Here is a 144,179-nt window from a genome sequence, read left to right on the forward strand (position 1 = left end):
CAATAATGGCTTACATCAAATAAAAAACAGGTCCTTGCCTACTGGGTAGCTAAAGGAATTGCTCCTTTTATATTTAAAAAAAAAAAAAAAATCACAAGACCCTACACTCCAACCATTCTGCAACCTCTGGATTCTTGTGTATACACTATAGGTGTAATGCAATGACGGTTTTATGTATGTATGTATTTATTTATTTATTTGGGGGGGGGGGTGGAAGCACCACTGAAGAAAGCATTGCTGTAGTATCAAAGGCATGCCATGCATTTCCTCTGCATCCACCTGTGAAGACTTTACTTTTATGTTCCTGAAATGATGAAAGCCACCTTTATAACATTCTTCATATGGTATTAAAACTCAAATAAAACTATAATTACACCTATATTTCATACTTTTGTTTTTGTGTGTATGACCAGCAGCTCTAATTTGAGACAACTTTGCTTATGGCTGCTTTGAAATATAATGAAGGATAAAACAACTAGGTGAAACAAATAGAAGAAAGAAGAAAAGCATTTCACATGCATTGGTTTTATGCAATAGCCTATATTAGACAGCTGATTAAAAGCAGCAATAATAGGCGCTGCTGTGTTGCTACACTGTTATCCACGTTGTGAGCAGAATGCAACAACCAATTATTTGCGTGTATAACTTATTACATCAGAAAATATACCTAAAAAGGGTAGGTGGGAAGTCCATGAGTCAGTAAATAAACGTCCTGCCATGTGTTTCTTCCACCCATGAACTCTGTCAGCTGATTTCTCTCATTATTTTGCACAAATCACATTTGATACTTTGCAACGCCACTTCTTTTTCACTCAAAGGTGGCGCGCTTTTTTACCGACGATTTCACTGATTGGCTGACCCTTGTGGGTGACGCAAGAAAATTAAACCAATCAGTGAGTAGTAAAAGAGCCTCGTCGTTCCACAGTGCTTGTAATAAACATACGGATGTGGGAGGGGAGCTACCCTAGGGTCCGTAGAAAATCGAGCTGTCTGATAATACCATGCGGCAAGTAATGCACAGTCATTATAGGTAAATGTGACGTTTCTTCGACAGTAGACAGGGGTATTAAGTCCATAATAACACGTGCTGTTTTATTTTGTTGTAACCCCAAACGCGTTATTAGCTGCAGTTTTTAAAGTACTGTATATCCGAAGACGGAAGGAAGACTGCATTAAGAAAATGAGAACAGAGGGTATAGACGGTATTGAAAGGTTTACAAGTCCTGGCAAAGGAAGAGGGCTGAGGGCGACGAAGCATTTCAAAGTTGGGGACCTTCTGTTATCCTGCCCAGCATACGCATACGTCTTGACTATCAGTGAAAGGGGAGGCCACTGTGAATTCTGCTTCACAAGGTATGTCAGTGCGTTAAGTTTCAGCGTGATTCTATTGTCCACTCATTAACAAATGCTGTGTGCGACAAGGTGGCAGAGATATGCACCCTGTCCTCGACGATGCATTTCCACAGCACTTTTCTTTGTGGTCTAGCGGTTACCTTCATCATTGAGGAGTGCAGCCATCATCGCAGTTTGCATGCTGGTTAAAATGAACGTTTGATGTCGATATATTTAATGTTCACCGCCGGCATCCAAATCGGCTCGACGTTTTATAATTTATCAGGTTTCTTTGTTGCAAAACGACGGTAAACCGACTGCAAGTTCTTTTATGGCGGATTAATCCAGGTCAAAACCATTAGAATGTCTGCTGCACGCCAGCACCGGCCTTAAGCCGGGCACCCACCGCACGCGTCGCGTAAGCGTCGCGTAAGCAGCAGGGCGAAGCAGCACGGCGCGACGCGTAGGGTGTCTCCACTGGTTCCGTTTGTGTCGCGCAAAGGCTTGCTTAAAGCTCTATATTCCTAGTAGCTCTCGCAGTCTGCAGTGGGCTTACATCGTGTATTTCACGTTTGTTCAATACTTTTGATTATGGGTTAAGTGAATACTTGGTGAGAGACCTTTTTCATTCTGTTAATTTGGTAATATTTTTTAACACATGTAAATACTTGAGAAAGTAAACGCTTTCAACAATTACCATAAACTTAAATCGCAACGTAGCCTGCATAATAATCAATCTCAAACTGTATTAATTTAATTAATTATTTGCTTGGTTAACAAGCGTGCCAATTTCATGAAGAATATGTAATGATCATAATAATAATAAATAATCCGTAATTAACCATTGGGAATTCCAGTGTTGTCTTGCCATTCACGTCAAAACATTTATAGGATCAGATTTAGTCAAATCAGCTAATCATGAAAAAGACAGTAACAGTTTAATCTTGAAGGGATATGAACACCACAACGCCATGCACACCGGAAGCTTTGAAGTACAAGTGCAATAAAGGCTTGCATACAACTTCATTTATAAAATAGGTGCATTTTCATCGGCAAGACCACTAAATAATCTGATTTTTTTAAAGCTCTGTGGATTATCTGATTTTTATTAACAAGCCCTTTTTGAAAGCACGGCGAACGAAGACATCGGAGAAGTCAAATAGGCTGAGCAATGGTTGGTTAAAACTACCTTCCAACACTCGAGCTAACAAACGGCTGCTCGGTGCATTCACTTCTACGTCATTCAATAGGCTCCGTCTTTCTGTGGTGTATTTTCAAATTTACCCCACCCCCTCCGCAAAATAAGACAGCGAAACTAAGTTTGCCTTTTCCCCAGGTTCCATTTATTTATTTATTTATTTATTTATTTTTACAAAACGAAAAGGCTTGTATTTTTTTAGCTGCTTATAAAATATCTGGGCGGTAACTAGGGACACACCCCCAGTAATATAAGGATGAAATATAAATCAGAGCACGTATACCTAGCATTTTAGAGCATATTTCTGTGTATAAACAGGCCATCGTGACGCGCGACAAGCCGAAAAAATAGAACTGAAGCGAAAAACTACGCTTCAGTTCGCTTGTGTCGCGCGAGCTTCGCAGCCGGTACGCGACGCGTTCGCATCTGGTGGAGACGACGTCGCCCGCTGCCGTTGTAATAACAGTACTTCAACTACGCTTCAGTTACGCGCGTAATACGCGCGTAGTGCGCTCGCGGCCGATACGCGTGCGGTGGGTGCCCGGCTTAAACGCGTCGCGTACCGGCTGCGAAGCTCGCGCGACACAAGCGAACTGAAGCGTAGTTTTTCGCTTCTGTTCTATTTTTTCGGCTTGTCGCGCGTCACGTTGGCCTGTTTATACACAGAAATATGCTCTAAAATGCTAGGTATACATGCTCTGATTTATATTTCATTCTTATATTACTGGGGGTGTGTCCCTAGTTACCTCCCAGATATTTTTTAAGCAGTTAAAAAAAATACAAGCCTTTTCGTTTTGTAAAAATAAATAAATAACTGGAACCTGGGGGAAAGGCAAACTTAGTTTCGCTGTCTTATTTTGCGAAGGGGGTGGGGTAAATTTGAAAATACACCACAGAAAGACGTAGGCTATTGAGTGACGTAAAAGGGAATGCACCGAGCAGCGGTTTGTTAGCTCGAGTATTGGAAGATAGTTTTTAACCAACCATTGCTCAGCCTATTTGACTTCTCCGATGTCTTCGTTCGCCGTGCTTTCAAAAAGGGCTTGTTATAAAAATCAGATAATCCACAGAGCTTTAAAAAATCAGATTATTTAGTGGTCTTGCCGATGAAAATGCACCTATTTTATAAATGAAGTTGTAAGCAAGCCTTTATTGCACTTGTACTTCAAAGCTTCCGGTGTTCATGGCGTTGTGGTGTTCATATCCCTTCAAGATTAAAACTGTTACTGACTTTTTCATGATTAGCTGATTTTACTAAATCTGATCCTATAAATGTTTTGACGTGAATGGCAAGACAACACGGGAATTCCCAATGGTTGATTACGGATTATTTATTATTATTATGATCATTACATATTCTTCATGAAATTGGCACGCTTGTTAACCAAGCAAATAAATTAATACAGTTTGAGATTGATTGTCATGCAGGCTACGTTGCGATTTAAGTTTATGGTACTTCTTGAAAGCGTTTACTTTCTCACGTAGGCTATTTACGAGTTAACGAAATATTACCAAATTAACAAACTGAAAAAGGTCTCTCACCAAAGTATTCACTTAACCCATAATCAACAGTCGTGAACAAACGTGAAATACACGATGTAAAAGCCCACTGCAGACTGCGAGAGCTACTAGGAATATATAGCTTTTACGCAAGCCTTTGCGCGACACAAACGGAACCAGTGGAGACACCCTACGCGTCGCGCCGTGCTGCTTCGCCCTGCTGTTTACGCGACGCATACGCGACGCGTGCGGTGGGTGCCCGGCTTTAGCGTCAGTTTGGCACAATGGGGGTGGATACCTTTTAAAAGTATTTTTAACATGCAGCAGTGACAGCTCTGCTACATGTATAAATGTGTGGCTCTGGGAACCGTGGTCTGTTTAGCTCATAATTACAGGGAAAGGAAGGACTATAGGCCTGCAGGTATTCTCAAATTGCAAACTGTTGAAGAGGAGATACATCGTATAGGCTATTTCGTTGACTAATACCTGGCTAATTCACCCAGGTCATGTGTTGTCTGAGACAAACTTCTCAAATTTTTTGCTTAGAAAATCTAATAAGTAGGCCTACTTACTTTGGGTACATGCTACGCTAGCGCTTGTCTACTTAAAAATATATTTAAAAATATAATAATATATAATAAAAATCTGTGTGTGTTAAGTGTTTGTTATTTGCATGGAACATTTTGTTGGGTTTGTGGAATTATCAGCCCATAATATGCACTGGCTCAGCTTTGCTCTTTAGGGAAATGTACAGGCTTTGATAACTGTAAGTGAAAAACATGACATTAAACCTTGCCATTCCTCCATGTACTGTTTCAGGTGCAAGCCTATTCTTATAGCTTTGCGTGACCTGGAAGATCATCAATGCCTGTCGTAACATACTAAGTAGTACTTGTCCAGATGCATTCCTGAAAATTGAGATTGTGTATTGATAATACAGAAATGATCTAGGCCTATGGTATTTTTATGCAATGGCAGTGCAGTGTTCTTAATTTGTAAATCCGCAATACTCAAATCTGGTCCTCGATGGCGGTAGTACTGCTTGCTGGTTTTCTTTTGTACCTGATAGTTAATTTATTGACTAATGCCTCTGATTGGCCGGACATTTTATTCACCTGGTGTTCCAGGTTAAATCAGTCCTTATTAGAGGAGAAAAATGAAATCTAGCAGTACTACTGGCCTTGACAGCCAGATTCGAGTGTTCCTGTTGTAAATTAATTAATTAATCTCATCTCCTTTTGTCATTGGAAAACACTGAATCAAGAACCGTGGGATTGTTTTGAAATTCGACCTATGAAGTATAAAGTATAAAGATAATTCCACAACAAAACACGTTCTCTCCCTCTGGATAGTTACAAACCACTGTACTTAAGCAAGACTTAGTAATTGATATCTTATGGGCATGTGAGCAAAGGCTCCAGGCAGTTTTTACTCTTGATGGGTAGGAACAGAAGCTGAAGGAGACTTAGGCTAATTGCCACAGATAAAATTCTGGAAAAATGACAGTTAAAATGGAATGCCACAAAAGGATACAAGGTTCCTAATAGGCTAGATTTTGGTAGGTTTGAGTGTTGGGCTTCACTGAATAATGCTGTGAATGATTCGGGTGAACTCTTGGCAACGGATACAAGACTGAATTCCTCAAAAATATGATGGGCACAAAGTGGCTTTTCTTTTCTTTTTTTTTTTTTTTTTTTTTTTTTTAAGATTCAGTTTCTTGATTTTTTTTCAGTAAAAGTGCTCACAAAATGGCACTGGGTATCAAAATACTTTTGTCACAATTAACTGGAGCATTATGTTATTTTTAAAATTAAATGACACGGTTTTATTTATTCCTTTGACAGACATTCCATGTTGCAAATGCATGCTTTTAATAAAACCTATCAGTGGATGCAACAAATGTGGTTTATCTCCTAAGGACTGGTGGCTGTGTGTTCATAATATTATTTTTGTGTTAGAATGTTAAAAATGTGCTAGGCCTTCATCAGTAAGTCATAGTGTACTTTTACTTAATTGTGTGCATGAATTAGACCTGCATTTCTTTTTAAAATAGTACATTGATGAGGAATAGTACATTGGAGGGTTATAGAGTTAGCCTAACTCCTTTGTAGTGCTTCAGTTGGGCCTGTCATTATGCTTGAGCCACACTTGATAGTCATCAGTCACTAGTTATCCCACATTTCAAGAAAAAAAACTTTATTACTGTTAAAAAAAAAGTAAAAAAAGAATACACATCATTGAATGAATGATTTTTAAAAATGTGGTCATTGCATTTGTATGGTAAATGGTACATATGAAATGCAGGGTTTTTCCTGCGTTGAAATGTATTAGGCAGGCTGCCTATAGGAGAAATCGCACAAAGAAAAACCTGTAAAATGATTAGAAATTATCTGTGAATTTGTTGGTACAATTTGGTCATGAATGACACAGCATTTTGAGTTTTTAAAGTTTTGACTGCTTTCAAGTTTACATCTTAGACACGCTAAATTAACAAACGGGTGTCCACTATTGACATGATTTTCAACAGAAACTGCCGACCTTTGTAAATTTTTGTGGTTTTGTGTCTTTATAGGGCAATTCACGGTTTATTTATGCCACATCTGCGGACTAAATAAACGTATAGATTAGCTATTATGTGATGTAATTGACCCTTACCCTTCATGGCTACCAAATTACTGTTTGTATGGACTCACCAATTCATAGCCAGCCTATATCCTGAAGTAGGCATAAATGCTGAGTTTGTTTGACTATGATTGCATCAGTTTTTGGTCTTATGGTGAACTCTTGATGTGTGGAGTTGTAGCCTGGTGTATGCAGTTAAACTGACAATATTGGACTTTTTGTAGAGCTGAAAAAATTTCTGCCATTATTAAATGTGATCACAAAGCAGGCATCATGCATTTAAAGCTACAATATCAAGCGGAATTGTATTGATGCAGTGATCAAACAACAATTGCAATAAAAGAAATAAAAAATACAATGTTATCAACTTTGTTTTCAGCAACTATGTTATTCTAAGTGAAGTGGTGATTATGCTACAGATCTAATAGATTCTGTTAGAGTTGGAAGTAGTGCATGGCAGTGATGTCATTTTATTTATTTATTTTTTGTTGCTCATAAGAACAGCTTGTTCTACAGAGAAAGAGCATTCAGCAGTCGCAAAGAAATTAGATTTTGCCACTGATGTTTACTCTGAGGTGATGCTGCTTGTTGATATGAATATTCATCAGGACATTTAAAAGGTCCCTTAAAGCGACACATGGAAAAAAGCGTGCCTTGTTTACAATTCAATACTGTGATGGTTAATAATAATGCATTTGGTGAACTAAAACTCATCAGCCAAACCACCCATTGTCAGACATTGCATCCCCTTGTCTTTATAAAGGCAGTGTCAGGACAGATACTAAAACAGGAGCACTGTATCTCAGTGAGCTCAGGGACAAATAGCTGCACTGTACAATGAAAACGTGCAAACACACATACATTCTAGCTCACAGGAACAGAGGTGTGGATTCAGTCATTTTTACTTCATAAAGTACTGAAAAAGATTGTCTAGTTAGTTACTGAATAGCGGTTGTTGGAGTAACAGTGCTACAGAAAGGTTTGCTAAAAAAAAAAAAATAGTCCAAGAAGTGTTTACGTTCATTAGCAATGCATCTAGAGCTAGACTGTAACGTTGGTCTTCTAACTTTCACTATCTGTAGATCTATGGGCCCATTTATGCTACACCATTGTTGGAGATTGATCCTACATCCTAAATGTTTTCCCTTCACATACACAAGGACGCTTGCAGGCTTACCCCAGTGAACAAAAGCCTGAACCCAGACATCTCGTGGTGGAAACTTTGGTTGAGATGTTTTGACATAAACAAACCAGGTTAACTCCAGTATAGCATAGTATACATCCTTGTCTAGAAAATTTCAACCAAATGTTGCCTGGTTTCCACCTGAACACCTAGACGGCGTTTTGCTGACTTCATCAAATTTTCACCACAAAAATGTTGACTTTGACATTTAGCATTTGCCAGCTAATAACCACCTTTTTGCAGAGACTCTGTGGTCATTGTGTTTATTTCTATAGAAAACCGTCAAAAGTGCCGAAATCTCGGTGCTGTATGGGTATGGGGCATGCCATCACAATTATTATTAGATTTGTGCTGTGTGTTCATCTTATCCCAAAACACTTTAAAGACAGGGTTGAATCTTAATTATTATTAAAATTAGAATTTGCTAATTCTAATCAATTCCCCACCCTTCACTGCCCCTGTCCTCCCTCCACTCTGGTAACCTTTGATCTCTCTTGGACCCATACAGCCATAGAAGGGCTGATGACTACACCTATCTCTGCAACATGCGAGCTACAGCTGAACCTTTTTATAGAGAAAACTGATTGGAATGTGGGCAAGTGATAGGAGTTGCACAGTGAGGATGTTAAGAGAGCGGAAGTATTTGGCAGCCTTACAGCTGTAGTGTAGTGTACTTGAATGTAGTAATACTAAGATATGTTTTCCATTGTACACACAACAAAAAAGAGCAGCTTAAACCAGAAAATTATGGAGTCTCAACTTGCGACGTTGCTTTTAGATAAATATTGGGTGTCTAAAGATCGGCAAGATATTTTGCACATTATTTTTTAGTCTGTGTATAAGACGCTGATAAAAATATCTAGGTAGTTTGTAAGTATGTGTCTTCGACACAAGCGGGCAAGTGCTTCATTTGAAAACTGCCAAATTTCAGTCACAGATGAAGGATGTGTTTCGTTGGGTCAAGTGTAATATAAATATGTGATTAACCTCCAGATTGTTAGTTTTGGAAGGGAATGTAGACTGTAGGTTAAATGCGTCTGGGTCAAACTAGTGAAATTTCAATAGTAAATTAATTAGACTTTCAGGTAAAAATTCTTTACTTTCTAGGCGTGTTCGGGACATTTTACTTATGTAAGTTGATAGGAAGCCTCAAAAGAATGGCTTCTTGCTCTGATATAGGTTAATATAATTGTACAGTAACTTGATACAGACATACAGATGTGTGTCTTGAATTCAGATTGTGTGTATCATGATCTGAAATGACCTTTTTGTCAGCCAGCCAATATGGCTAAAGGAACAAACCAGCACCTAAACCAGATTTGGTACAACAGCAGTATATGGCCTATGAACTGTGTCACAGTTAACAAGAGCATATGCAATCATTTCACATGGCAATTAACACAAAAGCCTGCTGTTCTTTAGTCAACTTCATACTTATTGTTGAATCTGTACAGTCTGTGAATGTGTCCTTTTGGGTACTCCTCTAGTGTGTCTCCACATCTTGTTTGACTTGCAGTTAGGACTGTGGTCTGAAAACACTCACTGATGAAGTAACTTTCCTGCATTTTCATTATATACTGAAAATTTTGTTTGCCACGAGATGTTCTTTGGAATATCACCAAAATGTATGATACTTAGGCTAGACTGCAAGCCTAAAAAACTACTTCTCTTTGTAAATACAGGGGTCAGCTCCTGGGACACTCAGATTGTCTTTGTAATGGTGTGTGTTTTAAGAGTGTTTCACCTGTGCATGTCTGCCCACCATGTTCTGCCTCAGGGTGAATTTTACTATCTGTGTTCCATTAAAAATGTTTGAGTAGTTAAGAAAAGGTGGACTTATCAACACCCTTCAAAATCCTAACATAGGCTAACAAACCATGTTTGAAGTCAGGAGAAAAAAATAAATCCTAATCTGTTGTAAATACACAAGATTCTAGGTAACATTGAGCATCTTTTAGCGTGCCTGAAACTTTGCCAATTCTGTAAAGATTTTGATTAGAAATAGAAAAAAAATCAGGAGTCTTTGAGCTTGACTTTTTACTTCGGGACTTGAAGTGTCAGGGTTCTGGTGAACAGCGAGGTCAAAGTCTGTCCAGTTATAAAATAAATAAATAAATAAATCATTCATGTTTGACCAAGTTATGAACTGAAAAGCTCTCAGTAGCTTATTTTGACCTTGTACATTAAGGACCATTAGCCTCTGTGTCCTGGCTAAATTCCAAATCTGGGTTTCCCAATCAGATCATCCAATAATCCCCACACGTTCATCTAATCGCATGTGTCCCCTGTGCATAAGGACCTGGTGTCTCTGACATCCCTGTATCCCTATGAGCATGCTGATAATGTATATTGAAATGAGGACCTACTCAGGCAAATAACTGACCACACCAGTATTATTACATGAGTTCATAATAAGCCTCATAAATATAAGCCTATATTAGGGATGTGATCTTTACGTGGAAAATGAAAAATGATTGTGGTATACCTTGTGCGTACCAATACTTGAATAATGGCTAATAATAATAATAGAAATATGAGTATATGGTGAAACAATGCTAGCATAATTTGAAATTGGATTGAACGCCTTTACAACACACACAAATCAGGATTCATGAGTGTATTCAAAAGAAATCAGGATAAATAGCTACATTAAATGTACACGTGTGGATGTTTTTTTTTTTTACAGAGCAGGACTTCAGCTGTGCTCAGTTGCATCAAAAATATGAAGAAACAAGTAATAAGCTTGAAACTGAAGATGATACTGCATTGATAGATTTCTTATTCTGCTAGACTTTTTTGATTTGGCAAAAACTGTTTTTTTTTTGTTTTTTTTAGGTGTTCAGTGTTTTCATGGTGGTTGATTTGGGTTAATGTATTCATATTCCTACATAATGCCTTTGGCTCAGATCAAATCGGTGACTATTAAAAGCACACTCCTGGATACTGAGAACAATGACCACCCATCAAATAAGGGAGCATGGAGCCAGACAGCCAACAGTCCCATAGTACATTACTCCTTTGTGTTTGTAAACAAAGGCCATGGCCAAATTTTTTTTTAAACGGTGAATAATAAAAAAATAATGAAATGAGAGAAACCTTTCTTTCTTGAAAATTTCAAGCTCACAGGTTCTGTTACTTTATTTTAAATTAATGACACTTTTTAAGATGTTTTTCCACATGGAGCCATGGATAACAGATGGTCCAGACAGAGGTAATGGCTATTAACATTTATGGTATGCTCTGAAAGACAGAATCACTTTTTTGGGGTAATAAAACCATAATATTAATGGCACAAATACCACCAAACAGTTGGTGTATCAGATACCACCAAACAGTTTAAGACAGCAAGTGCTCAATCTATGGCATTTTGAAAGAAATGCCTATGGAGGAGAATGGGAGAAGTTACCATGAAATTAGGTTAGTAATCACTAACTGGACAGAGGCAGTTATAAACAGAAAGGTCATACACTGGGAATGAAATGCGAACATATAGCCTACTTTGAAATTCTGTCCTATTCAACTCTGTGAATTTATTCTTTACATGTTAGTGTTATTACATTCACTGAGTTTATTTCCTGGAAATTATATATGGATACTTGGCAGCAAATATAGTTTTGGAGGTAGAGAGCAAGACCTTGGTGACACGAAACACCAGGGCTTTTGTTACTGATTTAACTGTCATGAAGTGGCTCTGCTGGCTAGGGCAATCAGGAATTACACTGGGTGCAACTAGCTAAGTGAGTAGTTCATAAGGGTTGAATAATGCTAATTATCAGACAGTTCAAAATTTCACAAAAAAATTATTTTTTTGGGAGAGAGCTTCTGGGTGGAATATTCATCTGAAGTACTCGTTCTCAGTCGATGTGTGCGCCCCACCCACTTAAATCCTTACCATTTTTGTGCCAGCTGCAACCGGAAGACTTGTAGGACAGAGGGAGGTGGGTTCCAGTCCCATTCTGATATTCCTGTCACAGTGCACAGTAGTGACTCCTCTGGATGATCAAATGCCTGAAATTGTTGGTTACAGGCATTCAGGTTTTTGAGCAGGCAGCCAGGTCAGAAATGGAACCAGCTAGGAGTGGCGGCGGGGAGCCAATTTGTTCCAGTCCCATAATTTTTACTACTTTAACAAATCTTCAATGTGTGCTGTATGAGAGCATTACAGTATGACCTTACTATATCTAAAAGGAGCTGGGCAAACAGAGACCTGTAGTCAGCCATTTAGCCATCACTGGAAAACTTCATGCTCCAGCTGCAGTGGAAAAGAATGACTGATTGAGTTGCCTTATCAGGGCCATTGCAGCCAGATTGACATGCACAATTGACAAAGGTCCTGTGTACTCGTCGATGTGTTCGAAATATGTTTATGCATAAATGTGTTTCATATGTAATACAGATTGCTCGACTTAGGTGGAGCTCTTTTCCTTGACACCCCATTTATCTCAAAATAAAATACAGGCTACTGAATGCACTTGTTTTTAAAATAGGAAAAATTTGCAGCAGCAAATCCACCAGAATAGTTTCAGTCTTTGTTGAAACTTTGTTTCTGCCAAATGATTAGTCCTGCCATGCGGTGGCTGTAGCTGAGGTGGAGTTCAGTGCTCAAATGCTTATATTTACATGGATTGTGGATTTGTGCAATATTGTTTTTCTTTTTCACAGCACTGAATACACTGTGTGCAGCTGATTTCCCTTGCACAGTGATATGGAGGTGTGCTATGTATGACTGTGATTTCCCAGTATGCCTTTCCTATTTTGCACCACAGGAAGGAAGGCCTGTCCAAGTGTGGGAAATGCAAGAAAGCTTTTTACTGCAATGTGGACTGCCAGGTAAGAGGATGCAATTTATTTACTCCTATTCACATTTCTTAGCTAGGTGAACATTTTTGCATGGCCTAATCTTTTCTACAATCCATGAATGTAGAAATGCTATCCCTAAGCACCTAAGCAAGCAGATATTAAAATAAGTGATATGCATAAGTATGAACAGATGTAGCCTATATATAATTTTTCCCCCCATTGGCATCCCTTGGCGCAGTACAGATTGTTTGGCATGAAGTAGTCATAAATTCATAGGAGAAATGTCAGAAGGGAAAGGACACGACTTATCACCAGCATCTGGAGACATTAGCATTCAGTCTAATTATCAGATTTAGTATTTGAGGAGGTCATTATATAATATTTGATCCTAGAAGAATTTCAGTGATTTTGAAGGAACAGGCTGGATATACTTGCTGTAAGGTATACCATGTTTACATTTTGATCTGAAACTTGTGCAATTCAGAAGTGAGCCTTTGATGTGAAGGAACGTTTTATGATGATTGAACATTTTGAAATATAGTCGCAAGCAGCGATGCTGGGGGCTAAGCACCTAGGGTGAGTTGCAATTTGTATCTTTCTGAGATTTTTGAAAATACTTAAATTAAATTGTGCAACAATTTAGTTGCCTTCATGCCACTCTTGTGTTGCTGGGGTGCACTGTATGCTGCAGTGAGGGTGAGATGAGCCTGGCACATGCACACACAAGGTCCTCACGATGCTGGAGCACCAGCCCATTTGCCCCTCTGGAGCAAAAGTGCCCCTTTGCATTGAGGATTTTTGCCCCTGTTGCCTGCTGCCTTGCCTTTCTGGCTGTCCAGTTCTCGCCCCGCAAGTGCTCTTGTAATATGAAATGCATGTGAAGCACTGCCGGGACGATTGAGCAATATGGCCGGCTTGTAGCAATCCTCAGATTGTGAATTTGGGGAAGGGATGGGAGCCTCATGAGTGACGGATGTAAAAGGCACGCTGTCTATTTGAACTGAATTTTATCAGAAAAGTTGTTACTTAAGCGAAATTTACGTTGCAACTTGTACTTTGTCATGGACCTCAAACCTAGTCCAAAGGCCATCTATACCAGCTTTGGTGTGTATTGGATCTATTGGCACATCTGTAAAATTCTGTTGTTATTGTTCCACCTTGGGTGGTCGTGGCACAAAATTTAATACACATGATCTATAGGGGCCCCTTTTCAATTTATATACTTTTATACAAAAAAACTTATATACAAAAATTTGAATAGATGCTGGATTTAAAGGAAGTGTGGTGAAATGCATTTTCCACAATGTATGCATATTCATATTTAATTATCTTGAAGAATCTGGGGCTGTGGGGGATGGGCTTCTCAGTTGGAGAGGAGCTCCAACTCCAATACAATTTGGCTTCATGGAGCCTATGCAAAGTAGTATTCTGTAAAAAGCGCCCCTACATGCCTTTATTGCATTATGACACTGCAAGCCCGTTGGTCCGCTTTATGCCTACTATCATCCCCTGAAGTATCCCTGCAATCAATGTCAATTTATGGCCATATGCATATTTTTGGCAAGGTCAGGCATTTTTGCTAAATTTATATTACAGTCCAGTGCCCTCTGGACATATTAATATTTCCTTCACAATTTAACACAGGGACATACTGAAGACCATATCGAATTTGACAAACATTGTAGGGGAAGTACAAAATGGTGGAAAACATCTTGCATGTCTTGCTGCAAAAACCAATTGCCCTCCGGGGACAAATGAAGTAATGTACAAGTAATGTACAAGTAACAAGTAATGTATGCAAACTGTATGTTTACATTGTTTAGATTTAGATAATACATTCAGCAAATCCAAAGAGTTCATTGTAGCAACTTACCAACCAAATTATGAATAGGGATTTGTTGTAACTGAGCCAAAAGTCTCATATTCTTACAGTTGCTATGACAATCCATGCATAAGGCATGTTTTGTTGTGCCCTCGCCAAGTACATAACTGTTCTCATTTGCTAACGAGGCAATGCACGCTTCAGTCCCAGGTTTTAAGATCCATCTTAGAATGCTGATGGTCTGTTACATCTCATTATCAAATCACTTCAAACAAGCTAACAGACTTGGATTTACTGCTTGACCAATGTGTGCCTGGTTTCCCGAAATAGATTTCCCAGGCCAGGGATAGCACTAAGGTTGTAAATGCACCTTAATAGGGCAAGGGAAGGGTGGGGCTGTTAAAGGGATCTTATGGTCTAGAGGTCACAAAACGTAACACAGGGCAGGTGACCAATGACATGGTGGCAGTAGTCTTGATGTGGTAATAGAAAGTTGCTGTGAATTTTAAGTCTAGCAGAGATCCCTCGTCATTTTTCTGTAGATGTCCTACTATATGCCAACCAAAATTCTTTGCAGTGCGGCAATTCATGGAAATAATAATAATAATAGCAGTATAAACAACAACGGTGACAGCAGTAATGTTCGCTACAAGGCTTTGGGTGACATTCTTATTGTGACTGACAGTAATGATGTATTTGGCTCATCTTGCTTAGAAGTAGGTTCCAGCGCATGGGTGGTCCCTACAGTTTACCACTGAATTCTGAACATTTCAGTGCTGTTGAGAGCATAGGACTGACATCCCTATCGGGAGGTGCACAATTGACCATAGCATTGCCCTGGGAGGAATAGCCACCAGGATTTTCCAACTGTGTCAATAATTTTGTACTGTGGCAAATCACTGCTGACAACTGCACAGTTTCAAATTTAAAAGTCACTCATCAGTGTGCTTTTCTCAGAGTTGATAGTTTGTATGGAACATGCATCTGTATTAGTGGTACATTTCTGGTACGATTGGAATAGTGATACTTTAATTAAAATAATATTGGATTACATTAATATAGTGCTTTCTGTGATCTTGAAGCACTTTAAAGCAAAGGGGAAAAGTCAGCCACCACCAATATCACAGCTGCCATTTTGCATCAGAACACACACCACACATTAGCTCAAGTGGACACAAAGGGACTTGCTGAGCCAGCTGAACTGAAGGATGACCATTGGCAGGTGGAGAGCCAGGTTAGAGATTTTGCCAGGACACCAGGGACCCGCCCAACTCCTTGCGATTAGTACCATGGGGTCTTTAATCGCCTCAGTGAGTCAGGACCTCAGTTTAGCTCTGATTCATACATTCATGTCAGCTCCTTTCAATCAAAGGTTTTGTACAGGCACAATGTACAACAAATGAATGTAAGCGGAGGCCAGATATGTCTGCTGTCTGCATGGCCACTGACCAGTCTTGATATGTGTGTGTATGTGTTTGTACAAGAGGGTTTACGGTGGGTGTGTAAAGCATGCTCATATCTTGTGCTGTGTGCTTCTTTCCTCAGAAAGGAGACTGGTGTATGCACAAGCTGGAATGCTCAGCCATGTGCGCTTATGGAGACAACTGGAGCCCATCTGAAACAGTCAGACTGACAGCCAGAATCATTGCTAAGCAGGTGAGGGCAGTGACATATACCTATGTCATTTCTTGATGTACAGTGAGCTCCATAATGTTTGGGACAAAGACACAATTTTATATTTGCACTCAAAGAATGCACATGTGGTTAAGGTGCGGAGTTTCTGCTTTTATTATAAAGGGTATTTTATACATTTTGATTTCACCATGTAGAAATAACAGCACTTTTTATACATAGTCCCCCCATTTCAGGGCATCATAATGTTTCTGACAAATTGCTTCACGTTTCTGATCAGTCTGGTGGATTCAATTGCTTCTTTAGTGCAAGTATGAGAGCTTTCAGTATCTAGTCTTGATTCTGGGCTTTTGATTGCCTTTAGAGCATGTTATTGGCACTTGTCAGCATAAAGAGTTGTGCTAATTAGCCGTTTCGAACATTATTAAGAAAAAAGAGATCACTGGTGAGCTCAGTAATATCAAAGGGCCTGGTAGGCTAAGTATTAATAATACTGCATACACCCACTAGCCAACCTTTTTTTGTGTATGTGTAGTACAGTTCTATATCTACTGTTAGGCAGAGCTACTAGCTTAACTAGCCTACATTTTCCAGTACCATGTGTATAGTTTCTATGTCTAAAGTACAATTGTAGGCTAGCTGTATTGGCCTAAAAGTAAAATCGTTAGACCAGCATCATATCTGGACAAAGAAAAATCCCAGTTTAGATTTAAAACCCCATTACTCATGGGATATTGAAAGCAAAACCAAAAATGGAGCAAATTGTGTCACCACCACGATTGCCCTATGCTAACTGCATTGGCAAAGTTTGTTACTAACATGTAAAAATGTAAGCCAAATTGTATAGAAAAGCAATAGACCAGTATCATATGTGGACAAAATCCCAACTTTTAGATTCAAGCCATTATCCGTCGGATATTGAAAGAAAAATTCACATTTCACGTCAATCAAGTGCACCTGTTTGTCAGGTAGAAGCCGTAGGGAAGAGGGATGAAAATGGGAAGAATTAGAATTTTAACTAGTGTATTTTTTAAATTCTTAAATGTAAGAAGTTTGGAACCACCAGGATTCTTCCTAGAGCTGGCTGCCTGGCCAACCTGAGCAATTGGGTGAGAAGGGCCTTGGTCAGGGAGGTGACCAAGAACCTGATGGCCACTCTGACAGAGTTCCAGAGTTCCTCTGTGGAGATGGGAGGACCTTCCAGAAGGACAACCATCTCTGCAGCACTCCACCAATCAGGCCTTTATGGTAGAGTAACCAGACGGAAGCCACTCCTCAGTAAAAGGCACATGACAGCCCGGAGTTTGCCAAAAGGCACTTAAAGGATTCTCAGACCACGAGAAACAAGATTTTCAGGTGTGATGAAACCAAGATTGAACTCTTTGGCCACAATGCCAAGCGTCCTGTTAGGAAGATTGTGTAGGCTACTTGATATCCTGCACAAACACAATAATTTACCACGATAATACATGGTGAAATGCAATATAAAACTACTGAAAAAAGACCAACTCACTATATCACGACCGCTCAGACTCAATACCACCTACTACTGCACATTGGGCTGAGGCTAGCTAAGGCAGGCAGACTCCCTTTTGTTACGTAGGCTAATATGACGCGATGTTGAAAAAAAAGGCGTTTTTAGGAGCTTTGCTCAAAGCGGCCACTATTTCCTCTGAACTTGTGCCCTTATGTCTTGTAAAAATTATTCAATTCTGCATTAACTTTTCAAATGGTCATCTTCAGACAAGGTTAAGTAAAAAGAATTTGAATTTGAATTTCGAAAAGAATTTTACCTGCAATATGCACTGTAACCAGCTATTGTTCCCACCCATTATCTCCCTGTGAGAAGTGTGAAAGTTCAAGTTCTTTCATGGAGATTTTCTCTGCTACTTGATCTTAGGAGTACCAACATCCAAATAAGCATATCTTCTTCAACTGTTTGAGTGATTTACACTGATTTCAGTGTATTACACATCATTTGAAAGCTTGCAATCTGCACTTTCATAATCTGTAAAAAACTGAAAAATGACCTTGCTCTACTTGAGGACCAAAACACCAGCACCTGTCACATTTATCTTTATGAACATGTTTTGTACATAGAAGCTCTGGAAAAGGACGCCTTTTTACTGAAATACAGAGGTTAGCCAAAAAGAGAATAGGAAAATATAGATTACTTGTTTTGTGGGGTTACTAATGATGTTAATGGTGGCCAGCTATCCTAGCAGGCTAACTAGCCAAGAAATAGCAACCACTATGCTGTTAAACACACACACAGTAACCTTTGGTACAATACCAGGGTTTCCATGGTGTGACAGTAGAGGGACGAAAAAGTGAAGCGAAGAAAATGAACTCTGAAAGTTGTTTCTAGCCTCTATACCTTCCTCTTTCCTCTGTAGTCTTATGAACGGTGCGATAGGCATTGTGAGTGGGGTAGCTAGCAGCATTGGCTCCGCCCCGCTAGCTAGCTAGCTTACTGCCTAATAAGCAATCTGTTCTTATTGAGAGGTGGCTAACGTTAACTAGCTAGCTTGCCAGCGTGGCTACTGTCATAACCACCTGCTGGTTGAATTTTATTTTGAACAATTGTTATCATGCTGTGACAAAGTAGTGAGTGCCACACAACAACTGTGACAATTTTATTTATGTTAAATGCATATAACTAATCTAAACTTCATTACGGTCAAGGAGTTTTTGATCCAGGACATGTGTAGTTTCACCTGTTTTATATATGGAATCTCTCGGTATTTTAGTTCAAACTAAAAGAGAACAACTTTATTTTTGCCAAGATAATTATATTTGTGGCACTTTATTTCTACATAAATTAAGAATATAATTTATTCTTAGTATTGTTAATGGTACAAGTGTCTTGCTTCATTTAAACCATTTTCCAAGTCTCTGTGATGCTCACATCTGGAGTTATAAGGCCTTAAATAGAACACCCCCTAAATTGGCGAGGATTGGCCAGATTTGGCATGTGCATGAGGGGTTAAAGTACAACATGTGCCTGTCACAGCAGATTAGAGTCTGGTGCTTGCATGCCATAATCCAAAATTGTGACGGATTTTGGAAATAAACATGGATAAGTAAATTTCATATGCACTGAAGACATTCATAACCCAGAAAGCAAAGACGGCAAAGGCCTCTTTCTGGAATCAAGTGCTGGTTGTAACATTATCTGTGTCACAGGCTTAAGGTTTAGAGCCTGCAATTTACAGTATGAGTTGAGTGAAAGTGTATAACTTGAGTGTTCTGGCCCCACACTGTCACCTGCTACTGTGATGACATTTTCTTTATGATGTATATGTATATGACAATCTGGTGAATGCACATGTTTATATTTTTATTATACTGTTAACTTACTGTGGATAAGGACGTCTACTAATTGAATCCAGTTTTTCTTGCTAATGTGAGCTGTGCAAGTTTGTTTTTCAGTTGCAGTTATATTAAATAATTAGATCATAGGTCAAAGATGACAAAATGGCTTGCTGCTACTTTAGTTAGGCATCCAGAGGTGAATATGCATTCAGTACACTATTAACTGTACAAGAGGTGCATAAAATAAAACAAGATGTATGCTCGATGCTGCAAACAGGTAGCTTGTTAGCTTGCCAGAGAAGCAGTTATTCTCCATTTATAATGTGTAATATCATGAGATAGCTCCAACAGCAACACACATGGGGGAAGATTGAACAGACTCTTCCCAAGCTGCTCCTCCCCAAAATAGGAACAGGGTTCTCCCTGTGATGACACTTGACAGTCTGCCCACTTCCAACAGAGCGGATTCAGGACATACTTAACATATGGATACAACAAAGAATGGTTTCTAAAATCAATCAGTATCATCCTATAAACTAAATTTGTAATGTTTGAGAGAGCCTTTAATTATATTTACAGAACATCAAATATATGAAATATACATGACACCTGGTGCCTTTTCACACAAAGGGGTTTGGTAAATGCATGCATAATGCTTTTTCATTATATTGTATTAGGCTAAATATTATATACATTTATTAAGCTTTTTTGATATACATGTATGTCACATGTCTGTTGAATAACATATTAAAGAGATATGCATGTCATTTTCTGAAATTAAATTCATATACAATTTAATTAATAGGATTAATTATCTTTAATTTAGTGACATGCGATGCTAGATATTTTTGGGGAAAGTGTTTCACAGTATTTTTGACAAATAATCCTTTTTCGGTTTACAGAAAATGCAGGCAGAGAGGAGTGCATCGGAGAAGCTGCTGTTGGTGAGGGAGTTTGAGGCTCGTAAGTATGACTAATTCTAAATCTGCTATGTGGTTTTGGGAGAGATGGAGAGCTACTAGCTACCTCCCCTGCCAGGTTTATGCCTCTGCCCGGCACAAGCAGTGCAACACTGAGCATTAAATCCTCCCAGGATGTTAGCAATAGTATTTAACCAATTGTGTCAACTTGTTGAAAGCAGGATTACAGTGGTGGTGGAAATTTAAACTGATGATTCAAACAAAATCAGAGAATCACCCTCAAACTTGCCTTATCAGCGCAATTCTTTACTGGAATGTCCCTGATGTGCCTGTTGTTGCTACAGTGCTGTTCCTAAACTTTAAGGTCAGAGTGTGTTGAGTTCTCAAGACCTAACAAACTGTGTTTTGAGATGAAGAGATCCAATTGTTGTGGCTATTTAATAGGATTGTTAAACCTATGTGCAAAGGCTTTGTTTTCATTGAAGTGCAACCACAGCAATGCAAGAAAACCGACTGGTAAATTGTGTGTATCTCGTAGTAATCTCGTAGATTTCCGTTTTGTTCTCTCTGGCGGTACCAATGGCGAGAAGCGGTAATTGCAGGTGTGTTTTTGGACCTCATTTCCCAACTTCCAAACAGTGTCGCCTGTGTGTGACATCAGTCAGCTGGCACCTGGGCCACGGTAACTATAACACTTACTATTTACTGAATAAAAATGGTTAGAAAAGTAACTTTATGTACATACTCATTCATTGTCTAACATTAGGCTAACTTAAGCTGTCTTTACACTGCCGAGCCGGGTTAAAATGCTGTAGCGGACCTGGGGTAGAATTAGTGATGATCAATTTCCACAAATGTTCTTTATCCACCTTTTGCCCGGTATGAACATCTTTACACTGCAGAGAAAAATCTGCGGGATTCGCTGTGGCTCGTACAATTATGTATCTCGTGCACAATAAACATTGTCTTTCTCGTGAATGATTGTTGTGTGATATTTCTGAAACAACTGCCTTGCAAAATGTTACCCCTGGTGTTTCTGGTTTTGCTAGCTAAACTGTTAGAGAATAAAGCTGAGCTGGGTGTTAAATTAGCAATCAGAACAAGAAGAATAAAACAAAAACAAAGGATATTTAATCAAAAAAGGCATCAAGGCTGAAGGAGCATATGAGGAAGCGTAATAAAATAACAACGCTAATCCATACTGCTGTATTTTTTTTATTTAGTTTTCTCCGGCTTGACATTTTTACACAGAAATCAGACCTGGCTCTGCTCCACCTATACCCCAAGGTTAATGCTCTGTGTATATTATCATATATTGATGAACTTGATGGCAATGTAAATATGTTAATATTGTAAATAATGTAAATAATGTTAGCTACCATTAAAAAAAAAAAAATTGTTAGCAGACATTAGGCTAGATTATGTTAATTACATTAGCTAGCTAGCTAACGCAATGTTACCTGATATGAGAGATGGCTACTGACTGTGCACAACATTGTCTAAACTAATGTTGCCTTTCTTGAAATGGTCCGGTAGCTAGCGTTAGCTGTGCAAATAACTATGTAATTTAGTAATGTTACATTGTCATCAAATGTAATACAAAATCTACATCAACAAATAATGACCGCTCCTGTTACACAAAAACTTTTTAGGATTCCATAACACTAGCAGACACCGGAAAAAAACATTACGCCTCTCGCACTCACAAGTGAGTTGAAGAGAGAGCCTGTTGCATTAGCTCCGCTTACCCTCTCTGGCGGACCAACCACTGATGGGTGGTGGAAAACGCGTCGCTAACTGTGCGCCGCTTGTGATTTTTTTCCCGGGAATGTCGCCACAGACACCCAGTTCTTTAATCATAAATTATAATAATAATAACAATATAAATTAATATAATAATAGTAGGCTCAATCACCATTGTGTTACCTAATTCAGCAATATATAGTGACTTAATAGACATTTATTTTAATGAAAATCTTTGAGATATCCAGCAGCAGTGAGGACATGGAGGAAACATATGGCTCGGACTTAGCCATGTTCAGCTTAAGCTATTGGTCCTCCGTCTAGCATGAGATGTACTTCAGGCAAGCTGAAATACAAAGTGAGACTGACTGAGTGACTGTCAGTATAGAAATTGTTTGAGAAGCCATGGCAGGAATTGACAGACAATCAGGACGTTTTTGGGCATGGCAATCTTTTTTGTGTGGGGATGGGTGGGGGTGGCTACAGAGGCTGTGGTTTTGGATCAGCAAAGTGTTTGTTGCTAGCAAGCTTCCCGCTGAAATGGCCCAGATACTGCGAAGCAAAGCAGACAGGGCTCATTCAAGAGTTAGATTTAGCCTTGGAATTACTTTCCCTTGATAGTGTCAGCTGAAGTTTGCCAAAGGGATGAAAAGCAATGTAGAGTTGGCTTGTTGTCTGTTGTACCTGTCAGTAAAGTTATCTCAAGCTATCCAGTTAGGGTTGCCAGATGTTCAGTTTTGCACCGTGTCCGGTTTTCAAATAATTTGTACATGTCTGGATCGTGTCTGGTCTGAGTAATTAATGGGAGTAATTTACTAGTAGTTTCTAATGAATTTGTATGTCAGTGCCTCGGTCGGGTACTCGACCTGACCTCAGGGTGAGTGGGTGGGATTGAAGACAAAGTAGGAGACTTCTTTGATTGTAAATTCAAGTCTAAAAAATCCTGCATAGTATGCCTTTTAAGCAGGGGTTTTCCAACTCAATTCTGAGGACCTACTGCATATGGTCTTTTGTTTGTTTTTTTGTTCCAGCCTCTTCTGAAGGATGATTTAACCTCAACAAGTCAGAAATGACTATGTATACCATGAAGGATAAATGTACCACATTGACATTCCAGGACTTTCAATTAGTCAGATCAACTTATGCTAATGCTCTGTAGTTCTATAGTATGACAAACGATTCTGTTAGAGGTCACATTTTTAAACTAATATTTTAGACTGATATTTAACTGATTCTGGACTGACATTTTAGTCTGATAGGTGAACGCACCGGTGTCCTAACCAAGTGTGGATGCTTGGTCAATGAAACTAAAGTATTGGTGGAAAAAGAAGAGTTAAGTGACTGAGAAAATGGCAATGAGCAGTACCTGCATTTTCTTGGAAGTGACAGTACAAAATCCAGAACCATCCAGACCAGAAGCTTCCAAGCCAGGCAGTGGTGGTGAGTTAAAAAATAAAAAGGTTGATTTAGTGGCAGATTCCATGTATCATGGGGCTCTGAGCACCTGACTGGCTGTGCTCTCCATTGACTTTGTATTGCGTGAAGGTGCCTCCTTGTCACTTTCGTCTGCTAGCAAACAACAGAAAAATGCCTAAAAGCTGGTATGTGGTGGGATGCACTACCAACTGGGTAAAGAACCCAGAATTAAGTTTTTATAAGCTGCCGAACCGAAAAACCTGCCCTAACATTGGAGTCTAGTGGCGTGTCAGCTAGCAAGCTAGCAACAGGCTACAGTATGTTACTGTTATTCGAAATAAGTTGGAGTTGGCTAGCGACGTTGTTTCAAGAAGCTTGTAGATGGCTAAGAAGGGGAAGCTAAAATGATAGCTACTTAGCTAGCGTTAATAAAATTGCAGGTAATAAGTAGCTAACGTTAGCTAAATTCTAGCTGCCATGTTTACGGTTAATTTCTGCATCAGTTTCACCAGAAGCCCCCCGAGCCCAAGGCAAATACCGTTTTTCAGAGACCGTTATAACATCGCTACACTGAAGTAGCAAGCTTGAGCTAGACTAACACAGGTAGACATAGGGTGCTAAAATAATACTTTGACATGCTTAAATCTAATGTTTTTAGCTAGCTACAGGCATTTTGTTAGCGTTTCAGCCCTTGGTTGCATATTGTGGCACCGATTGTTTTCCCCTTCGGTGGGCGTGGTTTTCAGAGTATGACCGTAATTACTATTGGCTGCTTATTTTAATGCTAATACTTCCTAGAGCAAAAGATAGTCCAGCGTCGGAATTCACATTGAATTTGACCTTTTTCTCCCTCATTCATCCTCACCACTTTGCTCTTTACTGTATGATCAGTGCTGTTGCATTCACAAAAAATACATGGTTACATTTATTTAGAAGTTGTTAGGAAAGTGGTGGACTAATTTTACAAGCCTGTTCACACTTCACACCCCACTGTGGTTTTGACAGCTCAGCTGCCTTCTCGCAGCGAAAAAGATTTACACCGGGAGTTCAATGGCCTGTCCTCCATTGCACCTGTCACATGTCCCTCACATCTCACGTCAGTCTGTGAGAACAGCAGCAACTGAAATAACATTGAGCACTCAGGGTGTGACACAAAGGAATCAAAAGCACCCAGGGCTCCAATAACAGAAGTGACCCAGATTCAGGATAATTCTGGGGAAAAGATCCAATGACCATCCCCCCTTTTGTGAGAGAGATATACTTAGTGTGGTCAGGCTGTTCTAGTTTTTTGTTCCATCACTCACGTTTAAGGGATTACATTTATGTAGTGAAGGGGAGAAACTCATTTCAACCACCATCAGTGTGTAGTACCCATCTGGGTGATGCACAACAGTAATTCTGTGCCGGAACAGCACAGTACCACACATCAGCTGAGGTAGAGAGGAAATTATTGAACCAGTGACACTGAGGGATGGGTGTCCCGGTAACAATAAGTGGCATGGGACCTTTAATGACCACAGTGAGTCAGGGACATTGTTAGGACATGATTTTCAGTTAGAAGCTATGGATTGTGATCAGAATAAGAAAGTTCAGTCAAACCTGCTATACTTGTCCCCTTGTTTTGCAGATCTAAATGAACTGGACAATGAGAAGCGAGAGATGAACCAGACGGACATAGCGGCTCTCCATTACTTCTATTCCAAACACCTGGATTTTCCTGATCATGCCACCCTCACAGTACTCCTGGCTCAAGTAAGCTAACGTTCACACCAATGGGTGACATTCTAATTGAACATTTCCACGAAATTGGCTTTGTCGCTCTGTTGACAACTACAAAATATGAAAATAACATATATGTAAAGGCAAAAATAACCTTTGCTTCTGCCATATCACCTGGCAAGCTGTTCCATGCATTGACAACTCTGTCTACTGGAATGCCTCCTGATGTTTGTGTGTAAATTACCTTTCTGCAGACTGAACTAACATTTAACTGATACTGAATTGCCTTATATTCATATGTATTGTCCGTTTGAGGAAAGTGAAATATAGGAACATTTGTACAATTTTATTAGTGAAATTCCGCTTTCTGGTGCACTCTGAGGGCAGGGGGCCCATGCAATTGCATTTTGAAACAATGATGTGAAACTCGCCTGATTCAGAAACATATTTAGTTTTTGTGTTCTCTTTTTTGTTGTTTTTTATTTTTTATTTCCCACAGTCTACAACCACTATTAATACCTGGGGGGAAACCCTGCTATCAAAGAATGTCGAAGATGCTATTAATAATCAAAGAACCGTCATTTAAGAAATTTAAGAATCAACACATCCGAGAACTATGATGTTCCTTAAGTAATACACTTTCATCGATATGTACTACACTAACACTAAATTTATTTTAGCCTTCAATTTTTTTTTAGATGCAGTGCTGGCTATTAAGACCAAAATTGCATAACCTGTGCAGGATTTTTTTGTTGGCCACAGAATCAGTCTTCTGGGCAGACCCACTTCCTTATACAACATAAGTCATTGCTGTCTTCTACAGTTCAGAATCATTTACTGTAAACCTGTGACTCACTAGTGTGGGAAAGCTGTTCAGGCAAGATATTTCCAAATATAACAGGCAAGGGTCAGGATTCTGTTGATAAGCCTGGGTGTTTTCTGGATTATTGAAACACATGTAAAAATCTGTAGGGTGCCAAATTAAACAGGTATGCATATATTTGAGTAGGATTTAATTAGCATTTTGTCCTCAAGTAGGGGGAACAAAAAAAATCTGGATTGTTTGATGACGCATGATGTCACAGCCTCACCCGGGTAAACTGTTCTCCAGCAAGTCACAGGGAATTAGATTGAGTACAAGCTGGTTTACAAGGTTTTTATGATGTCAGGACATTATGCTTAATATACGTCAGCTTCTGTGAAATGACATATTATGATATAAAGAGTAATGTTTAGAAATGTTTTCCTATGAGTAAGCCAAAATATCTATTTTTGGAGCCTGAGGGAAATGCACTTGGAAAATGCATCCTGCAGTGTTGAAATGCAAGACTCTGAAAATAGATTTTTTCATTTTTGTTTTGTGCTGCTATTTTAAAAAAATCACAATATAATTAAGTGTCTGTAGGTCACTTGTATCCTTGAGCCAGGTACTGTGACCTGAACTGCCTGTGTACATATTTAGCACTGTGAATTTGTAACATGAAAAATAAAAGCCTTAACTTTTATCTTTTAGTTCTTTTTAATTGGGTTGTCAAATGAGAACTCAATTTTCATATGCACAGTCAAACTGACAACATCAAAGTGTGCTGGGAATTTAAGGGTTTATGTAACCATTCAGATACCCAGTCAGATGTGAAAAAACATGCATGTTGAAACAAATATGTGAATACTTCACTGAACAGAAAAGGCACACAATACTGGCTCCACAAATGTGTTGAGCTGATGTATTATTGGGCAACCCAGTGGATACTAATAAACTAATCACAGATGCTTCAAGTACTGTCACTTATGTACAGTACTTACCTATTAAGGCCCACTCAAAAGTTAAGACATTTTTTACATATTGTCACATTTTTTGTCTACAAAATTGAGTAAAAATGAAAGATTGATCTAGTTTGAATTTTTATATACTTGATTCATGAACTTTTTAGTATTTGAGATGACAAAATATGGAATATGTAAAACATCCAGACTTGGTTTAATAGGTTTCTGGCACAATAATTAAGTCAATAGGTGTTCCAAATAAGCTTACCCCCAAATTGATAGAAAAGATTTTACATTTATTTCAGCTTATTATATTTTTTAAAGTTTTATTTAATTTGTAAAATACATTGTAATGATGAAATGTACAGTAGAAAGTGTACACCCCATGGAATAATTTCCACATTTTTGTGTCAGTTTGTATCTGCTTTTTTCCCACTTACCTACACAATGTACTCTACTTTTAATCTCATGGTGAGCATTTTGAAATTTACGCCAAAATCTTTAGATTAATTTTTTTCTGATACTTTCTTTTGCCGGTACTGATTATGCATACTGTGAAATTAAAGGACTGATAGCTGATCATGCAGACTAAAAAAACTAAGCCTGCCTTTTGTCAGATATGAATGTTTCTCAGATTGCAGTCACACTCATGGTACAAGTTAAACACTAGTAACACATACTGTGACTAGCACTTAGTTTAGATCTCATCTTACATGTTTCATGATTATTCATGACTTATTGATTGCCCAGTTAGTGCAGAGATCCTTGTAGTATTGCCTTCTTGATTAATGTTACATGCCTTACAGTAAGCATGCGTGAACACAAACTTTTTTGGTTTTTGTTTTAGACATTTCATATTTGAAAAGGAAACACTGCTGTTTGTTATATGTCAACTGTATGTAGTTAGGGTTTTCAAGACATTCTTATCAACTGGGTTTATTAGGAGTGTGATGGACTTAATGGGAACAATTGTGTATCATGGTTAAAAAGTGAGTCTTAAATTTATGTGAATGGATATTTAGAAAACAATTCCATCCATTCGTTACCTATACCTGCTTATCCTGATCAGGGTCCGGGGGGTGCTGGAGCCTATCCCAGCATGCATTGTGCGGGAGGCAGGAATGCACCTTGGACAGGTCGCCAATCTATTGTAGGGCTAGAAAACAATGAGTTGGTTTGCAATGAGCTTGAGCTCATTGGCACTCACCTGCCGCTTCCGCCTGTGGGACTGCATCAGGTCGCTGAACCCATCTCCATCCATCACTGGGGAAAAAAGAAAAAGTTGTATACACTGTATCATGTGGTGTAATTAGATGTGTAATGTAGGCGCGTCACAGCATCCAATGTAGAACGCTTTAGGGCTGAAGACTGAATTGAAAAAGAAAACATCAGCAATGCCAAACACTTCAGATGAATTGGCGTAATATCCATAAATGTTCAATCAGTCTCAATCAATCAGTCAATCATGCTTTATTTATATAGCACATTCCATACATTCCATGAAGCACCCATAGTGTTGCTGTTTAGTTCCCTTCTTCATTCATGTATGACAGGATTGATTGACAGTTTCAACAACAAATGCCCAATACCTTCAACTTTAAACATGTGAAATCAACAGCAGTTATTTAGTTAATGCTATTGATAAAGGGCTAATAATTGAGTATAAAATTGATAAAGATAGCAATCCGAACAGCGGAGCTACCCCACACAAGAGCTTATGATAAATGGCACGCATAGCTCAAGCTCTCTTGTAGAGCTCAAGCTACAGCAAGGCTGCAGTCTTTAACTTGGGTTATTATGTAGTATCTAGTGTACACTAAGTACGAAAAATATTCACATCTATCAGTTCACTTCCTTTTAGCTGCTGACCAATGTTGAAGTGTGGAAGAATAAACATGAGGGTGTTCAAGGCACCCTTGCATAAACATCATATGATACATCATTGGAGGGCTAACTCCATTGGAGGGAAGAACAGAAGGGAGCATTTTAATTTGGATTGTCATGCCGCCATGGAGCTCCTCATGAAAGTGGATGGGGAACATTAGACTTTTAAAGGCAAACAAAAAAAAAAGATTATTATGTTTCTCTTGAAAAGCAGATTGTGAAAATATGTTACATTTCTTAGGCAAATGTACAGTAAATGCTACACATTTTTCGGCTGGACCGCAACAGCGGGGCCAGCCCTACAAACGCGAATGTCTGTGACTGAGTGACTGAATGAGTGATGAAGTTACACCATTGGTCGGCCGGATCATGTGTGTTAGGTCCAGCCATATACTAGGTTTTAACCCGGTCTTGTTCGGCTGTTAAATCGTCCTTACAGTGGGCGAAAACAATTGGTGGCGCTCCATATAGTTAGTATGAGCAGTCAGTGGATTATCAAGATTATAAAAAATTTGAAAAGTTGTATGGTGGTCTGTACGAATAAAAATAAAAGCAAAGAACACTGATTTTGAGTTTTATGTCCCTCCCGTGCTAAAAGACTGGGCCAATGAGGAGAAAAAAGTGGATCCATACCATTAGACGGGAGGAACACTCTGGGATGCTGAATCAAGGCATGTCTATGTTTGTAGTAGCCGGTATACTTACAACTCAATATCTGTATGCTGTGTCAGAAATGGTAATTTGTATGTTTGTTTAATTTGTTTCTTTTGAATGTGATGATGTGGCATGTTACTAGATGGCAACATATACGTCACATCACATGCTAAAGAAACACGCTAGCTAGTTATTATGATCACTACTTAAATATGTTATGGTGAGCAAGCAAGCTGAAGTGAAGATGCTAACGTTTGTCACATGACATCCTAAAGAAACCAATGAAACAAACATGGGCCTACAAATTATTGCTGTTTCTGACAAAGACTTCTGCTAATGAAAGTTGTAAGTATTTACTGGTGTTATAAGGTATAAGGATTTAAGTATATTCCTTCGGAAATAAAAATGTTAGGAAATAAGTTAGGGACATAAAATAATTATTAGATTACTTTTATTATTAATGACTTTTGTCATTTGGTCATACAGTAGAGGCAATTTTGAGTTACTTCTGAGGCTTTACTGCCTGGCCCCTCCTACCCTTTCAAGTTTCTATAGTTAGCTCCATAAAGTTTTACGACAGACTTTTTTCTTTCTTTTTTTGTTGATTTGGCTCTATACTCTTTGTTGTTACAAAGCTCCTTTGTTAAAAGCGCTATACAAATAAAAATTGATTGATTGATTGATTGATGCTCCACAATTTTAGATTTGTGATCTAACAATGCACATGTGGTTTAAGTGCAGATTCACAGATTTTGTTAAAGGGAATTGTATACATTTTTGTTTCAGGAAAACACTTTTTACACATAGTCGTCGTCCCCCCCCCCCCCCCCCATGGGCACCATAATATTTAGGACAAATGGCTTCACAGGTGTTTGTGATTAGTCAGGTGTGTTTAAATTGCTTCCTTAGTGCAGGTATAAGAGCTTTCAGTATCTAGTTGTGATTCTAGGCTTTTGATTGCCTCTGGAGTCTGTTATTGGCATTTATCTGCATGAGGACCAGAGATGTGCCAGTGAAAGTCAAGGAAGCCATTGAAAAAAAGTCAAGGAAGCCATTGAGAAATGAGACTGAGAAATAAGAAAAAAAAACATATCCTAAGACAAAAATAATGATATCCTATTCAGCTGGGATAGTGTCTCTTTTGTTTCTGGTGGGTTTATGACACATTGCTGCATACAGTTTTTTTCTACATGAAACAATTAGTAGCCTTCACGGCACAAATGATGATTGTCATTGAGACACTTATCATAATAGGCCTTTTATGACAGCTGTCATAAATGGCATATGACATGTTGTATAGTACCATTTTTATGACTTGTTACATGATATCGCAGTATATGTCGTCGTGTCACTCAAAAATATGACATACAACTGTCTTCACAAAGTCAAAATTTCTTATGATGGTTTATGGCACGTAACTTATGTCTTGAAGCATTATGAAGTGCTTATGACATTGTCATGAAAGCATTATAAGTGAAGCGTCAAAGTGTTACCTGTATGTCTTTGGGATTTCATGTCATGATCAACTTCTTGCTTGTGCTCCTTAGGTAAACTGCAATGGGTTCACCATCGAAGATGAGGAACTCTCCCATTTGGGCTCAGCGGTGTTTCCAGAGTAAGAATCATGTTTCATCCAAGTCACTTCCCTCTAATCTATTTATACAAATTTATTCAAGTGCTGACATATGGCACCCTCCCAGCCAACTGAGTATTACCACATTGAAGTCACAAGTACAAATATCCGCAAACAAGAATAAGCAATGGCGATGTGTGAAACACGAGTGGAACATATCAACAATATATTTATTGGATTTTCTTATTTTTCCACAAGAACAATAATAACAATAATACAAACATATAAGCAATAATTAAACAAACAAACAAAAACAAAAAACAGCTCAGGTCAGTAAACATATACAGGAGGTTACAGGAAATAGCCTATATTGTAGGTAAGTCGCAGGTTACAAGAGTTACAGGAGACTCCTTGTAAAATAATGGAAGAAAAATCAGGTCCGAGATAATTCAGATAGGGCTGCCAGACTTTGTAGAACTGATCCGTTTTGGTGTGTAGAATACTTGTAAGATATTCCAAAGGAACCAGCTCAAATACAACTTTACAACGGCCCTTAACAGAAGGGCCCTTATCAGTAGTCCATTGTAATAATATATTTTTTCTAGCAGCAAAAGTAAGAATGTTATATGACCTTTTGCTAGCTACAGTAGTAATATTTCCACTTGGGAGGCCCAAAATCAATGACCTTGGATCCATTTCCAAATCTTTGTCAAATACCTTTTCCATTTCAGACCATATTTCAGATCAATACTTCTGTAATTTATGACATGACCATAGGCAATGGGTTAAGGGACCTAGGAACATACAATTTGACTGGAGTTAACGAGTGACCAGAGCCCTTATCGCCATTATGATAACTACCTTATTGTAAATTTGTAAAATGTTCCGCTGAGTCTGATTCTTGCTTAGGACATAACTGAAGGTTTGTAGATGATGCATTTTTTTCCATTTCCATTTGATTCCCATTTGGAAGTAGCTTTTCCAAACAGCCAAGCAAAAAGAGATACATCCATGCAAGCTCCTGGCCTCTCTGTCAAACAGAAAATCAGTGTAAACTAGATTGAGATTTGCTAACTGTCAGTGTGCTTAGAGCAGTAATCAATACAGGGGTTATTGGCTGACAGGAGCTGTTTAAGAAGTAGCCTGTGACATTTAGCAGTTTTCATGCAGTTTCATTAGCTAGAACAAGGAAATATTTTTTGTTTATGGTTCAATTAAGAAGTGTTGTGAGATGACAGTTTTGTAACTGATAGGCTTGTTTTGTGTGAATTTAAATAAGGGCCCTGTTAGAGTGCAATGGTGGCTATAATGATGTAATAATGATGCAGATGATGTATAATGATGCAGTTTTGCAGTTCACTATAAGGGTGTTTACAGTGCCTCTTTCCCTTTCTTTTGGTCTCTCTCTCTCTCTCTCTCTCTCATGCTTGATCTTGCTCCCTCTCTTGCTCAACTGTCTCCTTTAAAGTGTTGCTCTAATGAACCACAGCTGTTGTCCAAACGTCATTGTCACATACAAAGGGATTGTCGCTGAGGTGCGAGCTGTCCAAGAGATCAGCCCAGGGGAAGAGGTGAGTAGAGAGGCACCAACGACTCGGAGACTAAAGTAGGCAGTATACTTCGTAAGAAGTAGAACTTTGAGCAAAACGAAGCAATGAGAACAACTGAAGAACAAAAAGACACGGTGTTGTGTGTTCGTACGGTGCAGTGTGCGACGGCCACCAGGGAGAACTTTTGGAAAACTTCTTTCTTGTTCTCCGACCTCCCCCTCTCAGCTATTGGTCCAAATATCACATGGTTGGTTACGTCATGGTTGAGAGTTCAGAGGGCAGACTTCACATGCTATTGTACGGAGAGTCAATGCCAATCTCTCCTGTAGAGATGGGAATTCTGAGTTCCCGCATGTTTGATGAATGGTGCTACTCGTTTCAGCAAGTCATCAAAATGCCTAGCACACATTCGGAAATAAGAGGAAGTGGACCCCCTCGTCTAAACTCCACATTTGCCGAATGTACAGACAAAAATCTCCATCTCCTACTCTGATTTAAAGGGCAAACTTACCATCTCCTTCGCCTTTTTTTCTTCTTTTGCATAGCTAGATAGCCTAAACTAAAGCCACTACACACTTCAGCCTTTTTGTTTTGTGATCTTGCGTAGCCCTTCTCTTTATACATCCATGGCGTAGCCGCGAGACGCAGGTCTGGGCGAGATTCCAGCCCTGGTTAATAGCTGCCTCGTAATTATTCACGCCCCAGCGGCGTGGAGTGATGCTTCCGTGGTCTACCAGGTCATTTGGTATTGCTGAGCTCACCAGATTTTTCAACCTCATGATGGCCTGCTTTTCTGTCATTAACGCTTTCTTGGTCCTCATGTTGCGAGACAACCACAGCAAACTCCAAATGCAAATGCCACACCTAGAATCAACTCAAAACATTTTGTTAGTTTTCTTGTGCATAAACTAATGATGCAATGACACAGCTGGCCAAGAAACAGCTGAGCAGCTAGTTGTCCCATTACCTTTGCTCCCCTGGAATTGGGGATGGTAGTAAAATGGCTGGAAAAAAGATCCCATCTAGATACTGTTAATGCACTGCATTTTTGTTTCTTAAATATTAAGTGGACTATTTTTCCCATAAGAAATGCATGAAACAAGACACATTGTGAAATCATAAAGTTTTTGGTGTTTTTAAAACTATTTTTAACAAATTTTATTTTGTAATAGCTTGTATGATTATGCTTCTGTTGTTGTCACCCTGGTTTGTATGTAAAATGTACAACTGTGATTATTTATTCCATGCTCATTGAAGACTGAGCCAGCTAATAGATTTTAGCAGACAGCTTAAAGTGTGACAGTTTTCCGTATCTCTCCCCCATAGAAAATTATCCTGCATTTTCTTGCATCAACCCATGCAAGTAACTTGTGCTGTCGACCACCTCCTTATTAATCTCGCTCATTATTGGCTTTTGTTCTTAACATTGGACACAAATGTGCCTTTGTTCCATCTCTTTGTTCAAATGCGCTGTCAGCTGTCTAGAATTTCATAAGGCTTTGTTTTGAAGTGCCTTATTTAACTGTTAGCTGTGTGTCTAGACCAGTGAATCAGATGGCGGGAAACGTTGTGTCCTCAGCTTAATAGTGAACGCCTTGGGAGGAGAGGAAGGAACCAAGAGTTCCTCTGTGTGCAGTGATGATTGTAACTTTTTTCATGAACTAAGTTTTTTTTTTTTTTTTTAAAGACAGTCCAGAATACGATTTCTTATTTTTGAGTTGATCTGAGTTGTAAATATGTTGTAAGTTTTTCTGCCTATTCATTAAATGTTTGGAGAAATGAGTGGTTCAGTGCTTTGTCCGTGCTGTGCATCTGCTGAGCCAGTGCACGGTATTCGTTTGCCATCTGCAACTGAGTAATTCATGGCTGTAAGGTGCAGAGCGTCAGCATGGAAAACTTTCATGTCCATTGTGATGGATTTTCCTTGAAGGCATACTAAATATGTAAAACATAATTATCTGTCCCATCTGTTGATTTATCTGTGAGCATGGATATGCTCTCAGTTGTCAAAATGCACCAGTCTGCTGCACATACTTGTGTTTAGCTTATTGAATGGCAGATATTTGTTTAGTCTCACAAAACTGCATATAATTTGGGATTTTCCAGTCAAATATTCCAGTCACTTTTTCCAGTCAAATATTTACATTAAAAAACACATCTGTTAAATCTTGAATGGCATCCAGACACAGCTGAAGGCTGTCTTTTCCCCTGCTGACAGATGATTCTCCCTTGGTTAATTTTAGACCTTAATTAATATTTCTTTGTGCAATTTATTTTTAAATTTCAAGTTTAATTGCAACTCATGTCTTTCTCTTCCAGGTTTTCACCAGCTACATTGACCTCCTTTATCCAACAGAGGACAGGAATGACAGATTGAGAGATTCCTACTTTTTTACCTGCGATTGCAAGGAGTGTACAGCCAAAGACAAGGTACTGTAACACTGAGAGCAAATTATTATAAATCATATTAACTGAGGTCTCAGCTGAATCACTGGATTACTGTATTCCATGTGCATCTACATTTAGCATGTTGTACAACAGAACAACTGATATAGTTTGTGTATCTAATATGCCTTTCTGTTTGTGTATATCTCATGTATATCTCATATATGTTGTCTACTTAAGCTTGTTGTCTTCTCTGTTTTGCATTGGGAGGAACAGGAGCTGGGTTTTGTTTCATGTATCAATTCCTTTTCTCCCTACGTCTCTACAGGATAAGGAAAAAATGAAAGTTCGTAAGCTGAGCACACCCCCAGAGCCTGAGGCCGTCCGGGATATGGTGAAGTATGCCAGGAATGTCATCGAGGATTTCCGGAGAGCCAAGCACAGCAAGAATATCCTTGTCAGATCTGGATTATTGAAAAGTGTGCCATGGTTAGGGTCACATGGGGGTCAAAATGTGGAGTGGGAGGAGCTTCAGCACTATAAGCAGGGATGGGGACCATTTAAAGCAAACCTACTTCAGATTTTCACCCATTTAATATGTTTTGTGCCTCTTTGATATGGTCAAGGCAGGGGTTCTTGACCCCTTCTCTGTGGGTCCACGGTTAAGAGCGCTTTCATTTTCTGATGTGCAATGCGTACATGTCACATTAGTGTAATTTTTGTGTACTGATCACAGTGTGAATTTGATGGTTTGTTTCAGTGGACAAAGTAGCACGGAAGTGCATAGATTATTTTATAATTAAATATTGCACTTCATGGCACTTCATGATGTGGACCTGACAAAAATGACTATTGTAGAATGGCAGATACTCTGCTAGCTGAAAAGTTTGAAAGTTCAGTGCCAGTTCTGCAGAGTGAGGACAACCATGGTGGTTCTCCAAATCGCGTGGTGTCACCAGACTTTTCACACCGCAGCCCACAACTGAGCTTGTGTAGAGTTGCCTCATATGGCATGCAGTCCAAGGGGACCCGATCATCCAGTGGGGGTCGCTAGAGAGTGAAGAAATGCAGACAGTTAAAGGACTGAACCCTTCCGTAGCTTGGGCGATGCATTCGCCAATTACGTGTTACTCCGACACTGGAATGGTCCGGACTGGATCCCAGGCTGTGGGGCTTATCCTTGCACCGTAGCATGGTGCCTTAACCGAATGGACTTTGAGGTTTACAAGAAATATGTATTATTGATCTTTTATTTGTCCTGAGATTTGTGTTATTGTATGGTGAACTCTTGACCCTCTTTGTTGTAGTGTGCAGAGTGCAGGATGCTGTTTAGAGAATACATGTGTCTATTTATTTTGGGTAAAAATATATTTTTCCACTTTGGGGATCGTATACTTGATTTCTAAGCATAAAAGTAATGGAGAAAGGGCTACTCCCGCAATGGCTGAACGACCAACCATGCATGTTGGGTTTAGGGACTGCCTGCCCACATGCGTCTGGGACTGTTTTGCTTTGCTTCATATTTCCCTTCACACTTCACATTCCATTTTAAATTTCACAGGGTGCTATGTTAGACTCAACCCTGTCAGAAAAGCGAGAGTTTGAAAAGTAGCACTTGGGTCAGGACATTAGCTAACTCAACCATGTGCTCGTAGCATAAATTCTGCTTCCCAGTGTGAAAATTTCTGTTATCTGCGGAAGTGGCTTTCCGCATGGCAGTAAAGGTCACCCGCATTTTCATAAGTGATAGCGCTTTCTGAGCTTGCCCTTGCAGACAGCTGAACTGCTGTCTGCATGTTTGCAGTCTCTGCGTGAAACCAGAATAACTGGAACGATCTACAGCATTGCCTTCCTCAGGTCACAGTGAACGTCTGACTACATGGGGAACTGCTCCTGCAGTCTCCGCAACCTCCCCGGGGATCCAGGCAACACGAAAATGCCTCTGTCTGAACTCGTTACGCTGACTCTGTTAGACTTCACGGAAAACAGACACGAGAACAGGCCTCTGACTCAGCCTCCAGTCCAGACACCAGCTGTGTCACAGTAGGGTTCCGACCCCAGAGGAGGCAGGTTTATATTAAACGATACTAAACCCTTTCATATTTGGGAGGAAAAAATGTAATTAATCAGATTGAAGCATTGCCGCTTATCCTAATAATAATCTAACATGAAGCAAACACCGGTAGACTGTAGGCAGGCATTTGTCGTAGGGTGGCACGATATATTGAATCATGTTTTTTTTTTTTTTTTAAAGCATTATAAGAATAGCTGCCACCAGGGGGCATTAAGGCAATCTTTCGTCTTTTTTTCTTTAATCGTATGATTAAAATATTTTAATTCGTTAACTGGATGTTAGTTCATCCCCACAGCAGCAGGACACATTCTCAGGTAACAGGTTTTTAAATTGATTTTTATATTTTTGAATCTACTTAAATTAGTGTATTGTGTGTTCCTAAGAAAATGAAGAGGGGTATGGTGACCTTTATGTTTTGTTATCAGCCTTGGCATCGGACAAATGTAATGAGCCAACCTTGGTGACATTGCAGGTCTAGACATTCTTTGAGCTTTTTATTAATCTGATTGTTTATACATTGCAATTGTTGGAATGTCCATTTGACACAACCTGACTTAAATGCCAATTCTGATGTAAAATAGAATGGGAGAATTGAATGTATTACATTGGTAGTGTTCTTCCCCAAGAGAATTTTCAAGAAAATCGTAGAACTCAAGCCTGTCCCCCCTCAAGGTTTGTTATAACTGTCAAAACCCTGTTCTTAGATGCTTAATGTAGGTAAAAGGAGAAATATTTGTTCTTGTGCTGCTCTTTCATGAAGTTAATTAGGGATCTTTTGGTCCCAAAATAAGATGTGCCTTCAGGAGGGGAGACATTTGTGTCTCCTGGGGTGATGTTTTGGCCATTTTCTCAGTAAAAATTCAGTTAGACCTCAAATACTGTGCTTGGAATTAACATTTAGTAGTAACCAAAATGTTCAGTGTGGATTGAGTCGGTGCCCGAGACCTTTCCTTGACTCCACAGTACCCCCTAGTGAGCTGCTGGAGATGTGTGAGCTTAGCCTGGATAGGATGGGAAGCATCTTCGAGGACACCAACGTGTACATGCTGCACATGATGTACCAGGCCATGGGCGTGTGCCTTTACCTGGAGGACTGGGACGGAGCTATGTCTTACGGGGAAAAAATCATCAAACCCTACAGGTAAACCCTGCAAGGCAGGTATCACTGTCAATCATGTTGAAATCACTTTCCAACTGTGGCTGCTCTCTAGGTGCTGTAGAGTAACAGGGGTGGAGATGAAGGACAAAGTGCTTTACCATTAAATTTAAATCTGCTTGCTGTAGACTTCAGCAGAGTTCATCAAGATATAGCACCATGTGTAGCTTAGGGTGCGGTGCAGGTATTAGTGTAAGAGAAAACATTATGCAAATTATTTGCAAACGTTTCATTTAATTGACTTTAAAGGGCCTGTTTGACTTAGTGTTTCACTCCAGGATACATTCTCTTGGACTCATTTTAAAGTACCCCTGCATTAAAGTACCCATGCATTTTAAAACTATAAAGAGTATTATTATAATTATTATTATATTATCTGATAAGGATGTGTTCAGTATGGTTTTCCCACCAAAATATGTTCAATACTGAAAATGGCTTAGTAGTATCTCTACACCTTTACTGTGATTGAGAATGCCACAGTCTATGAATATGCAAGGTGGCAATGCTGCTGTGGTCCTGCGATATATAGTAGTCACAGCATACGGATTCCAAATTCTAATTTCTGCGAAATTTCTTGCGAACCTATCAAGTTCTGTATGACGTTCTGGAAACAAACATTTCCTCTATGCTACCCGGTACACCCACGTGATTTTTAAAAACAAATTCCAAACCATTTTTATTTTAGAATGGGCTCCTTTGGTACATTACATTACATTACAGGCATTTGGCAGACGCTCTTATCCAGAGCGACGTACAACAAAGTGTATAACCATAACCAGGAACAAGTATGACGAAACCCCTAGAGAGAAGTACCGGTCCAAGTACAGGGAACAACCGCATAGTTCAACTTGGACCCTGATGGTTAAACTGATTAACACTAACACAGTGTTATTGAGTGGTAATGAGTGGAACAAAGTTTCTACCTTGGGATTGCATCCTAAATCTGCACTGTCTGCTATGTTCAACACAACTGTCACAACAATGTCACTAACTGGTCAGCTTTCAGTGCTCCAAAGTTTCAGTTTACCACATTTCTCTCCCTGGTAATTTGCATATGTTTGCATAGTGGACCATAATAGTTTCAACATAATTGTGACTTCACAAATTTTGCTCGTAGGTGCACTTTTCTAACTGTGATTATAGGGAAGTACAGAGAAGCTCTCCGTCTACAGTGGAAGAATACGGAAAAAGACACTCTGGTGCCAGGTTTTATACAAAAGCCAGTTTTCACTGTGGTGTGAAAGTCATGCTTCCCGAAGGAGTTAACACATTAGAAAAGCATGCGTTTGAATGGAGGGAGGTCTTTAAATAATAGCTTTTTAAAGAAAGCTCCACAGTAATTAAAAACATGGTTTAAATAATCATCATAAAAACTGTTGTTTGTTCACAAATTGACACTATGCAGGCTTTAAGCTGTTGTTAAGCATTTGTATGTATTTATTGATGTATGTATGCCACATGTGCTGATGCAGGAGGCAGATCATGTGACTTTTTTTCCTTTAGCATGCACTACCCAGCCTACTCTCTTAATGTGGCCTCCATGTACCTGAAGCTGGGGAGGCTGTATTTGGGACTAGAGAAGAAGTCTATGGGAATAAAGGCCTTAAAGAAGGTAACACAACAATCTCCTATCCACACTGATTTAACAATTCTCCTGTGAAACCACCCCAGTTGTCCAAATGTACGTAAGGACTGTACCTCAGGTTTTTTAGTCGAAGACGTGCAGGTGCCAGTTTTTCAGTCAATGTAATTATGTGCACACCGATCACCCATGTCAGATAATATTATATACCTAAATGCTTGGGGCCTCAGGATTTGTTGCTTATCTCTAAGTTGGCTCTGATTTATTCAGTTGGAGTAATTAATCAAGTGCATGTGAAAGTCTCTGAAACATGTAGCATCAAGCCCTCATTGACTTACTCATCTATCACTGCCCAAAGGGACTTTAGGCCTGTGGCCCTCCCTCAGGTTAAGTGTGCCCTGCTGGAAAATCTTTGATCAACTTTACATCTCAAGAATATGGAGAGCATATAACTCATGTTCAGAAGAGAAAATATCAAGATCCTAAAGAGCAGCACAGTTATAAGATAGTAGCACATTCAAGAAATGGTATTCAGCCTTACTTTTATCGCAGGTGAAATACACACCTCTTTCTTCATACCTCATTATAAATTTCCGTATCAGTTTGCTATTGGGCCTAACAATGACAGCATGCTGATATTGCTAAACAATTGGAGGGCTTTTTAGGAAACATGTCATTGGTAACAGGTATCCACTGAGCATGTGTGTATCCATGCAGAGTCAAACCAATGTCGTGTGCCTGGAAAATTAGCCGCTGTGATATTCCAACTTCAGAATGAAAATAGTTGAGGGGTTCACAGGTCTGAAAGGTTAAGGTGCATTTAAGAAGTAGTTCCTCATTGAAATAAGTAAAGGAATGACATGCTTATTGGATAAAATTGAAGCGTGAGATCAAGATTAGTCCCTCTCATTGGGTTTTAATCATTTTGAAGCTTCTGGAATTTTTTAATGATCAAAGGCAATATTCATATAAGGTGTGACACAACTTATTTACATTCTGTTACATTCACGTTCACTTTTAGTGGAGTGGCTATCATGAGTCATTACGATTTAGTATCCATTACAACTTGTTTTCACTCTGCAGCCTTTTCATATTGTGTAGCTAGGAGCTCCTTCATTGCTGCCTGGAAGCCTTTAGGATCCGTGATGCAAAGAACTGCCAGAATTACGCTTTCATTAAAATTGTATTGCAAGAAAATCAACAATACTGCTGCTGTTCATTCTGCCTTTCTCACTGGGTTTTAGCATGCTGTCATGTAATTTGTAGGAAAATAAGGATCAATGAAGGGTCCCAGAGAGTAGTCAAATACACTTGCACTGTCTGATGACTGTTTGGAATTCTTCATTATGAAGCACAAATATATTTACTTTAGGCTAGGTTTCCACAATAACAGCTGCTCCTATTTATATCACTAATCCAATCCATTTATTTTATATTTTTGGCACATATATCATTGGTGGAAAAAGTTTTAAACGGGCGCAAACCGGAAGTTTGTGTTAACAGTTATTGAGAACATTAAGCCTGAATGACTGGTTGGGATAAGAACCGGGCTACACACAGGCCCTCCTGGAATGGCCTAAACACCTTAGTCTCAGTCATCAGGTGTTTACACTTCCCCAAATTAGGATACCACTGGGTTTTACCAGCTAGTCTATACTTTAATCAATTAAACATTTGAATTTCTAAAGGAATGATTTGCCATATAGTACATTCAAAAAATGCAGGTAAAGCGTAAGTAGATCTCATTAAAAGTTCTGTGATGAGGATAAGGGATGTTTCTGCATAGGTCATGCATAGTTATTTCAGACATTATGTGGCCTTTGGAGAGTAAGTCATCCCTCGACAGATATTGTTACAGTGCCGTGAAAAAGTATTTGCCTCCTTCCTGATTTCCTCTATTACTGCATATTTGGCATACTAAATGGTTTCAGATCTTTAGACAAAATGTAATATTAGACAAAGGGAACCTGAGTAAACACAAAACACATTTTTTAAAAATTATTATTTCATTTATTTAATGGAAAAACTTATCAAACAACCATATCACTCGTGAAAAAGTAATTGCCCCCTTAATGGGCTGAATGACCTGTTCTTGTCATTATATTATGGTATGTTATGTTAAATTTACAGTATTAACTGATTGTACCACATTTAGCAGCAATAACTACAACCAAACTCTTCCTGTAATTTGATATCAATCTTTTACTTCACTGTGGAGGAATTTTAGCCCACTCTTCTTTGCTGAACTGCTTTAATTCAGACAAATTGGTAGGTTTTCATGGATGAACTGCTCATTTTAGGTCCTGCCACAGCATCTCTGTTGGGTTCAAGTCAGGACTTTGACTAGGTCACTCCAGGACTTTAATTTGGTTTCTTTTCAGCCATCCACATGTGGACTTTGGATAATTGTGTTTTGGGTAATTGTCTCACTGCATGACCCAATTACACTTCAGCTTCAGCTCATGGACAGATGACTGGACATTCGCCTTAAGAATTTTCTGGTACAGAGCAGAATTTGTGGTAAATAAATAATGGCGAGTCTAGGTCCCAAAGCAGCTAAGCATTCTTACACCGTCATACTACCACCACCTTTTTTGTTTGTTGGTATGATGTTCTTACTGTGAAATGCTGTATTTGCTTTACGTCTAACATAATGGGACCCATGACACCCAGAAAGTTACTCTTTTGACTCGTCTGTCCATAGAACCTTATCCCAAAAGACTTAGGGGTCAAATGTGGTTAGCAGTGGTTTCTGCCTTGCTACTCTCCCATGAATCACATTTTTGGCTAGTGTTTATCTTGTTGTGGAGTCCTGTACGCTGACTTTAGCTGAGGCTAGAGAGGCCTGAAGTTCTTTGGATGTTCTTCTGGGATACTTTGTGACTACTTGGATGAGTTGTCGCTGCACCTTTAGAGAAATTTTGGTAGGCCGCCCACTCCTGGAAAGATTCGCCACAATTCAAAGTGGTTCGGTGGAGTCCCAGAGCATTAAATGGCTTAGTAACCCTTTCCGGACTGAAATATTTCAACAACTTTTTTGTGGTGACACTTTGATGGGCAATTTGGTGTTTGATAACTTTTTTCATGAAATGAAATAATTTTTAATATGTGTTTTGTGTTTACCTATTTTTACTTTGTCTAATGCATTTTGTCTAAAGATCTGGAACCATTAAAAACCAAAAGCAATAGAGGAAATCAGGAAGGGGACAAATACTTTTGATTTTAAATGTATTATTAAGAACAATTGTCACATTTCACAGGTTGCAGCTGTGGTTGGAACAAAAACTTAATATAAAAAGTCTATGTTTTTCCCACTTGATTGAGTTTGAGAATGGGTACAGGCAACATTCTGCCTTTGTGTGTGCGTGTCACAGCTGGCAGAAATGAGGGAGCCATTTCTCTGTCTTCCCCAGGCGTTGGCGATCATGGAGGTGGCTCATGGGAAGGATCACCACTACATTGCTGAGATCAAGAAGGAGATTGAGCTGCAGAAATGAAAACACTGGCGACAGCCATGGCGCCAACCCCCCCCAAACACACACACACACACACACACACACACGGATGACAACTTGGCCCGCTATCACAGAACACATCTTTCACCTCTCCATCTCCTCGTGTTCATTTCTGCCCAAATGATGAAACTGATCATTTCTTTTCAGTGTCGTTTTCAGTGTCGGCACGTTTTGCATCGTGATTACTTTTAGCGTAACAATGTAGCATGGGTAGGCATGTGCTCCCTACTTCCTGTCCCGCATAATGGCTGTGGCAAACTTGGAATGCTTTTACACAATTCAGTAGTTTTCATACAGTACTAAAGCTGTGGACAGTCCCAACAGGTAGTATAATAACACTTGGAGGTGGAATACTGTAGAGGAAACTACAGTTAAATAAATGGTACTTTTAATATACTAGGATTTTCTCATTTTCTGCTGGGAGATCTGTTGCAGTTTACAGTATTTGTGGCTTTGAAGAGGTTTATATATGAAGCACAATATTTTGTTGCGTGATGGATATTTTCTACTGAAAAGAGTTGTTTCTTTGGGGGTGATTTACACAGACCCCCCCCCCCCTTTCCATTGTTCACTGTCTGAAGGGTCCTGCAGCCAACAGGGCTGTTTTCCCAGTGCATTTGTGATACTCAAGGTACAGTTGCCACAACACCAAAAAAACTCCACTGCGTGCGATCGCTAGCAGTGCAGCCCATCTGCCTACACCCGTCCACAGCTCACCTCCCAGACTTCAGGAGGACTATGGGTTAAAAACGCCTAAAACATCGGTGCTCTTCTGTCTTTTTATGTATCGTAAATGCATGTCAAGGAGGGAATGCAATCTCTTAACAACCTTGTTCTTTTTGATTTGAAATTGTCCTGCATCTGCACTGAATAAAAACCCTGAAAGACTACACAACATTTTTGTGGTGCCTGGCTCTCTCGTTCTGAGTGGTGATTTTCGGGCTTCGAGGCCTGTCAGAAGTGTTGGGCCAAGCTGCTTTGTACTGCCTTCCCACGCAAAGGACCTAAGCTGTAGCAGTGCGTTGGGTCAAAGTTAATCCCAAATTCTTTAGTGTGAAGCATCCAGGTTTACAAGACCATCCTGCTACCCCGATTAATCTTGGCAGAGTAATCCCTGTAATCTCCGTGTTAGTCTTTTCATGCGACTAAAATGGAGTATGAACCAACAACCTGTTTGGGGCTGTCCTCTGACAACCAAGCCACTGAACTTGTGAACCTGGTTAGGCTTACCACCTGAAATGTATTGCCTTGTGTGTACACAAAACACACACACAAACACACATTCACACACACACGCACTATGACCATGTACCTTAATGGATACTGCATATTACAGATTCAATACGACCAGTTAAGGTGAAGAGTACTAGATGAAAAACTGTGAAATAATGCTTTATTGCATAATGAGCGAGATTGACAGCATTGTACATTTTATAAAAGAGACAATGCACTTGCACAGCATATACAAAACCTATGTACATCAAAGTGTTTAAAAAATCATGATCATTAGACAAGGGGAACTGCAGCCGTGGAATGCAATGCAACACGAAACAATACTGTCACATTAGGAAGAAGTGCAAAAAACACTTGAAAAGCATAAGCTTATATACCGATTTGAGTATATATACACGCGTTAGAATACAAAAAGGCATGCATAGTTTCATTCTTTTATGGTATTAAACAGTACCAAGTCAAAACCATATAAATTCTGCATGTCCAAAGCGGAATATAATACAGAATTGCACAGAATTTAAAAAAAATCAAAATATTTATATATATTATTAAGGAAAAATACAGAAATATGATAATACAGACTATTTTATAAGGTCTGTAGAAGGTATTAGGCACTTAGTTTCTCTGGTAACAGCCTTGATTTGAAATAAAATGGCTCCTGGTTGAGCTCTTAGGGGATATTCTATGTCTCATTAGCCGGATGGAACTTGGCAGAAAACACTAGATAAGGAGTGTACTGGGGATGGGTTACTAACATCTCACTGCCCGGAGAGATGCAGATGCTTTAAGCATTACTCTTCTTCAGGCGGGAAGTTATTTCCAGATAACTGAGCTCAGACATCATAGTTTTTCTATCCTTTGCCATTTAAATAATTCCCTAAAAAGTCTTCACTTGTGCTTTTTTCATTTTTTTTTTTTTTTTGCTTTTTTCACGAGCTGAAACGTATCAGCCCAATTTTCAAAAATTTCAGCTGCAACCTGGAAGAGTCAAAGCAGGTGCTCCATGTCAAATCTAGAATTGGTCACATGGTATAAATATGATACGTGACCCTGAGGACTGAATGATGCTTTCAGATTACAGTCAGTCAGGACCCACTCTGTCAGTTCTTAATGACTTGACTGGAACATAGACTGAGCTGCTGCTGTATTTTCAGCATATAGAGGTATTTATGAACAACAGAATATTCACAGTGGGCAAACTACACATATTAACTCTCAGGTAAAGTGGATCTACAGCCAGCTTGGTGTCTTAGCCATCTGAAATTTGCTGACAGGAAGCAAATGCACCACTTGCAATTTTCCCTGGCCTTTCGCAGCAGCAGCTCAGCAGTTAGGAGCTGGTATTCTACTAGCTATACTGGCTAAATGCCATTGTCAGTCACAAAGGTCATGTCTCATGCATATTACACAATGTACCAAAGTATTGAGATTGACTAGTGCACCTGTTTAAGCAATGCCCAGACAGACATCCCTCTGACATTTCAGCATCTGCAGAAAAGCCTCAGGGAAAAGGCTGCAACAGAATCTTGACTGCTGAGCAGGAAATTCAGATAGATTTTTACCTCATCTGGGTGTTTGTGCTTGTATATATAACAGGCTCAAAATTCCACAGACACACCTGTGAGTGCACCCTTCCTGGGGGAAAAACAAGCACCTTGCATAATTTCAATGACAAAACAAATGACAAAACCCCATGTTTAATGGCCTGATATTACAGAGCTTCGCCAAGTCAATTGGGAAGGGCTTTTAGTAAGAAAACAAAGAAGACTGGAAATGTATGTGGATTTATCAACAAGCAACACTGTACAGACAACACAGTAATATCGGAAATCAAAAATGGAAAAGTAAGAAATGATTAATGGAATATGCTAAATGTTTAAGGAAAAAAAAGAAGAGTAGACATAAAAACCACAAATCAAACTTAACACACTGATGCCCAAAGTGTACAACTATAATGACTGAACAGTAACCTTAATGATAGGAAATGTGTTTATTTACATGTACTTTTTTTCAATTACGGCAAGAACCTCACACACCAGGCGGCTTCAGCCTTGAAGAGGTAAGTCAAATATTAATGAATTTAAAAAAGGATTCTTCAGTAAGAAAAATTACAGCAATCTTGTATTGCAACCCAGTATCTAATCTTCAAAAAATAGCATTTCACAATACAAAATCTGATAATACATGTAGAATTGAAAGTAGTTCAGGAGAATTTAGGAAATGAAATGAAATACTGATTCCAAAATATATTTTTATAAAACTAAAAGTAAACAATGGTAAAACTGTAAACTGTTTTTCCAACTATATAAGAAATGCTAGCAAAAGGCAATGACTTGATTCAGAGCAATTTCTAGGCACCAAATTCACTTGAGAATGTCAGCATTCACTAGAAAAATGCATGGAAAAAAAACAGATTTAAATGTCAATAAGAAAATAAATTAACATTAAAAATAAAATATTTTTAAAATATTAAATATTGAAATGTCTTGACAAGTTTTCAATGTATTTTACAATGATCTGTTGTAGCACATTTCCAGAACTGAAAACATTGGAAAGCTGCAGTCTATATTTAAAGGTTTCTACAGTTGTCCCCTTAAAGGATGATTTTAGCACAAGTGTGTGCAGCCCTCTGCTGTTACACAATGGTACTACATGACCACACAAATCTGTCTCTCATCTGGGCTTCATTTTTCAAAAACCTTTATAGAGCTTCCTCATATTTCAACCAGTACACTTTTTTTCTTTGCCATCTTGCTGTTCCACATGCCAAAATATATATTCAATGCAAAATGAGAGTATATTTGTTTTCTCCTTTTCTATCAATCAATATTGGGAATTATACTAACCTTAGACTGAAGATCTTAAAAAAAAAACTGAATGGCACATTTTCTTTTGTTGTGCAGAAATGCTATAATCAGTCTAATAAAGGAGAATTTGCAAATCCAATCATATATCAGCATCAAAATCAATATACCTTTGATCCTAATTGGCTAACTTTTAGCATACAGGTTACATACTGCAATCTTCTTTAATTCACCTGTTAGCAAGATGACAGATTCTCTCAAATTCTGAAGTGGCTGTAGCATTATCAAAGAATGTATAAAGCCATTATCAATGCAACTGAGAAAAGGAGACAAACACAAACTCATTAAAAAAATAAAGGTAGTTGGTGAAATGCTTGTCATGGTGGCTTTAAAAACACACTTGTTTCTGAGGCGAGTACTCTGTACCGACACCATGTCTGTTCTCGATAGGAAAGAAGAGAAAGCGTTGTCTCCAGATGAGCTCAGATCAGATCAGACGTGAGTTCTTGAGGAACTGGATCAGCACCTGGTAGACAAACTTGTACTGGGAGATGGTCTGGACCATAAGCATGCGCTGCTGCCGGATTCGGCCCAGCATCACGGGAACATCCACCCTCTGCAGGAGAGAGGACATCATTTAGCAATGTCTGTCATGCACATTGCAACAGAATGTATGAGACACCAAACGCATCCAGAAAAAATCGTCTGAACTGTGAAATACGCATATCTGTAAATAAGAGACCTGAAAATACACTTTTTTTTTTTGGAACAGTTAAGCTAGGCACAGAGTAGAGAAATGTGTCTACAGGCAATGTGATAAGCTCAGCTCTGTGTAGGAATGGGCAGAAATAATAACAAAGATTGCAGGTGTTTCGTAGACCACGTCCCTACCTCGTTGTGCTCCAGACAGCTGATCATGAGCTCGGTCAGGATGACCACACCGGTCCGGCCCACCCCTGCGCTGCAGTGCACCACTATGGGCGGGTTCAGGCTCTTGGAAGTGTCCAGCATGCTGTTGGTGTGCCGGCGCACCGACTGGATCTCCTCAAGGTACGCTGGTCACAACATCAGACAGTGTACAAATACTGTATTGGGTGCAGCATTTATAGTGTGTGGTCCTATTCTGACAGACACAATGATGGCTATCTAACATTCTGGAAACACATTAGCATCTGTGCCAAATACAGATACAATATTGTGCATGGAAAAGGAAAAATCAAATTCGATCTTACCATATACGGCCAAATAAGAATGCAGGCCCAACACACATTTGAGCTCTGTACTAAACAGTTTAATCCAGTTTTATACTATATATATATATATATATATATATGCTGAATCGTACCTTTCTCAAGCATTTACTAAACCTAACAAAAAATTAAAGGGCTGAGAGGAGATTTAAAAAAAGGATGTTACCCTTAAGGCGGTATACACTTTAAAAGAAGAGCCTGGCCCAGTGTCACTTTTTTTCTTGATCTCATTTTGTTTATTGACTGCAAAATTGACACCAAATTGATTGCAACGTTTAACTCCGAGTCAAAATGGAGGACAAATCCTAACTGAACCCAGGCCATGATTTGATCAAGAAATCAAACCCTGAGAAAATCGGTAGTGATTGACGATGACTCGTTGAGCACTTACAGAGAAAGCCCTGGACGTATTCTGGGCAACCATGGTCAGGCCAGTCAGTGTATTGCAGGTGCCACACCGTCCTCTCCTGCCCAGACAGCAGGTGCTTGACCTTTAACCCCGTGGTGGCATAGCAACCCGAATCCGTGCGGAACTTGGTGGTCACTTTGAACTTGCCGTGAGTGGCCGAGTTGTGCTTGGACCCCAGCTTAGGCCAGTACCTGTGGCTCTTCGACCTGCCACCCTCCTGTGATCAGGGACAGGCAATATTTCACATATACGCATTTGAAATATGTATTTGCATGCATGCATTTCATATGTAATATGTTTGCTTCTTTTTTTGGATGGTTTGTGGCTCTTTGCCCTTAAAAGGCAACCTACACCTCTACCAATCTGATGGTAGTTTATTGATATGTTTATATGAGGCATTTAATATTTTGTCATATTCAGTGTATATTCAGTTATATTCATACTTCCCTTCTTTCTAAATGTAGGATTTCAGAAGCCAGCTAAATATCACAACATCTCTGAACAAATGGGCTAATTGCGCTAGGTGAGTGGTTCAATTAAGCAATCACACTGACAATACATTACAAAGAAACAGAGTGAATGGTCTCATTTATAATTCAATAACAGTATATTGTGCAGGACACATCATTTTAACTGTATGTAAAATTTTACTGAAACAAGAAAACTGAGCATGTGACATCCATTTTTCTCTAATCTACGGGAGATTCACAACAGGTAATAGACAATATGCTGAGATTGTATGTCAAATGAGCATTTTCTTTTCCCTCTCCTAATGAAGCTCAGGATCTCTTTACAAATGCTCATCGTACCTCTTCAGCTGTAACCATGGCAATGACATTCACTCCCTGCTCCCAGATCATCTGCCAGAAGTCCTGGCATGTGTTTGGCAGGGGCCCCTGAGTGGCAATATAGTGCCATTCTTCCCCACTGATCGTCACCTGGACAAGGACAAGATAACAGTGCATACCAACAGCAATGGAGCAAAATACACACCAAGGTAAACCAATGTTAGGACCGGCATTATATAACAAACACCACTTACTTGGAGGGCAAAATGAAATGCAACTGATTCTTTTTACTAGGGGTGGAATATTTTATTATTTTCTCTAAATAATTGCAAGCCCATCTGAGGACTCTTTTATTTATTTTTCCTAAAACCCATTCCACAGCAGACCTGCTTAAAGGCATTGCAGAGGATTTTTTCCAGAGGGGTGGTGGGGGCATCCCACCCATATTTTTAACCCTGAAACTGAGTGATTGCAGCATATCACAGTCGTCTGCCAAACCACATCCATTGGCCAAATAACAACTGCCAAAAAACAAGAAAAGATACTTATCAGCTGGCAGACCATTACATGCTGAAGAACAGGTCCTCTTGTTCTTGTTGCAGTGGCTTCATGAAGTCACTCAGCCACATCACCTAGGCCACCACTAAAATGTATGTATTATTTATATCTATGTAATTATGTAAATAACAAATTGCAGTACCAATTTGGCAACTCATTGTGGCTCGTGACCACAAACAATAGGCAGCTGGCGGACCAAGCTGAGGATATTTTTTTGCTCAGATGTGGAAATAAGCGGTTTACTCAGAATCCACATGAATTACACATGATTCAGCCCTTTCTGTGGAAACACATGGAACAGGCAGTCAGGAGAGGCGACAACCTTAAGGAACCTTTGGAATGCATTCCCTGGGAATTCCATTAGCCCAACTTGCTGGGTAAGCTCATAATTTTTATCACACCAGTTGACATGTGCCTTATGTGAAAATAGCCTATTATTATATTGGATTTGAATACTTTGGACACAATTAATGATAATGTTTAGCTAAAGGCGAGACAAAAAAAAGATTAGAATACAAGCTATCTTGGAAATGATGACTTATGGCAATCATAAATTAACATTACACATAGCTGTTCAGATATTCATAAGTATTAACTCAACTTTTACAAATATTTTTGGCTGGACCGCAACAGCAGGGCCAGCCCTACAAACGCAAATGTCTGTGACTGAGTGAGTGACTGAATGAGTGATGAAGTTACACCATTGGTCGGCCAAGTTATGACGTCACACCATTGGTCCAGCCATATACTAGGTTTTGACCTGGTCTTGTTTAAGTGAATTTTTGTTTAGACATGGCAGATCTACTGTTCTGCAACCAGCATTTATCATAGTCATTTAAAAGTCTGTAATTTCACTATAGCCTGGTTCCTCTTGAGATTTCTTCCCATTGGGGAGTTTTTTTCTCTCCACTGGGGAGTTTACCTCATGTGCTTTCTATTGGGGGCGTCAGGCCAGGTTTTCCTCTTTTTAAGCTGCTCTGTAAAGTATCTTGGGAAATTTTCTGTAACAAGTGCTATACAAATGGAATTGATTCGATTTTTTGATTTGAAAAGAGAAAATACCACATCTTCTGAGTGCAATGCATTGTGAAAATTACAACTTTCAAATTATGATTCTTCAAGTACTTCTGCCTGGATCCATTTTATTTTACCAATGTTCCATGTGCACTTAACATTTTCCATGTACTTCTTATAATGTATGAATGGTGCATTGTAAATATGTGCATGTACCCTTTCAAAATATGCCTACTTATTACTTTCCATTCTGTCAGTAGTGGGACAAAATAGTTGCCACTGTACAGATGCAGACTTAATACTACTACTATTCTTTCTTCTCAATGATAGGATCTCTATGGTTTTTTTTTATTTTTATTTTTTTACATTGGTCGCTGTCATTTATTATATGAATGATCATGTTCAGAAACTACTAGTGAATATAAATGTTACCAATAAACTAGTTAGCAAGTAAGCTAAACATTAATTTTATTCAACCAAAAACATCATTATCTTAGTTGGTAGTAATTAGTAATGGGGTGAGTGTCAAAGTGACAATGTGAATTAATCTCAACCGGAAGTAAATGAAATTTAAAAAAAAACATTATTATTAAACAGTGTTTGCTCTTCCTTCATGAGTCTAGGCTTATAAAAGTGATTAGATGCTGTATAAACTAGCTGTAGGTGCCCACCTTGATGTGCGAGGCGTTGATGTAGCCAGTGTTGTTCTCTTTGGTGGGGACCAGCTCCAGCCGGTTCTCCTCGTATGGCACGACGTCCCGGAAGCGATTGCGCTCGGCGTTCTCGGGCAGAGTTGCCGTGGTAGCTGCGCAGTCAGCTCTCTTCTTGGGGATCTGCTCGTACTCCGTGAAGATGCGCTCCTCCTCCAGGGTCCGCTCCAGGTGTTTGCACTGCAGAACATGGAGAAACACCTCAGTGCAGCCCAACCTGACCTGGCCGCAGCACTTCAACAGTAAATTGGAGCCCTGAGCAGACCAAAGTTAAATAGCCTTCATATGTCCCATTCTTAAAAGCCCCCATCAGGAAATCTGCATTTAGCTCAAGCATAAGTGCTCTATGGAAAGGCAAATTCCCATGTTTCAGAGCTCAGGAGATCTGAGTTTGTCTTATTTTTCTATTTGGGGAGGGGCTACAGGCATGGGCATTCTGCAGATGCTAGATTTCACAGTCCAGAGAAGCTAAATGGTTATTAATTACAGGAATTGTATTGGCTTGGTGAATTGTCAATCACATGAGCAGGTTGTTTGCTTTAACTGTCAGCAGTTAGTGCTGGTAAGCTCTGAAACACTGAAATCTGGTGTGGTGAACAGCTCATTAAATTAAACAGTGTATAATTGTAACTTACTGAAATGTGCTAAAGATAGCCAAGATTTTTATGTAACCTGAATTAATGTTTTACTGAGAGATTTAGTGTGTTGCATAATTACTTTGTAACAGCCCTCCAGGGAAACTGCTGTACTTACATAACATTGACAGGACATTAATTCCGTCATAATTGTCTATTATTTAATTCTGCTGCACTGTACATTCAAAATGAACTCATCATTTAAAATTTTATTTAATCCTCATCTCTCCTAAGGGAAGCACATATCTTCCTTCCAGAAATATGTTTATTGTGTCATAAAGTTAGACTTATACTAGCAGTTTGTCTATGTTATTCTATAATAAATACACCATCAGCTTTGCCCTCAGATTGAATAATCTTTTGTTTGTTAATGTGATTTTTCTTCTCCAATTATACTTACATAATTAAGATCTCTTAGAGGTCATACCAGGAATACCTGGCAATCATGTATAAGCAAAGTAGTGCCATACATTATTCAGCCAGCTAAACATCTGACTATTGAAGAAATAATTAAACAATATTTTAAATCTGACTACTTTCATTGGGATGACTTATAGAACAATATTCGATGAAAATCACAAATACACTGAATATTACTAATTCTATTTTCAGTTTCAGGGGTGCTATTTCAGTTACCACCACTGCATGATCTTAGACTAAATTCAACGTTTTAAATGTGTTGAACAAGATAGTCTTTAGGGAGATTTAAAAAATGTACAGCTTTAATTATTGAATTGGCAAAACCATAAATATCTCTACATTATTGTACCACCAGTATACACTACTGGTGGTACAATATACAGTTGGCAATTCTAGTACAGGAGCACCAGAGAGGTTTCTGGGTATTGCATCCAAACCCACCTAACTACATAAGTGGATTAATTAGTAAGCTTAATGGATGTAGGCGGCCATGCTCTGAAGGTAACTCATTTCACCATTCAGAATATTCAGGAATACAGTCAGACCTTTAATAATTGATCAAACTGCAATCATGCCAGACTGAGGAAAACCCCAGAATTATCTGTGAGACTCCAGGACCAGAATTGCCTGCCCCTTCCTTACTCAACATTTGAGAAATTGTAAGAAGGGAAAAAACAGCAAGTACACTTTTCTGCTAACTTAAAAACTGAATCAAGTGTTTAATCTGATGTACACACCTTCTTATTATTCCATTGCACAATGTATGGCTGTACTTGAACAGCCAAAATTCATGTTGAAATGTTATATTGACTTCCTGAAAATAATTTCCTTGGTATCCATTTTAAAACTGTGTTACATCACTTTCACCCAAGCAGAAGTTAAGCAGCAGTTAACATAACATTCTAAATCTGCTAAATAAAACCTTCAAACATCAGACAGATCTGTTTATGTCAGTTAATCAATTCAATGCAGTTTTTTAAAGAACACTTAATGTTCAGCAGCTGATGGATTTACCCGTTCATCGGTGGAGCATTTGGCCACATCCTTCTGCTGGCTCTCAGGAACCGGCATGCGGGCCATGTAGAGGCCGTTCAGGGCCGCCATCATCAGGGGCCTCTTCAGAGAGTCCACTGACATCTTCTGTTTCTCAAGCGTCTTGAGGAAAGAGGACAAGCCTGCCGTCATTACAATGGTAGGGCATAGCCAAATGCTAGGGCACGCTGGTGTTTTTCCTACTCTGGGGGAATACGGTATGGCATTCCTGGTCTGCATGACAGACTATGGAGTTCCCTTCCCAGCTTGTCTGGGCTACTTCTGATCCTGTTAGAACTTGACCCTTTGGTTTACTCACAGCATTGATCAACCCTGACCTACTTACTGAGGGTCACATGGGATTAGCAAAATAAATCTCCAGTAATTTTAAGCCAGGGTCCTTGATGTTCCAAAACAACCATTCAGAACTGGGCCAGGGAGGGGGGTAGGGGTGTTACAGATAAACTCACAAACTATCCATCCATCCATCCATTATCTATACCTGCTTATCCTGAGGCCTATCCCAGCATGCATTCAGCGAGAGGCAGGATTACACCCTGGGGAGGCCTCCAATCTATCGCAGGACACACCACACACCATTCACTCACACACTCATACCTATGGGCAATTTAGAGTCTCCAATTAGTCTACCTGAATGTCTTTGGACCGTGAGAGGAAACCGGAGTACCTGGAGGAAACCCACGTGGACACGGGGAGAACATGTAAACTCCACACAGAAAGGCCCCAAACTGAGATTCGAACCTACTGTACGACCTTCTTGCTGTGAGGTGCCAGTGCTACCCACTGCACCACCATGCCACCCTTCTCACACACTATTGTTGTCAAAACAATAAAAATAAAAGCGTGTGGATCTTGAGGTGTTCTGTGAATCTGGTCTCTATGTGTTGTGTGCAATTTATAAGGATAGGGTCACTTACTCCATACAAACACATTTTGTTTCCATTTTGTTTATTTAATTTGGCATGCACTGCAACATTAATAATGTGCAGCAGGGCAGTCCCTCCTTCAACAGGAAGTTTAAAAGACCATCTGACTGGAAGGGGAGGAGAAATTTGCTAGTATTTTTGAAGATGAGACTGTTGACAGAGTTTTGTGTTTCTATCCATTTTTGTGTTGCGCACATATTGTTAAAATTCTGTCACTGATAAAAAGGAGACCTACAGATGGAGTTGTGTGCCTGATGGCATTTCAAATAGGTAGCTCCCTGCTCCATTTTGTGAAATATATATACTTTCTTTTAGATACTATCTGTTTGTACCAAGCACTCTTTGGGAGCACATTCCAACCTCCTACACCACAGACTGTCAACAATTTGTTGCCTCACCATTGCATGCATTTTGTTTTTGTTTGCTTGTTTTCTTAAAATTGTCCTTTTTCCACCAAAACTAATAATTGAATGAAGAAATAACATTGTTGGCAAAGAGGACAGGAGGGAGGCAGTGTTGGACACTCCTGTACGTGGTAATCTTCTCAGCCAGTAAGGGGAAGGGGGAACTGCCTTAGTAGTTGTGCCACATTTTGTTTCTTTTTTCTTTAGTTTTGTTTATATACACACACCTCTACACCACACAACACTGCACCAAAAAAATTATTGCTTTAATCAGAGGTCTAGCTTTTAGGTCTAGCTAGGTGGTATGCCAGGTGTGCTTGGTGGTTGTAGGTTTGCGGCTCATAATTTTCATGCGTTGTTTGAATCTCAAGGTGTCGTCACCTGCCTTTCTGACGCCCTGCAGAAATATGCATGTATTCGTAAGGTTCCTTGACTAAGCAAATGATCAGAGAAACATATTTGTATGAAAACTATACTTTGTTGAGCGCTGTTATTCACACAGTGTAAGATTAGCATTAATCATGCAAACCATGAGCCTAATGTTACCTCAAGGGAAGAAGTCTCAGATTAATGTAATTAGGGACTGGGAATGTGTGGGTGCGGGGAAGTTTGTTTTTATGGAATCTTCCCATTTCCTTCTTCAAATTTTGCTCAATACCATCCCACACGTGTCTAACTTTTGCATTTTGCAGCTGCTCATTATTATGTGGCTTATGGCAATCGTTCTTCCCCTCTACCTCTTTGAGTGGACATACAATAATTTCTTTAATTGGATTTAAAGCCAAAGGAGGATACTTTGAGGTAAGTTTTTATTTTGGTTTATTATTCAATAAATGTGTGATTTAACTGAATTCTTCTCTACCTGAAGTTTTTTTTATTTTATTTTTTTTTAAAGGTGGACTAATATTTGGCCTGTGCAGTAGTAGCTGTGTTAAGTCACTTGGATATCTGTGTCTGCTAAATGCTTAAATGTAATAACGAAGCAAATCCAAAGCTTACCCTCTGCATGATCTCCCTCTCCACGATGCTGTCCTCATTGGAGAACATCTCAGACACGGGCCTCTCTTTGACTGGCTCCTTTCTCACGCGCTCCTTGACGCTGGTTAGGTCAGGCTCAGAGATGGAGGGACCCAGGCCGGCACTGTTGAGGCTGGCCTGCTGTTCGGAGCGCGCTAGGGCCCCAGCACCACCCTGATTGTGGCCTGCTTTGGTCATCCGGGCCCGCGCTGCCTCCTCGGCCGCCGCATGGTTCCTTTGCCGCAGAGTGTTGTTGCTAACTGCCCTCCGGGGTCCAGGGTACTCAGGGGGGGGCTTGTTGGGGATTTTTGCCAGGGCAGCCTGCAGCTGGGCACCAATGTCCTCATTGAGCCCTGGAATCCGAACATCCAAGTCGGGCGTCTCCTCCTCCTCTTCCTCACTCTCGCTGCTGTGGACAAGCATGGTGGCATTGGAGAGGGTCTTTTTATGCTGGTAAATATCTTCAGGGGCTTTCGACGGGGCCATTTCAGGGGCTGGCTGGGGAGGAGAGGGAGCCACCTGCTCCCTCACTGTGTTCCTGCGAGGCAGGGGGGCGTTGAGAGTCTTGAGGGCCATGGCCTCCATGCCCCGTACCATACTGCTGATCACCTCCAGGCTGTGGCGCTTGCCGAGGGCCGAATGGCGCTTGGCAGCTGTAAGGGGTTCACTGACCTCCTGGACCATGGACTGTCGAACCACCGTCGAGCTATCCGGCTGGAAGGTCTTGACCGACAGCTGCACCTTGCGACTGACGAGCTCCGGGCTACTGCCCCCCATGCACTTGTGGCGGTGGCTGGCCAGGTCAGGGGTGCTAGTGGCTGGCCGGAAGGAGGGGTAAGGGGGCGGTGGGCGGGACAGGTGATTCCGCAGCATGTGGGTGGCATTGCTGTAGCCCTGGGCACACTGCTGCTTGGTGTTGGCCAGCTCTGGGGTGCTGACTGTGTGCGAGATGGCACTACCCGCCGAAGCCTGGCCACCGGCTGTCACCACGCAACTTGGGCTCGCCTGTGCCAAGGTAGCCACGGGCTTGCTGTAGCTCACCTGGGGGCCGTAAGGGCCCGGGTAGTGGCCCCGCTCCCTCATCTCAGGCTGGCTATACACCAGGGCCTCGGGCTGGCGGTAGGCGAAGGTGTTACTGATGTTGAGGCTCCGCAGGGACTGGCTGTGGCAGTCAGCGGCAGGCAGCAGGCGGCACTTCTGCCGCATGACGGCATCGTACTCCGGTGTGGGCCGGTAGGAGGGGGCAATAATGGCGCTGTGCCGGTGGCTGGGGATGTTGTCGGGGCGCATGACGTCGCTGCTGGGGATGCTGAGGTTGGACGACATAGGCGAGGCATGGATGGAGTTCATGCTGGGTGTGCTGTACACGCTTCCATTGGGGACTGTTCCATTCCGGAAGCCAAATTCTACTGGGCATCGATCCAGGCTTGTCTCCGACTTGTAATAGGGGTCATCATGGAAAATACTGTCTGTGAAAGGGAAAGAGGGGAAAACAAAACTAAATAGCATTTCTTTACGAGTGTATTATAACATCATACAAAGTGATAAGACCAGCCTATTCAGCCCATCAAAGTGTATTACCGGACTTGTGATATACATTTCTCATATAAATATTTTCTTATTTATTATTTTTCACAGCAACAGCATAGTACCATGATGAGCAAACTGATCTGAACCTGAGCGGTTGCAGGTTCAATTCCCAGGTGGGGCACTGCCGTCATACCCTCGAGTAAGGCGCTTAACCAGAATTGCTTCAGTAAAATATCCAGCTGTATAAATGTGTTGTACGGAAATAAAAGTAATGTGCATTGTGTCCACTGAATAAGTGCAAGATACGGTCAAGACTGGAAATCTGAGTTATGTATAGTTGCACTAACAAAAAAGAATCAGTCACACATGGGTTCCTTACATCAGTGGTATGTGGTTGGTATCTGAATACTTTTTAACTGACTTTAACTGATTAGTTTCTCTAGAACACAGGGTGAGTAGTGGAAAGTCCAAACTTACAGTGCACATTTAAGTCACACAACTCTTCAGCCTCTAACATAATATGTGCCTTGGTGGGTGGGTACTGTGATTACCACTTAATTAATCAACTTTTGTTATTTAATTAATAGGTCTCACCATATGGCCACATTGTATGAATGGGAATTAATTTTAATGTGTGGATGTGGATAGCTGATTAAATGAATGAATGTACCTTGCGAACTCTGAGTTTCCTGGTAATGTTCTGCATACTGGGAGTGCATAGGCTGGATGATGCAGGACTGTGGCCTTGGCTACCGAGACAAAAAAAGAGAGAATCAATCAAACTTCAGTTCATGTAAAGAAGGTGATGAGGTCACAACTATGAGGGGTTCCATTTGGGTCAACAAAATGGGAGTTTGGCTGCATAGTTGTGACCGCAAAATAATTCAAATTTAAGGTACATGTGCTCATTCTAAAGCCAAAATTATCCACAAGGGACAAAGAACTTATTTGTTCTGAAATTGGTTCTGGTCATATGAAATTAAGCACAGTAGCCCTGAAGCATCCTCTAAAAACCCAATACAGATACAGTATACAAGGGCTTAAGAATAACCATATACTGCCAATGTGTTGTTTTATCCATGTCAAAGCTCTGCTGCAAAGCAGAGGGGAAAACATTCCATTGCATTCCTTCCTGAACCAAAGGGTTAAAATGCAACAATAATTGAAATAAGTCTGATAATCAGAAAACACATGGGGTTTTTATGAAAAGCTATTGTGCCCCATTTAGAATCATTGTTTTACCAGTGAGGGAAAAAATGAAATCACTGCCTCCATTGTAATTGCGGAAATCAATCTCTCAAATGCAAGGTCACCAAGGCTGGAATACAGCAACCAGAAAGGCTATAATTCATGCTTCAGACTCTGTTTTTCAAAGGTTAACCCAAACCAACCGTTACCACCCACATTTCAAAATCCTTTGTCCCATCCAAAAATATAATTGCCTTTTGTGTTCCAAATTCCAAACAGTCCTTCACTGGATGCTACAGAACAGTGACTAGTGCATGACATTTGAACCTGAGGCTTATTTAATAATAAAATAAAAATAAATAAATAAATATATATATATTTTTTTTTATTAAATAGGCCTCAGATGTGTGTATATATATATATATATATATATATATAACAAAAAATATAACAGAAAAAAACCTTTAACTTGTTCAGGCTAACCACATAATATTAAATATTTTAGGAGGGAAGGGCTATTAATTCTAGTAATATTCTATTAATTCCAGAAATTTGCACAAGGCACTTTATTTCACATTTTGTCAGTTAAACATAAAGTTCTTGAAAGGTGGGGCTAAGGATCTGCTCTGAGGAGTGTGGGGCTTGGCCTGGTGTTCGGGCTTGAGGGTTGAAGGTCGCAGCAGTATACCAGTGAGGACCGGTTCCACGTGGGCCGTCTCCGAATTGGTGCTGGGGAGTGGGCTGGCCTATGAAGAAACCAATCACATAAATTCATAATGCATGAAGCAGGGCCAGGTTAAAATGGGTTTAAGCTAATTTTTCCTCAAAACATCTCTCTCCTTTATAAGCCTACATTTCTTTAGTTAAAAAACACATTTTTCTCCTTAGTCACTCTACAGGAAATTCATCCTCCAATTTGCTGGTCACAGAACAGCTCAAAGGTAAACACCAGAATAAAAGAAAATTACTGTCAAACAAAGTAAATTTATCTACTTTTCCAAACACTACGGAGAGAGAGTGAGAGTGCAGTTCATAAGTATTTGGACAGTGACACACTTTTTGTTGTTTAGCTCAACTCCAGCACAATGTACTTGAAATTAAATGAATGAAACTATGACTATGAGGTTAAAGTACAGACTGTCAGCTTTAATTTCATGTCAGTGTATCAAGTGAACCATGTACAGTACAGTAGGCAGTAGGGATTGTGAATCTTTGTGAAATATACTGTATATATAGGTGTGTGTGTGTGTGTGCGTGTGTGTGTATGTATGACAGAAAGAGGTAACGAGAGGGAAGGAAAGGAAAAAGCTGTCCTCCAGCCACTAGCAGTAATGTGGTGTGGAGGTGAAAGCAACCATAACAAAACAAACAAACAAGCAAGGAATAAAGCAAACAAACACAATCCAAACCTCCATTCCTTTGGGGTGTCCCTTTATAAATATTAAAATAAATGGAATCAAACTCTTGACTCACTCTGCACATATTTTGTTCTGTTTGTAGAATTTATGTCTGGCAGTGAAGAGTGTTGAAATATATTTGGCCATTTCCATGTCATCCTGAAAAACAGAACAACAGGACAATTTGGTCATTCTCTTAGTAGAATGTATTAACTGCAATTCTCCTATTTATCACTTCTGTTTTTTGTTAATGTAAGCTTTACTAATGTTCTTCAGGGGTAAAAAAAAAATAAAAATACACCATGCTGACATTAAAATAATGTATAATCCCTTTACATAAAAAAAAAACCAACAAAAAAAATCAAAACAGCAAAAGGACATTTAGGGGAGAGCAGGCCTTGGCATTGACCCTTGCAGACACAACACTCACAGTGTGAAACATGATGGTGTCGTCTTTGCTTGTTATCTCCACGGTGATAGCTGACTTATTGTGGGCGATGTTGCCAATGTCTTTCCATCTGCAATTAAGATGTCACAATCTATTCACATTATACTAAAATGCTGTACTTGAGTGGCATGTACTGTATAATTCTCCTCTCTCCGGTCTGAGTGCAGTCATCACAGGTTGTTTATTGCTTTATCAGTTTCTTAAAAAAAACCGAATCAAGCTGCATTTACCTTGTGAACTTCAAAACAGTATGCCATATTAAAACAGTGTGGTTTTAATATGGCATGTATCTAAAATAAGATACATGCCATATTAAAACCACACAGTTTACACAAAATGTTAATAATTCTACAAATCTACAAAAGGCAGAATCTCATTACAGACACACAGGAAGAAAAAACAACAAAAAATCCAGCCAATTTCTGAGACCAATTTTCACCTGTGTAACATGATTGATCTTCCATTTCGGTGCTTGACAAACACGCCAATGAAGGAGACACCAATGTAGATGTCATTTGTGTAGTTGTCCTGTGGAGAAAGAGCAGGTCAGAGTAAATTGGGGAAGTAGGAACTGTTTTATGAGGCATTATATTCCAACAGCGCAAGCATGTAAACATACCTTAGCAGCAAAGCTTTCCTGCCCAAAGCCATCCAGTTTCTCTACTTCTTTTATGTACAGCAACTCTGCTTCTGCTGGCTGCATTCCACTGGAAAACAACGTACAACAATCTCTCTCACTGACTCATCTGTAATTGTCTGGTAATCTTTCATTTGCAGTTTGGCAGGCCAAAAAACCGATCTCTGCCTCTAACTGGTAATGGAATGTAGAACTAAAACAGAAGCCTTGAGAGGTATGTGTCTCTCATGATTATGCGGAACTGTTGGCACTTGCAACACAAGACAAATTTCTGAGCAATCACACAAAGTATCATAGTATCGTATCATATCATAGAGGAAAATCACAAACCTTATAGTTTGGACTAAGTTTCACAATACTTACAATACAGTTTAAAAAAGTCAACAAGCAAATTGGTGAATTGTCTTGGACTACAGAAACAAGGAGTCACCATGAATAGAAACCACCAAATCAGTGAGTGAAAGGTCGTTATTGAGGACCAACCAGTGACTCTTGTGTTCTTCAGCCACTTTGTGAGTCCACTCTTCCAGCACCTCATCCACATGTGACCAGGTCTGTACCAAGATGAACAGAGAGAGAGACTCAATGGAAAGGAGTAAAATCTTACAACTTAAACTGGCAGCTAGCAACTGTTTAAAATGAGAACTAGACTGCAGTGTCCTTTCTCGTCTGCAAACAGACCAGTGAAAGCAGAGTTACAGTATGAATTTCAAGAAAAGAAGTGGAAGGAGGGATTTCAGGGGAAAAGGCTGCCCTTAAGCACTTCTCTCTCTCTCAGTGCTGAGCCTCCAGGTTCCATTTGTTTGTGTTAGTCAGGTATGCGTGAGTAGTGCAGGAGCACTGTGAAAGGAGGAACGCCTGCCCCTGGGCTGCCAAACACCTGAGAGTCCAGCCCCTGTTCTGCACAGCTGTGCTATCAGAGAGCTGCTCTCATCTTGCCAATCACAAACTTTCATGCATCTGACCCCTCCTCCACTAACCCGAGGGCACATTATCCAAGGGTGGGGGTGTTAAAGAATTTGACCTAACTGCCCTCCCCCTCTTTTACTGGTGGATGAGTCAGTTGTTCCCTTAAAAACAGGCTCAATCAAACATTGGGAGGTCAGCCCCTCTGGTACATAGCAAATGGAAAGTCATGGTTAAATTTCCTGTTGACTGCTAATGTCATGAGTGTCCTTTGGTGTGAACTAGTGGGCCATGCTCATGAAACTTAACAGCTTCCTGTTAATTCTCATTAACCAGAGAATTTGACTGTTTCAAGCACAAGGAAGCTTAAATCTGGTTAATAGCTTTACTCTCTGGATAGAGCCTACCGACACAATTGAACTGGTCAATGTAAACATGTTGCAACAGTCACCAGTGAAAGACAGAAAGAGAGAAAGAGAGAGAGAGAGAGAGAGAGAGAGAGAGAGAGATTGAGAGAGAGAGAGAGAGAGAGAGAGAGAGAGAGAGAGAGAAAGAGAGAGAGAGAGAATGAAATACTAAAGTGGTACTGTGTGAAACAATGTTCTTACCACTGGAAATAGTACATATTCCCTGAGGAAATCCTGGGAGTGAAACTGGTTGAAGTCTCCAAAATCAGCTGTGCGAAAATAAAAAATATGAGTCACAAAATATTTCAGATTTCTGCAGCTATGCTTCTGCTATTTCAAAGCTATGAATATTTATTCTTGATTTAATAAAAATGATCAACCCACTGTATTTTTTGTGAACTCAAAAGTATAAAAAAATCATTATGAAAGACTAAAATTAACTAAAACCTATCATTTATAAACTCACACAAAACACAACTGCACAAAACTAGTCACATGCATCTATGCCATTGGCTCATTACCCTCTCCAAACCTAAAATGCAATGACAATAAAATATCCAAGTTCATTTTAAATGAACAGTGTACTCTGCTCCATCAGGGTTGATTTGATTTAGTCGCCAAGATCACTCTACATCGAAAGATTTGTCCCGATTAATTTTGCCTATAACTGCAATCATTAGTAGGTACAAAAACCTCCATGCAGATAGCAACCATACAAGAGATAATAACTTTGCAATTTTAATAAGATGAGCATTGTTTGTTGAAACAAAAAGCTGAAATGGAAACTATGTGGATTATATTTCAATACCAGAGATTTTCACCTCCTGTCCTAAGAGATATACCTTGTATACACATTTCTAGCTGGACACGATATAAACCCTTTCATTTGACCAATCTGAATTCTGCAGGAGCCTGAGTATTTTCTAGTGGTTGAATTGAAATATCAGGGTTTCCTACAGCTCCACAAGTTCACCTTGCACAGCCAAGCCAGCTAGCCGAATTCCCTGCTCCACAGTGCACTGCAGACGTCCATCAAGAACTTCCTTTTTCACTTGAAGGTAATATTGGTACCTGAAAAGAAAAAGAAAAAAGAAAAAAATAAGACAAGAATCAATAACTCAGCAGTGGGATATGGCCTACAGTGGAGGGCCATCTGGGTCACTCCTATGTTTTGGGGAGAGACAGGCTTGCTGAGAGAATATTTTGACTACATAATGACTTGGCCTTCACATGTGGCGGGTATTTTGACACTTTTTTTTAACAATAGACTATAGACCAAAACAAAGACCAACACACCACTGGGCTATACGACCCTTTAGGGGGTTCATTTCAGTTAATCTCTACACAGGAGAATAATCTAACGAGGACAAGATTCGACCATGAAAGATTGCCTGCAGAACTTTTGAGACTGTGTTTTTTTCTGTTGATGAGACAAAACCATTTAATTCTGCCTAGTTTTCAGTAAGTCTAAAAGACTTATTTCAGCTGCAGTAAACACCATGTTTTCTTTTATAGTTCTTTTGTAGGGCACCTTTGGTTTATTTTCTATTATTTTTAAATGTGGTTATAGCTCTATTTTTGATGATAGTGGGAAGGGCACACACATATCAATTGGCCAGTACATACAAACTAGACTAGACACAACATGTACCTTGTTTACAATCATTTCGTGAAAGATGTGCTAAAGCTCTTTTTCAACACAGCATGTTAATGGGGCTTCAGATGATGCACATGGGAATCTGTCAATGCTGCATTTGAAAAGTGAAGTCATGAATCAAAGTAGTGTTTGAACAGATAAAAACACTTTTGTGTGTTTAGCGCCAGCCACAATTTGTAATCACAGGATCTACAAGAATGATACATAAATACAAAATGTCTCATCCATTGAGATGCTTTAATTGAATTATATGATTTAGTTTGGTGACATTTATGACAAACTTTATAGTGGAAGAAGGGGTACCAATCTCTTATAGTTTGGAACTCACGATGGTAAACCCACATGTCTTGCACCTTAAAGCATTCTTATGGGTCATGTTATTCAATGATAGCAAAGTAATACATAAAATATGCATTGTATACTATACGCCTGAAATTTTCACGTGCCAACAACTATATTTTTATATTGATGGCATAACATCAAATTTAACAATAGATAAATAATGTTACAAAGTCATACATTCACACAACAAAATGAATTAAGTTCCTCACTAGTATTCTAACAAGTTTGGAACATATCATCTGAGGGATAACTGAACTCATAACTGATCAAGCAATGAATAAAAACGCCGAATGTCTTTTGCAATATAAATCTTGTTGTAAAAATCAAATATTCAGCACAAGAAAATAATGGTAAAAATGTCACAGTCAAAATGCCCATTTCTGTAACTGTGCATCTTACTCAAATATTGCCACTTTTGATATGACAATGTTGACCCCATTAAACTGCTTAGCAATCGATAGCATTTTTAAATGTGTGCAACACAACATCAAACCATTTTCTTCTCAAGTGAGCCCTTTTTCTGCTCCTACACAGTTCTGACTGCTCAGACAGAAGCTATAATCTTTCTCTGCCCTCCTCTACAGGCCTATAATTACCAACAGAGGTTTTGAGGAGCAAGCTCTCTTTGCTGGTAACCCTTTAATTACTGAAACTGAACGAATACCATTGGTGGCAAAACAGAAGATGAGTCAAATGTGTCTCAGAGACGTGTCCTTGTCCAGGGAACACTGTGATATGACAACTTCAGAAAAAAAAAAAAACAGCTTGACTTCTCTCTGAATTTACAGAATATTTTCTGTACATGGATGTCTTCAATATAGAACCCATAAAATCAAATTACACATATATTACATAAAATAATGAATTTGGTGGGGACTAAACACATTCACAAAATGATGATGGAACAGTGACCAACACATAGTCACCACCATTAGCTTTTGTCTCCAACAATTTTTCCACTTGTTTAATGATAAAGCATATAATTCAGCATTTGGTTATTATCCTCAGTCCACCAGAGCTCTTGAGGGGCCTTTCCAGTTCCAACATGTGGGAAGATTGGGGGGTGTCAGTGTGGTGTGATTATTCAATCAGCAAAGCATGAACAAATCCCATCTGTACTTCTGTGGGAGCTCTGATAATTCGCACAACAAAGCTGCCAGATGGCCAGTCTCCAGGATTTTTTAATGCCTTTTCATATTCGTGTAGTAGTAGAAATATAAGTAGCAGTAGATGTAGAAATAGCAGTAATAACAGGAAGAAGCAAAGTTATATTGAAATTGATTTGTTCAGACACTGAATACATGTTGTCAGATGTCAAACATGCTACACTTCACAATGTAAATTTACAGTGACATTATTATGAACATTATATGTCCAAAAAGAAACTATTCCTTCACGTCCATGCCAAATCAATTAAATAAATTAAGTACACATTGGAAGTATATGAATCAGATACACATAAGAAAGAATGAATCATAAATCAGAACTAGTTAAATCATTGATCCTTACTCACATAAAAAATAAAGTATATAAAAATCTGACAAATCACCATATATAGTCAAATTAATTCAAAGGCCATTCTTAACACTTTTCAGCATTCAAATGGCCTTCCATTTGCCCTCAGCAATTTCACTTATCCCAATCAGCATTCAAATGGCCTTCCATCTGCACTCAGCATGCAATCACTAGGGAAACGGTGAAAGCAGGATAAACTGCATTTTAATTCTATCCCTCTCCTGAAGAGTAGGGTTTAGAATAGAATTCTCTAGAAATCAAATTCTGTGCAGGAAGAACTGTCCACCCTCCTTAAGTAGGTAGCGATTTACATTTGAGATTCACAATTAAATCTGTTGTTCTGAATAATCCAATAATCTAAAACATGTTTATAAGAACATTTGTAATAGCAAAATCATTAGCCACACTAAGTCACCGACATTAGCATTGGCTATTTGGGGTTTGTATTGACAATACAATGTTGGCCACAGAAAAGCAGTATCACAAAGCATGATTACAATAGAGTTTGTAATGAGATGGCACAATGTTCAAATCAATGTTCAAATCGAGACTAAAATGGCATCCCTTCCATTAGATTCAAAACTCTTTGAGCCAAATAAATTAATATTTTGGAACTCATAGATATATTGGTTTAATAACAAAAAGGTCATGCTATATGATAAAAACCAGTAATATGTTCAAGTCTGCAATTAAACTGATGAGATTTATAACAAAATAAATTTCAAAACAAAAGTATCTTGGCTGGCAAATGGATTACACTAATCCACTAATTTGCCATTTAAATTTAAATGCACTAATTTGCACTGGTATATCCTTTTGCCTCTCAATACATTAGTTTTCTTAGTCTCCTATTCAACTTTCTTTGCAACCAATGAAGTACTAAAAAGGGGTCACATGCAGACAAACTCCTAGATTCAAAAAAACACATTCAGACAATTTGAGGGCAATCAATCAATGCAGACCTAACTTCTTTCTGGATTCAATAATAAAAAGTAAAAAAAGTTGTGGCCAGAAAATTCTGGAGATGGGAGCTTTGAGGTGAACTTCCCCATTGCAAACAATATTAAATAATATAGTCATTTTCCACTTTTGCCTCAAATATTTGGAGTATATGGTACACAAAAAGTTATTTTCATGTAATAATGTATTGGAGGGAAACAACTGGTATGTAAAAAAAAGCTGTTCAGAGTAAAATCTATTTTGACAGCTAAGAGTACAATTTATCATTAAATTGTTATTGGATTAGAGGGTTTGACACATTAAAATGAATAGTTCAGGTCTCTGATGGTAATCTGTATTTTAACTGTGTCAAATGCACAATTGACTGTAGCTTGAGCCTGTTAAAATGATTAGCATTACAGTAATTGCTTTCTAAAGAAAACACAACTATCCAAGTGTGTTTGCAGCACAGGCTACTGTATCACAGTATCATATCACAGTATCATAGTAGGTTTTCCCATCCTGTTAACAGAATACTACACAATAAAAATAATAATAACAATAAACTTCTTTCTAGTGATTACTGGATGCTCATCTTATTCTGATATAGGACTCAAGTAAACCAAATTCAAACACAACAATGGCTTTTACAATGACTCCCGACTGACAATTACAAGAAGTTGATAGTTATTGTATTATTGTTGCTATAATTTGGCATTAGAATCCAAGTAATGACCAGACAGCTTCAAGATTTCTTTCTTCTGCGTTAACTTTGCAGGACCAAAACAAGAACCTCTGTGTTCATCTATACAAACATCAAAAATAGGTTAGCAAATGATGGGAGCTACTGTGATAGGAAATATTTTTGCAACAAATTATCTGTGCGGTATTCTGTTGCCTTTTCATACCTGAATGCCATTGTGCATGGGAACACATATAGGTAGGTCATAAGCAATACAGCTTCCTGCCAGGTGTAACTGAAACCACTTAAATAAACTGTACAAGTATAAACTGTACAAACTGTAGTAAAATCCAAACATAACCTTTCTTGAAGCTATGGTAGAGGCAACATTTGCAATAAACATAAACGCAGTTGACTATGTCCTGATGTCTTAAGTAATCAAATAAAACCAAATGGTTTCACTGACAAGAAATAATTATACTCTTTTCCTTTTTGTAAAACATACATAAAACCTAACAGAACAATGACAAGAACAGATTCACAAAGTGTATTATGTCTTTATGTATTAATTCATGCCTTTATTTTTAATTAAATTACCAAGATAGTAGAAAGCAATTTTGAAGCAGCAAAAGGCTATTTTCCCACAGCTTGCGTGGTTCTCAGTGCTCTGCTACAGAGATGTAAAAAGTGTGCTGAATTTAGCCTGCTAGAAAAGTGCGAACAAAAAATATTACACTATTACATATTCCAAATGGCAGGTATCTTTGCCAGGTACTGACCACAAACCTCTTGCTACTTGCAGAAAATAAAGCAGACCTTACTGAGATACAGCAGCAGACCTTTTCTTTTGGTTTGAACTGCACATGCCCTTAATAAGATTAAGTGTATTTGATGACAAAATTGCAATAGTTAAAAAAGCCTAAGTCACACTGCCACTCGTGAAATTGTTCAGTTTTGCAAGTTTATATAACTTCATAATTAAGGAAAATTTTCCAAATTATATGATTGGGTAGAAATAATTGAATTATGACTTCAAATTGGGGATCCTAGGGGATACATTAAATAACGAAGTGTCAAGCTGAGCCAGCAGGCTTCATTAAGGAGGGTCAGCTTGGGAATACTTACTTAACTCAAATTGTTCCACATATCTCCACATGTGTTTAAATGCATTAACCAAGTTTAATTGGCTATGTGATAAAGTGAAGAGGAAAACTTTGATTAAGTTTCATAAGGTAATTACCCACTCCAGGCTTATTCACCTACAGGGACTGAAGTAATCCATTCTAATACCCATTTCACACACAAAACCTGGGGTTGAAACGGGATATTGAACATGGGTTCAACCTGCCTTTGACCCATTCATATCACACTATGGTCATGGGTACCAGGTCCTTGTTCTTCATACAAGACCCGGGTCTGCCCGCTTGCGTCTGAACACGTTTAATTTATTCTGGCGAATACAGCTTGGTAGCCAAGTGGCTAGCAGATGCAATGTAGTTTGCCATTACGCTGGCTTAACCCAGTATTTTAACTCCTGAATTGACAGTTCACTGATGTGAACGAAAATGAAGAAAATTCCTGAGGAATTTGGTTCTAATATATATTTACAAGAATATGTTTTCCATCATTTATATAGAAGTTTCAGAACATCATTTCTGCATGACGGCAGTAAGACTCGGAGCACTAATTCAGTAAATTTGGGCCAGTGAAATGTGACAAAATCGAGGGTTGGTCAACTAACCATGCTATGAAGAGTAGCCCATGTCCCCGTTACATCGAAGCTGACCGATATCAAACCCGCATAAATCCCGTGTTGTGAGCAGGGTCAAGGCCCCGGGCTGGATAATGCAGGTTGACCCTTTCACACCAATGGCAAACATGGGTTTTACCCAGGTCGTTGCTTCAGTGTGAAAGGGGTATACATGGGAAAAGTTTCTTTATCTAAATATTTTAAAGACCAAAATGAATTGACTTGTTAAATTGAATTAACACACAACATGTGCCACAAACTATCAACAGACAATGGAAAATAAACCAGATGCCACCGTTCATGGGCATATAATCCACATGTTGCATCATTCAACTTTTAGATTATTATCTAAATCAGTTTTCTAAAAGAAAATGTAGTCAGAGCAGATGTTATAATCGGCTGTGAAGTATTTTGATAAAGCAAACAAGGAACACAACTGAGTTCCGTTGTCATAATTCAAATGACATATTCAGAGTTGGAAAGGGGTTCATCTTCTAATAGAAGTCCCCCTTTGCCCAAGTCACATTGCCACCCTTGGAAGAGCTGGCCTATTTTGTTCTCCATATATTATGTTTTAATGAATTTGTTTAAAATTATTGGTGTATTCAAACCCTACATGCCAGCCAAATCCCTCCGTTCTGCTACCTCAGGACGCCTGGCACCTCCCCCTCTTCGCACCTGCGCTTCCAGAACACGTCTCCTGTCTGTTCTGGCCCCACGATGGTGGAATGACCTCCCCGTGGAGGTCAGAACAGCTGAGACACTGACCCATTTCAAGCGACGACTGAAGACTCACCTCTTCAGGCTGCACCTCTCCCCATCCCTCCCTACCTCCCTGTAATCTCTTAAATGACCGTAAGATTAGGGTTGTAACTAGGCAGCTGTTTCGTTGGTGACTTAGTTAATGCAACTGTCTTAACTACTGCTTGTATTTTTCCATAGACTGCTTTGTTGCTGTTCTCGTTTGTGTTAGTGTTAATCAGTTTAACCTTCAGGGTCCAAGTTGAACTATGCAGTTGTTCCCTGCACTTGGACCGGTACTTCTCTCTAGGGTTTTCGTCATACTTGTTCCTGGTTATGGTTATACACTTTGTTGTACGTCGCTCTGGATAAGAGCGTCTGCCAAATGCCTGTAATGTAATGTAATGTATTCCACCATTCCAGGAGTTTGGCTTGATCATTCTGAAATGGACAGGAAATAATCTGACATTTTGTTTCCCAGGCTTTTTCCTGTCCCCAACGCCACCCCCACTCGAAAATACCCAATATGAAATGCTTTCTGACAAATGGTTGCACGACCCCTAATTCTAGATGGGACCCGACTTTCATGCCAGGAAACCCCCTGCAGTCATGCAGCTGGAGTGAAGGCAGACTCTTCCTAAGGTCCCTGGATACAGTTTCACATCAGTCAGGCACACTCTACACCACTTCAAAGGAGAAAACACTGAGCACACTTCCCCTCAGTGCTGAAACTAATCAATCTCACTCCAAAGCACAGGTCCCTCCTCCCTTCCCCAGCTTTCATTAGGACAGGTGTGAAAGTACTGTCTTGATTCTTCACATCCTGTAGAGAAATCATGAGGAAGTTCATAACTGAACAGGACAAACTGAGGTCTATCAACTATAAATAGGTTTTGCCAGTAAGACATTAGTATTATTTATTGCACTGTTGTTTCTGCCATTACCATTATCTATGTCTGTGATTTATTTCAACTTCAAGCGTAGAATTCCCCACCTGGGTAATTTGTAAAAAAAAAAGAAAAAAAAAAAAAAGAAAACAGAACACACAGCCAGCTATACAAAAAAGACACTACAGAGCCCAGCCCTTTAAAAGACAGCTTCCACCTCTCTCCCTCAGTGTTCCAGTCACTAGTTTGCTCTCCCAAAAAGTCACTCATCTCTCCACCACGATCTTTTAGTTGCACTGTGAGAGTGAGAGGTGTGAGTCAGGGAAGAGAGTGTATAATGTAACACATGTAAATGTTTGTATGTGTGTGCATATGTTTGTGAGTGTGTATGCGCAAGCGTATGCACCAGTGTCTTAAAGTGATCTGGGTGAGGGGGGGTCAGACAGTGATCCTGGGCCCTTAGCACTCTGCTGCACAGGAATGTAGCATCCTCCCACGCCAGGGAACCCTGCCAACATTCCTGCCTGACTGCTGACCGCACTGGGGCCACAGCACAACAGCCTCTTGTGCTTGCGCACACAGCGGCCGCCATTGTCCCTCCTGTGCCCCAGAGTCGCCCTCGACCCCACACCCCGACCCAGGAGAGGATTCCTGGAATACCTGGCCAACTCAAACCCACTGCTTACCATTAAATTTCATTTAACGGCGATGTCTTGAGGTGTCTTGAATTGCAGAATATTGTGTCAAGGAAACCAGTCCTTGGTCCCAATTGTAATATTTAGAAATAACAGATATTAATGGCAGTTTTCTAAAGTTTTTTTTACCCACATATAGCAATCCTGTGGCCAAATAGTAAAAAGTGGCTAGCTCCACTCCCCAATTAATTTTATGTTAACACCTATAACCTATTATCCTTGGTGATTTGAGTGACCAACATCCAACAACCGACAAATACAATTATTATCCAGGATAAAATTTTCATATCCATTTTTCACAGTCCAGAAGCACTCTTGACTAACTTGTTTCAAAAATATACTTAAAATTAGTTTTTTGCTGAACAAATAATTGCTAGAAGCCACAACAAAGTAGCACAACATACTAAATGGGATATACTTATAACCAGTAAAGGCTGGAATAAGATAACACCATTGGCTAATAGAATTACTGTACTAGAAATTGTGGATATTAATATATATTATTATTTGATATATTTCTAATTATTACATTTTCATTGATCCTGATTAGGGAAGAGTGGGGGAAATGGTCTCCGTATTTGGAACAATTCTGAAAATATTACAAGAGATAGATTAATCATTTTTATTACAAACAACCTACACCCCTTGACTATGACTACACACCACAATGAAATTTCTGGGACATGCCATTCACTAACAATCTTGACGAAAGTACCGAGAGTGAAATGTTACATTTAACCCCGAGACTGGGGTAAAAACGCAGGGTACACCAGTCTTAATAGCTTTAAAAATGAATACAAAGTAAGACAATTCAATACAATGTTATATGATACAAACAGTCATTGATTTATTTTTTTATTACATTTACATGTTTTTGTGGCCTACCTATATTGGTGAAAATCTATCACAAGACATTACATGACATTATTCTCCAGTTCATGTCTAATGTCTGTTCGATCCAAATAGCTGTATCGGTCGATGTCACACGTCACCTCGTAGCCTAACGTTAAAGGTGAGTTAAATATATTTACGAAGATCCAGTCTGAGTGGAAAAAATCCAATCAATTAGTTAATTAATAGTCCACTGACAACAAGCTAACAACCCCGTTCGGTTAAACCCTGCAGAGGGGGCGTCTGCACTTTTTCCTGGCTAGCAATCCCAGCAAGCTAGCTTGCTGTTTTAAATCTATGCGATCGATCTGTTAGTCACTAAAAGCCTGTTCACGATTGTTCTCTTACTCCAAACTGTGGTGGTTGTTTGGCTGTACCAAATACGGCTGGGAAAGATCTTGGGGTTACCATTGCTCCAGATTTAACTTTTTCCACGCACATAAAAACAATAACCAGAGTTGCCTTCTTTCAGTTACAGAACATAGCTAAAATCAGGCACTTCCTATCAGTAGGTTGCTTGCTATTGCTGTGTTCTCCAGTGCATTCTTGCTTCTTAACAATGTACCAAGCAGTTGATTCTGATGCGCCCAATTTTTCTGCCTCAGGATGGGCTGCTTTACTGGCATTGACACTTCTTTGGTCTTCATGTTGAGAACAACATCAACCAAATGCACTCCAAATGCAAATTCCACACCTAGAATTAATTGCAAAGCTTTTGTAATTTTTCATGTGCATGAACTAATGATACAACAACACACAGCTGGCCAAGAAACAGCTGAGCAGCCAAATGGGCAATTGCATTTCATCCCCTAAAATGGGAGGACTATGTATAAAAAGGGGTGTAATTCCTACACTGTTCACCCAATATGAATGTATACACCCTCACATTAAAGCTGACTGCACTTTAACCTCATATTCTTTATTTCATTTTGCATTAGAGAGCAAAAACAAAAAAAATGTGACATTGTCCAAATACTTAGACTCCGCTGCACAAACCTGTTCATTTTTATGATGAATATGTATTTGACCTAGGTCTAACACATACATGCAAGCACACAAACACATGCATGCTCACACACTCCGTTCGAGCTCTCTGGGTGAGGCAGCAATGTGACTGAACGCAAGAATGTCTATTACGAAATGTACATGTGTCTGGACTGCACAGGACAGTTAAAGCACTGAATTTCACCGGAGCAGAATTCAGGATGGTTTCATTGTGAATTGTGGTATAGTGTGTGGTGAAATATGAAGTTTTTTGCCCATCCCAGGACCCAAATGGTGTTATAAGCCCCTGCAGGGGAGCATGCCAGTGGCTTTCCGTACCTTGTGACCTCCTGCTCCAGGCGGGAGACGTTTGGCACGTAGAACATCACTCCAAAGAAAAGCAGGGGCTCGTTGCCAAACTTATCCAGCTGCTTCTTCAGGGCTTTCTCCAGTTCCACCCATCTGTGCCACTGAGCCTTAGTGTGGAACCACAGGCCGAAGTAGTGCGTCTGGAGAGAGAAGACAGCCAGAACATCAGATACACTGAGCGCATATCCTTTAGCCTTTAGTGTAGAAACAAGGATAGAGCCAAATACTGTGCACATGGTAAATGGCCTGTTAGTGTATGTAACTAGTTCCCTTTATCCTCTTTCAAAGAGAGTACTGTGAAAATTCTGAAAATCTAATTCAGATCAGAAACACAGATCTTTTTTTTCAAAATGGTTACCAATATCTGTCATTTTTCTTCATCACTGAGTTGGAGATGCAGCCAAATATCAACTGAACATCATATCACAGAATAAGGACAAAAAAGACTACACATGGACACCTGAATGACAGATAAAAACATAAAAATTGTATATTTATTTTTTCTGAATATTGAAATTGTTCATTTATGTTATTTAGGTATAGAAGTAAATTAATATCAGGATCAGGATCAGGGGCGCAAATACCATGAAAGGAAATCGTACATTTTTAAAAGATTTTATTCAACGCTACACATGAGCAAATCACTGAAAGATTATCAATTTTTCTGCAGACGTCATCTCATACCTAATATCTTCAGATGACCTATGGGCATATGTACTGTACAGTGCATGTGTGCATGGAACATATTTCTTCCAAGGGGAATGAAAACAATAATTTGTCACCTTTTAAATGCTACACAGGAAATGTGTATACAGTAGTTTTTGGTTGGTTTTTTCCCTACCAATTGGATATCATCAGTAAAGTTTTCTTGATCACAAACTGTGCACTCTCCAAAAAATGTATAAATCACTCTTTACCCTTATCTTAGCAAAAAAGCAGCGGAGAAACTCTAACTGTATCGCACCTTGTTTTATTTTATAGCTCACCTATAAATATATTATACCTTTTACTATTTCTAGTTCACCTAGAAATATGCTATCAATTTTGGTAGGGGCAAGCAGCCTGGTAGTGTTGCACCCTGTGAGTGCTATACAGTCCATACATCGGCATTTTCATGGTTTTTCTAGCAAAGGCTTGCTTTATTCTTTTAGTACTAAAAAATCCAGATTTACAAAATACAAACAGTTGTCTAACATTGTGTGTTCCATAATTCCATTGCATGTTCTAACACTTATGTACTGATAGAAAGAACACTATAAACATAAAGTAAAAAACTATTTAAAGGTGTACTATGTAGGAGTTTGCAGCCCTTGTAGACTCTGTGTTTGTAAATGCCACTCACACCTTCTTCATCCTAAACCCCAACTGTACGTCCATTGAAGACGCACCCTCCAGCGCTACAAGCAAAATATCAAACGAAGAGGTGCGGTGGTCATAGATATTGAATATAGCATTTTTAGCAACATGAATGGTTCCACATAAATTAGACAATGTTATAACAATCTTTACCCCTTAGCATGTGGGAACATCATACGGTAATTACTTCATTGTGCCGGTGCAGCTATTTTGTGTTTCTCCTCGAACAGATTTTGATACAAAAGCTGCCCAACCTCGGCATCTACCTGCATAAGGTAACTAGTTAAAAGTAACGTTCCTTACGGGTCCAACAGAACACAGGCCAACTCCACTTCGCTTTTCATCCCCTTGGCGAATGTCAGCCGACGCCACCGAAGGAAAATAAAAAAGGTTGACTTTTTGCACGAGCCCTGTCTTTTTGCTTCACTGTAGCTAGGCTTCTTAGCATCTGCCATTCCAGAACACTAGCAACAAACACTTGGAATCTGATCCCAAACCACAGGCTCTTTAGCCACAACCACCCCTCCCCCACACAGAAGAGTGCCACACCCAGAAATGACCCAAATACATTTAAAATAACAAATACAAGTAAAAGGTGTACAAATTCAGCAAAACTAAGTAAAAACATAGATTGCCTGTGCATCGTAGATATGCCTCAGCATGGCTATTTCATAATATTTTCAAGTAAATCCTGCAGAGCCTGCCTTTAATGCACAAGCAGATGGGAAAACAACACAACCATAAAGATATCTACAAATATTTAAAAATCTTAAATTCTTGCTATTTGGGGGTTCAGGCCTGATTTTTGTTCTTTCTTGCTACTCTGCAAAACATCTTTGTGAAAGTTTTCTTTAAAAAGTAATAAACAAATAAAACTGATTAGATTTTCTCTCATTTGAAACAATCATTTGAAAAAGTAAAGACTTGTGTACAAGCCAAGGGGACACTGTTATAATGCAAAACAAGATATATTCTTGAAAAGTGAATGCAGAGCATGTTTTAGAAGGGCCCATATCCTCCTCCCCATATCCTCCTCCAAAATCTAATTACTGGTACTGGTAATCACAGAGTGACTGAGGATTATGTCACATTCTCTCAGGGATTCCATGTACTCTGCTATGCACTTGCAGGAGCTCTCCGACTGTATCAATCACAACTGCTTGTATCTTCATTTTCCTTTCCTACAGAAACGCAATTGATGATTTCAACTTCCAAACATCCACTAGAGCATGTGTACATCGCAGTCATCAGACATTCCTTACACATCTACTGTTAAAGACTATTTCTTACACAGTTCTCCAGTTTCACAAGAGCCACCGTTTCACAGAATACAAATGTGTTCTACATAATGTCATGACTATTTATGAGAAAATGGGGGGGAAAGGCACAGGCACTTCCCTAGCAGATGATGGTATGCTGGATAAAACCCTCTGATCAAATTTTTTTGCATTAAACAGACAGCCTACTATCTGTCACCCCAGAGGACTCCTGTCACAGGTGTTCACACTCGGCACTGGCACAGTTCAGGTTCAAACTGAGCCGTAAGAAGCGCCACATCCCCAATCAGTCTAAACTGCCACGTTCTAGACTAAAATGTTTCAGGACAGAATGCTCTCTGTTCTTCTCTTGCCCGTAATCACATGATTTAACTTTATTTGGCACACTAATTGGTCACAGTACATGTGCATGAAACACTTCTCATAAGACCCAGACCATGCCCTGAAACAGACAAGAATATTGCCATTTGATTATAATTAAATTATTCAAGAAAGGCTTGAGTGTATTTCTCAGTTCATCTGCTACAATGATACAGTATCTGCTACCAGGTGCGTGCAGTCATAGGTGCCAGGGGGTGCCATTGCACCCCCATGAATCACAATCTATTGTGATCCCTATTTTATTTAGTTACTTATTTACTAGTTCTACCCAAAAATAATACAAATTTGATTTAAAATAAGATGCACTTAAAATATGTCTCTATGAGTCAACTCAACACATAGTGCTAGCCTCCCTGGCTAGAGTGACCGAGTGGCATGCATTGCTTTGTCAGCAGAGCCTGTCAGGGGCGACTTTCTCCTTTTTACTTGTGTGGGCACTAGTCATTGAATTGACTATCCTGTGAACATCGTTTACTCTTATTCCAGGCAGGTCTTGCAGACATCTAATGGAAATGCCATCAAAGCAGTATCTATGTCTTTAATCTGAAGTAGTTGGGTTGGCCCAGCCGGCTAAAAGACCCAGTTTGTGTTTGTAAACAAAAGAGAATGTTTCCGCAACCCTGGGGCAAAAAGTCTATTACCTTGGTAGGCTATCACAAAGCATTGGACTTGATTATCAACAATTTAATGCATTACATCTTGTTTTTGTGGTTCTTTTAATTCAGTTTAATCTTTGCAAAGCTATAGAAAAGATAGTGTTAGAAGTCATATTACAACTTTTTTGGACGTTTTCTGTTGTGAACTAGCATATCTAGTTGTACTTGGGTTAAAAATGAGTGCAAGCTAACCATCATAAACTGTCAATATTTGATTAGTGGCATTTTTAACATTATTCATACCAAACACAGTTTGGACAAATAGGATACAACACATTAACAAATATGGAGCGGCTGACAATGATCATTTTGATTGTAACTTTTGAGTGTAACTTTTTTAAAGGTAACATTTGGCCAGAGTCTACATAGTCAGCCTGCATACATGCTACACAAACAAAGGAGGAATAACTTCAGTAAGTTGTCTGTGTGAAATTATGTATTGATAACATAATGTCTAAAACCTATTGTTACTCATGTAGCCTACGTTTTTGTTTGGCCATAGCATAAAAGGCACCAGTAGTGGTTTTCGCTGAGAGAGGACAGCAGTTTGAGCCTCCTAGTTTATTCATATGGACGTAATTTAATCCAATGTCCTCCTCACCAAAATTCTAGACTGGCGTTCAGGTGAATTCAGTGCCTCTGTTTTTCCTGCATGAACTTAACAGCAGGGTATCTGCTGAGAAATAACAGTATTAATAACAAATCAATAGCAGCAATAAGTTTTGAGAAAATGCCAATTGCATTACAACATGAAGTCTTCAGAATGAGAGAGAGATAAGGGAATTGTTCTTATTCATAGGAGCCAACCTAGCATCATTATTCACAGATTTACATTCACTACTGTACCACATGCCAGCAGCCATACCACCACGCACTCTGCTCCTGCTGACTGGCTGAAGCTAATCAGGTGTGGGCTTGGTTAGTACTTGGATGGGAGACCACCAGGGAATACTGAGTTGCTGCTGGAAGTGGTGTTGGTGGGCCAGCAGGGGGCAATCTTCCCTCTAGTCAAATAAAAAACCCCAATGCCCCAGTGCAGTGATGAGGACACTGTGCTGTAGGAGATGCCGTCTTTCGGATGAGACATTAAACCGAGGTCCTGACTCACTGTGGTCATTAAAGATCCCATGACACTATTCACAAAGAGTAGGGGGTTCCCTGGTGTTCCCCTGGCTAAAATCCCAGATCTGGCTCTCACAAAAACTTGCCACCTAATCATCCCCAGATTTAATTGGCTAAAAAATGTTGTCTCCCTCCAGTGGTTGTACTGGGCAGCTCCCAGGTGTGAATGTGTATGAGTGTGAAGCAGGGCGTTCCTGCAAAAGAGCATCTGTGCTCAGTGACCCTACCCTGGGTAAATAAAGGTTAAATAAATAAATAAATAAACATCTGTTATTTCATTAAAAATGCACCCCTTTGCCATCTGTAAAGCAACCTAAGTTTCCACTATTTTAATTTGGTTCATAGAAGCACTTTTTCAGAGGTGCTTTTACAACAAAATACATTTGAGGGTAAACAGCCTAAAAATCACCAGCCATTTGGAGTTGAAGGCCTTAGAAAGCAATTGTAAGCATCCACTTTCTACAAAAAATGTTAATTTCATTCAGCACCAATCATAGACTCAAACCACTTCTTTCACACAATGTAGGTAATCACTGTTCTTGGAGTACAGGTGGTGTATAGCTGTCTAGAGGTTTACTGTGAAGAATTTATGCTTCAACAAGTTCTGACTTGCCTGGGAGAGTGTCACTATTGTGTCATCATTCGGAATGGAAATGTAAAGCGTGTTCTGCATTTTGCCTCTCTGAGATGAGAATATCTCATTAAGTAATACAATGCATAGTCTGTTGAAGGACTGTAACACATTTAATGAAAAATGCGGCATCAGAAAGTTGTGACTGTTGAAAGTTGTAGCTATTTGCTTCATATAAGTTAAATGTGGATCCTAAATTAGTATACAGTTCATTAGTATACAGTAAAAAATAAAAAAAATAAAAATTATTTTATATATATATATATATATATATATATATAATTTGAAAAGTCCACAGTCCCATTCTGAGTGCTGCCCTGACTGCTGCTATGTGCACTTTATGTGTAATGAGGGCTATGGCACTAATGTCCCTAATGCCAGGACAAACACATAAGGCAGAGAGGCCCAGAATAGCTACCTGCATATCCTATGATGCCTTGTGGTCTGAGCCATGCCATAAGGGCCTGTGGAGTAGGTTGATGAAGGGGGTGCTCAGGCAGCGGCGCCTGACTGCATCCATTTATTACGTCTATGACACATGACAAATTTCACAACACAGTGCGAGCAAAACTCATCTTCTTGACATCAACGCAATGGATCTACCCACAATGCTGCAAGGTTAAATCTGTAGGGAATGCAATCTTCTTAGCTAAAGCTGTAGACCAAACAAATGTATGTAGAAATAAAAAATCAAAACCACTCTGCTTAAAACCCTTTAGACAACAGCAGAGCAACACATCTAGTGAGAACAACTTTGGACAAGGGCACCACAGTGGCTCTTCCCAACCATGTTCCAGTCACAGCAGAAGATTGTGCATACGATTCCGGGGGCAGAGAACACTGGTGTCATGCAGCAAGCTCAGAACACTCAATTAAAAGCCTTTTTCAGCCATGCAACAATCCCTTTGATCTACACATTGGGGGCAGAGGAGCAACTGTAAACGCACCATGAGAAACCAAGGGGGCTTTAAATGATCTTTTATAGCAGCAGTAAAATATAAAAAAGCTACTGAACGAAAACAGCAGTAATGAGAATACCTCACATGTAGACAAGCTTCTGAAGCCTGCCTTCTGAGATTTGCATGATTCATTCACACCATAATCTAATCTACAGTATATATGTCACCACATTCGCCTTGCAAGTTCCAATAATCCCAAATGGCACACATAAAATGTTACAAACATCAGAGTAAGTTCAGTCACTGACTGTTAATTTGTTTAATTGAATTAAATGGTGGCATAGTATAATCGTCCTCAGATGCAGAAAACAGCAGTAAACAGAAAAAAAAACTCCAAGTGCAGAGATTTTTAGCTGCGACCGGCAGCTCTATAGCTCTGTCTGTCGGTCGGTCGGTCAGTTGGTCCACAAAAAGTGTCCTACTTTTCACCCCAGGAGGCTGAAATTTGTCACGACCAACGGTAGAGCTGAGTAATTTTCAAGGCCGATTGACCAAGAGGGGGCATGGCGATGGGCGTGGCCTATCCCGAATGGATACATAGATTTACAAAAGATTTTGTGTAGGTTGGTCATGAGCCAATAGGTCAAGTGTTTGTGTGATGGTGTGTGCATGGATGCACGCACACATGGATGCATGCATGTGTACGGTCTCAGCTATTGCAGATTTGCACTTGTTGTATGTTTTACCACCTGGGTCAAAAAGATTAAAAAATTATGTAGCTGCTTCATTTACTTCAGTTTACACGGTTTACCCGTTATTGAAACAAAAGGTAACTGGAGACTACAGATTCAAAGCCAGTCCATGGCAGGGACACTATGAATACTGTAAGATCAGTTTTATAAAATATGAGAAATCAAATTTGGGATGAAGAATTCTGGTGTGATTTCACTATAACAACTGCAGGGATATTTGAGTTAGTAGACAGCTCTCCATTTAACAACTAAGTTTCATTACACTTGACCCATGTTTATTGATTCCCTATCATGAGTGGGAGTTGATTGACTGGCAAGAATGCCTGGCAAGCAGAGAAACAAGAATGGGGAGGCAGTGTAGCATAAGGTGTAAGGCCACATTCAGACACAATCCGGCAATGCGGGAAAAACGGCAGTCCTCCTATTCATTTGAATGGGGGTAGTGCATTTAGGCTGCGGGAGTGGGGACCGCATGGGGTGCAGAAAAAAACCGCAGCGGCCGTGCGGGAGGAAGTAGAACCAGAATCAACTTCTGGTTGATTCTGTTGACGTCCGGTTGCCGTAACGCAACCGGACGTCACGCTGCGGTGGCCAATCACATAAGCCGTCGATCAGAGCGGAAGACGTCCACGGGAAGAAGAGCCTTGTTTAAATTACCATGTAGCATTCTGCTGTTTACCGAGCAACTGTGAAGATTTGGAAGAGTGACTGATCGCCGCCGTGGTGACCTTTCCAGAGCTGTACAACCCTGCCATGAGGGAGTACAAAGATGCTAATCACCGTGCAGTAGCTATAGCAATAACGATAGCAAGAAGCTTAGTTCGGTTTGTGTCCATTTGTTTGAGTTAGCGGACAGGAAATGGAGGGGGGGGGGGGTTAAAGTTCACAACATGACACACAATGGGCCATGTAGTGACACGCCCACACCTCCGCACAACCCAGCGGGAAGGTGCCGCATTGCCTGATCTGGTCTGAATGCAGCCTAAAATTTGGTGTTTACATTTCCTTATCTCTGCTGCATCTGAGTGTCTCTGATTTCCTTACGGTTCATCATCAGATTAGACATTTTCTTTCGCGTTTTCTGTTTCCACCCTCATGTAGCCCCACAGCCCACAGCATAGTGACTCCAGTTAGTTAGAGTTTTCCCAGCTGGATTATAAATCCTTCCATTGGGACAATCTATTGTTATTTGCATTGTTCATTTTTGTTTATAATTTTTGAAGGTGAAATTCTAAATCTCCGTTGAAGGTATTCTGACTCTTGGTCTCAGCCTGTAGATTAAGTGTCTTCAAGTTCCGTGTTTAAAGCCGCCCCAAACTCGGTAAACCTCCAAAGACTAGTTAAACTCTAGTTAGGAGTTTAGGTTGGGACTGGAGTTGCTCATTGGTCTGCAGCAATCATTACCCATTTCCAATTCATTTCCTTTTCCTTTTTCCTGTTATGGTCTGACCTAGAACCAGGTCATAACACATGGTAATGGTCCGGGAACTGTGCTTGTTGCTTGTAATACAAAAGGTCATGAGTTTTATTCCTAGCTGTACCATTGTACACTTGAGCCACAAAGAACATCTATCTGCATAAATGGACTGTATGTTAAAAACAACTACTTTGGTTTGCTCTTGATAAGAGCATTTTCGAAATGCCAAAATGTAATGCAACGAGTGGCGAAGGGAGTAACAAGAGCAACAGATACAGTATGACTGAAAATAAGGAAAAGAATAACAAAATAATAGTATGGGCTAGGAAAGATATCAGTGGGTGATTTTCTCTGAATCATGTTATAAGTGTTTACAAAGCCAAGTGGCCAAATACAGATGGAGAAAGGGCAGGACAGACAATGGAGAAAGCAAGTCCTTACATGCACAGTATGCTACTGTACACGACTAGACCATAAAAGCATTTAGATCAGGGGTAGAAAATTCAGGTTTAGAAAATAAAAGTCCCCTCCCCCCCTCAGTATTTTCTTCCAATCAGCTGGATTTGCTCATTAACACAATTCTCCAACCAGGAGGTAGAACTAATTGGTGAGAATGAGTGGAAGAAACACATGACTTTCTGTACTCTGGACTTTACACCTCTGACTAAGACAAATTAATCTGGTGAGTGTTGCCATTTAATCTGAGTGTACATCATGCAGTGTTATTGTAGTAGTTATACAATATTTAAACAACTAAATGTTTATATACTGTAAACAGATCCACAAAAACAGTGGATATACAATGTGTGGTACTCGCAGCTATAAGGCTATGGGCTACTTCCTTGTCTACTAGTTTATTCATATAGCTTCACATCTGGTTTTTAATGCCAGCTACAGTAACTCACTCACTGCTGCCTTTAGATAAACATCACCACAAAAAGAAAGAATTGAAAGAACTGCATGGGGCTAATCAAACAGTAGGGGAACAAGCACCAACATGCTCCCTGCGAGGGCAGAATATGACCCAGAAACCTGCTCTGGTAGAAACCTGGTCTGGTAGAAGAGCCACAGATGAATTGGAATTTCAGATACAAAATGTCTCTGCCTGGTGAAAGCTCAGATTTGTGAAAAATGCTTTCATATTCAGTTATTCTTTTATGTTACAAAATACAAAATGTTTATTTAATTTGAAAATGCATAAAAATGCATTTTTGAAGTGATAGTTTCAGTTTGGTATCTATTTCTACTTTGCTGTTGATGCCTGAATTGACTGACTCCTGATTGAGAGGAAAATGAATAGATTGATGCCCATCATGATTGGCCAATCCAGAAATGTAATGAATAAAGAAAAAACATTAACAGTGCATATGAATTAAAGAGAACATGAGGATGGGAAGTTAACTTATTCAGTCAAAAGGATTACAGTTTGCTTTTCATACTAGTATTGTGAGCGAACTTATCTTTCTAGATTTCAGAATATGCAATAGCCACAGAAGTTACCATATGTTATACATTAAATAAATTAGTGGACTACTCCTAATGTAACATATGGTTGCTTTCGAGTTTGATAAATAACTAGTGAAATTTTTTGATTTAAAAAAAAAACAGCATTCCATGACTTTAAATGTTTCACAGTGTTTTTGACAAAAGATCCTCATTTTAAAGCATCAAAACTACTTGGAAACATAGGAATAGGATATCAATTATGTGAATATGTCCTTATTTTTACCAGAGCCAGCCACATGTATGCAAGCAGGACACAAATTGTTGCATCATTCAGATTCCCACTGTGTTAAACTACCCCATGGACAGCACCTTGAATTCAGAGGTCTCACCTACAACACAGACCTCAGTTACATCTCAAACCAGAACTAAAAGTTAAGACAAGCAGGTTATTCATTCGGCTCTTTGTCATAACATGTGGATTTTGCGTTGGACCAGTCTATGAGCAGTTCTATCAGATATTTCTCTTGGTCTTCAATTACATTTTTTATTTTATTTAATTTACAGGCATTTAGCAAACGCTCTTATCCAGAGCGACTTACATTGTATCCAATTATACAGCTGGATATATACTGGAGCAATGCAGGTTAAGCACCTTGCTCAAGGACACAACAGCAGTGTCCTACTGGGGAATCGAACTGGCGATCTTTAGGTTACCAACTCCTTAGCCATTATACTACTGTTCAGATCTGGCCTTGACTTCAGCAATTCCCCTTAGCATGCATTTCTTAATGACATTTCTCACAATGGACATTTATGGTGACTCTCCCCTAAGTTTGTAAAAGGAGCGAATCTCCTTTCCTAAAGACTCCATCTTTAGGAAGAGTAGCCTGTTAGAGAAGTTGAGGGAAGGTGACTCTGGAGGTCTCTGGAGGCGATGGACGCTGTTAGCTTATAATTTTAACATGCCTCAAATAAAACTTCAGAAGCGCGTTAGAATTATAAGATGACAGCACCCATCACCTCCAGAGACCTCCGTCTAATCATTGCATCCATGGATCCTGACACCTGTCCAAAACCCGACTTCACCAGCAATGGAGCTGTACCAAAATGTTGCTTTCCTGCCATATATACGCAAGATTTAAATACCAGCCGTGTATTTAAATGAACTTGCTGCGGGTGTGCTCATTTACATAACCAGTCTTAGTAAATACCCCGCTAAACTGAAAACATACGGTAACGCAGAATTTTGCAGCACTGACGATAATTTGCGGCATGCTTAGTAAATATGCCACTAGTTTCTATATTACGGCTCAATGGCTAGTTACAAGGAGCTAATATGCTAACTAGCTACTTCACTAATGTCCATTTAATAGTGCAGCTAGCTTAGTTGGCTATCAATAGCCAGAGACCTTGTTGAGGTATGGCAAGGTATGGCACTCACCATACACCATACCTTGGATTCATAGACTTTTCATTATTGACTGAAAAAACATGAATAAAAAGTGATACAATTTTGACTTTGAATAAAGAGGAAGTCTTCTGGAACCTATGTGACACAAAGTCATGGGTCAAAGGTTCCAATTTCTGACAGACAATGTTCCCCACAGGCTGTATCCAGAGCCCAGCAGAACTAGGCTTGCCTATTATTGTTATTCAATATATTTTTTCTTTTATTTTAATATTTCTCAGACATACATATGTAGATTATCATATTATTACCATGACTAATACTTTATTTTTTTTCTTTTTATTTTAAAGCAAATCCTGGGACATGTTTTAAAATAAACAAGTGCTATGAACATATATCTGACACATTTTAACATTATAGCAATGAAACTCCTGTCTTCATCCTGTAGATAAATAAATAAAATAAAACACATGCACACACGCGCACACACACACGCATTCAAACACATTCACATATATTAATTTCCAGTATACCCTTACCTCTCTGAGTTCCAGCCTCTGGGCAACAGCCTCCAGGCACTCCTGGCCTGTGCTTTCCACCGACAGCGTGCATTCAATGACGTTGTTGTCCAGAAGACGGATGCGCGTCACAAAGCAGTTCTTGCTCAAGACGTAGCGCCGGGTGCGCCAGGGCTTGAGCCGGAAAGGCATGGTTCAGGGAGGGGCTGAGGTGCAGGGGGAGGGGCAAAGGGACGAGGCTCCGTGGGTGGGGGTGTCCTCTGCTTCAGGACGCCTACCTCCTCTTCGTCACTCAGCTGCTCCCCCAAGTCAAGATGTCTCCAAAGCAGAAAAGATCTGTCCCATTCCCAGCGATTGCAGAAGATCGCTCCCTCCTGTGGGGAAAGGGAGAGACTCTTGAGTCCATGCTGAGGACCAAAAATTTTAACATCAGGGCCCCCCCCCCAGGGGAAGGGTAGAGGGGGAAGTGCCTCAGAGGGTTAGCAGCAGCGACATGAAGCAAGCTGTGGAATTCACATTTTATAGCCAACACTTGACCTGGTGAAAACAAGACTACACAATGCCAATTTAGTTAAATAGCACACATTCATTGAAAGGTTCAACATATTATTATGGAGACTGAGTCTGAGGTTTTATTATCTCTGTCATTTGCAGAGGAGCTCATGAGTTTAGCAGACGTGTAGGACCTCTGCCATTAATACTTTGGGGAAACCACAAACATAGCCCTTATCAATCATTTGTTTGTAATGCATTTTTAAAAACCTTAAGAATAACTGACCTCTCTCATTTTCAAACCGTAACATATAATACTTCATAGAAAATGTACAGAACCACACCCAAAACAATTACGTCACCCAAGTATAACACCTCCGTTTAACCCCATAGTAGAAAATAGAGTGGCTGCAGCTCAGATGAACCCAAAACAATGCTTCAAAGCTCCTAATGTGTTAACGTTTGTGAAAGCAATAAATTTACCACAATTACAAGATATTTGCCTATTCAAAAGACACACACAAGTGTTATTACATCAATGATAAGAAAAAAATTTTCATGAAGGCAAACCATTGGGGGGGGGGGCGTATTTTACATGATTGAAGGAGTATGGAAGCTGAGATTTAAATCCAAGAGCATTCTGAGGGTAGGGCAGTTCCCCTTTCAAGACTGCCCCTGTGCATTCTGCTACAGAAAACAGTAACTGTTACTGCACCATGACCCTGATGATTTCAGGTGCCTAAAATGAAATATTAACGAGTCTTCAATTTGCCACATTACTGTTCATCTACTTCAAATGTCTGTAGAAAATGATTCATTTACATCATGATGAGAAAAGGCTGCTAAATTACTTTCCAACAAACATCCCAAAGATCCCTATGTCTTAATGTGAGGAAATATTTAAAAACATACCTAAAACTTTCATCATATTTTAAATCAATAGTGAATAGTCTTTGGCTCACTGTCCTGTTTGTAAAACTCGCATTTAATAATTTGTTTATAAGCCAGATCAAGTACTGTAGTTCTAGTTCTAAACATGTTTCATTATTATTATGAAAATCAGTGACCTACAGTTCAGTAATAACACCAAGTCTCCTTGTCATTATCATTTACCAGAAGAAGCTAAGATATTGTGAATATCGGTGCATTTCTAAAGCACAGCTTATTGTGAATCCTGAATTCCCTGTTTCATACAACTGGAACTGTATACTGTTGTACATTAAATGCAAATATATACTCACATGGTAAATAATATTTAAATATGAGCTGATATTCTGCCGGCCTGTACATGTTGCATTATCAATGCCAGGTAGGAGATGTGTGAACTTGTCCAAAATTCAGTCCTGAGAGTGACATCATCCGATTAGAGTACTACACACCTTCCTGTTTCACCAGGCTATTCCAGCAGAGCTGCTAAAACTTGAAAAAATATTGTGGTATTAATTTAAAATGCCCATTGTCCATCAGGCATCTATACAAGGGCAGTAGAGGTTATACAAAGCAATATGGAATACTGTATACAATAAAAGGTGGCTGTAGGTACTTGCTATATAATCAGCGTGAAAATAATCTTTTACTGCTCAGGGTGTACAATAAGGATACATTGCAAGATCTATGTTGTGTGTGTATATATATATATATATATATATAGTTACATATATTATTTTCCAATGTATGCCTAATGTCAATCTTGCCCTTTTGTACTGTGTTTTCATGTGAGCAGCACAGAGGAGTCTAACAGTTTAAAGACAGAATTGTGGTCAGATTTCAGGGTTGCCACCCTATAATAATGCTGAATTTGGAACATAAGGCTGGTGTGCAACAGCACAGTCGTACTGCAGAAAATGAAGTGCTTTCTAGGGGTGGTTCCTCTCTGACCCTTTATAGGCTAGTTTTCTTATATATACACACACAAGACTATACGACTAACAAGGCTATAATACAAATGCCATGAAAGCTACTACTATTTCCAACTCAACTTCAAATTCCTCCAATACTGTAACGCCATGGATGAACTACACACTAACAGCATTGATATTTGTCTTCATATTTGACTAATTTGAAAAAGTTATTTTATAAACATATTTATTCTAAATACACCATAATATCTGCATAAAAGATAACATCTTAATGTTAATCCTCTGTGAAACGAAGCCCAACTTGGATCTTGCACCGATCATGGCTTCAATAGCATTATGGTTTAGCTCAATGCTAAAGCACAGCTGGAGTCACAGGTTTTATGGTACACCACTTCTGAGGGTCCTGAATCTGTCAATAAAAGCATTAGCCTAATAGCTTTGAACAACATAATATAGCATAATTTCCAAAATCCAGTTCATCTTAAGCCAGACGCTCTCAAAGATCATCTCCAAAGCAATAATATATCTCTACTTGAATGGTTTGCTCTTTTCTAGAGTGTATCCATTTCTTTTGAACTTACTCTCTCTTACAGTGAGGAGAATAGAGCACTGTATGATCAGTAGATCATTAAATACAAAGACATTGCATGCAATTACTCTGTAGTTGTAAAGTTCAGAAGAACTTTTAAAAAAATGTACAATGAATGAAAACCCTGGATTAGTCATTAGACCATACTTTCATGTGTAAAGGGGAACAATGGTGAATATGAATCAGTCATGGTGGTAATGTAATGCACATACCGCTACATCTTATATATTAATAATGATAATAATAACTACATATAACAACAACAAGCGCGAATCCGCAATAGCTGCGACCCGACACGCCTCCATGTGTGCATGCATCCACGCACACGCCCTCACACAAACACATGACCTCTTCTTTGGTTCATAACAAACTTTCCACAAAATCTTGCAAATCTGTAAATCCATTCGGGAGTTATGCGTCTTTTTGTGATAGGCCATGCCCATCGCCACGCCCCCTCTTGGTCAATCGGCCTGAAAGTTACTCAGACTCATGACCAACCTCCATGCCAAATTTCAGCCTCCTGGGGCGAAAACTGTGGCCACTATGGGGTGGGACACTTTTGTGGACTAACCGACCAACCAACTAACCGACCGACCAACAGACAGAGCTATAGAGCTGCGGTCGCAGCTAATAAAAACTATATAACAAAAATATCAAATGACAATTTGAATCAATGATGTGATCTTACATGGGCACACTTGCAAGGTTATAATCACTCCAATCCTTAAGACAGTAAAGAAAACTACCCATGCAAACCCTCATTTTATTAGCATTATGATACAAGATAATCTAATGGTTTAAAAATGTATTTCCTATATTTAATTGGATCATCACATACAAGATCTGTGCAAGGTCCATTCACAGTTTGTGCATTTCTTGACTACTCCACATTGCTAAAGACAAAGAACAGGAGATGGAATTGCAAATGAAAAGTAGCCATAACTTGAGTTAGAAGAATAAATTAGCTGTCCTGGTCCAGTCCAGGGCTGAGGTGCCAAAAAACCCAAAACCCCCCCAACCCCTCCCCCTCCCCTCACCCCGATTAGACTAAAAGCTTTTATTTATACAAAAACAAAATGGTCCAAGGACTGGCATTCCAATCCAGAGCGGAAAGAGAATGTAAACAAGGCCCTGGTGGGGGAAAATGTAGGGAACTGAGGGATGGGGAATGTGTTGCTTCTTGTTTGGAGTACAGCAGTGGGGTGCTGAGTGTCGGCTTGGATCCCAGCCCAGATTCTTCTCCAGGACTGGAAAAACAGAGCACACCTGACAGAAGTATGCAGAGGAGAGCAGGGTGTGCAAGTGAAAAACAAGAGAGGAAGAAACAAAGAGGGGGAGACAGAAACACACTCACAGAGCAAGAGAAAAGGAGAGAAAATGAGACCTAGGATAAGGAAAGAGGGAGAGAGAAAGAGACTACAGAAAGGCAAACAGGGAGAGAGAGACAACAAGGCTGTAAAAGAGAGCCAGAAACAGGGAAATGGTGAAGAACTGTTGCCCTTCAACAAAAACCAGCACTAATCTGATGGAGAACTTGTCATCAATAAGTGCTTGTCATCAACTGAAAAGCCAGTTATTTAAAGTTTTTTCATAATGTGAACTAAATGACTGAATTTAATTTTTCCCTTACATCAGTATAACACATTAACAGAAAACAGGACAAACCAATGGATTACTAAGCTATCAATGATAGTGCAACTATGTACCACAATTCAATATCACTGCGTTGTTTAAAATGTATATTTGCAGTGCTTTTGGGGAGAATCATAACCAACCATTTTTTTAAACTAATCAATGTGAAAATGTTCTTGATTTCTACACATATTTGTATCGATATAAATGCAATATGATCATGTTTCACAGAGTACATTATTGGAAGATTTCTCTCCCTTTCAGCATACATATGACTTCAAATATCGTCAAGCTCTCACGGATTGTGCTTGAGAAACAGATAATGTCATCATGTCATCAGAACTGGCAGAAAAACCTCATCCCAAAAAACAGTTAACTATGAACCAGACACTCATGACTGCTTTACGGGGCTGGCAATTATGTGCATTATTTGCCCTTTCCCAAGAAGTCACAATGAAACCACACAAAACTCAAATCCTTCACAGAGGCTGGGTACTGACGCAACAGTAACATTACATAAAAGCTGCCATAATGTTCTTTGTCAGATTTATTTAAAGCTTGCATAAACACAGTATATAAATTTGCACTTTGTAATTTTGTGGTACAGAAAATACAAGGGGTAGCCAAGAAAGGAAAGTTGTTTTTTATCTTTATTTCCAATTTGGCTAGTTTTATGATGTATACATACATTTATCGTCTTTTTTGGTAACAATCCAGAAGAATTTGGTGGGTGACTGTTTTCTCTCCAAAACTGGGGTTTCATACCATAGGTATGCAGTGCATAAAAATAAACAAAGGAAAGAAAACACCCATATATCCTGTTTTTATATTCTCGGTCATTATGTTTCACTTATAATGCAGGTTTGCTGGCAGTGCATGCCACAAACCCATTTTATTTAGGACATTTTAGGTTGTTTATTGTTGGTTCATTTTTGAACACCACAGCCAAAACAAATTGTATTTTCTCAATCTCAGTGAAAAAAGTAAAACTGTCTAAATCTAGCCAAGCAAAAAATTGGTGTGAAAAGCCAAAACTGAGAGCAAGATATGAATGTGCTGATTTGATGTTCCATTAAATAATTCATCTAAAGAATACTTTTTCTAAAATAACTGTACTGCCACTGCTACTTATACTGTTTCTACTACTACTACTACTAATACTAATAATAATATTATTAGTATTATTATTATTACTATTATGATTATGATTATCATTATTATCATTATTATTATTATTATTATTATTATTATTATTATTAATAATAATAATAATAATAATAATAATAATAATAATTAATTAATTTAAGCGCTCACATTACTGTACGATATTTACTTTACATACATTACATATTATTTCAGGGATTACATTGCTAATTTTTCCATCATATCCCTGTTTGAATTTCACAGAGGGAGATTTAAAAAATGAATTTACATTTAATAATGCAAGGGCATAACTTTAATGGTGTGGGGGTTGAAATGCATAGACCCTGAGAACTGCAATCCTCTAGGAGGACATCTGGGGACATACCCCCAAAGAAGAACAACTGTGAAATAATTTGGTGAATTCTAAGGGGAAAATACTACAGATACTACAGATTACTGATCAGTGATGCTGGGAAAATATTGGCTGAAGTCATGGAGCAGTCACAGCAAAGTTATTGAAAAAAAGTTTTTTGAACGTCAATTTATTAAATGAATTAATAGAACTCGTGCAACAATTAAGTTGCAGCTATACCCGTACAGTAAATTTGGAACTAATTTGGTAACAAGAAGTTTTTATGGAGTAACACCAACGTAATAGTGAACAACAGTGAGCAGTATTCTTAATTACATGTGAAACAAAGCCAGCCCTGTTACATCAGTCCTGCTAAAATGAAATCATTATATATCACAAAGACAGGTTAGGAAATTGTGTTATGTGTAATGTTATGAATCTGGCAAGGTTTATATGTTATGTCTCATGAAGATAATTCTATGAGTGTAGAAACAACAGTTCAAAATATTCATGTGTAATTAAGAATACCGCTAAATGTTGTCTCATGTTACCTACGATGGACTTACTGAGTAATAACCCCTTGTTACCAAATTAGTTAGAATTTAACTACACAGGTATAGCTGCAACTTAATGTAAAGTGTTAACCAATAATTGAAATAACATGCGCAACTGTAGCCCCAGCCATCTAATCCCAATGGGCAACAAGAGCTGCTGCCCAGTGACCCTACAATAAGGGCCATAGACTGGCCCCAAAGTAAAAATGAACACGTTACTAATAAAATAAAAATGTTTAAAGCCACTCAGAAATATTGGCGTCACAAGCATTACCATTGTTTCTCTTTTGCATTTTTATCTTTTTGGCATGCCGGAGTAGTAGCGTTTAGCCGCAAAAAAACATGATGCGTATGCAATTTGGGACACACCCTCAGACTAATATCCGGAAAACCACCACTACCATCACGTAATAAAGTTTACAATGCATTGGAAATGTTACTGCCCGATACCAGCAAATAGCTATAGGCTACTGTCATAGCAAAATCATAGCAAATATAGCCTAGTGGAGACACATGCTAAATTTAATAAAGATTGCACATATTTACGCCAAACTGATTAGTTAGCTCAGTGTTCAGATGTTTAATGTAATACAAGTTTTCTCTGCAATCACAAGTGTATGCTGTGTTTTGTTTTTAGCTCGCTAGCACAGCACAGTAAAGCATGCACACACTAACACACAAACACAATTCCCTCCAGATGTAAAACTTAGCGGATATAATCGATTAGCCACCAATGATCCACAAGAAGGCGCAACAAACAGGAAAAGGAATGTTCTACACGTTTTACTGAATGCTTACATTGCCAAAAGAATCTATTTTTCTGTATCTAACTTTGCCTGTGACTAACGCATCGGGGGAGCATTAATTTTCTAAACTGTGACTGCTAAAGAGCAAAATGAGATGACCATGGGACAAAAAAGGCTGAGCAGGTGGCTCTCCCGCTGTGTAGGCCTGCGTTTAATTACTGCTGTTCATTTTTATTTGGATTTGACTCAGATTGAGTCAAATTGTGCTACAGATTATACTGTTGAGTTGCAACTGACTGCAACTAAAAATGGATGTGTTCTTCATGCGTGAGCTATGTATTGATTATGTGTTCATGTTAGGTAGGCTGTTGCTCTCCGTTGTGCACAGTTGTCTGATAGCAGCTATAATTCACAGATGTTCGCAGTTCTGGATTTTGCTACATTTTATTAGTAAGTAACTAAGGCAACAGGCCTAAACCTAGCATCTATGCTTTTCTGTGGATCAAATTTGTATTCATTTATTTATTTTGGGGGTGGGGGGCCCTGAAGGCTGTCGTAGCCCCAGGGCCCACTCTGTCTTAACCCGGCCTGACTAGCAACAGTAACAAGTGCTTAAAGTTTTTATAAAAATCAACAGGTAGTTGCTAGCTGCTAGGAACAGCCTTCGAGTTAAATACATTTATAGGCTGTTGCATTTAATCATTTCAATTGGTCCTCTATTTGGTCTATAGAGCACTTGAAAAATGTATGTTCACATATAAAAATAAACATTCTTTTTTTTTAAAATGTAACTTCTTTAACTATTGTGGACAAACCATGACCTTATATGGCGTTTTAATACAATTCATTTAAAATTAATATTTTTATCATAGTTATGACAGCCTTGACAGTATACTGTATTTATGACAGCCTTGACAGCATTCTATTGTTCAGACTGCTTGAGGACTACCAGGTTCTGGATTGCTCTGCATACAAGTTAACACTGGCTGTTCTTGAATGACTATGCATGCTTATTTCTGGAAGTTGGCTCGAGATCAAACTGTCATAATTCTGAAAGACAAGCAGGTCAGCATTCTAACCAGACATTTGATCAAATCTGCTTTATAACTTAAATGTTACAAATTATTGGTAAATCATTTAAAGGGTTTCTTAAGATTGATATTTCAGGTTCTAAATATGTTAACAACAACATGTATGTGGCAAAGTATAGGCAGGAAACAGCACAGCAGAACATTCTGGATTGCATTTGTAAAGATATACAGACAGTTAACTGCAAAAGTACTGAAACAGTGACAATTTGTATTGTTTTAAATATGTAGGACAACTGTGGAGGACATTTACATCCACACAGAGTGACCTATGTCGGAATTACAGCCCTTTTAATACTCCCCATTTTAGTTGTGTTTTGGCCGGCTGTGCGTCTTTGCATCATTAGTTAATTCATAAGGGAGCTAACAAAAGTCTACAGTTAATTGCAGATCTTAATTTTGCATTCACACAACACAAGGACAAAAATAAGTGTCAATGCCAGTAAAGCAGTTCTGGAACAATGCCTTAGTATGGACAGATGAGACAAATTTTAACCTGTACCGAAGTGATGGAAAGAGGAAAGTGTGGAAAAAGAAAAGGATCAAAAGCAGCCCCCCCCCCGGTTGAAGTAGTATTATGGCTTGGGCACCTATGGCTGCCACTGGAACTGGCTCACTTGTCTTCATTAATTCACCAGGCAGAGCCTGGAGGGGATCATGCATTTGGGTCGCATGTTTTTGTGCGTGTGTGTGTGTTTGTGTCTCTGTCGGGAGCTAATCTCAGATACTACTGGGCCAATCAGCCTAATATTTGTTGCTGACAGCAGGCCAAGGACCTGAATTCTTGAATATTTTGCAAATCGGTCAACGACAAGTATTTTAATTTTAATTAATTTCCATCATTGTTGTCCATTGAGTGCTAACTCCTAACCGGCCGCTAGGGGCCACAAGTGATCAACAACTGCTTCCGTTTAGAATGCCTGGCGGAGATCTGCACTCTACTGAGTGCACTCTTCTAGTTGATGATGTAAATGCTGACGGGAGCAGTAGGATGAATTTTAAGTGTACAGAATCATCTTATCTGTTCAGATGCGCTAAATGCCTCAAAACTAATTGGACGTCACTTCACCTTGCAGCAGGACAATGACCACAAACATACTGCTAAAGCATCCAAGACATCTCAGGGTCACAAATAGAAATGTTGTTCAATGGCTAAGTCAATCACCCATCCTGAATCCAACTGACCATTCATTTCACTTGTTGAATTCAAGACTGAAGGCCAACAGGAACTGAATATAGGTACAGTACAGGGAATATCCCCAGCATCTGGTGATGTCTACGGTTCACAGACTTCAGGCAGTCATCAAATACAAAGTAGGCTATTTACAACCAGGTACCAAGTATGACTAGTTTATTTCTGATTATGTTAATTTGTCCAATTACTTTTGCTCCCCTAAAATGGGGATACTATGTCAAAGGGGAAGCAATTCCGACATGGATCACTCAATATAGACTGCATTTAACTGTAAGTCCACCCTATAGTGGAACCTTTGCTGTTTATCGGGAGTGTGACAGAAATTTGTGGTACTGCTGGGAATAACTGGAATAATAATCACCAGTCTGGCTTCTGATCCGGGCACTCAACAGAGACTGCACTCCTGGCTGTGATGGAGGCACTCGCCACTGCAAGAGCCTCATGCCTCTCCTCTGTCCTGATCCTCCTTGACCTGTCTGCAGCATTCGACACGGTCAACCACAAAATACTCCTCTCCACCTTGGCTGAGATGGGCATTTTTTTGGGACCGCCCTGTCTTGGTTGCCTTCCTATCTTGCAGATAGGTCCTATCGGGTCACCTGGATGGAGTCTGCCTCTGCTCCTCATCCCTTTGTTAAGGGAGTACCACAGGGATCTGTACTAGGTCCTCTGCTGTTCTCCATATACACCAAATCTCTTGGTTCAGTGATTAATTCACACAGCATCTCCAATCACTGTTATTCAGACGACACACAACTCTTCTTCTCTTTCACCCCCTCTGCCTCACAGGTTGATGAAAAAATATCTTCCTGCCTGACTGACATCTCAACCTGGATGGCCAGCCACCACCTGAAGCTCGACCTCAACAAACCTGAGCTGCTGTTCTTCCCATACAAGACCTCTCTACTATGTGAGCTCTCAATCACGGTTGATGGCACCACAGTGACTGCCTCTCACTCTTTAAAGAGCCTGGGGGTGGTCCTGAATGACCAGCTGGACCTCAAAGAGCACATCAAGGCAACATCACGGTCCTGCAGATTCCTTTTGTACAACATCAGGAGGATTCAACCATACCTGACTACCCACTCCACCCAGATCCTTGTCCAGGCTATGGTGACCTTCCGCTTTGATAACTGCAACTCTCTCCTTGAAAGCCTGCCAGCTTGTGCCATACAGCCACTACAGATTATTCAAAATGCTGCTGCCCGACTGATCTTCAACCTTCCCAAATTCTCTCTTTGCTGAGGTCACTCCACTGGCTACCGGCGCCTTGCACCCTCTCCCACCCGAGTAAAGGGATCACAGAGCCTCTCCACCCTAGCTTCCCAGTGGTGGAACGAACTCACTGTCCCTCTTTGAACCTCTCCCTCACTACCCATCTTCCGCCATGGTCTGAAGACGCATCTCTTCAGGACTAACTGCCACCAATCTGTGAATCATTTCACTTTAAACCCCCCCTTTCATGATACTCATGGGGGTTACATGTACCCCCATTCCAGCACTTTTTGTAATTTGTATTGTCCTAATATTGTAGCTTGTTCTTCTCCCTAGTTTGGCTTGGCATAAGTTAGGTCAGAATAATGTTCTCTGCGTGAACTGAACTGTGTTCTTGGCTATGAATAGCTGTACGAAATGAGTTCTGTACCTTATTGAACCTGTTTTGTAGTTGTCGAATGACCAAGATATGCACTTTTGTACGTCGCTTTGGATAAAAGCGTCTGCTAAATAAATGTAATGTAATTAAGTTAATTAAGTCTTAAGTAACTGTATTGTAGATCACTAAAGTATAAGAAAGAGGTAATGCCCAAGTATTTGTCCAAGCTGTCATCCATAACCATGGAGGAAGTCAAAGTCATCTACACAAGTCAGGTAATAAGTACACAAAATACTGTTTAAACATGCCACAAAGTATTAAGGTAATAATCAAAAAGTTTCAAACATGTGGAACAAACTTATTAACTCTTCCAGATGAAATGTAAGTGCATGCAGTCCCCACGAACAGTGAGAAAGATGCTTTGGGAGACAAATAACAACCCAGGGACCACAGTTCAAGAACTACAGAATTTAGGCCTAGTTGCATCTTGGAGTAACAAAGTCTCAATATGACTTTCATAACTTCACACCACCTTCAGTCTCTTTGTAAGCTTTGCGTGTAAAAAGCCATTACTGTTAGCAACCACAAAGTTGTCAAAGGCTGCTGCCAAACGTCATTGGAGCTATTACTGGAACTAAGTGCTATAGTCAGATGAAAGGCCGGCTGAAGGCTTGGACGCTATAGGCAGTCACCAAGAATGCCATATGTATGAGAGGGGCACCAATCATCTAAGGGGAGTGCCAAAAGCGGGGAGGGGGGTGGGGGATGGAAATTGCCAATTAAATATACTACAAGATTTTTTTATTATGACTTTTAATTTCTGGTAATTAAAATAAGGTACTATATCATTAAACATGTGCAATTTAAAATTTGCACATTATGGCTATCACTATTTGGAGTGGTTGGAAGTAAGTTATTTTACTTGTTTTAATGTAAGAACTCAGCAGTTGAGATTGAGAAAACCATTTGTTAGAAATACAGGTTTTTTTACACAAATATTTAAAAACCAATTTAGAAAATATATATCAAAAATGCACCTCATCTGTTTTCACAGATATAATAGCACATAAAATGAAAAGTATCCAATATATTAAAAATACAAAGGATATAAAAGCTTTTGGTACCATTTCATTTATGAAGCTATATGTAGAATTTTGTGATTGTACCTACTTTCAAAGTTCGGATAAACTATCTGGTAAATGGGGAAATAAGTCGTATTGAGTAAATGGCCGTTAAATAAGTTTTGCTTTGTGTAGATGGTGGTGACAATAAATAATAATCTAGAACAACCATTTATGATTTATTATTATTTAGTACATTTTACGTACTTGGAGTATTAAATGAAGTCAAATATCAGAAAATCACAAAATTGATATATGGAACCCAAAACCACATATTGACCTGCGGTACCTGACCTGAAGTGGTCATCTACAGTATCCTGTTCCACTGGGGCGTACATACATGGAAATACACAAATTAAATAGGAAAATGTAACTTGTTGACCTTTATAAATTAGGCTATTAAAACAGCCAAATGCCTAAGCATATCCATCAGCACTAATAGTAATGTTAATAACTAACAGGGCAATAATTAAGACATTTTAAACAACTGGAGCTATGATGAACTTGCCTAGAAGAGGATGTGCATTTGGCCCACACAAACAATGAGGAGGATGGTTTGAGATGCAAAAGATGCTCCAGGAATCACAACTGGATGTTTGGTTAAAAGGTCTCTTGCCAACAATTCATAGCAATAATCTATTTGGAAGGCCTGCCAGAAGTAACCCTCTATTGTCATCAAACTACAAATGCAAGGGCTTGGAGTTAGCTAAATGTCATGGTAATTGTGATTGGAACTGGTCAGATTCTATGGTCAGATGACATAGGTTTGGCATAAAGTGAGGATTAGTCATGCAGAAAATAAACTAATCTTCACTGAGAAATATGGTCATGGATATGTGATGCTGTGAGGCTGCTTTGCTTCCAAAGGTCCTGGGAAACGTGTTTGGATACATGGCATTATGGACGTGAAGTACCATGAGACCAAAATCTGGCTGCCTCAGTCAGGAGGCTAAAACTGCGTCATGGTCCAAATCCACAAAAAATAGTCAAGTGAGTCCACAAGCGAGACAAAGGACCTCTCCAATGAATCTGGAGAGATTCTGCACAGTAGAAAGGTTTCAGTTCACTTGCTGTGTTCTTCCACCTCACCAAATCTTATAGAAGACTTAATGCTTCCCATCTTGATAAAGGAAGGATGCACAAAAAGTATTAAGTTCAGGAATGGCAAAAACTGACAGTCATTTTGAAAATAAAAATTAATTAATTAATTTTGGATTAAAGAGGTTTTTCTCTCTGAGAAATGATATGACAAGAGTATGTAGTTTCCTCATGTTGCTGAGAATAGATAACATTTGATTAACAAACAAAATTTTATCAAGTAGATTCTGTTCATATTATGTATATTACAATATTATATAATATATTAATCACATTAATTGAGAGTGCCACACATATAAACTCTTCTGTTACACAATACGCATTCCATGTACCTTATGGGATTTTTAGCATACAGCGGTGTTTGGGAACGAGACAGGACATGACTCGTCAGTCTGGTTAAATGAAGTTTAGCCCCACTGCAGCAAATCATTCAGCAGAGAAACACCTGCCTCTTTTCAAAAAAATATCTATTTAAATGGTCAGTGAATTTATTGGCCATCTAACTAAATAAAAAAAGGAAAAGGAAGAGAGACCAACAGAGCACTATTATTTGCAACTTGGTGAAACAGTGGGGTGATTCACAAAAAACTTTTTTTTAAATATATAAATGGCTAAAAATTTACAATCACGGCAGAAAGCACTTGGCTACTACGGAGGAACACAGCTTTTATTCAGTCCTTGGCACCAGGACACCCCACTTCAAAAGGCTGCACTCTATCTCCAGCTCTTTTTGTTCTGTCCAGATCTCTCCTTCACTGAGGGGGCGGTCAAGAGAGGGAACCCCAATTGGGAAGTACACAGGGTGCCTCTGTGTGGAAGTGCTGAAACGACATCCATCTGCCCTGGTCTGTCTGTCTCTGCCTTTATTCAACTCTCTCTCTCTCTCATACCTATTGTCAACATGGTGGCCCTGCTGTGTCAGGGACAGTTCACAGCAGCCCTCAATAATTTCAAGTGTGCTCATGATTTCATGGGTGAATTCCTTAAAGCATGTCCATTCGGATGCATGCAATTGTTGTTAATTAAACAAATATCTAATGCGCAAGTTATTTTTCTATAGTTTAGGGTAAAGTTTATTATGTTTTCACATTTTTACTGTTAGACTAGCAAGTCCATGCTAGCTAAGTATGTCTTTCTGTAGTTATAGTCAATTCTACATGTAGGAGGTACATCACCTTTGCTGTAGCAGGGGTGGCTTTTATGCTAACAGTATTTAGATATATTTTCTAATTCGCTTTTCTTTGGCTTTCCTTTTTTACAGCTGTTCACTGACCATCCAGGATGGATACAATAAATAAATCACCTATAAATTTGCATTATTTTTCACCACTAATTCATATAAACTGTTCATACTCTTTGAACTAGGGAAGTTCATAACGAATGGTTTATGTGGAAAACCCTTGGTTTATATATCTGTGTAGGTCACACGTTTGCTATTACCATCTGCTGCTCCTTCATGTCGATTTAACAGATCATTCTGTAAAATTAGATGGGTTTAAGGGGTTTGGTAATTGAGTAGCAATTTTACTGTCATGGTGCAAAAGAATGGCAGAGAAAATGCCAGCAGGGAGGCATTTTCTCAGGTGAGTGCATGTTCTTGTGTGCATGCATGCATGTGAGTGGAGATGTGTGTGTGCACCCATGTTGCCAGTATTGAGTATGAAGTGGAAATCAAAATGTCCCCTTTTAAACAATATTGGCACTCTGGATTAGGCTACAAACTAAGGTTGCCAATTTTGCATAGATGCTACAAGGTCATACATAAACAAAGAGGACAATCATTTTATCACACTATGGATTTGCTTATCATTTTACCTTATCTGTGGTAGCCTATAATAATTTACTTGCATTAATACACCTGAAAGTATTCACTCACAATGTGGGTTAAGCACTTTTTTTCCCAATGATATATGAACAGTGTCCTACAAATGGTTTGAACTTGCAACACTCATTTGCTGTTATCCCATTCAGAGAGGTAGCCTAATTAAAACAGAGCCAATCCACCTGCATGTGGTTAGGCAACAGAATGAAGGGTACATGCCTCCAGGGTGACCAATACTGGTTAAGAGACGGGTGTGTGCTGCACAGTAAAACAATAGCACTTATCATATATCAACAATGACAACTGCGATATAAATCCGAGTACCTTTAAAACAAAACCTTGGTGCTAGTCTATCAGGCAGCTAAAGGGACTTATTATATCTTCAAAGATCAGACTCTATGCACCCACCAGACCCCCCCTGTTGTCACCCCCAAGAGTCAGTACTTTGTAGTTACAGCGATTACAGCTCGGAGTATCCTCAGATATTTCTGTATGAGATTTGCACATTTAGTTTTAAGATTTTTTTTCCCCTTTCCTCCATGCAACTTTTCTCTGAAAAGTTATATAAGAGCATGATTGTACGACATTTTACAGGTCAAACTTTTTTTGTCAAAGCTTTGGCTGGACCATTGCAGAGTTCTTACCATTTTGTTTTTAAGCCATTCTTTTGTAGTCATTTCACATGTGTTTGGTCATTGTCATATGGGAACATGTATCTCTCTAAATGCAGATCTGGGGACTGCATCAGGTTCTCCTGACGGACATGCCTGTATTTGTTTCCACTCATCTTGTCCTTCACGGCTACAAGCTTCCAAATCCCTCCCACTGAAAAGTAACCCCATTGTATGATGCTGTCACCACCATGAATGACGGTAGGGATGGTGTTACCTGGGCGATGGGCAGCATTTGATTTCCAGAAAACAGTGTTTTTCTTTCAGGTCAAAGAGTTCAAATTAGTCTCATCAGACCACAAAATCCTCTTCCCGAAGGTCTCATGGTCAGTCACATGGCTTCTGGCAAACACTAGGCATGGCTTGATGTTGGCTTTACTCAGAAATTGCTTTTGTCTACCCATTCTCCCAAACCTGTGAAATGCTTTAGAGATGGCTGATCTCTGGACAGTTTCTCCCAGTTGAGCTAAGGAGCTCTGAAACACTGTCAGTGTTGTAGGTGGCCTCTTGTTCACTTTTAGGGACAATTGACCTTCTCATCTGGTTCCCCGGTTTGGTAGGACAACCTGATCTTGGTAGTTTGTGGGTTGTGTCATATTTTTTTAAACCATTTTGTTACAATGGATTTAACAGGTGGATTCGATATTAACACAGGTGGACATTTTATGTGATATCAAAAAATGGAATGCACCTGGCCAAACATAGGTTGTTAATACAAAGAGGGTGAATACAAATCAATTAAGTCATTTTTCATACTTTTAAATAATACAACATCTAAATGTTTTATTTAATTATAACATAACAGTAAGTTACTTATATGTAAAAATATATTTTTTAATTTCATGTTACAAGACAGCAAACCAAATATAATCGATGTGGGTGAAGACTTTCTAAATGCACTGTATTTACAATTAAATGAACTCATGTGACGACAGAGGCATGTCCTCCTATGTTAGTCACGGTGCACCAGCATCAGTGAGGCTGATAAAGATGATGTAGAAATCTGCCCCAGCTCTGACATTACCAGTATGTCTGTACTGGGGTCACACAAACTAAAGGTGAACAGTCCATGACAATTTGCGATAAACCTCTGTGATGACCACATCCACTTGATTAAGTCAATCTAATCCAAAATCAAGTTAAATCATGATTCTGCAGTAATTATACCAAAGCTGAGCCCTCTATGCATTTACTGCATAAATAGATATGGTCGAACCTCACGCAGTGGCTAGCTTTGTTTAGACAAATTAAGACAAAATAAAAACAGATGATTGTGGCTGACACAATGCCCTTGTAAGGAGGCAATGCTTCAACACAGCATATCACTATCCTGATTGTGTTGCTAACTGGGTACATACAGTTCAGGCCAAAAGTTTACAGACATTCAAACTCAAACTCAACACATTTCATGTTACCATACCTGTGTTAAGTCAACTAGCGTATCAACTTTATTTCCATAAGAGGTCATTTCAAAATAATACCTAAGAGACAGATTTATTTCAGCTTTTATCAGATTTTCAGTGGGGTAGCCTTCCACAAGCTTCTCACAATACTTTGCTGCAATTTTTGCCCATTCCTCCTGACAAGACTGGTGTAACTCAGTCTGGTTTGTGGGCCTCCTTGCTCAGACACGCTTTTTCAGTTCAGTCCACAAATTTTCTATGGGATTCAGGTCAGGGCTTTGTGATGACCACTCCAATACTTTCACTTTGTTGTCTTGAAGCCATTTTGTTACAACTTTGGAGGTATGCTTAGGATCATTGTCCTGCTGGAAGACCCAGTTGTGACCAAGTTTTATCTTTCTAGCTGATGTCTTGAGGTGTTGCTTCAGTATTTCTAGATAATCCTCCTTCCTCATGATGCCATCTATTTTCTGAAGTGCACCAATCCCTCCAATTTTTGTTTAATCTGACCACAAAACACCCCTCCAAAAGGCTAGGCCTTCATCCTGGTGATCACCTGCAAACTTCATTCTGGCTTTTTTATGCCGGTCTTGGAGTAGGAGCTACTTCCTTGCGCGACAGCCTTTCAGGCTATGGCTATGTAGGATTCTCTTAATGGCGGATGTAGATACTTTGGTACCTGATGCCTCCAACTCCTTCACCAGTTCCTTTGTTGCTGTCTTGGGGTTCAGTTTAACCTTTTCGTTCAGCTTGAGAGTTCATTTGTGCCTCCTTCTTGAACAATGCAGTGTCTGTGCATCGTATCTATTTGCATACAATTCTTTGTGCATATGCTCATGGTACCTTCAGTTGTTTGGAAATTGCTCCTAAGGAGGAACCGGACTTGTGAAGGTTCACATTTTTTTCTGAGGTCTTGGCTGAGTTGCTTGGATTTTTTAATGGTATTAAGGGCAAAAAAGGCAGTGGGTAAAAATTTAGGCCCTGAAATAAAGCCATAGGTGCCAATTAACTCCCAATTAACTCCAAATTATGACAATTGGCCAATCAGAAGTCATTAAATCAATTTCTGGAATAATCCAGACTGTTTAATGAGACAATCACCTTGGTGTATGTAAACTTTTGACCGACTGGAATTCTGATATAGTGAATTAAAGCTGAAATAAATCTGTCTGTAATTGATTGTTTTAAAATTACCTCTGATGTGAACAGAGTAAATGCCCTAATTGACTTGCCAAAACACATGTATGGTAACATGAAATGTGTGGAGTTGTGAAAAACTGAGTTTGAATATCTTTAGCCTAGGTGAATGTAAACTTTTGGCCCCACTACAGCACCAACCACAGATGGTTAGTGCAAGACTTACGCAGTCACAGCCACAGATAGGCTCCGAAACTATGCTTTTAACCCAACCAACAATTACCCATGGCAATGTGAACCAAATTGTAAAGGCCTTCAAACTTCATCAAATTAATAAAGTAGCATTAAGCTAAATTCTGTCTACATTGTTGATAGTATTAATGAGGTACTGTAGTGAAGTATAACAACTGTAACAGTCAATAATGAACAATATAATAACCAAAGCTAGACTGGCCTAAACCAGTTTGTTACATCCAGGAATCTTCCTGGTAATTAACCCCTTAGCACACATGCCAAATCTGGCCAATCCTTGCCCATTTAGGGGGTACCCTATTTAAAGCTTTATAACTCCAGATGTGAACACCACAGAGACTTGAAAATGGCTTAAATGAAGCAAGGCATTTGTACCATTTACAATACTAACTAGATTATTTCTTCCAAAATTATGAATATGAACCAAAGTGCCACAAATGCAATTGTCTGGGCAAATAATCTAAATTGAATTTGCTCTTTTTTAGTTTGCAATGAAATACTGAGAGATTGCATATATACAGCAGTATACATGTCCGGGTCAAAAACGTCTTGACCACAAGTTCATAAAACATAAGGGTGGATATGTAGAACTACTCAAGATCTATGAAGCAAAAACTAAGTAGTGTACCCAGCGGCTCCAAATCTACCCAAAATGTCTAAATTATGCATTGCTGTAAATCACAACATATTCGCGTATTTCACTGCAAATCAACTGTTTTGTCTCAAGAAACTCACTATTGCATCATTTTCAAATGGGAATTACAAGCTTTCCATCAGTACAGTGGTCTAAGATAGCTAGGGGTCCAGAAACATATCCAAAATCTCTCCAAAAAGGAATATAATGCTTTTTGTCCATTGTAAAGAATATAAATGAGCCCCTTATGAAAGTTTAAGATGACACATTGATATCAGATTTAAAAATAATGCAAAAATATTGTCACACAATGCTGTACAGTACCTAAATCTGTAATAATTAACTCTTGTATGTATTTCTATACACTGTACTTTCGTATGTTTTCTTGTATGGGGATGGGACGACATGAAAACAATTTTCAACCATCCACCATGTTTTGGCAATGTTCAAACACTCTCACCATCACTGTTGCATGCATCACAAAAACTACTAGACTATCAACAAACGCTTACATTACAGTGTGAAATTTCCTCATTATAAAATACCACTAACCTATTCAATTTCTAAAATAACATATATAACCAAAATATTTAGAGCAGTAATACTTAGCTACATAGCAATGATGAAATCTTATCTGTTTTCAGTAGATAGAGACAGAGACAGGAAATGAATGATATAGGCTAGTTCTATCTGCTTCTGACTTACACCAGATGTCAGCTAGGTCTATCAGCAAACATATTGCTTAGCTATGCTCAGAAGTCCTCAATAATAGTATTTTCCAAGAAGTTACGAAAATCGTTGACAACGTTTCGTTAGGTGCAGTGTCTTTTACTGCTACTACAGAGTGAATACGTAAGTGAAAGCAATGATAACAAAACTTTCGATTACGCTGACCTATAAAACGCTATTCCAAAAGCAAAATTACAGGTTATACATCATTAGAAAGCTTAAACTCTAGACTGTAGAATGACATGTATCATTTTTAAAAACTTTTTCTTGTTTATTTCGTTATTCAGTGAGCAGCGTTTTCACTGCTGTATTGGCATATCTTACGGCTATTGTCGGGTTTATCTTGTTGCTATGACAGAATACGACTTTTGAGTGGTGAAAGAATATTTTTATGAATGCCAAGATAGACAATATTGTCCATTATGTCATGGGTGGGGGGTGTAGTTGCAGATGACACTGCAGGGAGGGGGTGTGTGTTAAATGAACAACCAGAGCGACAATGGTGGTGCTGCGAAACTTCGTATTCGGCATAGTTGTCGCGTATCTTCTACTAATGAAACTAAAACAATGCGTTTCTGTTTTTAGTTCATACTTTGGTTGCAGTAGCTGAACACTGAATGTCTGAGTTTAGTCATCTCGACACGTCGGCGTGCCGACCACTAGGGGCTTTGCGCTAAGACGTTAAATTGTATCCTGATATTGGGATAGATTTATAAAAGATTTTATCACTGTGTATTTATTTTTTGTAGGCCAATAAGTAACATCTACAACTGGATTATGGCTCAACAAAATAAAACGTAAAATCCATCAAATCGGTATCTATATCCAGAATATCGTTATAAAATATCACATTCCTCTACTGTTGCTGTTGGAAATCTGAGACCCAGAACAGTAGCATTGGGGATGGACTGAGGGAAAATAAGGCCTGTAACATTTCTATTGAAAAATGCTATTGCATATTCTAAATTGCCTTCAGCACCAACATTACATTTACATTACAGGCATTTAGCAGACGCTCTTATCCAGAGCGACTTACACAACTTTTTTACATAGCATTTTACATTGTATCCATTTATACAGCTGGATATATACTGAAGCAATGCAGGTTAAGTACCTTGCTCAAGGGTACAATGGCAGTGTCCTACCCGGGAATCGAACCTACGACCTTTCGGTTACAAGTCCAGTTCCTTACCCACTGTGCTACACTCCGTCCTCCGTCCAACAGTCCGTATACACTCCTGTGACTGAGATCACAGCCTTCAAGTTCCAAGAACTACTGATTTTCCCACCCTCCCTTTACCTGGGAGTCAGGTGTGAATACAGTCTTTCCAATCAGAAGCACTAATTTCTCAGTTAATTAACTGGGGGAAAAGAAAACCAGGGTAAAAATTTGGATTCAAGGTCCAGCTTTGAGAATACACGGTCTACAGCGTTAATTGAAAGCAGGGTTTTATGTTACACATTCCACTAAAGCTGACATCACCTTCTAGCTACAAATCTCAGCATTACCAGATTGTAAAGACAGAGGGGATAAAAGGAAGACTGTTTGATTGCTCCAATTGTTTCAAGGCAATTGGAGCCAGGAAAGAAAATGCAGAAGTGCTGAATGGAGCAGAGATATGACTCAGGTAAAAAGAAAACAACCTTTTCCAGGACCAGGGCTTGGAGATATAGGCTCATATTGAAATCACAGTATGTTTTGTACTTCATTTTCTATCAGAAGCAAATAAATTGAGTATGCATCTCTGATTTTTACTTTAATTCCTTTGGTCAAAATCAGCCACCTCCAAAGATAAACACCAAACCAGTAAAAGAAAAAGTAAGACTTGTTTACATTAAGAACAGGGTTTGCTACCATTTGATTCAATCTAGGCCTTTATACAGTATATGCACTCAAAATAACTTTAAAATGGCATCTTAATATCATTAGTTCTAAACAAATTCTCAGGCAAGGCACCTCCCTTATGTACTTTAAATTCAGGAATTCCCTTTACAGGTCTATGGTCTTTTATGTCTGTGACTGCTGTACTGTACATTATCATTGGAGTACCAACTGTGATTGTCTGTGTGAGATGAGAAGCTTCCCTTAAAAAAGCCATTACTGTATATTTTAGTAGACACACACAGCCAAGACCACACATATCTTTGTACCCTTGTTTAAATTTTTCCAGTAATCCAGGTACAGGAATATTTGGCAAATATGTCCCTCATTTGATGGACAAGCTACAAATTTCTGGCATAAGAAAGTAAACAAAAAGAGCAGAATATAAAAAAGAGAAAGAAAGAGAATTTTTCTGACATAGAGCAGGCCCACATTTTCCAAAAAGGAAGCAGGAATTAGGCTATAACCATCTTCTACCACAGGAAGTGGCCTGATCGCATAAATCAGTCGACAGGCGGGAAGGCCCTTTATCAAGTTGTTGCAGTTGCTTTTAGGTTGAGAGCTGATTATCATCAGTAGAGAAGGGGCGGGCGCTAGTGTCAGATGAACTGAAAGGAAAGCGATCTGCTACCACAAACGCAGAAGCACACAACATCCCATTCTGGCTTTTTATAACTCCATGTCTGCCCGTTTACCGTAAATTTTTCCATGCCCAGCACCACCCTCAAGCCATAAACTATGCGTTCTCATGCCAAGCCCTCAGGCAATACCCAAACAATGTTGTGACAGCCTTTAATATAACCCGACTGCAGTCTTTTTTCTCATCAAATTCATGTAGAATAACTTCTTCGTTTTTGGAAATCAGCTTGCTTGGGTAAAGCACACAAGCATGGTATTTCATACCCGAAAAAGAAGATACTACAAAAGTAGTATCTAAGTGCTAATTTAAGCAGTTATTTGAACATCAGGCTCAAAGTGGTGAATGATAAAAAAAATGCAACCAGGGAAATGCATAAAGACAAATATAAGATAACCACAACATGTTGCATTTCTAAATGAAAGGAAGGGAAGGGAAGCAATCCCCACAACCAGTCTCATGAGGACACACCATGGGATGTATTCTATTTTTATCGCTCTCAGCGTGAATGAGAAAAGCCTCATCTACTGTGAGTGGAACTGAGTGGTACTGTCATTACGAGGCAGAAATATATGTGCATTGCAGGATAACTAGTTAATCACACTGAACATAATATTTATATTTATTCTTTGCCTAATCTATCTGGCAAGTTTAGTAGCTAGCTAGTTAGCTGTTAAAGCCAGCTTCAGATCCTTGTTGGCTACCTTCATAGTTAGCTAGCTAACTGCAAACTTGCCAGATGATAAAGTCACGTTAAATTTGGTTCAATTAATATAGTAGCACAGAACTGTGCTTCATAGCCTTGCTTTATCAGATATTTAATGCTGCGTTCCAAAAAACTCAGAAACTCTGAATTCCCATCCTTCTACGAGAAAAAATACAATGGAACACCACTTGATGTCAGCGTTCCAACTAGAAAACCTGGAATTCAACAACCGCGACTTCAGCGAGAGTGTCATATGACCTCACTTAAACATGGTGGCATGCATGGCGAACTACACCGTGAATGGTAAACAATTGTTTACCATTCCACAGAAAAGTGGAAATGGATGCAAAATCAGCATGAGTTTGTTTCCTTAGGACAGAAGCTTTTGCCAACTAGCTTGATAGTTAGGCGAGTAGCTTCCTTGTTAGCTTGATAGCTAGGTAAGCAGCTATTAAAATCTTAACTATTCATAATGTCTGTTGTCACATTAACTGCGGTTTCCAATCAAACGTTAGTTATAACCCAAGTGAATTGCTGCACTGCCATGCTTCATTTCTGCACTAGGCCTATCATACAGGCCTTTCTACAGTTCACTTGCTTTAACTCTACTTAGCTTGCACTAATAACGTACAATGTAGATCCTACGAGAATAAGCACATAGTTATGCATGCTTAGCCTGAATCCAATAAAGTGGTCGATATGTACCAATGACAGTTGAACCAGAAACAGATTGATACCATTTTTGCAGGTCCTCTGTCTTTGTCACCAACCAAAGAATGGATGACAAATTTCCTCAAACACGTTTTTTCCCTTTTTAATTAAATGTCTAAAACCACCCCTCCCCACCCCTCAAAGCGTGCATGAATGGACACTTGGTATAGAACTCTCAAAAAGCTAATTTCCTTTTTCCAATTTACAAGTGCCTTTTAAAGTCTGTTAAAATGGCTGCACACTGCACACAACATTTAAACCATTATGCTTTTTCAGGGAAATGTTTATCGTTTTAACTAGTTTACTTGAAACTCAGTCATGTTCCTCACTTTTCATTCACACAATGAAATATATTGTGGAGCTGATGGCATCTGTTAGCTATAGACTAGCGCAGTGTTGAGTCTATAATAAATTCAAATTCTGCATAGTCATGTGTAAACCATCTTAGCATCAAAAATACACTTCGGCATACAGAGAATACAACTTACATGTATGTGTTAAAGAAAACCAGAATTAAAAAAAACAAGTAACAGCAAAACTGTTTACAAAAGTATTTCATACAGTATACAGAGACAAAGAATGGTTCAATGAGGAACCTGAGCCTTTTATTAGGATTAGGCCTAACTGGCCTAACATTAGGAAAGTAAGTGTATATATATATTTAATATTAAAACAGAACAAAGATTTTCAATATTGATGCACAATAAGTGCATAGATAAGGAACATCTAAAATCTTACATTGTAATGAAGAAGCCTTTTAATTTCTGAAAGCAGCAGAAAAATCAGTCTTATAAATTATTGCTGTGTTAGGAGCATATGCAAAGCAACAAAATAACAGATGTCCAGCCAAGAAGAGAGAAGATAAGTGGGCTAATGTGCATCCTGTAAATAAGTTAAGTCCTTCACGGGTTTCTCAGATAGGGGCAATCCCTAAGAATCTAGCACAGTTCAGTGCAGAAGTGCTGACAGACTACATCGCATACAGGCCTTGAACTGATCACTCCTGCATGCACTCAAACCAACCTCAATTGACTCTCTTGGAGTAGGGAAGGTGGTGAGGTTGGATTTCTCATTTAACAGCAGAGGCCACATTTAAAATAAAGGACTAAACAGAAACAGTACAATAAATCCTGGAAAAGGTTTTCAAGGGTCAGCAACCATCAAGTTTACTTAATTAATAAAGTTCAGACATACAGTTATATTTCCATGCTGTTAGGACAGGGGTATTACTTGTTTAAAGGGCCACAAAAGTGCCACCATGCTGCAGTTTGAGTCATTCTAGATATTGTCTGCAGAATCAATGTCTGACATGCTTCACGCTTTTAGACCACATACACCTCTGCCTTTCTCTTGTTATCCGTCTGAAAGCTTGTCAATCCTCATAATAACCACACGGCTGTGCATTACAAGCATCATTTAGGCTAATTCCACTGTCTGTTCCTTAAAGGTATACTAAGCAGTTTTTTGTGACCCTTCTCAACTCTGAGTTTGTCTCCTCCTCCATCCTAAACCCCACCCACACCTCCATTTAAGATGCACCCTTGAGTGCTACAAGCAAAATGTCAAGCGAAGAGGTTAGGTCGTCAGAGATATTGAAAATAGCATTTTTAGCAACATGAATGATTCCATATAGATGGCAACAGTAATTAGGCAGTGTTATAATGATCTTTACACTGAGTGCACCCCTTAATGTGTGATAACATGTTCGGGACATTTAGTTAGAACTGGGATATAAACACGGAATCATGTGTGAAATAAGAAACATTAGCAGGCCATAGGTACATTATAGCTAGCTAATACACTTGTAAAGTTAATAACTTTGTCATGAAGCTATCTGTATCCTATTCAAATATTAGCCTCTTTAATTTCTGAAATACAAGATAATATGTATATGTTAATGGCTATGGATAACTGGTACTTTATGTGAAATGTAGCTACCTTATCTGACCTGTGTTCTGTAGTACTCTTCCACCGAGGAAGAGTAATTCCAAAGTTGCACAGGAGCTTTGCATGCAATTTAATTTCAGTATTTCATTTGTGAAGAAGCATCCTAATGAATTTGACTAAAATGGCAATATAGGGACTTTAATTTGGAAATTAAGACTATATTAAAAACTTCAAATACACCCCCCCCCCCAAAAAAAAAAAATTTAATTAAAAATCTGAATGATACATTAGTCTTTTGCAGCTTCTAATGGCTTTTATACAATTCTTATTCGACAGTAAACGTGCCTACATAAAGAAATTTCCTTCTGCGACTCACCAATGTGGTTGATCGCTGAAAAATACCATTTATAATGTTTTTCAAAGATCTTAACACTGCAATGCCAATTTAGAGCAAATTCTGTTGAAACTAATTGTAGTATTTTCAATACAATTCTTCATTAGTTTAAATACATGTCTACATATTGTGACTTTCATTGGAAGTCATTTCCTATGTTACCAGATTGGAACCTATTTACAATGATGTGAGTCCAAAATGGAATTAACACATATTTTGCAGACTTATTCCAACAAAACAATTTGTCTGAGATTTGACATTCTCAGAACATACATTTACCGAAATGCACTAAATATTACTCTCTGGTTCTGAAATTAAACTATTGATAATTCCTGCAGTAGTAATCCTTCAGGTCTGCAGCAGGCAGAAACACAGGCTGCACTACTAATGTTTAAAAGCCCTGAGTCTATTAGCCATCAGCTTGCTCTTGCACCATATAATTTGAGTAACATACCATTGAGGTTACAAAAGTCTAGCAGATGTGAGGATGTAGGCACACACCTCCAGAAGAAATGCACTGTTTGCCTGTACTGTACTTTTCTTCTTTACAATCATGGAAATGAGAGGTGCATGTCCAAACAAATCCCTTTTAAGCAACAGTCTGAACAATCCCACCACAAGAGCCTGGTGTTTACCAGCAGTCTGTTAATGTCATCACCACTGTAAAGAGAGTGGCCTAACCATCATGGCAAGCACATGCACACACACACACACACGTACATATATATGCTTTGTTTTCAGCGCCATAAAACAGTGGGAGTTCCAATCTGAGGGGGTTATCCTGGGAAAATAAAAGTGATTCAACAAATCCAAGCAGAATGATATAAATACTCATCCAGGATATCCCACCATTGTATTCTTTATGGGTTTCTCAGATAGGGGAAAGCCCTCAGAAAAAATCCTGGGAGGAAATACGACCCACTGCCAAATGGGAGATAGTGTGAGAGAGGGAGGAGCTTAATGCTAAAATTTAGTTTTTTACTTTTTGCTTTTAAAGCAATGCTCTGTGTGACATTTTGAGATATTATGTGATGTTTTTAGAATGGCAGATTGTTTCATTCTAAATGAGTGTGTATGCATGTGTGTGCATGTGGTGGAGAGGGGGTTATGAACATAAATTTCTCAGTTATGTGATTAGCAATGACACACAGCCAAGCACACAATAGAGGAAACATATGGAAAGGCAAATATCCCCATAGTACAGGAGGTTAATTTATCACACTGTTAAAGGGGTATTTAGTCCCAAAGCCAAAAGGCAATTAGCCTCCTAAGTATTGTATGGAACACTTCCTGTAGGAAAGTGGACACTACAAACACAAAAATAGAAAATAAGTGTAAATGTCCTTTAGTCTGCAGGGGAAAGGGAGGGTGTAGGCTAAGACCTATGGTTACATCACTAGAACACAGGAAACAGTAGCAATTGAATCCACAATGGGTCACTGGCTGCTCTTAAAATTGTACCATGTTGCTACTCCTTTGAATGTTGCACAAAATTAGACGACGAAGAAGCCATACAGAAAGAAAATGGGGCAATTGAATTTTGTTCTCCCACGTCATGTAAAATGGGTGGTTGTGAAGATTGGCCCAATTTTCCCAAATTATCCACAAATTTTACTACAGTTTCAACTGAGCCGTTCTACTGGAAAGAATGTGAAAACTGTTTTTTTATTTCACACAGACTGTCTAGCGTTCCGTATTAGAACTTCAAACCATTTATAGCTGGCGCTCTCCTGTGTACTTGAAAGGGATTTACTGTTAAATTATACCCGTATTTGTATGCATGATCATGTTTTTGGCCAAATATTAGTAGGGCCTACATAGCCTACCTCCAAGGTACGCAAACCCCCTCTCCCTCCAAAAAATGCAAATAAAATATATCAGATACCATAATACCTTTGCAACAGATGACAATATAATGTGCCCATGCATTAAATTTTTCCAGGCCTATCGTACTTTAAAATAACGAAAGCACTGCTTTCGTTGCTACATTGGTTTGGCCCTTAGAAGCACTTTAAACACATAGCCTACTGAATAACGGATGCCAATGCCTAAGAACGGTAGGGACTATCCCAAAGGACATCCAAGTCTGCAGCCTACGTAGGTAAATATTTTAAAGGATCTAACCAAAACTTCAATTTGCTACACAATAATATAGCTCGATGGTAAGGTTCATAGCACAATCTTTTAAACCAATCCAAACATTTTATAAATATCAAGCATATCGTAACTTTTTAAGGCCTACTTAAACAGTCCTGCACATTATACTTTTAAAACTGTAAAAGGAACGCATTTCACAGAGGGGAACAAAACAGGTCGCATCTTGCCTCGAACCCTGCTGAAAGACCCCCAGGAATGTTCTCATGAGTATCTGAAAAAATCAGGTACGCTGTGCGTGAACTGTTAACCATATGCGCTTTGTTTGAGCTACTAGTTGTAGGTAAAACTCAACTATGTTCAACTCTGTAATAGAGCATAAATAACTTAATCCCTGGAGTCACAGTAAACATTTCTTCGTGCGTAGTTTTTCTGTGCGGTAATATAACAACTATAGACTGAAATAACCTAGTCCATGGGATACCGCCAGGAAGAAAATGCATTAAAAGGGAATTAAAAGTGTTAGATAAACACCCACCAGAGTTGATCACATGCCGAATACAAATTTTTCTTCACAGAAGAAATCCAACATATTCGAATCCTCGTCAGAAACACTTCCAGAATTCGCAATACTTCCTTTTAATCCTTACAGAAATCCTTGTCCCGTAAAGTAGCCCGCGTATGGAAGATCTTTGTAAGATTTTAAAGTTGGATTCGTTTTATCCACCAGAAAGTCAAAGTTGGAGAAGAGTAGCCTACACGAAAGCAAGTTGGCATCCTACTTTCGAGATGTTAATAATCCCCAAATGAATCGTGTGTCCACAAAAAAATGAACAAAGCACGCCTATGCCATCAGATCGTAAATCCAAAATATTTAGCGCTCTGCTTTCCCTGAGGTTCTGGAAATACTGTTGTTTTCAACACGGAATCGGTCAAGAGAACAGCGGGGATCGCATAGGTTTAGAGACGTATGGCCCGTCCCTCTTGACATCAGAATTGCGGAATTCGAGGAATGCAAGGCAAACTGCGAAGTCGGGTTCACTTTTAATGGTTTTCGAGGCAAGCAAAGTGAACACCGAATAATTCACCCATGCTTCATAAAACGGAATTCATAGGCTATTAGGCTACTTAACCACGGGTTAATAAATGAAACAGTCTTTTCTATGCTTAGCAGAAATGTTAAGTTCCCTTATATACTTTTAACAATCCACAACGCACGGAGATTTTTGCCAAGGAGTCTTTTGTTTCCTTAAAGATACAAGACGAAACGCCCCGCCTTGGGTTTAGTTACTGAGAGGTAACAGCGTCGATAGCGTGTACGGAATACTCATATAGCCACGAAAAAATAGTAAACGAATTTTCGTTTTCCCTGCTTTAGCTTTTTTTTCTCGACTAACGTGAGGCCTGGATGAAAAGAATAAACAATTAGCCTATGTGGATTTTTGTGGTTGTAACTGAGGCTTATTCAATTAGCTACAGTGTTCTTAGACATGACATCTCAACACAGTACTTGTAGCCCAAATTAGTGTGAAAAAATCAGGCCATTTTGTTAAGTTCTCAAGTATATGCTTACTTGTAAATAAATAAACACATGTACTTGTTTCTTTGCAGTGGTTCAGATATTTGAACAGCTCTAGCACTACAATGACACATGTTTGGAGCAATAAAACTGAATCCTTATTTACTGTGACTCCAGAATAGGCCTTCCTGGGGGGAACGTGTCTTGTGTCTAGACAGCTATTTTCAGGTGCTTTATTTGAAAGTAGGAAAGTAGGCTAACTCAGTGGTCAAGAGGAGAAAACCTCTGTTCTTTCACTTCCATGTTGTCAGCATGACTAGTGGGCAATAGTTAATGACCCAAAAGGTTTCTAAATGTCACTGAACCACAGATTAATCTGCCACATTCAATGGCAAATTCTTTCCCATCTAGCTTAGTGTGATTAATAGCACCAGAGCGTGTTTGATATAGACCAGCACAATTGCTGTTCTTTGAAGTTGTCAGCAGTTAAATACATGTTAAGTATACTTTTTATACAGGCTGAGCATTCACAAGATAGGGAAGGCCAGGGATACTGTAGATTGCAAGATGATGCATTAAAAAATAGCTTTGTGTACATAACAAGATGCCCAACAGGCTTCAAGCCAGCAAAATAAAAGAGGACTGAATGGGTCCTCGACAGCCAGGATGCTTGAATTTGTGTTTTTTGACTCAGAGGATGACATTATAGATGTTGAAATGCCAGTCATATCCTGTTCATTAAAACAGTGTCTTTTGCCCTCAGCAAAGTGTGCTCCAGTGTATCTTATTTTGGGCCAGTTTTTTACCCCAGTTTTGTGTATACACTTAACATTGATATCCACAAAAATCTAATCAAAAATAGTTTTTACACAGAAACACATATACTGTAGCTGTTTTGACATAATAAGATTTTAATTTCACTATTGAACACATACGAGAGGATTTTATCATGTGGGTCACAGAAAATGAATTCGCTGATAAAGTGGGTCATGTGCAGAAACCCAGCCATATAGTATATAAAATGTTGAAAAGTATCTTATTAAGCTGGTTGAAAAGTAATTTGGTGGTACAGGGGTTGTAAAGCTTTTTGTTCAGCTGATATGCATTTTTCTCCAAAGAGCTTGAATATAATTTACAGCATAACATCTTGGCAAATGTTCCAGAACCTCTCACTCTACTTGTTTCTACATATGATTTAATACATTTAAAATATTAGCAGCAGAATAAAGGCCCATGTTTTCCCATCTATTAGCACACACTGGAATGCCTTTAACATTATGTACAAGAGTGCACCCATGACAAAACTCTGCTCTCTAGTGTTACACTAGCCAAACTACAGTGGATAGATAGGTAGACTAGTGACAGAAACAAAAACTGACAGAAGTAGCTCTGGTCCATTAATATGCATGATGGGAACACTCATATGACTGCAGTTAAAAATTTATATTTGAGCCTTATTATTATTTCTTAGATTCAACATCTCATTTTTATGCCAAGTTAAAAAATAGTATTTAACTGTCATGTTACTCATTGTTAATGGAGGGGCACTTAACAGACCACTCAAACTTTTGATTCAGTTACTTTAATTACATACAGTGTGCTCCATAATTATTGGCACCCTTAATAAAAATGAAGAAAAAAGGCTGCAATATAATAAATGACACAGATAATAATCTATATGTTATGTTCAAACATATGGGAAAACTATATACTTTCATTTCAATACATTTACTTTCATGCTTAAAAGTTTTTTTATTAAGTAATCTAATTTTTTCTGAAAACCATAGGTGCCATAATTATTGGCACCCCTAACAATTATTGTAAGTAAAATCAAACAAAATGAAATTGGCAATACAATTTTACTTAATTTAGTTCATCTCAGTCTAAAGGAACTATATTGTGTCATTCCATCACTTCCAGATTCACTAGAAAATAAAATAAAAATAAAAATTAGGTAACAAGCATACAAAACCCCTTTGTCATCCATCAGCATGGGGAAAGCCAAATAACTGTCAATTCAGAAGAGACCGATGTTAAGTCTGATAATGGGTACAAAAAAAGACATAAACGGTTAAATATACCACTTAGCACTGTAAGGGCAGTAATAAAAAGGTGTAAAACATATGGAATGGTTGCAAATTTGCCAGGAAGAGGAAGCAAGTGCATGGTGTCCCCACGGACAGTGAGGAAGATGGTGAGGGAGGCCATTAATAACCCAAGGATCACTGTTTAAGAATTGCAGAGATTGGTTTGTTTCTTGCGGTCAACAAGTCTAAAAAACATAAAATGGCACTTCCCTACCAACTAACTCTTTGGAAGGGTGGCACAGAGACAGCCCTTACTGAGCACAATAAACAAAACCAAGAATCTGGAGCTTGCCAAACCTCATTGGAATTATGACTGGAAGAGAGTGCTATTGTCAGATGAGACCAAAATTGAATGTTTTGGCCATACACACCATCGACATGTTTGGTGGCAAAAAAGGAATGCATACAGGAGAAGCACCTCATACCTACTGTCAAATATGGAGGTGGCTCATTGATATTTTGGAGATGTTTTGCTGGCAGTGGTCCCACGGCACTATTTTAGATCAATGGCACAATGAATTCAACAAAGTACCAGGAAATTCTGGCAGAAAATGTGGTTGTCTCTGCTAAGAAGCTAGGACTTGGTCATAGGTAGATTGTCCAGCAGGACAATGACTCCAAGCATACATCAAAATGTAAACAGAAATGCTTAAGTGAAATCAACATCCATGTTTTCCAATGGCCATCTCAGTCTCCAGACTTAAATTCCATTAAAAACCTGTGGTCTGAACTGAAGAGGGGGGGTCCAAACCCAAAGATATCAATGATTCTGAAAAGTTCTACATGGAGCAATGGTCAACAATCTCTCCAAATGTGTTCTCTAACCTTATCACAAATTATGGCTGTCATCTTTGCCAGGGGTGTTTTCACAAAGTATTAAACCAGGGGTGCCAATAATTGTGGAACCTGTTTTTTGGGGAAATTTTTTTATTTATTTAAAAAATTTAAGACTTTGGTTAATTCCAATGAATCATAAATCAAGCACACTAGTTTACACATGTTGGAAAATAAAGCTTATGTCAATATGTCAATTATTTTTTAGTTTAGCATTTTTTTGTGCATATTTATCAAGGGTGCCAATAATTTTGGAGCCCACTGTAGATGTACAGATATGCATGTAGTCCAAAATATGTAATAAGCCATATGAATATAATATTTAAATAGAAACAGTTAGCTGTGGGCTACATGCATTGGGGTCAGGATGCAGAGAGGTCCAAGCAGAGAAAATGATTTACTGAAATGAACTTCTGTTTTTAATAACATTTTGTGGAAGGTCTTGACTCTGGGCTGACTGAACACGCCTACTGACAGAGCACCAATTGCACACAGGGGAGCCCTGTTAGCTTGTTAATATAAACTGTGATCTTCCAATAGGTGCCTGGAACACAGAGACTACTGTACATGCCAGAGAGAGAACAACTACAATACCCACCTGTTTCTGTGTTACTGTTTATATACAAATTATGATTAATTATTGTTGTTACTTTTTTCTTGAATGTTACTGTGTTCCTTTTTTTCCTCATCCAGCAAGCTTTGACAATACAGTCGTTCAAATGTGTCATGCCAATAAAGCGTATTGAATTGAACTGAATTGAGAGCAAGAGAGAGAGAGAGAGAGAGACAGAGAGCAAGAGAGACAGCTGGTGTGTGTGTTTGGCACACTGATAGGCAGTCCAAGGTATCATTTCACAACATTTTGGGTTAGTACATTAACGCCTCTAGTGCCACCAACAGGCCAAACTTGGACTTACACTTTTGGCTGTAATTTTTGAACCATTTTGCCCAGAGTAATGATTCTTTTTCTCTAGATTACTTAGGTCCTGTTGAGTTCAATCATCGAGGTATACAAGAACTGGAGACGGCTTCCATTTACTTACTTATTCAAAATAAGAATATAATGAAAACAATAATGGTGGTGGATTCATGTAATCCTAGGTCATGGTTTAATACTTTGTATTCTGATACATCGGTTCTGTGCAAGCAACTCTGAATTCAACACCTTTTTCTACATTGATGATTAATAACAGCCTCATACTCATTCATGTCTGGGTGTGCTCCATGCTTGTCTCGAAAGGGTCCAACTGCAGCACAACTGCAGCCCCTCAGACCTCTCTCCTCAGGCCCCTCTCAGGCCCCTCAGACCTCTCTCCTCAGGCCCCTCAGACCTCTCTCCTCAGGCCCCTCTCATGCAGGTATTATTGCCCCCCCCCGCTGGTCGGAGGATGTATTGCAGCACCTCAGACCCCTCTCATGCAGGTAGTATCAACCCCCGCTGGTCAGAGGATGTAGTGCAATGCTTCAAACCTCTCTGCTCAGACCCCTCATGCAGGTATTACCGCCCCCTGCTGGTCGGAGGATGTATTGTATTTTCTTTCAAAATAATCACAAATCTAATTATAAATATATGAAGACTATATATACTGTAATATATATTACAATTATCAAAATACCTACCTGCAAGGAATGCCTCAGAAACAGGCAGAGCTCTAGGTAAATTAATACATGATCGTTAAAGTTGTGTATGTGTCATGGTTCTGTGTTCTGTCTGCCTTTACTTTTTTGGGCCACCAGATGGCGGCACTTCAGTTTGTAGTTCTGTTCCTTTCCCTGTTTAATTGTATTATTGTTTTCAGTTATTCTATTATTGTTTTTTGGTTATCTCATTTTCCCTTCCCTCTCTGTGGTCTGATTGTGCATTGTGCCCTCCTGTGTCTCGTTAGTGTCTCGTCTATTTAAGTTCTCTTCTTCCCTGACTTGGGTGCTGGTTCCTTGTGTTTTCGCGTGTGTTTCCATCTGTGAGTTTCGCCTGTGTGTTCCTGCCTGTTCTCTGTCTTCCGGAGTTCTGCCCTGCCCAAGTTCTGTTCTGAGTTTTTTTTTTGGGATTTTTGGATTTTTATTCTGTTCTCTGTTTTTGAAGGATTTCTTTGTGTTTTTTCAAGAGTTGCCCTACGTGGCCTCTTTTTGGTTTCCTGCCTTTGTTCCTGTTGAAATTAAAGTCTTTATGTGCATTTTCGTTTTTGACGCCTGTCTCTATTTCCCTGCAACACCTGACAGTATGCCATGTTTCCACTCCTGATACCTGTACGCCATTTTACAGGTTTTTTCTGAAGAAAGTTGACATCTAAAAAGGTAATATGAACAGAGAGAACAAGCTGGTGAGGCTATAGAATATAATTGTTAACCTCAGATGTTTGACACCATATAGGACAAACCTGTGCAACTTCAGCCAATTTTGTGGTGGATCACAGATTTCAGGAGACCATAGCCTTGATTGAGCAGTATGTGTCAAAGGTGAAATACTACATATTACCCACATTTAATTCTATCAACTCAGACTCAATGTGGCCACATATGGCAAAATTGAAATTGGAACTTGGAGGCTATATATCTCTATATATGTAGCAAGTCACCCTCTCCACATCATTCAAGGGTGGATAGATGACATCCGTTTTGGGCACTTCCTGTGTATGAACTGTTGAGGTCACAAACAGCTGTCTGTTTGTTTGGAGCAGGTGCCATTTTGCAATGTTCTTATGAGGATATGACATGCACTTTGCACGAGGACAATGCCAGTTGTTGTTCACATTGAAGGTCACCATGATTCTGCCAAGCTGACTGAAACACTTTTTTGTGGGCACTTTATTGACAGACAAAACAAATTCAGAGACTCGGGGGTTGGGAGGGGGGCTTTGCACTTTTGATATATACCAATGTATATCCTCCATGAGTAGAAATGGAGATGGACTATGATTAAATAATTACCTTCAAAAAGAATTGCTGTCATTAGATGTGTTCTCCAATGCTGGAGTACTTTGGATCTTTTCGTTGGTTTTATGCATGGACAGATGGTGCACTGATAGAAGCTACAAAATGTAGTGCAGCGTTGCACCGGAGGTGGGTATCCATCGATAATAATTGACTGGTGCATCTGTTAAAGGAAAAGAATGTAACAGCAGAATACTAATTCAAATAACTTTTGCTGTTAGATCCTTCATGTGTGAGGGATCAAGCGCATACACTTATAGAATGGAGTTTTTTGGCATACACAGGTATATCAGGCTAATACAAAGACATTCTTTCACGTTACGATTACCATACCTTTTCCATATTTTCTTGAACAAAAGTGGCGGTACGCGCCTTTTTCGTGACTTTATACTGTAGTAAAGGAAGTGGCGTACTTCATTTGTCAGAATCCTACTACTAACCCCATTGGCTCACAGAACTGGGGACCTCAGGAGGGAGGTCGTGCTCAACCCCCATTGGCTCAGAGAGTTAGGGGCCTCAGGAGGGAGGTCTGCAGTTGGACCCCTCTCGCTTGTCTAAGCACTAAGTGTGACGTAAAACCATGCGGACCAAATTGAAATCAAATAAACCTTATATCTTCTTCTGTGGGACTCAGAAACAAAATAGGTGGCTGGAGAGTAATTCATTCAGCGTGAATAAATTTTACAGTTAAAAAGTTCTGTCCAAAATAATTTAATTTGGCCAAGGTAAATTCGTAGTTTTGAATTGACTTCAATGGGGAAATTTGCTTTTTGGCACCACAAGCTTACTAAACTGCAATACCTTGAGTAACCACTGGAGTTTGTGAGCCTCATGGAGAATGGCAATCCCTGGTCCCCTGAGTTCAACAGACCCCTGTCCATTTCCACCATATTGGATTTTCCGCGATTTTGAATTTCATAAAAAACTAATTTTGAATATCTCCTCCTCGAACGTTGACTGGATCACTACTAAATTTGGCATGGATCATCTTCAAAGTAGGCTGACCAAAAGTTGCTTAAAGATAATTGCTAGGTAAAACAATATGGACATGGAAATAAACAAATTTCATGGCAAAAGTACAAAACAGGAAGTAAGCCATATCTCTGCAATGCTTTGATGTAGTGATGCCAAACTTAGTACCACTCTAAGGTGTCATATAAAGTGACTATTTTATATGTGTGTTCATGTGCAGCACAGTTAAGTAATCAAATTAATATAGTGCAGTGTCACTTGTCAGTTAGTTACATCAGTCATGTCTCATCACTTCATGTCAATAAAAGTTTAAGTAAACAACCATCATCCTCATTCATTCCAACAAATACTACATGGTGTTAGAAGTCAAGAACACAAGTTGAACATGGCAAAGTTCAATCCTCCAGAAAACCTCCACTTCAGCCGTCTGGAGCAGTAGCCGGAGTGGTGGCAGTGGTTCCAGGGGTACCGTACTGCTACAAAGCTAAACCTAGAGAGCGGGGCAGGTTAGCACATTGCTATATGCATTGGGCAAAGAAGCAGAACAAGTGTTTAACATATTTGCTTTCAATGATGGGAAAGATGAGTTTGATGATTATTACAAGACAGTACTGGGTAAATTGAACAATTACTTTGTGCCTAAAGTTAATGCAATTCACGAAAGACCCCGGTTTAATCAACGCTCGCAAAATCATGGTGAGACAGCAGAGGAGTACATTTGCAGCCTCTATGAGCTAGCAGAGACATGTGCGTTCAATTCTGTAAAGTCAGTAAGCTGGTAAAGCTGGTATTTGGAATTCTGGTACCTTTGACAAGCTGATAATAGGAATTCTCGACAAAGAGTTGTCGGAAAAATTGCAACAGCGGATCTTATTCTGGAGAGAGCAGTCGAATTAGTAAGGCAGTCAGGGCAAATTAAGGGGCAGATTAGCCAGCAAGCTAAAGCTAATGCTAACACTAGTGCAACTAGCCACCTCAGCAAAGTGGCGCGAAGACATGTGCATGCAGCACCACAGCACAGACCAAAGACTGGTCAGAGCCATAAGCATGACTACAGAGGGCATCGGAATCGCACAGGAGGCAATCAAAGAGCATGGAAATGTTATCGGTGTGGGAAAGAGCACCCAAAGCAGGCACACTGTGCAGCCATTACATTACATTACATTACAGGCATTTAGCAGACGCTCTTAGCCAGGAATGGAGAATGTAGAAACTGTAGGAAAATAGGACATTTTGCAGTTGTGTGTCGTGCAGCGACAATTAACGCAATTACCGCTACCAAACAGCATGACAGTAGCCACCATAGCGCACACTTCCTAGGGGAAATAAAGACAAAGAGCAATGTGGATTCTAACACACCATGGAATGTCCGAATGAACATTAAAGGCACACCAGTCACATTCAAAATTGACGCAGACACCAGCGTGATCTCGGCTGAGACCTACCATAAGCTAAAGCACCCACCACAGCTGACCAGTGCAACATATGTTCTAGACAGCCCAGGAGGTAAACTGAACTGTATGGGGCAATTGCTTCAACATGGTACAAAAGCCAGCAGTACAAGTTTACCACCCATGTTGTGAAAGCATCACCCGTCAGCAGTCTGTTGGGCCGCAATGTTGCTGTGGCAATGGGGATTGTGTGCAGAATGGAGGAGGTGCAGAGTACATTCAGTGCTGATCTGGGTATAAAGCCAATGAAAATATGCCTGAAAGATGATGCTGTGCCATACAGTTTTAACACAGCGAGGAGAGTGTCTGGCCCCCTGCTTCCCAAGGTTAAAGCGGAGCTGGACAGGATGGTGCAGTGTGGTGTCATTGAGGAAATCAAGGAGCTAACAGAGTGGTGTGTGTCTATGGTTCCTGATCCCAAGAAAAGTGGACAGGTGAGGATCTGTGTCAACCTCATGCTGGTCACCAGCCTGGTCACGCGTTGCTGTGGGATGGCATTCCATTCCTCAACCAGGATACGTTGTGGGAGTAGAGAGAATGGAATGGCCTGCCAACAGCCCAGACCTCAACCTAACTGAACACTTGTGGGATCAGCTCGGGTGTGCTGTCCGTGCTAGAGTGACCAATGCAACCACGTTGGCTGACCTGCGACGAATCCTGGTTGAGGAATGGAATGCCATCCCACAGAAACGCGTGACCAGGCTGGTGACCAGCATGAGGAGGAGGTGCCAGGCTGTTATGGCTGTGTATGGTTCTTCCACCTGCTACTGAGGCTCCTGACTGTTTGTTCAATGAATAAAGCGTAAAATTACCAATGTCTTGTTTGTTCCTTGTTACTGATAGAGAGTTCAATCATCCAATCCCCCAACAACTCAAAACAATAGAGTCAATACACTGTTTGACATTGGCAAGGAAATTTGCCACATTTCACTTGGGACCCCACCCACATAATCAGCTGTGCTGCTCATCCCACAAATGCATGATTACAAATGGGACATCATTGTAAAGGGAAATGAACAGGCTTTCCAATGATATAAGATACAATGCTAATAATACAGTAACAACAGAGATATGATGGACCAAACACAAATTTCCAAACTTTTTTCGAGGAGTTTAAAAAGAAAAAGACTCTTCCTAAAGGCTCCGAAACCAACAGCAACACAAACCTTTTCCTGGGGCCATCTTAAATATTGCATTCAAACTTAAAGTAATGGGAAATGTTAGGCATGGAGGCATGCAGGGACTTCAACCCCCGATACGGTGTCCTGCGTCATCTGGTTTGTCTCTTCTGAGGAGGTGAGGAGGTGAGCCCCATAGATTGTATGCCTAGATTAGGGTATCAGTGGATTTTAAATTGCCCCAATCACATTTGCTTTGATGCTTGTGATGTGGAGGCCAGGCCACATTCTTATTCACTGTGTTCCTCTCTAAGGCCAAAATCTAAACACTACATAGCCTACATTCCCTCTCTTGGAAAAATAGGTGAATGCACCTGCTAAAAGCCTATTTTCCCATCACCACATAAAAATGACACAGTATAACCATTGGGGTGTAGCTATAAGAAAACTACACATTTGTATTTCTGAGATGCAGTTAACATTACATTACATTACATTACATTACAGGCATTGAACAGACACTTTTATCCAGAGTGACTTACACAATTTTTTACATAGCATTAGTTAACAAAAACTAAGTGGTACATCCACCATCTTTTAAAACATTCCGTCTATGTCAGAATTGAGTAGTCCAGTTGTGACCTGCTGACCAACCACTGGACAGAGATATAAATCCCACAATGGTAAGGTGTGGTGTGGAGACATCAACAGTCTCTTCAGGACACTCTTCTGTGCTGCTGCTGTTGTGACACCATAGTACCAGTCTTTCCCTTCTCCGTTATCTGTGTATCAGGACTGGCAAGGGAGGGGGGGTTCCCTGGACTATCTTGGGCAACATACAGTGCTTTTTTCCATTATTGTTGCAATTGTGAAATGAAAGGCAATACATTGTCCACAGTGTTCCTTCCAAGTTGTGCACAGTGTGTGGGGGCTCTGTCTCCTTTAACAGGAAGCCGAACAACCCAGAGCTGACTAAGTGCAGCGGGCATCTCTTAGCTGCTGAGGGGGGAAGCGCCATGTTTCCTGTGGATTCCTCTTTGGCTCCTGTAGCCGGGGTCCAGTCTGGTGGGACTGCAGACAGCAGTCATTTAGGCAAGCTCCCAGTCGCAGGGCATGGATCCTGTTGCACTTATGTTCGCGGGTGTCATTCAGTGGATGGCAGGAGTGGACTGTGGTACTTGTAGGTTTAGGCCTTTTCATTCAGCGCAACATACAAAGAGGGAATAATTAACTCAGTGTGCTTGCTTGCTAAACTTTGCAAATTTTGGTAACACATTTGTTGTACTTAGGCAAAAGTAGCTTTTGTTCATTACATTACATTACATTTTAGGCATTTAGCAGACGCTCTTATCCAGAGCGACGTACAACAAGTGCATAGGTTCATGATGTAGAGGTGCAAAAGAAACACTGGAGTGAAGTAAGGATCGTAGTGCCAGAAGTGACCACATCGATCAGGACTCCAACCCCGTAGAGTAAGCTTGTTCAGCAAGCAAGAATCCTACAAACTATCCTATCCGTACAAACTAGCACTGGAATCACATCTAATCACACCTAATCAGACAAAAACAATCCTGCCAGATACACTAACATAATCAAATTATCCTAACTAGGTACAGTGAGCTGAACTATAGGCTAGGGAGGGGTGGGGAGAGGTGCAGCCTGAAGAGATGAGTCTTCAGTCTGCGTTTGAAGGTGGTGAGATTCTCTGCTGTTCTGACCATCACGGGGAGGTCATTCCACCAGCGAGGGGCCAGGACAGACAGCAGACGGGAGCGGGAAGTACAGACGCGAAGAGGGGGAGGTGCCAAGCGTCCAGAGGTGGCAGAACGGAGAGGTCTGGCTGGTGTGTAGGGTCTGATGATCCTCTGAATGTACCCTGGTGCTGACCCCTTAGCTGCCTGGTATGCAAGCACTAAGGTCTTAAATTTGATGCGAGCCATAACAGGCAGCCAGTGGAGGTCAGTGAGCAGGGGGGTGACATGGGAATGTCTGGGGAGGTTGTAGACCAGACGCGCTGCAGCATTTTGGATGAGCTGCAGGGGTCTGATGGCGGATGCTGGCAGACCAGCCAGTAGTGAGTTGCAGTAGTCCAGGCGGGACAGGACCATCGCTTGAACCAGGAGCTGGGTTGCGTAGGTGGTGAGGAAGGGGCGGATTCTCCGGATGTTGTACAGGAAGAACCTGCACGTTCGACTCACCACTGTGATGTTCTGGGAGAGGGACAGTCTGTTGTCCATCACCACTCCAAGGTTTTTTGCGGTGGGTGATGATGACACCACAGTGTCCCCTAGGGAAATAGAAAAGTCGAGAAGGTTAGAGGATGGAGCAGGGATGAAGATCATCTCCGTCTTACCTGGGTTCAGCTTAAGATGGTGGTTATCCATCCAGCTCTGGATGTCCCTCAGGCAAGCAGAGATGCGAGCAGAGACCTGAGTGTCAGAGGGCGGGAAGGAGAGAAAGAGTTGGGTGTCATCGGCATAACAATGATAGGACAACCCATGGGCAGAGATTACAGGACCAAGAGATTGGGTGTACAGGGAGAATAGGAGGGGACCAAGGACAGAGCCCTGGGGAACTCCTGTGGTAAGGGGGCGAGGTGCTGATACTGCACCAGCCCAGGTGACTTGGAAGGAGCGACCGGAGAGGTAGGACTCAATCCAGTCTAGTGCTGTGCCACAGATCCCCATAGCTACTATGCGTGCCATCCAGTGTTTATAAAATGCCTTTGTGATCCTACACTTATGTCCTAGTGATGTTTATTAGTAGCTTTGTTTCCATTAACCCCAGTAGAGTGATAACTTTGTGTATAGACCTACTGCTGTTGTTTGCTAATTTGAGTACTGAACCTTCAATGTTAGAATAGGACAATTAGTTTGCAGTATGTGCGCACTTTTGATTTTTAGATTTTGATTCCCCATATGGTTGTGTTCATGTGCTGTCTATGAAACTTGAAATTATCATTGTTATAGTGGTACGATGGTTGTAGCAGGGGGTTTAATGAAAACAGTCTTTGCTAAAACGGAAGAGGATAATCTGTGGTGTCTTGAAATGGAGTTCAGCAGTTGAAGGAGCACAATTTAAAATTGTCCCCTGCAAAGGTCTGTGAAGATTATAGGCCACTTTATCTCTTAGGATGAGGTCGTGAGCGATCCAGGTAAAGTTGAGGCTATTGTGAAGGTGTCTGAGAAAGATTTAATGGTGCCTGATGGTGTCAGGTCCTGATGTCCCCTGAATGCAGGCTGGTATATGAGAGCCTTAAAGCTGCTCTTATTAACAAAGTGCTCCAAGCCCATCCGGATTTTAGCCAACCATTTCTCCTCTCTGTCACTGCATTGACTGCTGGCCTTGGTGGCGTTTTATCTCAAGTGCACCAAAATGACGAAAAGGCAAGAGCCATTGCTTTTTCCAGTAAATCCCTTAAACATGCTCAGTCCAAGTACCCTGTTCACCGACTTGAATTATTTACGATGAAATGGGCCATATGTGACATTCAGCCACTGGTTACATAGTCACAGGTTTACAATGTGAATGGATAATAACCCACTTAAGTATATTTTAACCAAACTGAAATTTGATGCATGTGCAGCTGGGTTGCAAAATTAGCACCCTTCGTTTTTGACATTCAGTTCATCCCAGGGCTCAAGAATGTTGTGGCTGATGCCGTCAGTAGAGAGCCTTTTGTGAAGTCCAGGATACTTCACCGGTTGGCAAGAACCCTCTATGTGGTACTGCCGGAGGAGACAGACAATCTGCTGGTGCATTCTGTTCAAGACATGTTCTGCCTGTTTGAGGTGAGAGAGATGAGCGATGTCTCTGTGCATGGTGAAGCTCTAGTCAATGCCATTCATGTGATGAAGGAACAAGTGCGCGGAAGAGTCTCCCAGAAAGAAGTGTCCACTGTGCTGTATGCCTATCGCCACTGGAATGAGGGAGTGAAGTTAAGGGCCGTTTCCCTTTCCCACAGCAGATAAAGTCTCTGACAATGGCAGGGCAAAATCCTCTCCCAGCATTTACCCATGACAAGCTATACGAAAAACAGCAACAGGATCCCATTGTGAGTAGAGTGAAATCCTTTGTGGATAGGGGTTGATTCCATCTTGAAGAGAGAGAGCCCATGAAACATGTGAGACATTGAGAACTCTGCTGCAGTGGGGAAAACTCACCACATGCTTAGGAATAGTGTATTGGCTATCTTGACATCCAGTAACTAAAGACGTCTTTTCAATATGTAGTTCCTGAAGCACTGAGGAACACTGCGCTAAAAGGTGTGCACAGGACAGCAGCGCACACTATGGCTGGCCAGACAAAGATTCTGTTGGAACACACTTGAGAGAGACGTGAAAGAATATGTTCATAACTGCAAGAGTGTAGCAAAGCTCCTGAACCTGAAGCCAGGGGCCCTCTTGTTTTCATCGTCACCACTGCTCCTTTGGCACTGGTCTGTATATGTTTCTGATCAGCCGAAGATTCGAACGGGAAATCTGTTGATGTGCTAGTTGTGTCTGATCATTTTACGAAGATAGTATGCACAAATATCCGCCCAAATCAAACTGCAAAGACAGTTGCCTGTGTCCTGTGGAACAATACATTTTTTTGTTTAAGGCTTTACTGGGTGTATTCATTCTGACTTGTGTGCAAATTTTGAAAGTGCACTGATCATTGAATTGCTGCAGTTAGCTGGATTTGACAAATCGAGGATCACTCCATATCATCCTATGGGTAAGTTGAGTGGATGAAACGTACCCTAGGTAGCATGATTTGTGCTTTGTTCCGCAGATCAAAAGTCAAATGGCCTCCGATGCTGAACACACTGATGTTCACCTATAATTGTACCATCCACGAAACCACTGGCTTTGCCCCCTTCTTTTTAATGTATGGCCGCACTCCCAGGTTGCCTGATGATGTAATGTTTGAAACCGTTCTCTTAGATGGGGAGACTGTTGATATGGAGAAGTATGTGCAGTCTCTGGGGAGGCATCTGAGGGAGGCAGTGACTTTAGCCCAGGTTCATGCAGATAAACAACAACTCAAACAGGCTGATGTTTACAATAGGAAAACCAAGGATCATTCTGTTAATGTGGGTGACAGGGTATTACTGGCCTACAAAAGGGGGTGGGGAAGAAAGAAGCTTGCAGATCACTGGGAAAGCACAGTTGTTATCTAAGAATCCTACATTGAATACTTACCAGATTAAGAGTCATTCAGGCACTGTTAAATTGGTACACAGGAATCTGATAGTGCCCGTCAACTTTCTACCGCTGCATGACTCAGAGGAGACAGAGGGGCATCTATCACTCTCAGGTGGCAATATGTCTGTGATGTCCAGTCTGGAGGAAGAGACGATGATAGGACAGTCCGATGGATTGCTGACCTTCCTGGGGAACCTGCAGTGCCATTGTTGTTAGGATGAGGATTTGGATTGCTCTGTAGTGAGTGAAGAGGTCCTACCGGCTGGTAGGCCTGACCCTGATGAAGATGGCGCAGAGAAGCCACGCCAGGGTGAAGCGAGGGAAGATGTTGGCTGTGGAGGTGATCAAACCCTTACAACTGTGGATGAAGGGGAGCATGGAAATTGTAATGTTGAAGAGGATCAGGAATGTGTCTCCCTGTCTCGAATCAGTACTGAGCCTGTCTCAAAACCGGTAATGGTTTTGGGCCAGCACTCTTTTAGTAGTTACTCACCAGTGGCTGAGGCCACTGTGACCGCCTTAACCTCTTTGCCTAGTTTGCCTGGCACAAGTCAAGTTGGTGTTCACACTAGGCAAGATAGACTTACCAGGCCAGTGAATAGGCTAATTCAAGTCATGTCCACACTATTAGTGGGTACATTTTGGTCCTAATATTGTTTTCAGGGGCTGTACTTGTGACTGATAAGTTACCTTTGGGGTTCAAATGGAAAGGAATTGGACTCTGTAGAGCACTGCAATATTTGATGTGGAAAATATTTTTCCTTTTCCCATGTGAGTTCCCTAAGAGGACTAGGGCAAGTATGTTTCCTGGTCTATTGAAATAGACATCATGTAGTAATTTTGAGTACAATCCTTGTGTATAATGTCTATATGGTATGTTTTTCTTTAGTTAGCTGAGGGACTAGCTACCCCTCACCCTTCTTATTCCTGTATTGGATAGTTTCCTAGCTAGTCGACTTTCTAGGTCTTGGCTTTATGGATTGTGCTTTTGTTACTGTGTATCACTGAGGCATGTCTTATTTGTTTTGGGGATATGTAAACTATCATACTGTTCCATTGTTACATTTCTCTGATGTTGACTCTGCATTGGGAATGGTTATGTTCTATGTTTCCTTTTATCCTGTAACCACTTGTGCAAGGGATGCTGATATGTTTGGGGAAATTTAGTGAAATCAATGGGGGTGAGTGTAACAGGATTAATACAGGTATAATTATTTCACTAGATGTTTCTGCTCTATTTCTCTGTGATCGCCTATCTGGTTTTATTTGTTAGTTTTTAAAAAATATTATTCCTTTCAAGGTTGGTGTGACACCGGCTCTATGTACAGTGTATTCATAAAAACTGATATCAATGTACCATTGAAATTTGTAATCCCCTGCCTCACATAAGTTTCTTATGTGCATTTGCCGCAAATACCGCTTTTTATGTAACGTTTTTAACGTTGCTAATGCTTTTACAATCATCGCATTTTCTCTTTGTCAAATACACTCTTACGCAGGTATGCATTCATTTTCTTTAGTTTTTCCTTACTTTTGTGCTCATGTGGATGTAGTTCTTTTTATTTTAGATATGGAGATGGTGGAATTTTGTAAGAACACTGTCAAATCACCGCGTATCACTGCTATATATCTGGTCCATGTGTGCGTTTTGAGTGTTAGCCGCTCGTGCTGTGGTGGTGCCATTTTTCCTTGGCACCTTGATGAGCAAGGTGGAGACTAATTCTAATGCCTAATGCTTTTATGATCATCACATTTTATCTTTGTCAAATACACTCTTATGCAGGTGGCATCCAATAAACTCGATGCAGCTACGTTGTGGTCGGTCTTTTCATTTAAACAACACAACGCGGAGTGAAAATGAAACAAACTTGGTTACACGGTTACACGCAGAGATCCCCATACTCGGGCAGCATCAGTTAAAGGTCCGGTTTCTGCTGGCACAGGCTGAGACTCTGGAGACACAGGCATAGGAAAGCTGGGGACTGGCAATTGCATGTTATCGCAGTTCCCACAGGTTAGTCAATTTGGGTGTTGTGGTGGGTAAGCCCCAAATGGCCAAGCACCAGGGGGACCTTCGGTGAGTCTACTAGGTGAAACTGTAGTCTCCATGTGGGAGCAAAAGGGGAGAGGTGAACTGTATGACCTGGCTGGATCAGAGGGGTCTGCCATCAAGGGCGACTACAGACAGGGGTTGAGGCACCAGGTTAATTTAATTAGCACCAGGGCTGCAGCTAACAACATTAATCGATTAGTTGGTTTATGGCATGTCTCTGGGAATATTCAACAACTAAGAACATAAAAGTTATGACACAGAAACATGCAAATGTATGCTATATACATGTGCATAATAATGTTTTTATAAAGTGCATATAGCAGCATGTCTTTATCATGTCCAAAGACTAAAAGTTATTTGCAGTCTGCAGTTTAAAAGGATCTCAACTGTTTAAATGAATAACGAAGATAAAAAACATAAAACATAAAATATTAACAGGCTTTGCTACACCGAATGTCTTCAACACATCAAATAGTTTCAATTAGAGGCGAGATTCTGGACTATGAACGTAGGTAGAGTGGTTCCACAGCATTGCAGTGCAGAAAGGTTAGCATGTCTACATGGAGTTAAGGATGGTTACATTTTTTTTTTCTTTAAACGTATTTAGCTTTGGCTTTGTTTGGCTTGTTAAAATTTGCTTTGTCTTTTTAATTCTTCATTATCTACATATAGTTAGTTTTAGTGGCCCACACTTTCACCAATTAGGACCCTATTGATTCAAACACTTTCATTTGATCAGTCAAAACACTTTTCTTAGGTAAATTGTTTGCAATATATTGCAATGTGAACATGAAATTTTTATTCTTCATGGCATGCATAGCTATTTCTGACATAATGTGGCTTAAGAGGGCAAATAATCCCTAAACACGAAGAGCACTTAGTAAGAAAAATTAACAACTTAAAATTCTGGGATTGCAATTGTGGTTGGAACGAAAACCTGCATACAATGTGGTACCTATTAAGGAAAGAGGTTAAGAAACATTGTTTTAGTTAACAGTTGCAGATGTACAGGCAAAATACTGATCACTATCACTACATCACTACTACAATAAATGGACATTAGGGATGACTGAGAAGAAATGAAAGGGAAATTGAGCTGATACGATGTATAAATATCTTGACAGTTCTGCCATTAATGGCATGGTGCATCAGTAGGGAGGGACAGAAACCATCCATACATAAGACAGGGAATGCTAGCGAGCTATCATAAGTTACCTATCACTCTGTGCTGTTAAGACTGTAAACAAACTACATGTGCACTAATGCCACCCAATGGCAATCGTGGTGCCGCCACACAGTTGAACCACAAATGTTTTCTAAACGAAACTCAAGCACAGAAGCTAAACTCGCTTCATTTGTGACAAACAAGGCTTGTTGAAAAGCGGGCGATGACTCGCTTGTTTCTTTTGACAAGTATTTTGTATTAACTTGTTCTACTTAGTCCTCTTCATCCTCAATTATAGTTCCAATGTGCTTTCTCTTCAGGTGCTCATGCATCACTATTGTGTCCCCGTCCCACGCAAGTTCAGCTTTTTGATTTCCTCAATGTAAAGTGCTCCCCTACTTTGGATGATTTGGGTCACACACAAGTTTCCACCAATTGAGCTGCCACCTCAGTCTCTGCCATCTTTCAAATGTGTTTCCATTCTCTCGAGGAAGTAATGTAGTGACTACATGGTCAACATGCAAGACCTGTGTTCTATTCAGACCGGCACAATTCGGTCTATTATACTCTAAATATGACACAGCTATGCAATTTGGAGCAGATCCCTACTGAACATTTAAAAAGTAGATCCAACTAATCGATAAAGAAATTTGTTGTCAATTAATGTTTTATTGTCATTTTTGTCAATGTCATTCAGTGGGTTTACATGATGCTTGAAAAAGTCAATTTATTGTATTAGTCCGGCTAAAACTGGACTTTTAAAAATAAACACTGTAGTACAACTGAAATCTAAGATTTAATTCAGCAGGATGTTGAAGCAGAAGGGGGACTGGTACTCCTGTATTTCTGTTGCCCAGGCAAGTGCCTTCCCCATCAGCAAGGAGATTAATATTAATAATAATAATAATAATAATAATAATAATAATAAACTTTATTTATATAGCACCTTTCATATCATAAAATGCAGCTCAAAGTGCTTTACAAGAGAAACAATAGGAATCAGTACCACAGGTATTAAGATAAGATAAAAATATAGAAAAATAATACTATTAACTAAAATAATAAATAATAATAATAAATTGATAGTGATAATAGCAGAAATGACGTAAATTAAAAATAAAAATAAATGAATAATAAAGAAAATAATATTAATAATAATACTAATGAAAATAAAAATAAAATAAATAAAATAAAATAATAGTAATAAAATAAATTGATAATGATAAAAACAATCCTAAGATATAAAAAGCATAAAACAAGTATAAGAAATATAAAAGAAATATAAAATAATAACAATGGTGTTAAAATAAAAAGGTGAAATTAATTGAAAGCAATATCATAAAAATGGGTTTTGAGCTGTTACTTAAAACTATCAACAGAGGTTGCTTGTCTTATTTGTAATGGGAGTTTGTTCCAAACCTTTGGTGCATAAGAACAGAAAGCTGCTTCACCATACTTTTTGTAATTCATTCTTGGGGCATTGAGCAAGTCAGCACTAGACGATCTAAGGGAACGGTTTGGAACATATTTAGATAAGCAATCACAGAGGTATGAAGGTGCTAAAGCATTTAGGGCCTTATAAACAAGTCAAGTAAAATAATTTTAAAATCAACCCTAAATGTTACAAGGAGCCAGTGCAATGAGGCTAGAACTGGTGTAATATGGTCTCTTTTTCTGGTTTTTGTTAAAATTCTGGCTGCTGCATTTTGTACAAGTTGCAGCCTATCAATAGTTTTTTAGGTAATCCAGTGAAGAGTGCATTGCAATAATCTTCCAGTGAGAGGTAGGGTTTAACTCTTGCCATATTTCTTAAATGAAAAAAGGCAATCTTTGCCAAGCCTAAGGCAACAGTGGCAAGGAAAAACTCCCTGTGGCAGATGGGAAGAAACCTTGGAAGGAACCAGGCTCAAGGGGGAAACCCATCCTCCTCTGGTCGGCTCAGGGTGCCGACTGGTGACCAACATGTCAGTCAGTTTTATAAGGTTTATGATGTGGCTCAGATGATGGGTGGCGGTGATGGGGAACAGCAGGTGGCGACAGATGTGGGCAGGGTGGAGGCAATGACGAAATAGGGGCTGGTCCGCAGAGGTGGGGGAGACCAGACGACTCTCGAAGCACTCTCGAGGGTTGGGGCAAGAGCCTCGCCGGCAGCGTGGGGAAGAGGGTAGAAATGGCAATTTACAATATAGCAGTCAGTGGGTAAAGTGGCAGTAGTATGTATTGGGGGGACCCTGCCAGGAGTAGTATATGGCTGCATAGCTACTAGGACAGGGATGGAGAGCCCATGCAGTCATGAGGGGTAGACAACCATACCCGCCTATCAAGAGCCATCCCATGTAAAGCCGGGTCACAGCTGACAAGTGACAGTAAGGAAAGGATTGCCACCTACAAAGCTCTATGACTACAGGCTTCTCGCACCCTGTCTCCAGACTACAACTGATTATAAGCCTGAGCATAGAGGTGCATTTTTAATCGAGATTTAAATATTGAGACTGAGTCTGACTCTTTTATAAATTTTGGAAGCTGGTTCCACAGTAGTGGGGCCCTGTAGGAGAAAGCCCTACCACCTTTTAGGTTTTTGGAAATTCTTGGGACTACCAAGTAGCCTGTGTCTTGGGATCGGAGTGACCTTGTGGGCTTATAATGTAGGAGCAGGTTAGATATGTACACAGGTGCACGTCCATGCAGAGCTTTAAAAGTCAGGAGCAAAACCTTGAAATCTATCCTATGCTTAATGGGTAGCCAATAAAGCAATGCTAGTACTGGTGTAATGTGCTCATACTTCTTAGTTCTGGTCAAGATACGAGCAGCTGCATTCTGCACAAGCTGGAGACTCTTTAACAAGTTATTAAGGCAGCCATAAAGCAGGGCGTTACAGTAATCTAACCTAGACGTAACAAACGCATGGATCAATTTTTCAGCATCCCCAACTGACAGGAAATGTCTAATTTTAGCTATACACTGCATAGCTGAAAGAAGGCAATTCTGGATATGTTTTTTATATGGGTGTCAAAAGATAGATCAGGAACAATGGTGACACCAAGGTCTTTAACAACCATATTAGGTTCAGCCAAACAACCATCACAGTTTAAGGTGAGAGTAGACAATTTCTCCCTTAATATTTTGGGACCTAAAACCAACATTTCAGTCTTATCTGAATTTAGGAGCAGAAAATTTGAAAGCATCCAAACCTTGATATCTACAATACAGGCCTCTAACCATGAAAGCGCCAGTGCTTCACCAGGTTTCATTGAAATATAAATCTGAGTATCGTCCGCATAACAGTGGAACTCTACGCCATGTGCCCGGATAATATTGGCAAGTGGTAGCATATATAGCGAGAAGAGTACTGGTCCTAGTACTGATCCTTGTGGGAATACCGTATTTCATTATTGAGGAGCTGGACTCTTCTTCTTTTAATTTGACAAACTGTTTCCTGTCACATAGGTATGATCCAAACCATGCGTCCATGCGGCCTGTCCATGAAGTCCAACACAGGCCTGGAGTCTGTCCAATAGAATTCCATCAAAAGCTGCACTCAGGTCGAGGAGCACAAGAACCGACACAGAGTTACGGTCGGCTGACAGTAGTATATCATTTGTAACCTTGATAAGTGCGGTTTCTGTGCTGTGGTGGGGTCTAAACCCTGATTGGAATACTTCAAGAATACCATTAGAGCTAAGGTATGCACTTAGTTGCTTAGCAACAGTTTTCTCCAATAATTTTGATAGAAATGGAAGGTTTGAAATAGGTCTGTAATTTTCCAATTTATCAGGTTCTAGGTTTGGTTTCTTCAATAATGGCTTAATAACTGCCACCTTTAGTGACTCAGGTACGTATCCTGTGACTAGGGATGTGTTAATGATTTTTAGTATATGCTGGTCTAGTACCGGAAATAGTTCTTTAATCCAATTTGAAGGAATAGGATCGAGTAGACAGGTTGTCGGTTTTGAGGACATAACTAATTCGGATAACTCGACCATGCTAATGGGCGTAAAACAGTTTAGTACCGCTGTCTGTAAATCTTCCTGTTGTAACCAGGTGCAGGGCTGTTTATTAACATGAACAGGAATAGTGCATGATGGAGACAGTTTGGAAATCTGGTCTCTAATAGCCTCAATTTTCTGATCGAAAAAGTTCATGAAGTCAATGCTGCTAAGATTGGAGGAATAAGTTGAAAACTCTGATGATTGTTTTTTAGTTAATTTATCCACAGTACTAAATAGAAAATTTGGGTTATGCCTGTTTTGTTCAATTAGTTTTGAGAAAAAGGCAGATCTAGCAGAAGCAAGAGCTTGCTTATACTGAAGAAAGCTGTTTTTCCATGCCAGATGAAATACTTCTAGCTTTGTTGCCCGGGTGGTATCGTTGTACCATGGAGTGTGCTTTTTCCGACTAGAGTTTCTTCTTTTAAGGGGGGCAACAACATCAAGAGTGTTCCTGAGGGTAAGGGTTAGCTGGTTAGTCAAGTGCAGTCCAGTGCAGCTTCATCAGCATTTTCATCAGCCTTTTCTTCTGTGGAGAGGAATGACTCCGGAAGCATATTTATAAACTTTGGAATAACCTCAGGGTTTACTGATCGGCTGTAGTAATGTCTAGGCTCTGATACAGGAGGATTGGATGCCTTAATATTAAACGTAATGAGGAAATGATCTGATAGTATAGGGTTATGAGGTGCGATGGTAAGATTTATCACACTAATACCATGGGACAGAACTAAGTCTAACGTATGGCCACGGTAGTGAGTAGGCTCACAAACATTCTGTACAAAACCAATGGAATCAATAATAGAGGCTAAAGCTGTTCCTAGGGGGTCACTGTTTTTATCCACATGTATGTTGAAATCACCAACAATTATGACCTTATCTGCTGAAATTGCAAGGTGTGATAAAAACTCAGCAAATTCCCTTAAGAAATCAGAATAAGGCTCAGGTGGCCTTTAAACTGACACAAGAAAAAAGGACTGCCCACTAGCACTTTTATTAGCTAGATCGGGCTGTACACAGTTAGTAATAAGAACTTCAAAAGAGGAGAACATATATTTAATGAAACGCTATGTATCGTTTTTTGCTAATCCAACGATAGTCATGTAAAAAAACAGACAGTAGTGATATGATATATTAATATCAACAATCGTATCAACTATAATATTCAGACCTCTAGAGATCACTAGATCTAGGGTGTGGCCACATTTGTGGGTTGGCCCAACAATATGTTGAGTAAAATCAAAAGAATGTAAAAGTTTCATAAATTCCATAGCCTTACAGTCTGAGACGTAATCAACATGCAAATTAAAATCACCAGTTATAAGAATCCTATCATGGTTAGTAAAACAGACTGACAGTAGTTCAGACATTTCAGGTAGGAATGAAGCTGTATGCTTTGGTGGTCGATAAATAATAATCAACAGCACTGATGTTTGACTTTCCAGTATAGCCTGATATTCGAAAGATGAAAAACTACCAAAATGCAAATGCTTGCATTTAAAAGTGTCTGAGAAAATAGCTGCCAATCCTCCTCCTCTCTTACCCTCACGTATCGAGTGGATAAAACTGTACTTTGGAGGAGAGGCTTCAATTAACAGAGAGGCTCCATCTGAACAAAGCCATGTTTCAGTCAGAAAAATAAAATCTAGCTTCCGTTCACTAATAAGATCATTTACAACAAAAGTTTTATTAGTAAGTGACCGCATGTTTAACAGAACCATGTTTACCTTTTGTTCATGGCCAAACTTTTTTACTGGGCTATGTCCTTTCAGGGGTACATTAATCAGACTAGGCCATCTCTTTGACTGTTTCTGTGCTTTGGGTTTTCTATCAGAAATAACAGTTTCAATATTGTAGACACCACAGTATGTATGTACAGGATTTTCAAGCAATGAACTTCTTACATGTGAGTACCTTGTTTTTTCATTGAAAAGTCCTCTTGTCATAACAATAGATGGTCCTTGAAGTTGTCGGCCAGCACTGACGTTCCGTTTTGACTCGGGTGAAGACCATCCCTTCTGAATAATAAAGGCCTACCCCAGAAACAATCCCAGTTGTCAATAAAATCCAAATTGTTCACAAAACACCAGGTTTTAAGCCAGTCATTAAGCGAAAACAGACGACTGAAAGCTTCAATGATGCGGTTGTAGACAGGAAGTGGGCCAGATATTATAATTTTGCGAGCAGATGATTTTATCCTGCTGTGCAGTGAAATAAAGTCTTTCTTAAGGGTTTCTGATCTCTGTAGCCTGATGTCGTTTGTGCCAGCGTGAATAATAACAGTAGCATAGTGGTCTGTGTTTACTATTGGGACTCAATTTATGTGCAAGGTCAGAAACGCTCGCTCCGGGGAAACAGTGTACTTTAAAATATTAAAACGTTTGTGGTCAATCGCAGTGTCCAGCTTTCGCACAATGGAGTCTCTGATGACGACGACATTATCCATCTGGTCCGATGTTGACAGCGGTGAGGGTGACAAAGATGCAGGTGAGCTGAGAACTTTGGTTTGTGGTGGTAAAAACCGGGGCTGGTGGTGGAGGGGATCCCCGGTGGCCTTTACTGCCTCTGCGGCTCTGGCGTACCCAAACTCCATCCGTGGGTGCAGGGGTGAAAAACGCTACGCCTGGCCTGAGGCACGGAGGGGTCGGCAGGCACAGGTGGGAATTTTGCGATGTAGATGTAGTCAGTGCACCTGCGCTGCTGCGGCCTTGCGGCTCATCCTTATCGGACCCAGCGTTGGGACCGGAGTGGATGGCTGCCCCAGCCAAACAGGTAGCAACACGGGGCACCTCCAACATGGCCATTTTTGTGTTTAGCCACAACTGTCGCTCCAGTAGCTTGTGTATCTCCCCCTCCATAGTCCTCAGCTCTGCTTTGATGTTTTTAAATTCAGTTTCAGTGTCCACCTCACCGCTCATCATAGCCATGCTTCTTTTACGTACGTCTTCCAGTCCGTGTTGCTCGACCGCCATCTTGACACAAGATCAAGCACAGCTCTTGATTATGCAAGTGACTTTGGCACAGTCCATGGGAAAGGAGGAGGGCTGGAGCTGAAATGCCAGTGAGCACTGCGTTAAAAATCCTTGGCATTTGCCAAAATGTCTGACAAAATGCTCTGGAGGAAGCTAGGTGAGGCTTCCGCAGGTTGGACGAGGCAGTGGCTGGACCAGGACCAGCATCCCTGGATGCAGCAGAATCTTCCCAGGGAGAAGCAAGAGACAGCAGGTGCTGGACTGAAGCAACCACTCATGTTGGCCGAAGCTAGTTTGCTGGCTTGACAGGGTGCTATGGAGCTGGCTAATCTCTGCTGGATCCATACTATGGCTTAGTCTTACTATCAGAGCTCACAGAAAGACCCAGATGCAGAGATCAACAAGAAGGCAAAGGAAGGTAAAATAATGGTAAATGGACTGCATTTATATAGCACTTTTATCCAAAGCGCTTTACAATTGATGCCTCTCATTCGCCAGAGCAGTTGGGGGTTAGGTGTCTTGCTCAAAGGCACTTCAACACGCCCAGGACGGGGTTTGAACCGGCAACCCTCCGACTGCCAGACAATCGGTCTTACCTCCTGAGCTATGTCACCCCCCAAAAAATAAGTCTTTACTGAAGGATTTTCAAACAAGAATAAAACAACAAAGTAAGGCAACACAAGGTAATTGCCAGAAAGACTGAATACTGGGAGCAATCGGCTAGGACAAGCATGCATGAGAACATGAAGACCGAGCACTGAACAGAAGAAAACCAGGAACGAAAATACACAATGAGACAGGTGCAGACAAACACAGGAAACAAGCAGTGCGGAATGAGAAACTAATAATCCAATTACAATCAACCAAAGTTGACATAGACACGAAACACAGGGTGAAAACAAAACAAAGCCAGAGCTGTGACATACACTGTGCATGTGTATATTTATATATGTGTGCGTATATATGTATATATCTGGAACAGACAGAGGGGCTGTTATAGGAGGAGACACGGCTGAGGCAAATGTCAGGGATGGAGCAACACGGTCCTGTCTGGAGTGCTCATCATCCCCCAGAGTTACTTTGTCCTTTGCATCAGCAGGTAGCTAAGACACCCACACTCTTGTTCTGTATTCAGTAGCATCCACTAAATCATCAACAGCAGCAGAGGTCACACTGCCACCACTCAGATCCTTGCTGTCAGTCACAGTAAATGTAAAGGTGGGTCAAACAAGGCCTGTCTTATCTGAAAGCTGAAAAATTTACATATTAAAATTGCCTTATGTTGCTGGAAGCAGGGGTAAGCACTTTGATATTATCAAAAGATTCATGGTTTTAGCTTTATAATGAGACTAAACATGAATATGTTTGGCGGTAATCCAGCTCAGCTATTGAACACCTCTACAAAAATGGAAGTTTACTTCTGCCGCTGATATTTGTAGACAAATGATGGTTAAACCCAGCCACCTGTATCTCCACCTTCAGACACAATATTTTACATTCTAACTTCCATGCTTAGCTGGCAGCCTTGGACTCCCTCTAGGAGAGGGCCGTGCATCGCTCTTGCTGTCTGCCTGTGATTGGTCAGCTGACTGGACTGTGGGGATGGTACCATTGACGCTGCCTCATTCTTCAACTCCCAGAGTATCTGGCCTTCTTATTTCCACACCCTCTGCTGTGCTGACAACACGATATTCAATATCAGGGTCTCCCCCAAAGAGAAGTTCCATCTCATTAAAAAACCGAGAACGCATTGTTCCTTGTCTAGTCGTACAGTTGTTATCAATCTAGAGTGGACAGTTTCCTGGCCACCTTGTCAGGATCAAAGGTCTCCTGAAATTGGGTGGATAGCTTTTACATTACATTACATTACAGGCATTTAGCAGACGCTCTTATCCAGAGCGACTTACACAACTTTTTTTTTTTTTTTTTTTTTAGCTTGGTATGGAAGTCCATCCAAAGTCATTTATTTTTTCCTTTCACTGCTTTCACCCTGGCATTCAATTCTCCAAGTGTTTTGGGCTGACCTTGGCAATCTGTCTCAAAATGCTGTTGTATTAATTCAATCAGAAAAAGGATATGCTCTCTACTGAACCCATTGTTGGGAGGCAAGGGGGCCATGGTAGTGGAAGCCTGATCTATTTCAATTGGCTGCACTTACTGCTCATCTGTCGTTCACAGCAGCCCTAAAGTAAAAACATTCATCATCGATTAATTTTTTTATGACAGGTAATTACGGTTCAACAAGTAAGATTGCATTATATGACCTCTATTACAGGCACACACAGATTTGAATAACTTTCCAAGCACTGCTTACATTATGAATGGCACTGGTTTCCATACAAGCTCAAGTGAGAGGCAGTTCAGTATCTTAGGGTTAAATAGCATTGCTATAGTAATAAACAGTTTGGTTATAGCATTGTGCTACCATCAGTAAAAGTATAGTCAACATGTACATTTGAGGCCAAAAGTTTACATACACCTAGGCTAAAGATATTAAAACTCAGTTTTTCACATCTCTGCACATTTCATGTTACCATAAATTTCTTTTGGCAAGTCATTTAGAGCATCTACTTTGTTCACATCAGAGGTAATTTTAAAACAATAATGATGCCCGGGTCTACTCTGTTAATATCCCTTGCCCGACGGGGAGGGCGTCCCCATAGCTTCCAACCTGGAAGAGAATTTTGCGGACAGCCCTCTTTAAGGGTACTTTGCCTTCTAGCAATATATATGACATTTAGAGAATAAGCTTTGAAGAAGCGAGAGTTGGAGTACGACATGAAAAAATGAAACAGAAATGGACTCTTGAACATCGGTTCTCTCCTTATGACCCATTTGATACGGTACCTCCATTTTCAAAAAGATGTAGAGAAGCCTGAGTACACACCTGCACTGTATTTCATTTGTATCAATAAAAAAGATCAATATCTGCTAATATTGATTTTTTTATTGATGCAAATGAAATACAGTGCAGGTTGCTGGCACTTTTTTGAGATCTTTTTGGGAGAAACAGATTTTGCTATAATGGAAATGTCTGTAAGCTACTTTGTGGAGAGACTAGATCAAGCAATAATAAAACCAAGTTAGAAAGC

At 39.7% G+C, this 144,179-nt stretch overlaps 2 protein-coding genes across 3 annotated transcripts; one reads left to right on the forward strand and one right to left on the reverse strand.

Annotated features, from left to right (window-relative positions):
* Window positions 1-926: 926 nt before the first annotated feature.
* Window positions 927-44,234, forward strand: smyd2a (SET and MYND domain containing 2a). Its single transcript, XM_064339263.1, has 12 exons — window positions 927-1,353; window positions 12,602-12,665; window positions 16,003-16,113; window positions 20,307-20,367; window positions 25,111-25,235; window positions 31,052-31,119; window positions 32,546-32,648; window positions 34,947-35,057; window positions 35,341-35,461; window positions 38,053-38,227; window positions 39,746-39,854; window positions 43,238-44,234. The coding sequence occupies exons 1-12, from the start codon at window positions 1,181-1,183 to the stop codon at window positions 43,319-43,321; spliced, it is 1,305 nt and encodes a 434-aa protein (XP_064195333.1). The 5' UTR covers window positions 927-1,180; the 3' UTR covers window positions 43,322-44,234.
* Window positions 44,235-44,715: 481 nt separating this feature from the next.
* LOC135256951 (tyrosine-protein phosphatase non-receptor type 14-like) lies at window positions 44,716-116,058 on the reverse strand. 2 transcript variants are annotated; one of them, XM_064339261.1, is made up of 19 exons: window positions 115,349-116,054; window positions 86,410-86,762; window positions 74,496-74,665; window positions 64,047-64,144; window positions 63,275-63,342; window positions 62,244-62,314; window positions 61,743-61,830; window positions 61,563-61,651; window positions 61,106-61,193; window positions 60,752-60,834; window positions 59,967-60,024; window positions 58,761-58,839; window positions 56,543-58,029; window positions 54,175-54,315; window positions 52,067-52,285; window positions 49,845-49,973; window positions 49,018-49,252; window positions 48,268-48,431; window positions 44,716-47,992 (listed from the first exon to the last, which is right to left on the reverse strand). In XM_064339261.1, the coding sequence occupies exons 2-19, from the start codon at window positions 86,578-86,580 to the stop codon at window positions 47,864-47,866; spliced, it is 3,567 nt and encodes a 1,188-aa protein (XP_064195331.1). In that variant the 5' UTR covers window positions 86,581-86,762; window positions 115,349-116,054; the 3' UTR covers window positions 44,716-47,863. The 2 variants fall into 2 exon arrangements, with proteins under 2 accessions (XP_064195331.1, XP_064195332.1); XM_064339262.1 differs by lacking the exons at window positions 44,716-47,992; window positions 48,268-48,431; window positions 49,018-49,252; window positions 49,845-49,973 and adding an exon at window positions 50,001-50,466 and having other exon boundaries at window positions 115,349-116,058.
* Window positions 116,059-144,179: the final 28,121 nt, after the last annotated feature.

Source organism: Anguilla rostrata, chromosome 6 (assembly GCF_018555375.3).
Source record: "Anguilla rostrata isolate EN2019 chromosome 6, ASM1855537v3, whole genome shotgun sequence".
Classification (NCBI taxonomy): Eukaryota; Metazoa; Chordata; class Actinopteri; order Anguilliformes; family Anguillidae; genus Anguilla; species Anguilla rostrata.

Coding starts and splice junctions, on each gene's coding strand:
- smyd2a (XM_064339263.1), top strand. CDS start 1,181: ATGAGAACAGAGGGTATAGACGGTATTGAAAGGTTTACAAGTCCTGGC. Junction 31,120..32,545: donor GGCTCAGCGGTGTTTCCAGA/GTAAGAATCATG, acceptor TCTCCTTTAAAG/TGTTGCTCTAATGAACCACA. Junction 38,228..39,745: donor AAAATCATCAAACCCTACAG/GTAAACCCTGCA, acceptor TTTTTCCTTTAG/CATGCACTACCCAGCCTACT.
- LOC135256951 (XM_064339261.1), bottom strand. CDS start 86,580: ATGCCTTTCCGGCTCAAGCCCTGGCGCACCCGGCGCTACGTCTTGAGC. Junction 74,666..86,409: donor AGAGGCTGGAACTCAGAGAG/GTAAGGGTATAC, acceptor TTCTCTCTCCAG/ACGCACTACTTCGGCCTGTG. Junction 60,025..60,751: donor CAGAACAAAATATGTGCAGA/GTGAGTCAAGAG, acceptor GTTTCTTCATAG/GCCAGCCCACTCCCCAGCAC.